The 115,796-nt window shown below is 43.7% G+C and overlaps 4 protein-coding genes across 6 annotated transcripts; 1 reads left to right on the top strand and 3 right to left on the bottom strand.

The window, feature by feature from the left end:
• Positions 1-6,140: 6,140 nt before the first annotated feature.
• UBE2D3 (ubiquitin conjugating enzyme E2 D3) lies at positions 6,141-31,292 on the bottom strand. 2 transcript variants are annotated; one of them, XM_053403937.1, is made up of 8 exons: positions 30,804-31,292; positions 13,130-13,193; positions 12,976-13,007; positions 12,032-12,109; positions 10,529-10,634; positions 9,113-9,206; positions 8,647-8,696; positions 6,141-7,456 (listed from the first exon to the last, which is right to left on the bottom strand). In XM_053403937.1, the coding sequence occupies exons 1-7, from the start codon at positions 30,825-30,827 to the stop codon at positions 8,648-8,650; spliced, it is 447 nt and encodes a 148-aa protein (XP_053259912.1). In that variant the 5' UTR covers positions 30,828-31,292; the 3' UTR covers positions 6,141-7,456; position 8,647. The 2 variants fall into 2 exon arrangements, with proteins under 2 accessions (XP_053259912.1, XP_053259913.1); XM_053403938.1 differs by lacking the exon at positions 8,647-8,696 and having other exon boundaries at positions 30,804-31,279.
• An 18,007-nt stretch (positions 31,293-49,299) lies between these two features.
• On the top strand, positions 49,300-70,219 carry CISD2 (CDGSH iron sulfur domain 2). The gene is made up of 3 exons (XM_053403939.1): positions 49,300-49,661; positions 65,628-65,842; positions 66,606-70,219. The coding sequence occupies exons 1-3, from the start codon at positions 49,559-49,561 to the stop codon at positions 66,693-66,695; spliced, it is 408 nt and encodes a 135-aa protein (XP_053259914.1). The 5' UTR covers positions 49,300-49,558; the 3' UTR covers positions 66,696-70,219.
• Positions 70,220-73,215: 2,996 nt separating this feature from the next.
• On the bottom strand, positions 73,216-94,770 carry LOC128421307 (sodium/hydrogen exchanger 9B2-like). 2 transcript variants are annotated; one of them, XM_053403932.1, is made up of 12 exons: positions 94,259-94,770; positions 89,994-90,091; positions 86,922-87,063; positions 85,118-85,288; positions 83,319-83,461; positions 81,915-82,042; positions 80,704-80,879; positions 78,139-78,245; positions 77,646-77,795; positions 76,588-76,696; positions 75,381-75,517; positions 73,216-74,601 (listed from the first exon to the last, which is right to left on the bottom strand). In XM_053403932.1, exons 2-12 carry the CDS (start codon positions 90,048-90,050, stop codon positions 74,386-74,388), a joined length of 1,536 nt encoding a protein of 511 aa, XP_053259907.1. In that variant the 5' UTR covers positions 90,051-90,091; positions 94,259-94,770; the 3' UTR covers positions 73,216-74,385. The 2 variants fall into 2 exon arrangements, with proteins under 2 accessions (XP_053259907.1, XP_053259906.1); XM_053403931.1 differs by lacking the exon at positions 94,259-94,770 and adding an exon at positions 92,905-93,207.
• Positions 94,771-100,235: 5,465 nt separating this feature from the next.
• On the bottom strand, positions 100,236-114,017 carry SLC9B2 (solute carrier family 9 member B2). The gene is made up of 12 exons (XM_053403930.1): positions 113,639-114,017; positions 111,740-111,839; positions 110,286-110,466; positions 110,005-110,175; positions 108,799-108,941; positions 107,547-107,674; positions 106,275-106,450; positions 105,303-105,409; positions 104,917-105,066; positions 103,120-103,228; positions 101,717-101,853; positions 100,236-100,799 (listed from the first exon to the last, which is right to left on the bottom strand). Exons 2-12 carry the CDS (start codon positions 111,827-111,829, stop codon positions 100,560-100,562), a joined length of 1,632 nt encoding a protein of 543 aa, XP_053259905.1. The 5' UTR covers positions 111,830-111,839; positions 113,639-114,017; the 3' UTR covers positions 100,236-100,559.
• Positions 114,018-115,796: the final 1,779 nt, after the last annotated feature.

Raw genomic sequence — 115,796 nt, 5'->3', positions numbered from 1 at the left:
GAAGCCACTGGCAACCATTGGGCCAGAGCTCCGCGAAGATTGCCGAGGGAGGGAATCAGGCTGTGCCTTGGCCAAAGGCCTGGTGGAACAGCTTTGTCTTGCAGGCCCTGCGGAAAGATGTCAAGTCCCGCAGGGCCCTAGTCTCTTGTGACAGAGTGTTCCACCAGATCGGAGCCACAGCCGAAAAAGCCCTGGCTCTAGTTGAGGCCAGCCTAACCTCTCTGTGGCCTGGGACCTTCAAGATGTTTTTATTTGAAGACCGTAAGTTTCTCTGTGGGACATACCATGAGAAGCATTCATCATCCACTGAATCATCATTTCCATTGCTGTGTAATGTCAAAACCACTCTTCTCCAATAAAATTTTATAACTCCATGGCAGAACCAAATTTACCCAAGCTGAACTCCCCAACTATTTTGGGAGGAAATTCAAAATAGCTATGTTAATTCGGGGGGGGCGCACTGGTGGCACACTAAAATAAAAATGAAAATAAAATTCCATCTATTATAGAACAAGCAATAAGCTGCTTAATTATAGCCAGCCAGATGGGCAGGGTATATGTATATGTATATGTATATTATTATCATCATTATTGTGGTGTTTTGGTGCAACTTCAGAAAGCTATGAAGATTGCTTGCAACTTTCATCTGAGATCTATAGAATCATTTCACTCAATTGCTCCTTTACTCACAGGCCACAATTTAACCCCAGCAAAGGAAATTTAATTCTTACTGATTTTAAAATAGTTGATATTACTAGGATTTAATTGGACTTAAGTTTGGCTGGATCTTGCCCCTAGTCACCTAAATATCTTCCTTCTCTCTGATTTACAGAGTGCAATCATTTCCATTTCTCACTCTCCATTTTATGAAGTCAGAGGTTCAAGTCTTCTAAATAGCAGGTGGTGTGGTTTTTTTAAAAAAGTCAAATGCAAATCACAGATACAAGCTATTTTCAGGGTAAGTCATTAGTGTTCACTCTGTATTCTACAAGTAAAAGACGAACAGAGCCAATAGTTCCTGCGCTGCTCATTTCACCAGTGCTTTTGTTCCCCGATAAAACACATTGTCCTTAAACAGTGGTATTCCATAGCACCCGCCAAACATTTCCTTTAACCATTTGCCATTTCCAAGCAATGTGAATAAAGACACAGAGGTGAGCTGGAAGTAGTTCACATACCAAATATTCAGTGCTTAAATCTGGATCGAAGGTTACCAGGTTTCTGCTGGAAAACCTGAACTGGATTTTAACGGCTAGCCTCAGTAACAGAGCATGTTAAATAGTAATAGAATGCCTCTGAAGATGTGCAAAAGTTCTTTATAATCCCACCCAGTGGATACCTGAGTTCACAACACTTTAGAATGAAGGACTAGGGCTCCCCAGCCATGCCGTGTCTCTTCAGAATTCAAATGCCATCTTGTAGGAGGAAGCAATAAACTAAAGTGTACAGATGGTTCGTTTGTTTTTAAACTCACTTTCTAAACAGAATTTGTTTATGCCACTAATTCAAGATTGCAATGCAACTTCAGATATGCCTATGAAGTAGGTTCTTCCTTGCTATGGGATGTGTTCCCCAAGATCTCAGAAGACCATTTCCCCTTAAATCAGTTCCGGTGGGCAATTTTCTTTCCAGTGGACATTTTAAACGTTGCAGGTTTTCAGGTCCATCTTTACTCCCCCCCCACACACACATACAGAGGAAGTGCAAGATCTGATTAAATTATGAAGATCGAAGACAGAAATTGGATTGTGCTTGAATAAAAAGGTGGATAGAGGTGGGTTTGCATTTTGGTGTTTTAATTCACACAGAAGTAGTCACTTCATAATTCAAGTAGAAAATAGAAAATGCTGGCGTGTTAAATAATCCCTTCATTGTCCTCTCCTAAAAACAGTCAATGCTATAGTAGTAAAAGAAAAATCAGACCGACACTTCAATAAATATTAGCACTAATCCCTGATCAGTAGAAATCAAGACTACAGAGCTCATTTCAGGGCACCACACTAGGTATCACACACCCTTAATAATGATCAGTGCTCTAAGCAAACTCATGCCAATATGAAACGCTTAAAAGCCAGGCAATAGTTAGCTTTTAAGGCTAAGATCAATCAAATTAATTAGTAGCTAGAGGATCGTGGCGTGCCTTTTCTTTTCTTTGCAGGTAAAAGGATATAAAAGGATAAAAGGATAGCTCACTCATGTAAGTTGCATGGTTTTGGTAATTTAGGCGTATCTAGAAAAAGGTTGTTGGACTCTGCCAAGCTACTTCTAGGAGACAGAACAATCAATTCACAGGATGAACCAAGACCTATGGAAATATCTAAAAAACTATTTAGTCAATTTTAAATGAGACTGCCATCGTAGGCAAGAGAAATTCCTGCTGCCAAGATGGTAACCCTAAGGTGTGATGTGTAAGGGCACCCAAACTGATGTGACCTGCCTAAGTGCAAAGAGACAGTATGTTGCAGTGAAGCCTTCTAAATTCATCCCCACCCTATCCCTATAAGATTGTTCAGATGACCTTTGGAAATCCAGTGTTACTATGCAACCCCCCGTATACATGACCCTGAAATCAAAGTCTGAGATTGCCACAAAGAGCTTCACAACCGCTGCTTACCTATTGCTTTTATTATTTTTGTTCATTGATCAGAGGCCTCGTCTACACATTCAGGTGATAGTAAAGATACATCAGGCAACAGGCACAGAATACCATTTTTAATATACTGTCCCTATGTAAAGGCTTGCCTGCAAATAAGACTAGAACTTGGGTTCTAAACCAGCTAGTTCCCTTTATGCCAACTTTCCATTTCTGGAGGTGGCTGAAAAAATAATTATTAGGGGAGCAATAAAAAATGCTATGACCACCTGCAGTGTGAAGCAGTTGTCCATCCTACCTTAGTCTCTTCAATGCAGACCAGGAGAAAATGGTGCCTACACAACTTAAGCCCATAATACTAACAGAAATCTGAACCACCATTCCTTTTGCCATAGGAGCTGTAGCAGAACAGCTACTTGGTACTGCTAATGGAAGCTGAGGAATGATCTTGGTATAGATTCTGTGTTCTGCTACAATTAAGGCAGTTGTCAAGTGCAAAACACGTGATAGAAGCAGTTGCTAGTTGCCAAACATGCAAATCAGACTTGGAACATCAAAAGTTCATCTAGTTCAACCCTTAGCCAAAGCAAGAAATCCACTGCTGTGGTATACCTGCTAATCAACAGTCAGCCTGTGTTTCAAATCGACTGGTACTATTTCCACTTCAAGAATGTCATATTACGGTGTTAAACGCTATATTTGCCTTGGAGTAAGTTCCAAGTAGCAATAGCGTTCTTGGAATGCAAGTTAAGAACTCCACATAGATAAATTCTCTGAAGACATTAGTTGGTTGGCAGAAAGACATGGCGATAGGAAGTATCAATTAGACACATTAATGAGCAAGTTTCCTCCTGAGTGGCAAGTGGCTGTTTCCCAGGGTGTGGCCACTGTCGCATGCTGACAGCTTGTAGAAGCCACGGGCGAGAGCTGAGTCCAGGGTGCAGACCAAAGGTGGACAAACTACCCCATAAGGAGCACAACGTGCCTCTGACCATAGGTACTACCCCACCCCATTGGGTCTCAAACCCTCGGTGAGTTAGAAACGTCCCCTACATGTGAAAACAGGGTCTGGCGATCAGCGAATGAGACCAATAGGGGGTCCAATGGTCAAGAGGGCGGCTTCTGCACATGCTGTGTAAGAAAATGTGGAGCAGATGGGGTTCATCAATTTGGGAAGGTAGCCTGTCTAGAAGGAAAACTCTGATCCTAAACCTCCAATGCCTTGCAGCTATACTCATTCATGAAAGACTTCAGGAGTACACTCCAGTGAACAATCCATTTCTTGCGGGACATCTTTAGGAGAAGAAAAGGCTAAGGCGTAAACCCTATACAAATCTGGGAGTTGAGTCCCTAAGGCGGTTGGACGGCATCTTGTACGCCTCCTTCCGGCAACTCCTGCAGCCAAGCTGGTGCTGAACATATTGCTCTGAATTCCTTTTGACCACATCTGCAAGGATGAGAGGGGGTCCTGTCTTTGGGCAGCTGAGACATATACACTGCCCAGGGTTGCACCCCAGAGAGTTCACTACACAGGTTGACTTCATCTCCAGAGGTGCACTCCATTCTCTCTTGAGACAGATGGGTGCCAACAACAGGGTGGCAGGAGTGCAGTCAACCACTTGAAAGTTGAACCAAGAAATAGTTCTAAGTGCAATGTGATCATACGAAGCTGAAACAGAGTCAGGAAACATCTAATGTTCTTCAGTAAATTCAAAGCTTAGTTAGCTCAGTGCTATTTTGGAGAAAAACACCCGTGCTCAACTTGGTCCCATCTTTCTATTCTTGCCCTCGCCAACGTATGCATACCACAAGCTTCAAAAGGGAAAACCACACTTTCGAAGTAGACATTAAAATGCATTGCCTTGCTATGTGAACTGTGTGTGCACGTGCATATACACGCTGCCTGTATCGTAAGAAAAGCTCTCAGCTTCAATTAACGCACATTTCAAGCTTTTGGAGCTGCAAAAGGCAAAGAAATAGAATTTAAAAGGCTCTAGGTAGGAATTTCTGAACAATATGAATTCATAGAATCATAGAGTTATAGAGTTGGAAGGGATCACAAGGATAATCTAGTCCAACGCTCTACAACGCAGGAATCTTCCACTTAACATGGGGCTCAAACCCCATGACCCTGAGATGCAAGAGTATCATGCTCTACCAACTGAGCTATCCCTCAGGTGATGGGTGTTATATGACTATAGTTCTCCCAAGTTCCTCAATTCTAAGAACACTCAATTATGCAAACAGGTTTCTGTAAACTTCCCTAATTTAGCTACGTTCAAGATACAAGTTTGAATTTTGCCTGCTCAATGAAGCAGTAAATACCACAACCTACCACCATGCAAGAAAAACTAGAACTCCGTAACAAACTATATAGTAAGCAATCTAGACTGGAAATGAACGCTACCAAGCGATGACATTTGGCTACATGACTAACTTTGCCTCCGATTTATGCAGATTGTACAATTATACAAATTTCAAGTACAGTTTAGAAACCAGTCTCTTGTATATTAGCAATGCAGAATTTTAATAGCAGTAAAAAAATAGCCATGGAAAATGTGTATTGAATAAGAAGTTAGTCACACATAGCTTTATACACAACTATATAATCCAGAACATGGTGTCCTCTCAACTTTACACCTCAAACCTAAATTTCATATGAAAGCTACTTGCAATGGACTTCACCTCCAGATGTGTTTAGAACCTCAGTCACGCACAATGCGCCCATGCACAATCCAACTATATTTATGCACCTCTTCATAACTCCTGTTTATATCAATAGAATTAACCAAAAACTTCTCAGTGGATACCAGGGAAACTGTATGTTTAGCTTTAGCCAGATCATTCCACTTTTTTAAAAAAAGTATTTTGGCTAGCAGTCTGGGTTACAGAAACTGTTTAATGTAAAATTATCAGAGAAGTATCCTCCAATACCTAGTCCTGACTGGCAAGTGAACACTCATTTGCCCTCCAAGGTGACTTTTATTACTAGCGATGGAAGCTTGCTTGAAGAAGGCACAGCAATGAAGAGTTTGTCTGGAATAAGCAACCAAATGTGTAGGTTTTCATCATGTTTAAAAGTTGAAACAAACCATGGCCAAACTACATATTCCACTTTTATAAAAGTTAGTTTAACATTTATTTTACATCTAGGTTTCCACAGTTATGTGGAGACAAGGAATTAGGATGCACAGAACTATAAGCAGTGCCAGAAGTGGATCTAGAAGTCACAGAAGCACAAACTGATCATACAAGGATAGAAAATGCTGAGCTATAGACAGGGATGGAGACAAAATCATGAGTGTAGGAAGAGAAAGGAGGAAAGATACCTTATTACCAACAAGATCAAGAATGAGTGGCACAAGACAGTGCTTCTCAAAACAAAACAAAAAACCCAGTAGCAATGACTTTATTCACTCGTTTGAGCCACCAGAAATGAAAAGTGACCACTGCAACAAAAATGTTCATTAATGTTATGTGGCAGCATGGTAGTCCTTTGATGGATAGCAAACATCCCACATAGAAAAGTCACTTCAACACAAGCTCATGACAATTCCCACATCAAAACAGTACTTTATTTTGCAATTTTTGCCTCATTACTCCCACATAAAGATCTTTCAGCTGTCAAGTGTACACGGTGAAGAAATGCTTCTCAGTCAACAAGCTGGGTGCATCTGGACGTGTCTCTGATACACCAGTACATATATCAGCTGGGCCCCAAGTCCATATTTGAACTCTTGGCTCCCAGTACCTTGTGTAGCACACTAAAGTCTACACTACTAGATTAGCTTATTAGTTCTGCTTACTCCAGGGCTGATCAATGTGTCAACCTGAAAACAGACCAAGTATTATAACTGAACATGGCAAAAAGGTTCACTCTAACTTCACATCATTATTTGATGTCAAACAATGAGGCAAATCCCAAAAAGTATATACAAAAACCACCTTTGCTTTTACAAAAGATTTTGTTTCCCATATTGATTAATCCAGGCAGCTAACTCATTGGTTTATGTAACTTTATTGAAGAAAATAAAATCAATTACTAGGAGAGCTATTAGTTGATCATTCATCCATTGACAACTTGCATCATTTATTCAGTGCTATATTAAACTGTTGTGGAAGATAGATTAACTAATAGCTCCAAGCATCCTAACAAAATTTAAATGAGAGTTACAAAAATGTTCTGAGACCCTATTTTGGAATACAAGAGATGTTGGACTTCCAATTTCCATTCTCTGTAGAACAAGAACTGGTCATTCCTTTATTGACATGCATAAGATACATCACGTGTTCTGTTCTGCTGATGCTACAGGTTCTGTACCAATTCTCCAGCCATACCAGTTATGAGCACAAGTATGTCATGAAACCTCAGTCTCTAACACTGGAAGGATTTAAAACAAGATGGATGATGCTACAGCAATGTTATTTCCTGTGATGTGAGCAAACTGAACATCCATCTCCCTCCCTTTGGGCGATATCTTCAGTAGAACTGTTAGAGCAGTGAGGAATGATTTCAATCTCATAACCAAGTTAGAGTGAAGACATTGGCCACAACACACATGCTCCATTTAAAGAATTCTGAATCTTGGGCAATTGTTCTTGTATAACTACTTTACAGATTCTAAAAAGCAGTTATTGTCCAAAGCTGGAAGAGCTAAAGTCTTCTCAGATGAGCATGTGCATGAATGGATAGAGGTAAATAAAAAAAAAAAAAGATGAGGTCTGATAGGGGAGCAGCCGGATAAGAAAATCAAAAAGGAACAGTAATTTAAAGTTTATTCCAGCTATAATGCAGGTTATTCTGATTTAAGGTAGCATCACATGGCATACTTCTGAGTCCATTCCCGAGATATTCTGTTGTACCTGTAAGAGGAAAACATGTTAAGCAAAATCAGCCAAACTACAATCAGCAATAAAATATTCCATACATTAGAGTCTCCTTCAGCTTCCCAGGAACATGCTAATTTATACTACTTTTCGCAAAAAACCAAAAACCCAACAACTATGTCGTCCTATGAAACCTAGAAAGTCAAACTTTCGATCCAACAGGCAGAAGACTCAAAATATAGTGAAGTAGTTGCTAACTTAATATGAAGAAACTACTTGACATTACTGATACAACACAGCAGCTCCGCCTAGTTTAACCTGTGTAGAAATTCTTGATCTTTTATCTCTAAACAAAGCAGCCAACGTTATCCAGAAATGAAAATAGGAGAAATTGGAATTCTAAACATACAAAATCCCTATCTATGCTTCCATTTTCCTTAAATGTCCCAAACAAACCACTCCAAATAGCACAAACAAGAAGTAAAACTAGCATTAATGCCAGACAGACTGCCTTAAAATATCCCCATCCAGACGCACTACTAACTTTTGGTGTTGTTCTTGATCACTAACCTAAATTTTAAGAGACACTGGGCAAAGCACACATGCCATTTTTTAAATCTCATGTGTAAAACATATTACTGCATGTTAGAAAATCACATCTTAATGTGCAAGTACAGTTGGATGTTTGGTTGTGTTATGACAAGTAATGCAAAATTCCAAACTCTGACAAACAGCACAATCAAGTCATGAAGTCCTTTAGCCAGCCTCCCTCTCAAAAAGCAGGGATGTTGAGAGAACTGTGCAGAAGCTCTACTGTGATTGAACCAGATCTATATTTACATGCTCAGTTATTATGTTAGTGCCTACTTATACATGCCTAGTAACTTTTCTACTTCATGAGCTCTGAATTTCACTTACTTAACAGTTTATATTAGATGACCAAAGCCATCTTCTTGGAAGTAGTGCCAAAAATACCTACCAGATAAAGCAGCAGTTGCAGAACCAAGAAAAACAACTAGAAAACCACCTTTTATGTTTGGCTCTACTTGTTTAGCCATGCAGAAATAGGTCTCTCACACTGAATACCGATCGAGCTGTTAAGCTTTGTATTTCAGTAACTGGTACAATCTTTTATTTGTTAGTTAAATCCAGTGCCTTAAGCATGCTGCACTCAAGTGCTGAAGTCCCAACATCATTAACGCACCATGAAGTGCAGATAGTCTTACCCTACAGCATAGCGTATTTCTCTGTCCACTCTCTTGCTAACCTATTGTACCTAATTGGATAAGTATATTTAGTAAGAAAGATGAGCGAATAGATCCCTACCTGGAAGCAGTTCTAGAACTAATGGGGAATTTGATGCAACCACAGTTAAATCCAGAACAGAAGGCAATAGTTAAGAGCCATGGAAGTATCAGATAAGTTTGCACTCCCTCCGCCCTCCCTCAAACTCAAAACCTTGTGTGCTGTTTTTAAACTGTTCCATAACAATCAAACAACAGAAATAAGTATTTTGGCCAGGATTAGAGTCTAACTTCAGTTTTAGCACTGTCCTGGAGCCTTCTGTATTTAAAAAAAACCGAAGCATTTTAACCCAAGTCAGTCTCCAATTTGAAAAGAGCAAAAGAAACTCAATAATTTTCTAGCCACATCTCTTCACTAAGGCAATCTTTCCAAGGGAGCTATACTTACTTGTCTCTGTCTGTTTTATAGATACGTGCAATCTCTGGCACTAGGGGATCATCTGGATTTGGGTCACATAGCAGTGAACAAATGGATAACAGTACTGCAACAAAAGAATAGCATTTATGGTGAAAATCCGAAAAGGACTATGAAATACTTCATTGAAAGACATGCTAATTATCTCCCACTGCAATTTGCATGTATGATCAGGCTCATATACTTTATTTAAAAGGTTGCCTAAAGGGTGTGACCACGTTCATTACAATCAGGGATGCTGAGATGGGGTACTACTGTACAAGGCCTAGACCCCGTTTTCTTTTCTTTCCTTAGAAATCTTCATCCCATGTAGAATGAATGTTAAACAAAACATTCAGGTAACATGCAAAGCAATCTCAAAGATAAAATTCGGATACCCCCTTTCAGTGTTTTACAGTCAAAGTGTCAAGCCAGACCCATGATTGTACATGCTCAAGAATAACCTAACATTGTTTTAAAATGACCCACGAAGTCCCTTCTCCAGACATTTTGAAACCTTTTGGCGGAGTCTTCCCCAGTGTGGTTCACTCAATTTTTCTCTAGATACAGAAAATGGAGGTTCATTTGGGAATTTAAGCCCTCCATCTCACCCCAAAGAGGCAATACAAATTGCCATGTGACACTAAGCATTTGCAAAACTTAAGCAAATTTGTGCCCTCCTTTACAAGTGGGGCGGAGGGCCCAATAAAATCCTGCTGGCACCCCTGGTTGCAATGACAACTGAATGCTCATTTAAAAGCTTTATACACATGAATGCTGCAAATTGCAGAACACAAACTTCATCCTAGATTTTAATAGCTTAAGCCATATTGTCTACATTGCTTTCTGCCTATGGACAACACTGTATAAACACATAGACATGGCATGTATTAATCCAAGTTCAGGTGTAATGCTTACTGCTCCTTAGCCAAAATCACAATTCTCTACAGAAGTGCTCCTATAACCAAATCACTCTGGTGACTTTCTAGGAAGTCTCGCTTATCAGTACATGGAGACATATCAAAGAAGAAAGCAATCACATATGTGATGGTAAGTGCCTGAATATTTTGACTGTAAATACATGAAAGTGTCCTTCAACTCCAGTATCACTACATCAAGATCTTACATTTTAATATGCTACAAAGTTGGCATATTATTTAGGCTAGATTTTTTCTCTTGCCAGTTCTAAATCAGTATTTTAAATAGCACCTGAGTTTTACATATACTGCAAATTTTAATAGTCATGGTCAGAACAATGAAGTCAAAATAGCACTCAAATATCAATCAAAGATACACTGAGAGAGGTAGAAGCCATACATTCAGATATGCCTCTTTCCCACAATGGGAGTAAAAAAATACAAGCTGTTTCATTAACCCAATGACAGCATTTTTGTGAAATACTTCCCTTACCTTTAGAAATAGTTAAAGCAGGAGACCACTGTGACCTTAGAATGTCGAGACAAATGCTGCCATTACTGTTAATATTTGGATGATAAATTCTTGTTGTAAATGCAACCTAGAAGAAATGTATATCAATCTGCAGTTAGCACACATGTCCTTTTGTTCTGGTTAAAGGTGCTGGTTGTCAGAATATTTAGAGTACACAGTATTTATTTAAACATGCCATTGAGGGAATTGCTCACATGTTAGGTACTCTTTTCCCACTCAAGTATTTTATTGTTTTCACTTATTTATACATCAATCAATATTTTTTTTAAAACCTACATAAGCACTAAATGTGATGTGACCTGTGGTACTTAACCTAAAAACACCAACGTTCAAATTACTGTAATTATTGTAAATATTCAGAGTTTATGCATGTGAGGGGGCACATTTACAGCAAGCTATTAGTGAAATAAATACCATTTTATATATTCACATCTGAAGTATTCTAGTCAGCTACTTCCATATTTTATCTTGCCAGCTTCTTAGGAAATACGGTGAATGTATGCTCACTATGATAAAAATATTAGGACATTTCCCAATTTTTAATCTGGGGCATTTTTTGTGAATTAAAGTTTCTGCTTGTATAATGAAACTTCACCTTCCTCTCCTCCCCACCTCAGCCCTCTGCACACTCCCCAAATATGCTCCAGGAGGTCACCCAGAAAGCCAGGGCACTCTTGTTAATTATATAAATTTTCTCCATAAGCTCATAGGACAAGCTTTTTTGCCAGCAGTATCCCATTCACATCATTGCCTAGCACTGTCTGGGGGAAACAGTAATACTGTAGTTGACAGATTCAAGAGAATTACAGAAAAATTAGTAAGACGTCTGCTGTGCAACACATGGAACTGCTGTTCTAAACAAAGAATTGAATTGCCTTTGGAGACAAATTTAGTTGTATGGTTCATGATTTGGTTTTAACAAAGATTATCACCAGCCAACATTATGGAACTAGACTGAAGGCACTTTCAATAATTTCTGAACAAAACACTTCATATAATCACTTGAATCCAACTTAGATTCATACATATAACCAGTGCTTTTTTTCTTAAAAAATGTTTTAGGGGTACTCTCACTTTCCTACTCATATTGAAATACTGCCCCCTCAATGAGGTCAAACTTAGATTCACAAAATGTTTAGGGGTATGCGTACCCCTGCATCCCCCCAGAAAAAAGCATGACAGACAGTTATAGAACTGAATCAGAAATTATTTGATTTCTGGAGTCTTTTGAACACAATTCATCTATTAGCTGTAATTCAATCCAAACCTGAGCAAGATTAGCATGCAAACCAGTTATTTAATGGAATAAACTAGCTGCCAAGGCTTTTCTATTAGAGATCACACAAGCACTGTAAGCAACTATAGCCACAAAAATACTTGTTTCTTAGACAGTGGCCTATAATTCACAAGCCCAGAGAGGTTCAATATTATAGAAGTAAAAGACTCTTCCAAATTTATGCTTACCTTGGGTGGTTTGAAAGGGTAGTCTGTAGGAAAGTGAATTGTCAGGAAGAAAACACCACCTTGATATGGACTGTCATTCTGTCAGAAGGAAATTCAGAGCCAAGTTATAATTTTTAGCAGGACCCATAGAGCGTTCAGAACAGCAAAGCACAGTAACATTAAGCTGTGCTCAAAGATTAAATATTAGCTTAACTATAAGCAAAACCATCTGCAACAAGATGTTTACCAGATTTCTACCAGAGCTCAGTTTAACCAAGCACTGCATATGGCAATACAGTCTTATAAAAAGATAAGATATGGAAATCCCCATGAATATTCTTCCATGTCTATTGACAAGTAACTAGAGAAACAGTCTTTTGCATTACAACACTCCTTTCAGTCACTAAATGAAACCTTTTTTTTTTATTCTTAAACTTTACGTTTAGGCAATTTAAATCTTGCTGACAGTCCTGCTTTATCTGCTTGCTTATTATGCAGTTTTGATGTTAAAATATTGTTATTGGTATTTTGAGTTGTATAAAGCACTGGTCTTTAACTGGGTTGGAACAGATACACTACCACCACGCAAGTAAAAGTTTAAGAAAACAAATGCATGTTTATATTAGAAATGGGCTCTGGGTCTGAAAAGGTTGAAGAAACAGTGTAAACTATTCAGAGACTGATCTGGTAGCAGTGGTATAGAAGTATTTTAATAAAACAAATCTCTATTGTGTACAATTTGAGAAAGAGGTCTACAAATATTCTCTACTTTCAGGACAAATACTGGTAGCCTCCTTAGCCTCCCAAGAGAAGCAGAAAACTATCTGTACAGAGATAAATTAGTTGGCCCAATAAAAAGTACTATAACCTCCCTACTAATACACCTTCAAAACAGATATGAGAGTGGCCTTAAAGTTTCAAACACTTCTATTTTAAATCATCATTCAAAAAGTTGAAATACTTACAGGGCCCATAATTGTGGCTTGCCAATGAAACACTGAGAAGAGGGAGGGAAAAAAAGAAAAAATCAGTATTTCTTTAGGGAAAAGAGCATATAGACAGACATAGAGCAAGTCACATTGGTTTATTAGGTTTAAACTTAGTTTGTCAGTTACTTACTGTCATCTCCAACAGGGCCTGCAGAACACTGAGCTGGTGGGTCACGAGCCAAGTCACTAAGTTCCTATAAAAAGAAATATTACCTTTAGAGCACGTCCTATATGACTTCATTTCTGCCCTTCCCGAAAGGTCATAGAAAGAGGATCTTATATTCTGTCTATTTCAAATTTAATTCCATACCAAATTACTGTTACAGAGTGACACAAAACAGGTACCATGTTCTCTTAAAGAATTAATGGAGGCAGGGTTCAGAGGTTGTGAACATTTACAGCCAACTTGTTTGGTACTCATGAGTCAAGGGAAGCTAGACAAAAAAGCTCATTCCTTACTAAGAATAGCTTGTTAGTGTACTTTTATGCAAGCAAGCCATAAAGAATGGGATGCGGAAGCATCCCTTGACATGTAGCTGCACTCGATACATACACAGTGTAGTATTGATACACTGCAGGTAGGCATTGCTACCAACCTTCATCAGTTAAGAATGTGATGAACAAAGTCAAGATTTTCAGCGACGTTATTACAACCTCCTGACACCTAGCCAAGTTTCCCTTTTACCCATGCATTCATCCAATCTTTACTAAACTTCAGAAGGAGTTGAGCCTTTATTTGGAAGCCTTTTAAGCAATCTTAGTTCATGACTGTACTGCAAGAATACAGCATGGTTCACTAACTGCAACATGAACTTTCAGAAGTTACTCCTAGCTTAGAAGGAGGAGGAGAAGGAGGAAGAGAAAGAGTTTGGATTTGATATCCCGCTTTATCACAACCCGAAGGAGTCTCAAAGCAGCTAACAATCTCCTTTCCCTTCCTCCCCCACAACAAACACTCTGTGAAGTGAGTGAGGCTGAGAGACTTCAAAGAAGTGTGACTAGACCAAGGTCACCCAGCAGCTGCATGTGGAGGAGCGGAGACGCGAACCCGGTTCCCCAGATTACGAGACTACCGCTCTTAACCACTACACCACACTGGCTCTCCTAGCTTCAGTTTTTCCAACGCACACTAGCAAGTTAGCATGGCACTTTCAAGTATTTACATTCATTTTTATGTATATACCTACAATCCTTGAGTGTTCACTGTATTTGTGCACTATAATTGTTGACGCAGAAAGTATTATGTTATATTAATGGAGCAAGTCACTAACACTTTGTTGTAGAAACACACAATCAACTTCTATCATACACGGGCACTTCAACCTCTACAGTGGTACCTCAGGTTACATACGCTTCAGGTTACAGACTCCACTAACCCAGAAATAGTACCTCGGGTTAAGAACTTTGCGTCAGGATGAGAACAGAAATTGTGCTCCGGTGGTGCAGCGGCAGCGGGAGGCCCCATTAGCTAAAGTGGTGCTTCAGGTTAAAAACAGTTTCAGGTTAAGAACGGACCTCCGGAACGAATGAAGTACTTAACCTGAGGTACAACTGTATTTGAAATGAAGGAAATAAGTCGCTGCCTTAATATTCTCCATTTTGCTACATTTTCAGAGGTTTGTACGTTTTCAGAGTAAAGCAAGCATTTAATGTGCGGAAGCATCCCATGACATGCAATATAATTTAGCTCCCTTCTCAGAAGGAAACATAGCATAACCACTCAAAGAAATGGCATACAGCAGAATTAAAGTCTGACCACAGATAACGACTTCACAACACAGTACATGGTTGCATATGGTTTGCATATGTTTTGGATTACAAACACGTCAAACCTGGAAGTGTGTGTCCTGGGTTTGCAACCTTTTTTTTTATCACGGACATTTTTTTTTTTGAGGCCCCATTGGCGAAAACACGCCTTGGATTGCAACCTGTTTTGGTTTACAAATGGACCTCTGGAACGGATTATGGTTGTAAACCAAGGTACTACTGTATCTTTGTTGCCGATTGCAATTAAGTCCACTTGAATGTGCAGGTTCCCAATCTGGGGCTGCTTCTGGATCCAGCTTTGTAACTGAAGGCACTTCCAGCCATTGAAACTACTATGACAACTATGGCCATTCCTGGACTGGGAAAGCCTGGCCACAGTAGTTCATGCATTGGTTTCTTCAAGACTGGATTATCACAATGCACTCTATGTGGCACTTCCCTTGCACTTGATCCAGAAGCTGCAATTAGTGCATTAATGCTGCAGCACAACTGCTGACAGGAGTTAGACGCTGCCAGAGACCTGCACTGGTTGCAGATCTGCTACCAGGCCAAGTTCAAGGTGTGACATTATTATATAAAGGCCTTAACACCTTGGGACCAGTTTATCTGCAAGATCACCTTACCTCATTTATGCTCACTTAACAGCTTCGATCTGTAGAACTGGTAAAGTTATCGTTGCCACGTAATACTCATTCCACATTTGTGAGAAATCAATCTTTTAGTGTGGCAGAAGTGGAACTCCCTGCCTAATGACATCAGTCAAGAGCCTTCACAGTAGTCTTTTTGGCACCTGCTAAAAACATGTTTAGACAAGCCTACCCAGAGATGTAGAATGTTTACATGTGTTTTAATCGGCTTTTACCTTACCACTGTTTTTTATTATTGTTTGAATGCTTTAAATAGCTGTTTTTCCCATTTTATTCTTTTTCCCCAGACCGCTTTAAGGGTGCATTTTTTCTTACAGTCAAGAGGTATATTAAAAGTGCATGAAATAAAGTAAGAACTAGCACACTTTGAGGGATGTGTTACAAATTAACCTACCTACACCTTTATGAGTCATCTCCAACACTGCACAAGCAGAAGGCAGTTCATGCAACCAACCTATCCCTTCACCTACTCCTCCCTACAGTCCCCTATGCTCCCAAATAGTGCTCTCAAATAAAAGTTGATTTGTTCTGCCCATTTTGCACAACTTCCCTCTCCTATCGCAGGTCTACACAACAGGGCACAACATGTTCATTAGTTCTCTGCCAACCTTCTGGAGAGCTTGTTTTGGGATGGGAGGATATAGGGATAGGGAATATCCATTGTGTGGAGCTGTCTTTCGCTTACATAATGGCTCCCATCTGCATGCCATGCTAAGCCAACCCATGACCTAGTGTGCAAGCAAATACATACATACATACATACATGAAACCAGGATGCTTAATTGTGCCCTTCAGCAATGCCCTTGGGGCTACTTGTAATAAAACAGAGGCACCTTTTTAAAAATTACATTTTCTGCCTGTTAACAAAATGACAGAGTGATCACTAGGCAAGCCTCGCTGGAAAGAATAGCTTCAAAGGGGACACCCACAACCAAAAGGCCCTCACCCCAGTCACCACCTGCCTCACTTCACAAGGACCTTATGTCACAGAACTCAATTCACATCCAGTTACATTTGGGAGCAAGCAAAGATAGACCTAAGTTAGTCACGGTCATAAAGGGTGCGGGTGGCGCTGTGGGTAAAACCTCAGCGCCTAGGACTTGCCGATCGCATGGTCGGCGGTTCGAATCCCCGCGGCAGGGCGCGCTCCCGTCGTTCGGTCCCAGCGCCTGCCAACCTAGCAGTTCGAAAGCACCTCCAGGTGCAAGTAGATAAATAGGGACCGCTTACCAGCGGGAAGGTAAACGGCGTTCCGTGTGCTGCGCTGGCTCGCCAGATGCAGCTTGTCACGCTGGCCACATGACCCGGAAGTCTCTGCGGACAGCGCTGGCTCCCGGCCTATAGAGTGAGATGAGCGCACAACCCTAGAGTCTGTCAAGACTGGCCCGTACGGGCAGGGGTACCTTTACCTTTAGTCACGGTCATAAACCTCATTGAGACTATGTCTGGATGCTTTACCAGAGATTCCTGTATTGAAGGGGGTTGGACTAGATGACCCTTGGTTCCCTTCCAACTCAAAGATTCTATGATTCTAAGTACCCAAACTCCAGGCCATAAACTGCTTTTCAAAAAGGTAAGCAACAGCACTTTGAATTGAGACTGTAAATGGGTTACAAGCCAACATAGCTATTTTGGAATGCACATGGCATGTTCCCTAGGATAAGACCTAGTTAGAAGTCTAGCAGCTACACTGTGAGCCAAGTGAAATCTCCAAAGCTTTCAAAAGAAATCTCATGTATAGTGCAAAGCAATAGGCTATCAGAGCATGAATTACCAAGGCAAGGCCAAATCTGTCCAGGATTTAGCTGGCGCACCAGCCCACAATGAAGATAGGTGCTAGAAACCACAGAGGCAATCCCCCAGTGACAAAGCTGGAACAGTTAACACCCCTGAATTGTAAATTTGGTCCTTCGGAGAAAATGCAACTGTGTCCAAGTTGTTTGTGCCTAGGCAGAAAAGCCACCTATCAACAGCACCACCATCTTGTTAGGATTGAGCTCTGGGTGGATGGCCCTCATCCATCACCAGACAGTGGATTCAATACTTCCACCACCTCACATCAAAGTACACCTTCAGGAATTAAATTACACCCTTCAGGAATTAGCCGTGCAATTAGGAGAGGAACTACAACAACATGCAGTCTCTGAAGCCAGGTAACAGGTTTTGTTTTGGAAAGGCTGATGGCGATGGCATCAGAGGCCAACATGCAGTTCAGGAAAATTATCAGGGTTTCACTCCAACTCTCATTGTCCCAACACAGTTATCCATCAGGGCAACTAAGTGTGTCAGAACCAGACTGAAAGGGAAAGATCATTCTCATTCAGAAGAGTCACCGCCAGCTTGAGGACCTTGCTCAAGAAAAGGATATTTGCAATATGCTAATCACATGCATCTGATGAAATACAACTTTTGTAAAGTTTCCGAGAGAAACAATTTCCCAATCGTAGATGAGATTTACACTCACCTTATACGTATATAATGCAGCTTACAAAAAAAAAAAAAAACAACCAGTACAACCCAACCCAAGAGCAAGCAAAACACTCTTATGACGTTGAGCGACATGCCTTCACATATCAAACTGCCTTTGCAGTTCTTAGGCAAGCAGTTTTTCCAATTTTAAAGGACAGAAGAAGCACCGAAAGGCACACAAAATTGGATCTGAGTCATGGTATTGGTTTCCTGCAGATTGCCATTTACTGGACAGTTTGTTTTACGCAGGAAAAACTTATAACATCTGCCCAGTCCATAGACTGATACATATCCTTTAAAACTAGTTCTACCAATCTTACTCTCCAGAACTCTTTACCAATGAAAGTCAAAATGGTTTGCACTACTTTAATGTCCACTGGTTTCTTACACCAGAGGAAAATCCCAATTGGCATAACGTCTCAATAATTATTAATAATAATATTTCTATACCACCCTTCAACTGTAGATCTCAGGGCGGTTCACAACATAAGAAAACACAATATACATTAGAAAAACAGGAAGAAACAAAAAAAAAACCCAAACAAATAACCCCCTCCCCCCATTTAAAAGTGTATATGATGTTAATGGTGCATAAAGATGCACAGTATAATGAATGCAGCAGCCAAACCTCCCTGGGGAGAGCATTCCACAAACAGGTAGCCACTGCAGAAATGGCCCATTCTTGTGTTGGCACCCTCCTGACCTTTTGGGGGGAGGCACACAAAAGAAAGGCCTCATATGATGATCGCAGCGTCCAGGTAGGTTCATATAAAGAGAGGCAGTCCTTGAGGTATTGAGGTCCTGAGCCGTTTATGGGTTTATAGGTCAAATCCAGCACTTTGAAGTGCAATAAGGCAAGGATCGGTGAATAATGCTCAAACTGTCTTGCTCCAGTGAGCAATCTGGCTACTGAATTCTGCACCAAAGTATGCTTTGAAGAAAGCTCTATTATCGCTTTATATTATTACCAATGTACTTGTTGATAGAGTTGAGGAAAGCTAATCTAACCAGGAAAGAAACATGCTCCTAATCTAGACTCGTTAACCCAGTGGTTCTCAACCTGTGGGTCCCCAATGTTGTTGGACTACAACTCCCATCATCCCTGAGCTCTGGTCTGGCTAGCTAGGGGTGATGGGAGTTGTAGTTCAACATCATCAGGGGACCCACAGGTTGAGAAAGTCTGAGTTAACCCATTTCTGGATGCCCCAACAACAAATTATTTAATGACAAATACCCCATTAAGTGAAAATTCAAAGCATGAAGGGAACACAATGTTGATAACAAAAACCAGCCTTTAATTTAGCACTTGCCTAACGTGTAACAGCAATACATTCAAGTAAAGACACATGTGTGTATACCCTCCATGGCACAGCCTTAAACCCCATGTTTCGCCCCTAGATAAGCACCCACTTCCAAGGGCACATGTACACAGGAGCTAAAAAAGCAACCAGGTGGCGATGAAGTGCTGTAGGCAAGCAAATAGAATAAGCGACCTGTTATTAGCAATTACTGTGCTGCATTAATAGCATAGCTTTTTAAGATGCCCCCCCCCCATTCCTAGCTTTACTATTTCACATCACCGTTTGGCATTTTGAAGAGGCTCACTTTGCTATTAGGTAGCAGCAGTGGTCAACACCAAAAGCTGTCTGTAGAAAAAGAAACACACTACTTTGATTGGCAGGAGTTAAGAATCCCTGCTTCCAGTCTTGCTTATGAACAACTGAGTCAATTCTGCCTTCAGTAACATGAAGAACTTAAGGCAGGCGTCCTACTGCTACAACTTCTGCCCTAGACACAGGCTCTTCCATGAGAACACTAGTATCATAGTACTGAGATTTCTAATGACGTTTTGAACCAGAATGTCAGCCCTGGCAAAGACATTTGAACTATGTATGCCAACATGCTCCTTCCATTATATCCTATTCAAGCCTCTGTGAATCACATTCCCTTCTGAAAATATCATGCCAGAAAGCATGCGCTTGCATTATGGAGGGCTAGAATATGGCTAGGCAAACTAAGGCCCAATCGCCTTCTAAATCCGGCCTGTGGACGGTCCGGGGATCATGCTGAAAAGGTTTGCTGACCCCTGGGCTACAAGATGCTTTCCAAGACACATTTTGAACACGTCTGTCAGCAGTACGATTGCTTCCGAAAGATCCTCCCTCCCATCAATAAAAAAAACCAAACCCTTCACTTAGGATTTGCCATTCTGAAACCCTGCAGATGCTGTTTCTCAAAATTTGAGATCTCCTATACTAACTCCATCTTCTGACCCACTCCTCCAAACCCAAATTGTTTGTTCCACAGGTGGGCAGATAGAGATCCCTGTACACAAATATTCTGTGTCCATATAAACTACTGCTACCTGCAAGATCTTTGGACTAGCATTAGAAAAAGCAACTGACCCCAGCCCACCATCTCTGCTCTAGAAACTATGTACAGGCAAAACAGAACAAATAATTGGCTCTCCCTTGAAGAGTGGGGCAATGAGGGTTCAGTCACTCCACAGAATCCAATGTGGTCCAGTGAAGGTCCTCTGCCAGGGAGCCTTAAATCCATCCAAACCTTAGCTAGTACAGGAGACACTGACCACCTCCATAAATATCTTACTCCTTCCAGAAACTATGTGATGCATTCCTAGCTTAGAGACTGGTACACGCAGTTTGAGAACCAGTGTTGCAGGTAATTCAGTCCTCCTACCTTTTTTTCTATAATACAAAAATTTCTATAATACAAAAAAACAACTACCTTGTACTTACGCTTTACAGTTGTAAAGACTGGATCATAGGCTACAGAAGTTGCAACAGCAATAATGATAGCAGAACGTTGGCGATCAGCAGTTCTCTCTACCTTGAATAATTACAACCTAAGATAATATCAACTTTAATTACCTCTAGATGACACTATTCCACTAAGTGAACTCACAACTTTGGTGCATGGCTTGCACATGAACTGAGCTTCCAATTGCTTATGTTTAGTTCATTTCCCATGATGATTTTGCTCAAGTGACAGAGGAAGAAAGGGGAAATGGTCTCTTGCTATGGCTAGATTGAAAGAAACAAGTGGTAACTAAATCTACTGCTGCTTGCATTACAAAACAACTTAGGAGCAGGAAAAACTAGACTTGGATGAGTCTGCATTAACTAAACCTCCAAGTAGCAATTAGCAACAGGTAAGTCCAGAATATATATAAAACTGTCTTATATGAAATCCAGCCATCTAGGCCTGGTAGTGGAATTCATAGTCCTGCTATCAGTGATCCTTTTAATGGAAATACTGAACCTAGTACCTGTGTGCACTCTGCCTCAGCGTTTTTTTGAGTAGTGAACAGCAAAACTAGAGCACTGTATTTCACCCACACATACCAAATACCAGGATCACTTCCAAAGCACATACATAGGTTTTTAAGAAAATGTTAAAAACATGGAACTTCTTGCAAAGACATGGTACTGAGCTGCTATATAATACACTGGCCAGAGTTTCTAAATTTGCTTTGTAAGATTGCACCTGAGGAGAGAAAAGGTGGTTTTGTTTGTTGAAAGAAAGTTGCACTATTTAGGACTGCTGGCTCTCAATTTGGTTTTATGGATATTGGTTAATACAAATTTGGTTTAGAAGTTATGTATATTCTGCCTTCTATCCAAGCAACTGTAAGTACTCTTTCAGATACTCCAGGTGACTTGTTTGGAAAAACTAGGAGGTATTGGTCAAGTATTATTGATAATCAAAAACTATTTGATCATTACAGCTTTGTTACAAGCCAGACTAGTGTGTTTTTAGAACTTTTACTATTAGGTTAGGTAACTGGTGAACTGGTGAATACTGACAACAGTATAAATAACTCCATTAGTTACTATTTACTAGTTTCACTGGAGGCCACATGACTGCCCTCTCAAAGGATTTACTCATTCAATTATCCTCAAGAGCCACTAGGATTGTTGCCTCTTTAGATGACTCTGGATTAGTTTATTCCACCCCGTAATTCTGTGGTTCTCAAATTGTAGGACAGGTCTTCATGGTGGGGCACACCACACCTGGAGGGATAGAATCTTGAAGCTGGCTATGACCTAGGTGGCATGAATGTCCTGCTGTAGAGGAGTCACACTGTATTGGTGGAGGAGAGTCACTGCTTGTTTCCAGCATATGATCAGAGCGATTCTGTCCTCTTTTGTAAAGGGTATGTTGGGGCACTGGTCCAACATCTTTCCTTGCAGCAGGTGGTGTACTGTGTGTGATCTGTACAAAAGGATCTCTACACGCTTACAGAGGAGGCGATATCAAGTTGAACGTTTTGGAAATGTTTCTGGCCTCAAACTGAGAACTTTCACAATAGGATTTTACCCACTTAAAGGAAATAAGGAATTATTTTCTTCTAGGCAGCCTAGTTGAAAGGAACTTATAGGAAACAATACCAAAAGTAAAGTAGGAAGTTTTGCCAGTTAATGGAGAAAAATTCACTCATTTATAAAAGAAGATTTAATGGAGTGTGTTGAAGTCATACTACTGAATGTTCTTTTGAAGCCTTGCAAAAGTTACTTGAAAAAGCAAAGCATTTAAGGCTTAGGCATGTATGTCTACATGATTTATCTGAAATTAGAACCCACAGTCAAAAGCAGCTTGAAGTGTTCCAACCACATTTCCTTGTTCAGCAATCTAGATCAGGAACACACTTTATTCTACATATGCTGCTCTCTTTGAGTAAAGAGATTTTACTCAATGTTACAGATTTGTTACTTATGCATACAAGGCCCTCCAACCCAATCACTGCGCAAAATTAACCTTGTACGAGTTTAGCTATAGTTTGAAGCTGGTATAGTAGATTAACACCAACATTTTAGGTTCTGTATCATTTCATAGCAAATGGAAAATTTAACTATTAGCACTAAACCTGTTCCATGATCTCCTGACAAGAGTCACACATTTCTGTGCTATATTCAAAATTCCTTTAGGGACTATGATTATCACAGCCATCCTCCCAACTGGGAGGAATTGGGGGCTAATTTATGTCATTCTCTACTTTAGGGCGCAAATACTCAGAGGTACAGCATGACACTGATGATCTTCAGCTCTCCCCGCCCCGCTCCCTGAGCAACCCTAGTGCTAAACATGACCAAACCATTCATAAAAGGCACGGATTCCTGGCAGCTAACTCAAATTTGTGGCACCCAAGGTCAAACTAAATTCGTCAGCCCCTTATCAGGTTTAAAGTCCAGTGAAAAAAGAAATACAAACCTATTTTTTTAACAGTACTGAGGAAGAAGCAGAAGCCTTGGGAAGCTTTTAGAAACGAGTGTAGGCAAGCAGATAGCAAAATCCTAAAGCAGCCTTCCCTGATATAGTGCCCTCCTCAAGTTTCAGGCTGTGACTGCCACCAGCCCTCACCATTTGTGATGCTGGCTAGAGCTGATGGATATCACCTAGAGGGCATTTTGTTGGGAAGGGCTACTCTAGAGAGCCACCATCAAACTGCAAGTCTTTACCGAGCTAGATGGATCAATGGTCTGACTTAACCCAAGGAAGTTTTCCTACGTTCATATAGTTGTGGTGGTCCGTATCCCCACTGTGCCACCCCAAGAACGTTTTGCAATGCTTAGTTCTAAACTATGGACCTATGAAGCATATTGAGAGAATTAAAAGGGCTATAAAGCACACCTATCAGTATTGTGCACAGGTTTAAACTATAATGTATCACACAGCCAAGACCAGGTCCTTTTTTAGACTCTTGAGGGGCCCAGGGACTGAACAGTTTTTGTGTGGTCCTCTCCATAAGAATGCTTGCTGAAAGAACTGAATAAACATGTAATCCTTTTCAAAACCATCCATATTTGATACCAGAGGTGCATGAACTTATTTGATTTTAATCCGATTTTAAACTGTATTTCAGTCAAATGTTGAATTTTATGTATTAGTGTGTTTATATTTTGATGTTAGCCTCCCTGAGCCCAGTTATGGCTGGGGAGGGTGGGATATAAATAAAATTAATTATATTATTATTATTATGTTAAGATTCTCTCTCCGTGTGTGTGTGTGATTCACTTTCTATGCATGGCATTCCTTCAGTCTATGGAATGACCTGAAGAGATACAAAGCCTATGAGTGTGCTTTCTGAGACAAGAGGAACTGATAAATACCGTATTTTTCGCTCTATATGATGCACCTAGTTTTTAGAGGAAAACAAGAAAAAAAAATATTCTGAACGAAACTGGATGTATGATTTTTGTGGTTCATGCTGTGGCCACAGACATGTGATTTGACGATGAGTTTGGGGTAGCCCAATGCAAAAATCCTGAGGATCCATGTGGATCTGTGCTTTGTAACCACATTTTTGCGCCATTGTGGCCCCAGGCAACAGTGGGTACGTGTTTTCTTTGGTGCAGGCTGTAGCCATGGACATGCTATGTGATCTGATGGTGAATTTGGGATGACCCAATGCAAAAATCCTGAGGATCCATGGGCTTTTACCTCCCCCCTCACAGGCAGCCTCCTTTATCGCTAGCATCCATTATCTCCCTCCCCAATCAGCTGCTTCCTTTCAACACTACCTTCCCTCGTTTACCTTAGTGTCTTTTCCTTAGCTGGAGCAGTTTTTTGCTCCTCCTTTTCTTCTAATTTCTCTCCTCATTGCTTTAGTCTCCCTGTCTCCTCTCCTTGCAAGTTTGCTGTCTTTACCTCCCCCCTCCCAGGCAGCCTCCTTTATTGCTAGCGTCCCTTATCTCGTTCCCGATCACTTGCTGATCAGCGGCTTTGTTTCAACACCCACTTCCCTCTTTCAAAAAAGAAAAAAGAAAAAGAAGAGCACAATCTGCTTTTTGCCCCTGGGCAATTTGGCTCCAGGGACCACACATTCGTTCCATAAGACGCACAGACATTTCCCCTTACTTTTTAGGAAGAAAAAAGTGCGTCTTATGGAGCGAAAAATAGTGTGTGTTTCTTCAAGGCTTCTTCTTGAAGTCTTGGCTTTCTTTTGGCAGCCACACTTTCAGAGTGCTGTAAATACACTGTGGACTCACTTTTGGTACCTGCCAATGATAGTATCTAAAGTGTAATGTCTAAAAAACAAGGCAGGGTCAATGTAAAAATAACTGAAGCACTATAAGGCCTATTCAGGAAGATAATCAAACTCCCTTTGCCATTACTCTTCTATATCCTAATCTGGGTGCTGACAAAGAAGTAGGGCAGCTCAGTTGTTTGTCTTCAGACATTCAGGTCTGAAGAAGCAGCTGCTGCAGGCCAAGAAGAACCCAAGCAGAATCAGTGTCAGAAGGAATTGACGCCAGAGTTGATCTGGAATAATCTTTCTCCAATCAGGCCTAAGCATTTGACTTCTCTCAGCAAAGACAGAAAAAACTGAACAGGGGAACAACTGCTATCATCATCAATAGTAGACTCATTCACATGTTGCATTAAACCAGAGTTAAATTCATTCCTCCTGCTGCACCACCAACCGGAAATAAGCCAAAGCGCAGCTTGTAATGCCATCTGAACCTAGGCTCATGACAATTTCTCTCTAAATAATGAGCAGTATATAGTATATTTGGAGAAACAAACCACAAGCACAGAATATGGCTTGTTTCCCAGTGGTGCAGCAGGATTAAACCAACAATTTTGTGTGTTCAGATTAAATTATACTTTGTCTTTAACTATGGTTTAGTGTGTTGTGCAAACTCACCCAAATATGTGAGATAACCTATTCCACTTCTAAAGAAATAAATAATTGCAGAGTCTCCTACTAAATGGGTTTCTAATGAGTGATTAATTTAGTTAACTCATGCCAAAAGGTCATTACAGCCCTACAGTAGAGTTTGTTTGGGGCTTTTCTCATATTTATGGAGCTCAATTGCTCCATAAAAATTGGCAGCAATTACTATCAATGTTTATGTGCTCCCACCTCAAGGGCATGTTATCCCCCCACCCCGCCACAGGATATGACTAAGGCAGCAATAAGCTGCAGTAAGAGCTTGCTAAGGTTTGCGGGCATCCAGACATCGAAGCAAAACTAAGCAGACATGAAATTTAAGAATTAAGAAGATATACCTGTTAAAGGTATAAAGGGTAAAGGGATCCCTAACCATTAAGTCCAGTCGTGACCGACTCTGGGGTTGCGGCGGTCATCTCGCTTTATTGGCCGAGGGAGCCGGCGTACAGCTTCCGGGTCATGTGGCCAGCATGACTAAGCCGCTTCTGGCGAACAACAGCAGCACACAGAAACGCCGTTTACCTTCCCGCCGCAGCGGTACCTATTGATCTACTTGCACTTTGACGTGCTTTCGAACTGCTAGGTTGGCAGGAGCAGGGACCAAGCAACGGGAGCTCACCCCGTCGCGGGGGTTTGAACCACCGACCTTCTGATCGCCAAGTCCTAGGCTCTGTGGTTTAACCCACAGCACCACCCGCGTCCCTTTTGTTAAAGGTATAAACGCATACAAATTAACTTGTGCCATCTCACACTGCAGGTGAAGGACTGCATGTCTGATTAGGCAGTATTCACAGGGGCGTCACCAAACAAGAAAATACTCCAAGAAATGTAGCCTAAAAGACTTTTCCCAATACCATCAGCAGAGTGATTTGATGTAAGGCATGCATTCAAACATGCAATAACCAACTGAAGACTAATTTGATCAACTGCCAGGCATTTTGTACCATTTGTGTAGGCAACCCCTAAGTCTTAACATCACTGGAAATTAGTATCATGCAAGATAGAATAAGGCAGTTAAACAATTGCCAAAATGGTACTGAGTATGTTTTTGTGACATTTTTGGGTGGCTTACCTGAAGACAAAGGGAAAAAAGGGGGGGGGGAGTAAACCTAGCATCATGCAATGTTGACAGAAAAGCAGATGGTAAGGTAAGACAAAGAATGAAGACAACTGAATGCAGCGTAACAATTGCCAGTTAAGCACACACTGATCTTAACACTTATTTATTAGAGAGTAAAAATTCAGATAATCTCAAATGACTAATAGTGGCCTTAATGGAACAACATTCTACCAAATAATTGCCACCTTTTGCTGTTCAAATCCATTGTAAAAAAAAAAAAAGATGAGTATGATAAATATATGAATGCTACTAAGCTTCAAATTTTGTTTTCTCCCTCCATGATTTAACCGATTTACAGGAAGAATAGTCAGAACAAGATCTAGACTTCATCCCACCACTTATAACACACACTTAAATGTGGACTAACCCCCTCCCCCGTAACCTGCATATGCTATTCAGAAACGACATTTATCTGAACAAAACATTAATAATGTCAGTCCATACCATCTTGCTCACCCAAGCTGAATATCCATGGCTACTAAAGTTCCAGACCTTGGGACATTTTAAAAACAGATATCCCACAGGAACAAAAACAAAAATCTCACTGGGATATACATTTTAAGTGTCTCCAACTACAAAAACAAGAAAAAGCATTTCTGCATCAGTCATTAAGGGGATGAAAATGTGAATGATCTACATATGTAAAAGTCCTGCAACTGATAAATTACAAAATTAAAATTCAAGAGAATGGAAGCAAATAAAAGGTGGTAATGGGAAAAATAAATAGTAAGAAATGTTTAATTATCAAGAACAGACAGAATTGGCTAAACATTGCATGGTGTAGCCACTAGACCACTGGTGTATAACTGGGGAAACCAGGTTATTATTAATCAATTAAATTTGTATACTGCACTCCATCCATAGAGGTACAAATCTCCATTCATAGATAAAAGTTCACTGAATGACCTTGGACAGTCACTCCCTCTCAATAATAATAATTTAATTTTTATTATTTATATGCCGCCCATCTGACTGGATTGCCCCAGCCACTCTGGGCGGCTTCCAACAAAATATTAAAAGACAAAAAAACCCCTCAAACATTAAAAACCTACCTGTACAGGGCTGCCTTCAGATGTCTCCTAAAAGTCAGATATGTGTTTATTTCCTTGACTAATTTTGGTAACCTAAACTACAAAAAAAGGGGCTGCTGGGAGGATGGGGAACAGAAGAGAAAGAACCACCTACACTACCTTGAGCTCCTCTGAAGGAGGGTTACACAAAATGGAATTGTCAAGGAACTTTTAGCAATGTTAAAGGAAGCGGGAATTGGAGGCACGGTAGTCAGCTGGTAATTTAAGAACCAGTTAACGATAGACGTTTATCATGAATGTGCGGAAGCTATGGCCCACCATGTTAGAATCCAAATACCATCAACCCCAACCAGTATCACCAACGGTGAGGGATTATGCAAGTTGAAATCCATCAAATGTTAGAAGGCCACTGGATCCTCCCTGCATCCTGCGCACCACCACCACTAGGTTTAAGATACTGGCTAGTTCTGTTTTACTCAAATTACACAAAAGGCCTCAATGGTTTTCATTCCACAGGGCTGATTATTTAAACAATATTTTCCTCCACAACACAACTTTTTGAGGGGTCAAACAACACAAGGGGGGGGGGAAATCTAGTGCATAAAAAAACTCCCATAATAGTGCCGAACTCAAGTCCTTAAACTGGGTTAAGAAGAACATGAGCAAATTCCCAAATGTACTTCATGAACAGTGCTTTTTAAAAATCGAATCTCTTTCCACACTGAAGCCTCAATATTTATAGTTGCATTAATTGAAACAGAAACAGAATGAGTTATTTTAAGGATTCTCTTAAAGATGTAGATTTACATTTAGTAAATTTTATAAAGCCTTAGCCTACCAATGTGTAGCTTGCCTCTAGAATTGAATCCATTTAATAAATATATAAAGCTAGCAATGAATGAGTAAACAAGCACCTTGGCAAAAGATATTGTAGTTCAAGATGAAGATATGCCAATTAAATGTAAGTCTACATGATTTCATGGCTCTTTAGGCAAATATGAAAGCTGTCCTACAATACTTTCATTGCATATGGCTGTACCAGAACAGTTAAGGAAAACAGCAGAAAATGTGTACTTCAAATTGTAGGACTCGTAAGGGGCCTTTAGGTAGATTAAAATTGAAAATGTTATGCAAAGTTACTACTTGAAGCTAGAACAGACCTGTAAATTCAGTGGTCACTGCCTAGTTTAAGGTCTCCTTTAAGATCATTAACATTTTGATTTTTTGCTTGGTCTACAATACTTATCTCGAGCTTGTGTTTTGTCTAGGTAATTTTGTGTAGTTACATGACATGATAAACATGATGTTATGTCAAATAATCAAAATGCATATTTATTCAATCACACCCTAGGAGGACTAGGTGAAAAAGGGACATCAATTTTCATGAGTGATTCATAAGGAGTTCTAGAACAGTACATGTGCATTGATTTCAGCCAACATTGGGCAAGGTTAAATTATCAGTGTTATTTCTATTGAAGTGCTCAGTGTCCCAACTCTAGAGTATAGACTTTGGCTCCTGAGAGCATTCTTATCCAGAGAACCTGAATTTCAAAAGCTAACCTGCCACTCAATGTGATACTTTAACATGCCTTCAGAAAAACAGGTACCATAAATTCAATATCCATTTTGCCATGGACTTTCTAGCGAGTCCACTTCCTGTCTAATTCTTTGGATTCTAAGGCATTTACACACACATTACTAATAAGCACTTGAGAGTCGGGCTGCTAAACGTTCTGCCTCTATATGTTGTTGACAAAACTAATTAAAGCTGGGCGACTCCCTTAAGAGTTGTTATTCTCTACTGCAGGGGAAACAAGTTCGAGAGCAAGCTTACCAGAAGCTGTTATTAAGATTTTATTTAATACTAATTCTGTCCAAACACACAGTGAGCGCAGAGGGCAAGATGTGGGGCTGTGCTTTTGTGTAGCAGCGACGACGTCAGCAAATACACTGCTGGCAAAAAGGAGCCTCACACTGTTAATATAAATGGCTCAGCTTCTTAATTCATAACGGGGGGGGGGGGAGGATAAAAAACCTCTCCCAACGCGATCCCAAGACCCAAGGAGTTTGTAGGACTTCCTTCGCAGCGGACCCCCCGTCGGTTCGCAAAGAGAGAGAAAAGAAACCCAAAAACGTCATCAGTGAAACCAGGCGGGTGACGACGTTACCTAAGCCGCACCCTCTGCTGCTGCTGCTGCCACCACCAGCGAACCTTCTTCCCCTCGGAATACGGGCTGACTTCCTCCACCACGACACTCGTTTCAAATTAGCTCGTTACTCCACCCTCCTTCTAGATTGTGCAAGAACGAAATTCTCGATGCATCACACAGCCGCCGCCACATACTTCCGCCCCTTGTCAAGAGCGCAGGCAAAAGCCGTGTATTCCGCATTTAACACCCAACCCCCTTCCCCCCATAGAAGAGAGAAAGGGGAAAATTCAAAGAAAAAAGGGAGGGGGCGGGCAGACGGGGACTCCGAAGAGGACACGCTCGGTCGGCAGCTGCAGCGGCCGAGAATGTGGATGTGCGTGTGTCAGTCATGTTATTGCCGAAAGCTGGCGAGAGAGAGAGAGAGAGAGAGAAAGAGATCCCAGGGAAGCGCCTGAACTAGGCAAACCCGCCGCCGCCGCCATCTTACAATGCGGGAAAGAAGTTCCCGGCCAGAACAGAGGAGCTGGCTGATGGGGAGGCGGATTTCACACAGATGTAGACACACACACACACAAATACACACACACACGGTGGTGGTGGTGGTGCTGAGGGGGAATCGTTTCTGCCCCCTTTTCTTTTCTCCGCCCGAAGCCGGATGGGCAAATTGGGCTTTGTCATGACAATGCCTCCCCGGTCCGGAGCTTCCTGGCAGCAAGGGGCCGAAGCTGACACGGAGCGAGCGGGGTCGAGCCCCTCGCGGACGCCCGAAGGCCTCGGGGAAGAGCCAGGGCCCGGCGGGAAAGGGGAGCGACGGGGACGGGAGACCCGTTTCCCACCACCCGCAGCCTGTCCCACCCGTCCCCGCCGCTGAGGGCTTTCTGGAGGCCGGCCGAGGCAGACCCCGCCTGGGCGCCCCCCGCTCACCTTGTTGATGCGTTTCAGCGCCATCCTTTCTCCTGCGCTGTGGGGGCGAGTGTCGCTGTGGTGGTGGGTGGTGGTGGCCGCCGCGGCCGGGGGTTGCTCTAGCTGCTCCTCCTCCTCCTACGCCGCCGCCGCCTCGTCGTCGTCGTCGTCGCCGGGCCCTGTCTGCGCCGCCGCCGCCGCTGCCGCACTCCCTCCCTGCGGGTGGGGGATGGAGCCTCTCGCTCACTCGCTGCCTGCGCTTCTCCTTCCTCCGGAAACAGCCGGGGGCGCCCGCCCGCACCGAACACCAGCCGCGACGTCACCGGCCGAGCCGCCTCCTCTCGCTGCGGCGGATTCCCCGTCAGGCAAGAAGGAAACCGAAGGTGCTGCGAGCGACCTGGCCGAGAGGAGAGTGGGAAGGAGAGCGACAGTGGAGCTCAGGCGCCACCGCCGCCGATGGCGAGGCCAAGGAAAGGGGCGGGACTAGATATAGGCCCCGCCTCCTCCCCCCTCTTTCGCTGCTGCCGCCGCCGCCCTCCCTCCTGGGGGCGAAGGCGGGCTCACGGCGAAAAGCCGCGTGAGGCCACGCCTTCTAGAACGATTCCGATTGGATGAGGCCGGCAACGCTTAACTGCCGCCGTAGGGAGGGTGGCAGCGCGCGCATTCGGGGAGGAAAATGGCAGGCGGTGGGGGGGGGGAGAGGAAAGGGAGAGCGAAAGCCGTGAGGCTCGGCGCATGCGCGCTGCCGGGTGTTTGTTTCTCCGTCCCCTCCTCCACAGTTAAGTGAGAAGGGCAAAAACGAAATGTCGCGAGTCGACGTCTCGCGAGATGCGAAGCGCGTGTCCGGGGCCCTCAATAATAATATAAAAAAATTCGCGTTCGGCTCCTGTCAGGAGGCGATGAAAAGCGCGCGCGCTGAAATCCTGGTCTCTTATTTATTTAATTAAAAAATAATAATAATTGTGAAATACCCTCCCACGGCGCAACAAGAACGGTCAATAGGCCCTTACAGTACAGCGCTTGACTGTGCCGCAGTTCGAATCCCGGATATAGCGCGAGCGATAAATATTTATTTATTTATTTCTCTAGCTATCTCTTTATTTATTTATATCCACTTTAGGGATCGCGCATTCGCCAAATGGCCGTCGCGACCGGATCTTTTTTTTTATCAAGAGAGCGAGGCCCCCACGTATCCCTCCGCACAGCTGGCAGGGAGGGAAGGAGAAGGAGTTTGTTGAATCTCGCCTTCTCTTTCTTGCTCGCTCCCCCCCCCCAAACCACCACCAAAAATAAATAAACCCACAACGGTTATCCTGTATGGGCAATATGAGGGGCAGCCTTTCAACGAGAGCCTTAGGGCGGATAATAATAAATGGTGATGGTGATGAACCTTCAAGCACGTTTACTTGGGAGAAAACCCCACCGTGACGCGTTTCTTCCTTGTGTGTTCAGGATACGAAGCCTGGCCAGGATCAAGGCGGCCTTCTAAGAACAGGAAATGGTTTCTGTAGCCCTGACCTAAGCACATGAACTTGGGCCTGAGTCCCACTATACTTAGCCAGTTTCATTTTCCTCGTTTGGAGAAAAAAAAGCAAAGAACTCACAAGCTCAGGATGGTAACCTTTTAAGCACATTTACAGCCCAGTTCTCCACCTTTTGTTACTCGCAAGTCAGTCCTGCAGTTTCTGGGACATAACTTCATGAACTTTATTTGTCCAAAATGAAGGACAAGTGCCGGATCCCAAAACTAAGGGGTGGAAAACTAGAGCACGGTATACCCGGTGTAGTTCAGTTGTTTGCTTATAATGTTTTAAACCTGACCCTGACTTTACCACATTTGCATTTCCTCAGGGCCTGCCCAAGACATTTAGCTGCCTTAGGTGATGACACAATATGCTTCTTCACAACCACCATTTAATGTATTGAAACCAATTGGTCTGGTGGAACACCCTCCCTTGAGATGTCAAGGAGATAAAGAACTACAAACTGTTAGAAGACATCTGAAGGCAGCCTTGTATCGGGAAGTTTTTAATGCTTTAATGTATCTTTTAGTATATATACTGTAAACTGCCCAGAGTGGCTGGGGAAACCCAGCCAGATGGGCAGGGTATAAATTATAAAATTATTATTATTATTTGATATTCCTTAATCATTGGTGACAGAACAGCATCTATCACACTTGACAGCAGTAAGTTGTGCAACAGCTGGCTGCACCTCATCCTAGCATCTTCCACCTAAGGCTGCTGCTTCACTCTGTCTAATGGTAGTGCTGGCCCTGGAGTTCCTCCATGAAACCAAAAGGCAGTTTCCAACTCTATGATTCTATTGTTTTTGATGTTCAGTTACAAGAAGAGGAAGTGACCTGTGATTTCTGTTCCATGGATGTCTTTTGTAATGCCTGCAGAGGAACTAAATGAATTTCCCACCATACTGAGATGTGCAATTTCCATGTGTAGAGAAACACACATTTTGCTTTGGTTATTGTCTAGTATGTGTGGGAAGATACAAGTATGAGTCATTTCCTCTCTTCACACATCCATAACAGCCAGCATACCTGTTTTCTGGGAACAAAAGGCTAACTATACTGGACAATAAAGGACAGTGGAAAAGCATCAGGATCCACATTGATGTACTAATATCATTTCCATTATCTTATTTTAAGATTATTATTTTTAAGCCATTGTTTTCCACTTCAGACAGTGTCAGTGAGAAGGGTTGAAACACATAGAGGGGGAAAACAACACTTGCCCAGATTAGAATTAGTGAGATGTAACAAATTCCAAAGCAAATATTCAGGCTTAAGTGGTTTGCATGTCTCATTTAAAGAGGCCAATCATGAGACTAGATGAACACTTCTGTCTCACTTCTAAGACTCGTGTTCAGATGATGCACTTTACTGAACACTTCTGTCTCATTTCTAAGACTCGTGTTCAGATGATACACTTTACTGTTAATTTCAGGTCACATTTAACAGTATGGCTTACTCAGTAGATATGTGTTTTGTAGAACACATAATTTGGTGAAAAGGACAAATGCCGCCAACCAGCACTGCATTTTTAGCATCTGTTGCAAACATGCAAAACTGATTTCCTCTGAGCTCAGTGCTGTGGATAAATGTGCATGTTTCCACGGCAGCTCCATCACTCTGTACTCCCCCTACCTGTCCATGACAAAAAGCATTATAACAATACAATACAGTTCAGAAAAGTTACAGTATTCAAATGTAGGATGAAGGAAGGCATGGGAGACAGACATTATTGTCAGTAGTACTTAACTTACCCTTACTTGCCTGTGTGGTGTGCTTTGTCCTGGCACTCCTAGTTGTGGAAGTAGTGTGGTGGTTGCTGTTGGCTGTTTGTGTCTGGCGTCCCCGTATGAGGTACCTGTTAGAGTTACAGGCAGAGAAGTGTGAGCAATGTCTGCAGGATCTCACTGCTGTTTGTGCAGAGTGTCCCTCGCAAGCTCTAAGGGTGCAGTTGTAACCCTGGTAACTGCCCAGCAGGGCATAACGAGTGGTGGGGGCACTGCTGCATCCACAGTCTGCTGTGCACACCAGCTTGGGACGTGGGCAGGGAGATACCTGTGTCAGCCTGGATTGAGTGACAGAATCAGGGCATCTCAGGATCCACCCTTGGGCCAGTTCCCCAGCCCTGGAGTAGCCTGGTGGGCAGAAGGGGCAAGTCCACAGCAGTGGAGTCACTCTGCAGGCAGGTGCATATCTGAACCATTTTCACCTGGTTCAACTCCCCCAGGAAACAGGTCTTGAATTTCACCCTGAGTGGGTACCACCCGAGGCCAGATAAACATAGCCCCATGTCACATGCCTTTATCACTTAAGTTAATATTTCCCTGTGGGGTTGTAAACTGGTGGTGGCTTGCTGTGATTGGGTGCTGAGCTCCATTACATCCTATGAGTTGTCCTGTTGATGTGTCTATTTTTAATATACCTCCCCCCTTGAAATCAAGGGAGGAAATTCCTTACACAGGGTCCAGGGCTGTTGTAAACTTGCACCATTGCTGAGAATATGGTTATGGTATGGATATGGTATCATATTGTATGGAATATATGGCATAAGCAGAACCGGCCCACCCATGAGGCGAGGCAGCAGGATCCACAGAGAGAGCAGATCACAATGTAAATCTTAGTCCACTCCCCCGCCTCCATTCCTGATGTAGATTTTCACTCTCCCCTTCTTCCCTGGTGGAGAGGGGATGCCATTTTGTAATTCACCTCAGGTGCCAAAATGTCTTGGGCCTACCCTGGGTGTGCTTCCACCACCCTCCTCCCAGTATTGTCCCACCATCCTACTGTCTTATTTTCGTGGTGGAATGGTTGCATTGGCAGAACGTTGTCCCAGCATATGTCTTGGTGGTGTCATATATGGTATCCCATATGGTAGCAGAGCTATTTCTTCTCTGCCACCATAACCTGAGTATAAGATCTCTCTCTGACTGTCTTATAACATCGGAAACCAACATGTGCTATGTCCAGTCGAAATGTGTTTTGGTTCTACTGCAAATTATACAAATTCAGATCAGAGTTGTGTGGAGTGGAAGAGGGATCAGGTACTAGGGTTGACTTACACTTGTTAGAATTTATTTGCAGGAAATAGGCCCATATGTTGGGTGCCTCAGGGTTCCGTCCTCTCCCCCATGCTTTTTAATATCTATATGAAGCCGCTGGGAGAGATCATCAGGAGGTTTGGGCTGGGTGTTCATCAGTATGCAGATGACACCCAGCTCTACCTCTCCTTTAAATCAGAACCAGCGAAGGCGGTGAAGGTCCTGTGTGAGTGCCTGGAGGCGGCTGGAGGATGGATGGCGGCTAACAGATTGAGGTTGAATCCTGACAAGACAGAAGTACTGTTTTGGGGGGACAGGGGGTGGGCAGGTGTGGGGGATTCCCTGGTCCTGAATGGGGTAACTGCCTCTGAAGGACCAGGTGCGCAGCCTGGGAGTCATTTTGGACTCACAGCTGTCCATGGAGGCGCAGGTTAATTCTGTGTCCAGGGCAGCTGTCTACCAGCTCCACCTGGTACGCAGGCTAAGACCCTACCTGCCCGCGGACTGTCTCGCCAGAGTGGTGCATGCTCTAGTTATCTCCCGCTTGGACTACTGCAATGCGCTCTACGTGGGGCTACCTTTGAAGGTGACCCAGAAACTGCAGTTAATCCAGAATGCGGCAGCTAGACTGGTAACTGGGACTGGCTGCTGGGATCACATAACACTGGTCCTGAGAGATCTGCATTGGCTCCCAGTACGTTTCCGAGCACAATTCAAAGTGTTGGTGCTGACCTTTAAAGCCCTAAACGGCCTCGGTCTTGTATACCTGAAGGAGCGTCTCCACCCCCATCGTTCAGCCTGGACACTGAGATCCAGCGCCGAGGGCCTTCTGGCGGTTCCCTCATTGCAAGAAGTGAGGTTACAGGGAACCAGAGAGAGGGCCTTCTCGGTAGTGGCGCCCACCCTGTGGAACACGCTCCCTTCAGATGTGAAGGAAATAAGCAGCTATCCTATCTTTAAAAGACATCTGAAGGCAGCCCTGTTCAGGGAAGTTTTAAATATTTAATGCTGTACTGTTTTTAACATTTGATTGGGAGCTGCCCAGAGTGGCTGGGGAAACTCAGCCAGATGGGCGGGGTATAAATAATAATAATAATAATAATAATAATAATAATAATAATAATATCTGTTTGAAACGTGAAACGGCATGTTCACAATGGCAACATAAACATCTCAGAGTAAATATCCGAGACCACTTGGCCATGGTATTTTTTTATAGCACTGGAATTTTCTAGCCCACATGAAGATAGGTTGGGGGAAAATACCGCACTTAATATTGCGATGCCACAATAAAACAATCTTCCTATACTGAGTAATCTCCACCCAGTGGCTAATATGAGTGTTAAAAAATACTTTACCATCCTGTAATCAAGAATCTCGCTGCTAGCAGCCAAGAACATCCATTGAAGGTGGCAATCTAAATGTTAGCTGCTAACTATTCAAACACTGTGCTATGTTGTGCTGCATAGAATGAGCGACTGCAGATGACAGGATACACCCAAAGACTATAATTTTAATCATAATTCAGCCGTGTCATAGCAGATGATTGCAAGTCAATAGCGACAGTTGTGTTGGCAGTCTAAGATCACTCTGCATCTGGCATGATTAATGCGCACCAGCTATCACCACATGATGCACAAGGCCTGGACATGCCCTGGACATGCCCACCATATGAATCAAGTAGTCACATTCATTCATGAAGTACTTGAGGGAGCTCTTCTTCTCTTGTGATTTCTGATGATGTAGAACCTCATTTTTTCACATGTCATCTTCTAGGAATGTGGTTCATTTTCTTTAGTGCTTGACTACCACCTACCAACATTGCATAGAAGTTTGGTTAATACTGTAATCACAAGGGATACTCTGAAGATACAAAAAAACCTCTGATACATTTTTGGTAAAATGGGTCTAATGAATCTCCTGACAACAAATTCACCGCTTTGCCATATTTTGGTTATCTCACGTCTTAATAATTACCCTATGTGTTAGGTTTAGGAATCTGCACCAATTGGTCACTGTTTCTGACTTTTTTTCCAACTCTGAACGTTTTCGTACACTTGAATTTTAACTTTTGTTGATTGAATTTGAAGTCAATGGTGTACATACATCTTTGTTAAACTTGGTGGCAGTGGAGATTGATTGATTGATTGATTTAGAAAAATGTCCTAAATTTAGTAAAGATACATATCAATATATAGTGATGTGGTGCATCTTTGATGCACCAGAATTTCTTTTTCTTGCGTATTTCCCTACATCATCACCAAAATTAGTTACATCATTAACTGATGAAACTAGATCGTTCAGGCTGCTCAGACAGTATCCTTGCTGTTTAGTGTTCTTTTGGCAGCAAAATCCCCATGATGCCACCTTTACTCTGTTCTTCTGATAAAACTATCACTCTTCAACACTTCTATTTTTCATCAATTGTGCCTGTTTTAGTTCTATGCCTAGCTACAGCAGTAGAGAACAGAATGTACCTGCTATTTGAGAAGAAAGGGAGGGTCAAAAGCCTGGGAAGATGACAATTCTGAAAGAACAGCCAGTATTCCAAAATGAGCAACCTGCAGCTTCTCAAAGGAGAATGTGCCTTACTTTCTCCAGCTGTGTCAGGCGTTTTACTTATGATCTATTTATGCAATCCACTCTAATACTAGTGTCCAGCAGAGTTATTCCAAGTGATGTGAGGTTTACTAACATCTAGCCCAATGAACGGGATTATTATAGCCCTCGGAAGCTGACAGATTTGCTAGGCAGTTTGAGGATAAACTCCCGCCACCTCTGCAACAACTGAGATGCCATAGTTGTGAAAAGTCCTGATGATGCATCTGATGAACTGTCTAGTCTTGCTTTCTGGGATCTGTTTCAGCTTACGAGCCCCGAGGGTGCAGACAAGGCGCCTGTAGCAGTTGTGCTGACCGCATGCCCTCCTAATCTTTGCCAGCTGAGGTCAATTCAGGCTAGCTGCAATCAGGCGGGTCTAGGGTGTGATGAATGCATCACTGCATGAGGAGGTGGAACTTTTCATCTCAAAAGGGGGGGGGATCATCATGGACCCAGATATATATATATCACCAAGTGCTTGAGAGGATTGAGAGTGGCTCAACTGCAAGCACACTTGGAGCAAACAGATTATTTGGTCCCTTCCACACTGGGTTCAGACATTGGCTGGGGGCTGACTCAGCCTTGGTTATTCTGATGAGTGGACTTTATTGAGAGAAGGATTGTGGCCCTGCCACTTGACTTCCGCTTGGCAGCGTTTGATACCATCAACCAGCCCTGCAAGTCAGAGCCAGTGGTTCTGCTCCTATCTACAGGCCCAGTTTCAGAGATTGTGACTACATGGCTATATGTTGGTTCCCTGAGAGTTGTGGTCTAAGCTGCCGCTATACGAAACCACTGGAAGCAGGAATTAGGGGATTTAGAGCACTGTGTCATCACTATGCTGATGAAACAGAGTTTTATTTCTCTTACATCAGGAATCAAGTGTGGCTGCGCAAACCCTAATACACTGTCGCCATGCAGTGATAGGATAGATGAGGGCCAATATGCTGTCAAGACATAAGTCCTATGTGTGGGCAGTTCCTGTGGGATAACCAGCCTCATATAACCATTGTGCTCAAGTCTAATTGATGCACAAAGAGTTAAAACCGTAGAGTAAGCTGCCTGACAGGCTTGGCTCACATTGATAGGGACTAGGTCAGTGGTGGCCAAACTCAGCCCTCCAGCTGTTTTGGGACTACAACTCCCATCATCCCTAGCTAACAGGACCAGCAGTCAGGGATGATGGGAAATGTAGTCCCAAAACAGCTGGAGGGCCTAGTTTGGCCACCACTGGACTAGGTAATCAAGCATTTGTTCCCCTTCAGTATACCTCAGAAGCTGAGCATGTGAAGAGGCTAAGCTGGTTGTTCCAGCTTAGCTGCATGGCTCTCACAAGCCACTCTTTAGTTCCTATACCAATAATTTAGGAACTCTCACCACTGTAACTAAGCCAGTTTTACTGCCTATGCAACTTTTCCTTCAATGCTGTATGCAAAAGCACATGAATCAGACCTTTGAAAAGCATGTCAGTAAACCATTTTTTAACTTGCGAAATGTGTGGCCTTTTCCTATGCTGGGGGAAGAGGGAAGTTTGGGAACTCACAAGGTCATATTTTAAAGCCTTAATAGCGTATGTTTACATGCTTCACTTTGCTGCATATTTAGTGATTTTAAATCTAACCATAGAGTACTTGCCCCAAACTTGGATCCTGGCATCCAGGAAGGCTCCTTTTTATACAACATTTGTTCCTTGCGCCGACATTTTCCAGGCCCAGAAACTGAGAAATTTGCCTGTTCTGTAGAAGGCTGCACTTCCCACAAATGAACAGGTGTGAAATCAACACCTCTTGTTTCCCACTGAGCTTTGTTGTTGTCGTTTAGTCGTGTCCGACTCTTCGTGACCCCATGGACCAGAGCACGCCAGGCACTTCTGTCTTCCACTGCCTCCCACAGTTTAGTCAAACTCATGCTGGTAGCCTCAAGAACACTATCCAACCATCTCGTCCTCTGTCGTCCCCTTCTCCTTGTTCCCTCCATCTTTCCCAACATCAGGGTCTTTTCCAGGGAGTCTTCTCTTCTCATGAGGTGGCCAAAGTATTGGAGCCTCAGCTTCATGATCTGTCCTTCCAGTGAGTACTCAGGGCTGATTTCCTTCAGAATGGATAGGTTTGATCTTCTTCCAGTCCATGGGACTCTCAAGAGTCTCCTCCAGCACCATAATTCAAAAGCATCAATTCTTCGGCAATCAGCCTTCTTTATGGTCCAGCTCTCACTTCCGTACATTGAGAGCTGAGCTACCAGCCACATAATAGGATTCCCACTGAGCTACCCACTGAGCTACCCATTCCCACTGAGCTACCAGCCGCATAATAGGATTGTCCCTTGCGCCTTTACTTTTGCAGCATCCCTGGTTCCCTGTCCATGAATTCTCGGGTCTCACAAGCTCCAATACAAGCAGTGCAGTTTGATGATCAAACTCACATCCTGGGGAAGCCTGTTACCAGTAGGCTCTACATTCAAGCCAATGAGCTGCGGAAGTCTGTAATAGTAAATGTGCTGTGGGATGCTCCTGACAGCCCGCTTGTGAATTGCATCTGGGGGAGGGTTTGGGCAGGTTTGCATGATGTGTCACATCACAATCTTTCCGCCTTTGTCACATAATGATTGGCGCCTTCCAGGCATGGCTGATATGTGGGAGAGTGACATTGTGATTGGTGACTGGTAGTATAGTTGCCAGGGACTCTGTGGGTGTTGTTGCTATGTTTGGTCTTCTTTGTTTTCTCCCTTACTGCTACTGAGCTTTGACTTCGCTCCTTGCGGAATGTAAGATCATGGTTAAATCCTGGCCCAACATCAGCTCTTACACCTTGACCATAGGATTAGTCTCTGCAGCTGGGGTTCCTATATATATATATATATATATATATATATATATATATATATATATATCTAAATAATAAAAAATATCTTTGGTTTCCCGATACTGAGTTCAGGACTTCAAGATTTATCTGGGGTTGAGAATTCAGGGCACAATTTTTATTATGTTTTTATATTCTGCTGGAAGCTGCCCAGAGTGGCTGGGAAAACCCAGCCAGATGGGTGGGGTATTAATTATTATTATTATTATTAATTGCCTCACATACTGAAGCCATCAAAGTTGCTGTACAACAAGATAAAAAATACAAGTTCTAAAAACAATAAAAACCATTCCTATAAACTTTAGAAACAATAAAACAACTTAGACAGGTGTACAATTCATCTTTGATATAACAGGGAACAAACATAATAAAGATGACTTGCCAATGTTAATTGCCTTTTAAACTAAATCACAAGTTATATTTCCTTGAATATCTTTTTTTTTAAAAAAAAAAGACAACTGTACAGGTGTTTTTGTCAAATCCTAAACAGGAATGACTAACTTTTTTAGGGCTGAAGGTTGGATTGTCTCTTGGACAACCCTCCAGGGAGGGGGGCACATATTAAAGAAGGTGTGACCGAAGTGTGAAAGTGGAAATAGCTAGTTTTATTTTGTTTTGTTTTAATTAAAAGATGGTGGGGGTGTCACAAAAATCCTTTGAAATCATACCAAGGGACACATAAGGTGGTCAGATAGATACATGATAATATTTTTAAGGGACACGTTTAGGGGCCTTGACAACTACAGCAATCTGTATAGGCATGCATGGGAACAGTGAGTAAAAGAAAAATGAATGGAAAAGCGTGTCCTCCCTCAAAGAGGGCATATGTTGCAGTAAGACCTGGAGACTGACCTCTTGGTTGTGGGTGGGTATATTGGACAGCCACAATGTCCGATTGGTAGGTCCCTTATAGCTGGGTTTAATCTGGCCAATGGGGTGCAGTCTAAACGGATCGAGGGACCTATATATATCCATGCACGTGACCCAGAGCTTCCTCTTTCGGCTCATGCATCGGAACACTTGCCCACCTCTCCCTATATTTAGGGCATTCTGTGATTGACCTTGCTATTCAGTCGTGTGTCGTCTGTCGTTGGGCAGGGGCACGGCAGGAATTTTCCCCACTTGACTGATTGGCTGGTGCCATTTGGGTTTCGCCTGCCGCGTAGCAAATTGTCACAACTTGTAAGGTTGTGGATAGGCACTGGTTCAGGTGATAGGGATGGGAGAACGCTCTCGCCATCCCTATGTGAAAGGTATTCTGTTAAAGGAATTCAGGGACTTGATGGTTTGGTCAACCCCCGAGAGGGGGTTGTGCCCATGCCTGACTCCAGGGGAGCATCTGGGGAGTGGACATAGTCCGTTCCCGGGATTTCTACCTACCTCAGGTGTTCACACTTGGCCGACCTATGATAGAGCTCTGGGTCAGTGCTACCTGCAATGGTGCAGTGAGCTAGTTGAACCAGAGCCTATGCAACCACTCACTTTTTGTAATCAATAAAGTTGTGGCCTAAATTCTGCCAAAAACCAAAATTAAAATTTGAATCAAATGTGTGTTTATTTAGGGGGGAGGTCTCTGGGTCTGAACACGCCAAAAGGGAAATGGCTTCATGGCATCATGGCAGGGTATCAATGGGAGCAGTATTAAAAACCCCAAAAACTTATTACTATTTTTTAAATCAAATGTTCAGTTCTTAAGGGCCACAAAATCCCTCTTGGGGGAACCAGATGTGGGCTACAGATCAGCCACCCCTCCTCTAAAACATTTGGGGCATAATCCACCACATTCCACAGAACAACATTGATTTTATACATATAAAACAAATTTAAAACTGTTTTTATTACTCTGTAAATCGCTTTGAGTTGCCTCATGGGAAGCAATTCATAACAAACCGTTGGTTTGGGTCCTTGATTTCCAAGTTTAAGGTTGCAGCCGCTTAGCAGGAAATAAAACCAATCAGACATATTTCCAGGTAAATGTTGTTTAGGAATGAGGCGAAAAAGGATATAAGAGTTGGGTGAAAATACTGAAAAGGGCAAAACCTGATTGTTGTTGTTTGCATTTGTTTGTGATTTAAAACTATATTCTTTGAAAGTTCTCCAAACATTTCTTCATGTTTTCAAATCATATCCTTAATTTAGCATTACAGTTGATTGTAAGGTTACTTTTCATGGTGGTGGTTTTAAAAGGAAGCCGTGATATGCATCTGGTGGGTATCCAGCTATATCTCTAATCGCACCACCTGCTGGCAGTTCTTTACTAACATGTTGTTAACAAATTTGGCATGCGCATCCAAACAACAGGTAAAAACACTTTCCTAGCTGAGTGAAAAAGGCCTTGAGTAATGGGAGTTAGTTCAGGAACTGTTGCAGAGTTCCTGGTAGTCATCAGAGACAGGATACTTGGCTGGATGGACCAGCCCAATATATTTTGCTGCTAGAGATCAATGACATGAGAAGAGGCTGAGGAATCAGGTCAATGGCCCATCAAGTCCCCTCATGAGGATACACACATAGACACATGCTGTTGTCTGTCTTCGGCTTGGACCTGGACTATTTGGCACCAGTGTTCTCAAGGGCTGGGGTGGTGGCCTCTCTGTCCCATCCTCCTCTAACATATCCAAGGGCTCTTCATCCAGAGAGTCCCTCAATGGGATCTTCAGCACTCATTCTAGGGGACTCTACCTCCTCTTCTGAGCTCCTCCAGCTGTGGGGTGTCTGGTTCATCCTCCAAGGACTTTGGGTCAGGGCTTGCTGGCTTGGCATACCAAGTTTGTAATACATAAGGACAGGAGTATGGATTAGCTTTAAGTAACTCAGAAGTCTCAGAAGGGTCATGGTGACCCAACAGGAATATAGCATCTCTCCTCAATATCTCAGCCCCCTGCACTTTGGGTTTCATTTTTAAAAATTCTGCTCTGACCACTCATTCACTTTCTTCCGTTTCCTTTCTTCAGCGATCCCTTTCGTTCAATAAAGGCCGGGATTTCATCACTGGCATCTAATGATGTTTATGTAGTGAATGGGAAAGCAATAAAAAGTCTTCTGCTCTGCTCAGCAGGTTCTGTGCATCTGTTGCTGTGCAGAAAAGCAGCCCAGATCAAAGGCGGCTTAGCAAGATTCGGTAGCTTCAGAGATACATTTCCAGTGCTTTCAGTCATGGGCAGAATTAAGAAGAGGAAAGAAACAAGGGAAAATGGAAAGCATGGACACAGGTTAGCACTGATCTGAATGGGAGCCTCACTTTCTGTTCTTAAACTGCACCATTCATATCTGTTACACAAATCTGGAGGCTCTTTCCTACTTACTCTGTGTATCATTAATTTACTCTGCAATACACTGTCCTTGCCTGAAGAAACTGGAGGCAAAAATCCAGACACTGTGAATAAATAGATTTATCTTTCAAAATGTATCCAATGTGTTTGGAGCTGCTGATCTTTCTGAAAGGTATTCTGCCAACTATGTTTTGTACTGTATCAGTCAATGATGAATGGAATGTGTTATCATGTAACAATGGATCTGCCTGAACTACTGGAGGATAGCATTCCAGGTTGAAACTCAAAACACGTTAAGCAGCAATCAGGGCCGGCCCTACCATGAGTTAGATAGTGAGGCAGGTGCCTCAGGTGGCAAATATTGAAGGGCAGCAAATGGGGGAAGCTCTTTGTGTGTGTTTCATTTCATTTTTTTCATTTCACTTTTGATTTGTTTACCACCTTTCTATATTGCTACACAAAAGGTGGTTACAGCAACAAAATATACAGCAAAGAACACGGACCTAATAATAATCTGATCCAACACAGAAAGACATAATAAAACATAACTTTAAAATGGAACAACTTATATCAAATAAAGTCATATTCAATAATCTATTAGAATATAATAGTACACAATAAAATTAACTCTCAGAACATCAGCAAATAATAATTAAACAGAAATTCACTCTTAACGATTACAATAAATATTAAAAAACTATGATCAATAAAAATAACTGCAAGTCACAATGCATAAAATATCACAATACATACAAAACTATGTGAAGGGATCAAATTGAGAAACAAAGACACACAACTTATAAAACTATTTTTAATAGTTTGCTATGCAACCTGCATTGGAACTGGTGAAGTGGAAGGCAGGTCGTCCAATGTGGAGCCAGAGCCACTAACTGTGGGAGGAAATCAGATCCATGACCCATATGTGGGTAATTAAGAAAATAATTGGTTGGATGTTTGGGGAGCACCCAACAAAGTTCTAAACAGTCACTGAGTTAAGCAGATGTATAGCGTGGGAATATAGGTTGTTAGACCCCTTTCTGTATCCCATTTAGTATGCTTACAGCTCTTACCCCTCTTTCTACCCCTACGGCAATGAACATACCACACACCATTAACCAAGTTTAAAATGCTTTACTTATAAAATCCAAGGTCTGGACTTCCGGGTTGGCGCCATTGTTTAATGGCGGATTCCCTCCGAGCTCCGGAGGGAATCGGCTCCGTAGCGTCTGGGTCTGGCCGCTGCGGCGAAGCGGAGACCCTTAAAATCACAGGCGCGGATGCCTGTGAACACAGAGACTCGGCGGGCACCATTTGCGCCCCCCCAATCCGCGACGGAGCCTTTTTAAAAGCTTCGGAGCGGAGGCAGGGTGAGGCGTGGTGCTAAGAGTACTCCCTCGCCTACGGAGTGAAGCCGCAAGCCATTGACAGAGAGCGCCAACTTCTTCCAAGACCGACTGGACTCTAAATTATAAACCCGTGAGTAATACGGAGATTGGAACTTTAAAAAACTTAATTTTGGATTTGGAACGAGCGGGTAGGGGCTAAAAAGGAAGTCACCCCCCCTCTTTGTAAACAATCTAAAGCAAAGGACTGGGCAGCTAAGGTCGAGAGAATCTGCTTCTTGTTTTTAATGAAAAGATCTTGATTTCACGGTTTGGACACTATAAGAAGATTTACTGGAGGATAAAAAGAATTTGGGGACTGAAATCTCACCCCCCCGAGACCCGGGAACGTCCTATGAGAAAGCCTGTTGTATGGAAGATTTTGACAGCTGTCAAGTGAGCTGTTAGTCAGCTAGTTGTCAGCTGGAAAAAGAGAACATTGTTTCTGCTGTTTCTGCTGGTTTATTTGATGCAACTTTGTTGAAAACAAGGAGGGCTGATACAAAATAACTGGACTTTTGGTTTTGAGTTGAAAAGAACATTAAGGAACTAAAATCCCCCTAGAGGGGTAATAGGGACACTACACTACAAAAATGACTGGAGTATATAAATTCCAAGCAGAATTGGACAGAGCACTCGTTCTCTTGGGAAACTTGAAAGATGAATACAATGCTTTGTCTACGAAGGTATCACTACTATACTGGACAGTAAACAACAGTTTTGAGCCTGATAAGGACTTGAAACAGGAAGCCTATTCAACTGAACAAATAAATGAAACTGAAAGTGTAGAAACGATGGAGCAATGTGTTGTTTTTGAAGAAAATGAAGGAGGAGCAGGAGATTTGCAGGAGTTAAAGGAGAGTTACAATATGAGGCCTGACATGATGATAAAAAAGGACAATAAAAATTGGATGTGGAAAGCCTGGTCTGAATGGGAGTCTGGAAAATGGAGAGATCTCCTCTGGAGGAGATCTGAAGACCTGAGGATTACAAATTTGCTGAAGGTGAAAGCTGGAGCTTTGGGGACATTTGGATCTGTAAGAAATTTGAAACAAGAGTTGGAGCACCCCATAGGCTTTGCTTCTAAGTATGGAGGACTGGCTGGAAGCAACATGGATTCTGTTGGGCCGGAGCCTCTCTGAGACTTGGGGCTTAACATCAAGGACCATCAAAGAGACCGGCAGAAAGGAACTGAGAGAGATATAAGGGCCTCAGACGTGAGATCTCCAGGCTAAATAAATAACATAAAGACTGATGGATATTGGTTGGGGACTGGAACCGGGAAAAGGGTGGGTGGAGGTTGGGAATCCAAAGGGCACATAAGGATAATTTGCTTTTTATATTTACTTAATGGTAAGGAAATTGGGTAAATCGTGGAAGGGAAATTTCGGTCGACTTTAGGAAAAAGGTTGAAGAATAATTAATGAGGTATAAGTATTGATGTGTGTTTTTAATAAGGTAAAATTGGTGTGTTTTTTTCTTAAATTAATTGAAAATAAGATTGTTAAAAATAAATTAAGGAAATGGAAAAAAGAAGCAAAGTAAAATAATAGTATGTTAGAATAAATGTTTAAGTTAAGGTAAAGAAATAAGTTAAGGACTTGCTGAACTGACAATTTAAATTGGAATACAAGAAGGGGAGGTGTGAGGAGGTCTGAGAAATAAGGTTAAGAATAATAAGTATCAGAAACTTTATGTGTTTTTTCTATTTTTCTGTTGTTGTTTAGTTTTGAATATTATGTATTTTTGTTTTTGTTTTGGTTTGTTTATTTCTTGTTTTTGTCTGTGGTGTGTTTCTTGAAAATGCCAATAAATATTTAATAAAAAAATAAAAATAAAATCCAAGGTCTGATTCATGCGTTATTCCATGCAGCAGCAAGGAGAACACGGGTAGAATACTCTTGGGTACAAAATACAGAAATATAGTTTCAAACATCCTACCTGGTTGGTTACATGGAGTGAAGAGGGAGTGAGGAAAGGAAGAGAAGCTTCACTTCCTCCCGCACTGGAGGTGAGGGGGCATGACCTAACTGACTCTAGGAACAGAGTTCTCGGGTCATGCACTAACTAGCATCTTTGGCTGCAATATCCCACAAGAATGACACACACAGCCAACAAATTCCAGTTTTGTCTTCCTCCTCTTCCCTGCTGAGTTCTACAAAGGCAAGACTGAAAATGAAGAGGAGGAAGCTGACAGACAGTGCAGCCGCCACCAAGACTGTTTGTAAGAACAAAGGCAGGCTGGTGTGGGCTGGATAGCTGAAGGCAGAATGAGGTTAAGAACACAAGAAGAGCCTGCTGGATCAGGCCAGCGGTCCATGTAGTTCAGCAACCTGTGCACACAGTGGCTGAATGGTTGCCTGTAAGACACCAGCAAGCAGGATTCGAATACAAGAGCACTCTTTCCTCCTGTGGTTTCTAGCAACTGATATCTAGCGGCATGTCTGCCTCCAACTGTAGGAGGTAGAGCATAGCTGATATAATAATAATAATAATAATAATAATAATAATAATAATAATAATAATAATTATTTATACCCTGCCCATCTGGTTGAGCCACTCTGGGCGGCTCCCAATTGAGTAATAATAATAAATAATAATAATAATAATAATAATAATAATAATAATAATAATAAATTATTTATTATTTATACCCCGCCCATCTGGCTGAGTTTCCCCAGCCACTCTGGGCGGCTTCCAATCAAGTGTTAAAAACAACACAGCATTAAATATTAAAAACTTCCCTAAACAGGGCTGCCTTCAGATGTCTTTTAAAGAGAAGATAGCTGCTTATTTCCTTCACATCTGAAGAGAGGGCGTTCCACAGGGCGGGCGCCACTACCAAGAAGGCCCTCTGTCTGGTTCCCTGTAACCTCAATTCTGGCAATGAGGGAACCACCAGAAGGCCCTCGGAGCTGGATCTCAGTGACGGGGCTGAACGATGGGGGTGGAGACGCTCCTTCAGCAATACAATACAGCAATATATCATCATCATCACATACCACCTTTACCTTCCAAGAATCTCAAGCTGAAGGACATGGCTCGCCTCTTCCCCATTTCAGCCACACAACAACCCTGTGAGGTAGGCTAGTTGGGGAGATTCTGACTTGCCCAAGGTCATCCTTGTGACCTTTGGAGTGGCTGAGTGGGGTTTCAAACCCTGCCCTCCCAGGTCCTAGTCCAACACTTTGCCCCCAATGGACCAGCTTCCACGGACTGTCACACTGGCAACACCATTTATTTTGCCCCTTCCAACTCCAGGGCGCTATGATTCTGTTTAAACGGGGGCTAAAATTATTAGAAACGCGGGCATAGCCAGGATTTTTGTTGGGGGGGCAGGCCTTTTGTTGGGGTGGGAGGCGAACATCAGTTTGCTATGTATTTTTATTGATTTGGGGGGGGCAGCTGCCCCTCCCTGCCCCCCTTTGGCTACGCCCATGTGTCGTGGGGAGGGTCGCCTGGTGTTGAAAAGCTACAACTTGTATTCCCATGTCGCCGATTTGCAGTTTCGAAGTTCAGGGCACCCGGTGGGAGAGTCTAATCATGCATGCACCAGCAACGTCGGACAAGGGCGTCCCTAACCTCTTCAGATCCAGGCGGGGCTTTTCCCTTCAACGCCCCCACCCCCTTGCATAACAAATCTTGAATCTCTCTTCCCCTCCCTCCTCCGGGATTCAGAGTTTGCATCGTATTGCAAGGCGGTGCCGGAGAGGGAGCCCCGTCTGCTCCGCCCTGGCTCCGCGCGCCTGCCCAGCGCACCGCCCCCTCGAGGGCAGCGAGGCCGCCGGAGAGACCCGGCTCAGGCCAGCCCCCTCCATCTCCTCCTCCTCCACCTCCCCGCTCCCTCTTTTTCCGGTCCGCGCTGGGTTGGTCGCCGGCACCGCCGCGTGCGCGCATGCTCCGTCGGCGGGAAGGGGGCCACTTTCGACGGCAGCAGCCGGAGGAGGAGGAGCAGCAGCAGGAGGGCAAAGTCGAGGCGGGCATGCAAAGTTAACCGCGGGAGCGGCAGGTAGCCCAGCAGCGGCCCCAGCGCAGCCCGCCTCTCCTTCGCTCGCTCGCCCTCGACGGCGCACCGCGCGCCGCCCCAGCCCTGCAGCGCCATGGTGTTGGACAGCTTGGCTCGCATCATTAAAGTGCAGCTGCCCGCCTACCTGAAGCGCCTCCCGCTGCCCGAGAGCGTCGGCGGCTTCCTCAGGCTGACAGGTTCGGGGGGCAGGGTTCTTGGGTGGGGTGGGGGGCGGCGCCTTCTGCTCGTCGAACTTCTGTGGGCGTCTTTGCTCATCTTCCTAGGAAGCGGGCGGTGGAGGCGTAGGAACGAAACACTCGAGTTGACTTCAACACTTTCCCCTGGAAGGTGGAAAGAGAAAGGCTTGGAACTGAGCCCTGCCAAACGCCCCGGGACTTACTTCTGAGTAGACGCGTTCTGGATCGCGCTGCAAAACTCGTCATCCCCCGCTCCCCGCGCGCGTGTGTGTTTTGGTTTCAACTTTCTCCCAACTGCAGATCTCAATGCTTCAGAAGAAGCCTTTCTTTTAAAGCGCAGTCCCTTGCAGGCTTACCTGGGAGTAAGCCCCACTGAGCATAATGGAGCTTACTTCCGCGTTAAGTTCGGTAGGACTGCGCTGTTAACTGCATGTGCGCGTTTCCTCCCATTCATCCTTCCCCTCTGATCTTCCCCAATGCTTCAAATGCGCCCTAGTCCGCTATAGGCTCTTCAGTTCCCTTTTTTCAAATCGTGCTTTCCAGGACCGGCCCTTTCGTGAGGCAAAGAGCAAGGCTTGCCCACCCATGCCATGTTGAGATTCTTGCATTGCAGGGGGTTGGACTAGATGACCCTCGGGTCCCTTCCAGCTCTAAGATTCTGTAGTTCTGAGGCCAGGAAAGGCAACCACCTCAGATGACAGGATCCACAGGGATAGCAGATTCTGATGTTAATCTTCCTTCCCCGCTTGCTCCTGGTGTAGCTCTTCCTTCCCTTGCACCATTTTGGGGTTCACCTCAGGTGCCAAAATTCCTTGAGCTGGCCCTGAGCTAGACTGATGTTATTTGCCTCAGACAGCAAGTGCTTTTGAGGGAATTGGTGGTTGTGGTGGTGAGGTGTTGCAGGACAGAGGCGTTTGCTGGCTGCTCTCAGATGCAGATGTTGAAGATTCCGCTTCCATTCTGGTGGGCTTTTGTGCATCAAATGGCATGGCCATCTTGCCTTCCCCTCAGGCAGCAAAATGTCTTGGGCTGGTCCTATAGTCCCCGCCCCCCCTTTTGCTCTCCTTTAGGACTTCAGAGGCTTTTTGACTTAAGGGGTGGGTTCGTTTACTCTCTGCTGTTTGTATGCATGTTTAAATGATAGTCACGAGGAATAGAAAACTCCCCAGGAGAGGAGATCTGTCTCTAATTCATGTTAGTTTACTTAATATAGTGATACAGGGTATGCACACCTACACACACAGAGAGAGAGGGGGGGTCTGTTTACATAAAAGTTTTGGCCAATGGAACTTGCTCCGAAGTAAGGCTGCAATCCTGTGCAAAGTTAGGCACACCAAAGCCAAATTATTTCGGTGGGCCTAGGCTCACTTAACTCCGTTTAGGACTGTGCAGTACATATGCGTCACATTATATTCTGTATGAAAATGCCCTTATTGTGTACATACAATACTGTTTAATTCAAAACAGTAGCCCCTTGAAACTCACTATCCTTTTGTGTTTCTAGTCATGGTGGTAAAAAAAAATATCAGTGGGTGTTTTTTAAAAACTTTTTCCAACATGTGTGTTTTAACGCAACAAATCTGAGTACCTGAAAACATGAAAGCAGTTATGTATGCATGCAGGAATATTTCTAAATTAATATGCAATACAGTTGCTTCACATGATTATTATTTAGAGTGTTAGTACCCTGTTCTTCAGCCAAAACAAGACAATCCCTACAACAACACACAAGGGAAAAGGGACAGGGAGTGAAGAGGAAAATAGAAAAACTCAGGCACCAATTTCTAAACAGTTGTCCCCTTAATGTCCAGGGGCAATAAAGGTAAAGTAAAGTGGACCCCTGACCATTAGGTCCAGTCGTGGCCGACTCTGGGGTTGCGGTGCTCATCTCGCTTTATTGGCCGAGGGAGCCGGCGTACAGCTTCCGGGTCATGTGGCCAGCATAACTAAGCCGCTTCTGGTGAACCAGAGCAGTGCACGGAAACGCCGTTTACCTTCCCGCTGTAGCGGTACCTATTTATCTACTTGCACTTTGACGTGCTTTCGAACTGCTAGGTTGGCAGGAGCAGGGACCAAGCAACAGGAGCTCACCCCGTTGTGGGGATTCGAACCGCCGACCTTCTGATCAGCAAGCCCTAGGCTCTGTGGTTTAACCCACAGTGCCACCCGCGTCCCAGGGGCAATAGGTGCCTGATAAAGCTGTGGCTCCAGCAAAGCTGATGAAATGAGCCCTGCTTCCTATCTCTCTTACTGACAAAATCTAATGGTTGTGCCCCAGATGACAGCTGAGGGCAGAGGAGGCCTGATGGAGCTGGCTTGTAACAGCAGAGCCAACACCTTAATGCCTGACAAGTTCATTGTGGCATAAGCTTTCATTAACTACAGTCTACTTTATCGGATGAAGTGGCCTATAGTTTGCAAGGAGTATTATTGTGGCAGAACCTGTACTCTGGAACTCCCTTCTTAGTGATATTAGAAGGCAGGCACCTTCACTATACTGTTTTGAACACATACTGAAAACTTACGTTTTGGCAAGCCTAATCCAGACACATGATTTAGTTACATTTGTTTCAAGCATTTTATTAAGTTTATGTTTGGTGTGTTTTTAAAAGGATGTTTAAAAATTATATTTGTTTTTAACATGGTTTGTGTATTTTACTCATGTTTTATTATTGGACTTCTACACCAGTTGGATAATTTTATTTTTGAACAAGCGGTTTATAAATTGTCTAGATAAATAAACAACACAATAATCCGTGAAAACTTATGCCACAATAAATTTGCTGGTGTGCCACAGGACTCTTGGTCGTTCTCGCTACAAAAGCTTAACATGACTGCTCCTCTGGAAGAGGATAAAATTATAGTTTTAATCGGCCCGTCTGTAAGGGTCATCACTTAGTGGTAGAGATAACTTAGTAGTAGAGTGTAAGCTTCGTGTGTGAGTTCTCTAGTGTAGGATTTCAGAAAGCAGACTTGGGAAAGGCCTCATCAGCTTTGGAGCACTTTATGGGCTTTATGGGCTAATAGCCGTAAATAAATAAATAATAAAATAATAAATAGCTTTGGAGCACTGCTACCAGCCAGATTGTGGAGCTGGAATATCCAGTTGCGGAACCAAGAGATCAATGGTTTGTTTAGAATTGTGGAGTTGGAATGGGCCCGTGAGTGCCATCTAGTCCATCCTCCAGCACTGCAGGATTCACAGCTAAATAGTGTCTGACAGATGGCCATCCCAACTCTGTTTAAATACCTCCAACGAGAGAGAGTTCACCACCCTCTGACGTAGTCTGTTCCACTGTTAAAGAGCTCTTGCCGTCAGAAAGTTATTCCTCATGTTTAGTCGGAATTGCCTTTCTTTTAGTTTGAATCCATTGGTTCGGGTCCTACCCTCAGGAGCAGCAGAAACAAGTCTTCCGCGTGACAGCCCTTCCTTCAAATGTTTGAAGATGGCTATTATATCTCCTCCCCGTCTCCTCTTCTCCAGGCTAAACATGCCCAGCTTCCTTAACGGTTCCTCCTAAGTCTGGGTTTCCAGACCCTTAATCATCTTAGTCACCCTCCTCTGCACATGGTTCAGTATAGGGCAAGCTTTCAGTGTCATGTGACAGCGCTTTCTCTCTTGTCTCTCACCTTCAGAGGCCTGTGCTTTGAGAAGAGAAGATGGAGTATGCCTCTGAATAGCATAGTATATACACAAAGTATCAAATGTGGTGACAGTAATAATAATACTACAACAAAACAACACCACCACACACTGGCTTATAAATATAAAACCAGATTTACTAGAATAATAAGCTAGAGATACTAGAATAGAGATAGACTTGTAACCATTCAAACAACAAACATAATAAGGTGCCATGTGCAAGACAAAGCCTGGTGATACTGTAAACATGGAGTGGATAAATGTACAACTGTATCTTAACAAGTTACATGTGCAGTAACATTATACAGACTGGATAAATGAACCGTTCAACAAGTAGTGTAAGTCCAATCACAGAACGGCAACCCCGTGCTGCCACAACGGCAAGAGTAGCACACTGGAGAATATGAAAAAGTTTTTCAAAGCTGTTTTTCAAAGATTGAACTGGATGAGATGCTCTTCAGTGGGTCTTGAGTTGGAAACACAAAGCCGTATGCATGGATCAACCACAGGAAGGCAACTCAAAGCCACCTCCCTGGTGAGAATAACGCAGGTGGGCAAAAGGAGACCTGTTCTCTGGATATATTACAGGTTTCGCTACATGCTTCATTAGTCCAAAAAGCCAGTCATACAAAACGGTTTGCTCAGGATAAAGAAAGTGTGCTACCCTTGCCATTGTGGCGGCACGGGGTTGCCGTTCTGTGATTGGACTTACACTACTTGTTGAACGGTTAATTTATCCAGTCTGTGGGTTAAACCACAGAGCCTAGGACTTGCCGATCAGAAGGTCGGTGGTTCGAATCCCCACGATGGGCTGAGCTCCCGTTGCTCGGTCCCTGCTCCTGCCAACCTAGCAGTTCGAAAGCACGTCAAAGTGCAAGTAGATAAATAGGTACCGCTCCGGCGGGAAGGTAAACGGTGTTTCCGTGTGTTGCTCTGGTTCGCCAGAACCGGCTTAGTCACGCTGGCCACATGACCCGGAAGCTGTACACCGGCTCCCTCGGCCAATAAAGCGAGATGAGCGCCGCAACCCCAGAGTCGGTCATGACTGGGCCTAATGTTCAGGGGTCCCTTTACCTTTAGTATAACGTTTTTACTGCACATGTAACTTGTTAAAATACAGTTGTACATTTATCCACTCCATGTTTACAGTATCTCCAGGCTTTTGTTTTGTTGTTTTGTTGTATGCCTCTGAACGCCAGTTTCTGGGAATCAGAAGTGGGGAGAGTGCTGTTGCGCTCAGGTCCTTCCTGCAACCTTCCCACAGACATCTCTTTGGCCACTGTGAGAACGGGATGCTGGACTAGATGCGCTATTGGCCTGAACCGGCAGGTGCTTAGAGCTTGCAACAATTTCAGACAATCACCCCAGTGAAAGTTGTTACTGTATTTCTCCCTTTGGAGAGGAGAGCAAATGCCTTGTCCTCTTTCTGTTGCTACATCTGCTCCTTGTCACCAGAGAAGCTAATCCCTACACCTGGCTCCCCAAACCTATTTTACAGATGCAACCACAGAAATGTGAATTTGGCCACCTAAAATTGTGTGATATATATTTTTTAATCCTCTTATTTTGCTCACTAAAACCTCCCCACAAAGTTGGAGCCTTTGTAAGTCAGAGGATTTTTTTCTAAGTCGACGTACAGCAGTTTCCCTGTTATCTCCGATGTTTTTACATCTCCCCTCCGGCTATGAACAATTTGCAGGTTGAACTAGCTAATAAATCTAAAGGTTCTGGAAAATAAATAGGCTTCAGGTTGCATGAATAGAGCAGCTGTGAAGGCTGTACATGGCTAATGGGGTTAAAACCAGTTCATCGGGCTGGGCACAACTCGAAGGCTGCAGGGTGGGCGGAAAGCCTTGAGTAAACAGGGAATGTTGTTTTGCATGCCCATCCTGACTTGAGCTACAGAGTCACTCCTGTAATATCATTCGTCAGTTTGGAACGCTTGAGGGACTTTTACATTGCCTCTTCTTCATAAAACACCACGTACTTGTTGTGTGTGGACATTTTGACTGCCCTTTTTTTTACTTTTGTCATTTTAAAACCATTAGAATATCTTCCGTTTTCAATATTTTGTAGTAAGATGTCTGGTATCATATGAATGAATTCACAAATTCAGTGGAGCATCGTCAGAGCCATCATTTTTTCTATATTGCTCCATTTGTTCCTCTCTATCTACTACAACTGCTACTAATTGCAGTCATACCTCAGGTTACAGCCGCTTCAGGTTGGTTTTTTCGGGTTACGCACCTGCTGAAACCTGGAAGTACCAGAACGGGTTACTTCTGGGTTTCGGCAGTCGCACATGCGCAGAAGCGTCCACTGTATTGTTATTGCTACTACTACGTTTCTACCCCAACTTTCATGATGTGGTGTACATGGTTTTCCTCCTCCTTTCCATTTTATCCTCATTACAGCCCTGTGAGGTAGGTTAGCTTGAGAGGTTGTGACTGGCCAAAGGTCACACAGTGAGCTTCATGACCAAATGAGGATTTGAACCCTGGTCTCCCAGGTCCTAGTCTAGCACTCTAGCCACTACAGTGGTACCTCGAGTTACAAACACCTCAGGTTACAAACGTCTCAGGTTACAAACTTCGCTAACCTGGAAGAGTTACCTTGAGTTGAGAACTTTGCTCCAGGATGAGAACGGAAATTGTGTGCCAGGAGCACAGCGGCAGCAAGAGGCCCCATTAGCGAAAGCACACCTCTAGTTAAGAACAGTTTCAGGTTAAGAACGGACCTCCGGAACGAATTAAGTTCATAACTAGAGGTACCACTGTACACCAGTCTGGCTGTTTCTGAGTTCTGTCTCTGAGTTCAGTTCTTGGTTGGCCTCCCTGGATATCTGCTGAAGCTCAGCTACAAGCAACGAGGGCCTGTCACTGATTGAGATGCCTGGCCTGCTGAAGAGCCAACCCAGCTAGAGTGCTTGCAGCTCGGGTGCCAGCATAGTGAGGTGACCTTGTTGGCTATGGGAACAGGGACGGTAGCAACGATAAACTGCAGGTAAATGCTCTTAGATAACAACAACAACAACAACAACAACAACAACAACAACAACAACAACAACAAGGCAGCCACAGAGAGCTAAGTTAAGGCACGTCTGCCACCATCCCATGCAGTGTGTGTGTGTGTGTGTGTGTGTGTGTGTGTGTGAGAGAGAGAGAGAGAGAGAGAGAGAGAGGGGGAAAGGAACAGGAAACAAGCCCTGCTTCCTCTTTGGAGAAGAGCGGATGTGACATCACTGAGCCCACTCTACTAATTTAGAACTCAGTGGTCCTTAACCCCTTCACATACTAACTAGCATTGTTAGGTTTGACTGCAAATCTCCCACAGAGAAGACCCTCTTCCTAGTAGACACTCCCTTCACTTCAGTTTGCAGGAATGCATGGGACAGAATCTCACAAGTTTTGGGCAGGTCAGCTCTTTCAGGCAAAACTTTAAGGCAGGGGTGGCCAACTCCCAAGAGATTGCGATCTACTCACAGAGTTAAAAATGCAGTGATCTACCCCCTTTTGGGGGGTTCATGTCAACGCTGTTGAGCTTCTTTTTGGGAGGAGGAAAGCCACATTTTTGGGGTTGAGCTTTTTTAGGGGAGCCAAAGTTGTTGAGCTTCTTTGGGGGGAGCCAGGGATCTACCACAGACAGCCAGTGATCTACCGGTAGATCACAATCTACCTGTTCGATATGCCTGCTTTAAGGGATTTAAAGGTCAAGATGACCACTTTAAATTGGGCCCACATGCAGCCTGGCAGCCATTGCAGCTAATGGTGTAATACGATCAAAATGCCTAGTCTCAGTTAACTATATTGAGGTGCCTCTAATCACACTTCTCTGAACTCATTATTGCCAGTGCCCCTGTGGTCAGCGTAACTATGTGCTTTGGCTCCAAATTATTCCAGTTTCACTCTCTTTTCCAAGAGCAATAGCTCGATAGCTGTCCTTCAATCCTCATCTCAGTAGAGCAAGACAATGAATAGTAACTCCATGCTTTGTCCAGAGATGTCCCTGCCTTAAGCATAACACGGTGATGTGGAGATTGACTGGAGCAGAAGTACAGTAGTTTGAAAATACAGGACTGCCCTACCATGACCATAGCTTGATTTAAAGATGATGTGAGCTGCAGGAAAAGCAATTTCCTAGGCGGTACCCACATGAGTCCCTTGCAGCAGAATCCATCAAAGAATCTTGTGGCACCTTTAAAGAACAACACGTTTATCATGGCTTAAGCTTTTGTGGCCAGCGATCCAACTGGATGCACTTACAGGTAAATGTAAGAGTTCTGTGTGGCTTACATCTCCTTTTAAATATGCCTACTATGTGTGCTGGTCATATTCAAGCAGCATTTCGTTTCTGCATTTCATTAGATACGCCATTGGCATACTAACGTTGCACGAGTGTAGTCCTGCATATAGGAAAAGCATGTTTAAACTGGACAGCAGGCACACAAGCCCTTTCACAGGTGAGTGCTTTCCCCATGGCTCACATCATGTCTCATGAGGCTTACACAGCAAAGTATCAGAGAAATTATGCGGCACAAACTTGGGTTCTCTTTTCATGAGAAACTCAGTTTTAACCATGATCTGGTTCCATAGTACATTTTTTTCTTTTTTTAACCCTTGGAAATTAGTGCTTGGTTTCAACAGAAGGAACTTTTGGACATCCCCAAGAGATAATAATTTCCCCGAAATACTGCTGATACAAAAATGGTGAAGCAGCACTAAGTAAAGAATTTGCCAGTAATTCAGCATTGCATTCCAGTTGAGATGTCTTCCTTCTTTCAGTTCCTGTTGTTATCCCCAGTAATTCTGCTGTAACATACACTTCAGCCTCATGATGACTGTGCTTTTTAAGGCCGGTATAATTGATTAAACTGGTGGCATTACAGCTAGAGAGTTTATCTGTTCTCTGCAGTGTGTCTGCGACTGGAGTCAGGAAAACTTAGATCTGACTCCCTGTGAAGATGTTGTGCAAAGTTCTGACACTTTGTAGACAAAGCACTAAAACCACAGTCCTTCCACTTGTCTGTATTTGCCTTAAGGTGCTAATTGACTTGCTAGGCCAGGCAAAAGGTTCATGGTCCAACTTTTCATACTAAGTGGGCTGCAAGAGTACTTTGACATGGAACCTGTAGGCTGCACACTGCCTTGTCTTGGGGGAGAGAGCCAGGCCAGAGCCAGATAAGCAAGTTGCTGGGATTTGGGAAGGAGGTGGGAGGCTCTGGTCAGGGTCCTAGAGACCTACTTTCTTCCCATAGCTGGAAAAGCGCTAACTAGGCTTTGGGAAAGAGGATAGAGGATTCTAGGGCCCTGTCAGAGCCCTCACGCTTCCTTCCCAAAGCCCAGCACCTCGCTAACTAGGCTTTGGGAAGACAGGGTAAGGGCTGAAGGGGCCAGAGTGTCAAATGTTGCCAAGGGTCACCAAAAAAGGCCTTGAGGGCCACATGCGGCCCTCAGGATGGATGTTGAACCACCCTGGCTGAGGCTATAATCCTATATTGTACTTACTATAGCCTATATGGGACTTATTTTTGACCAAATAGAGAGATGTAGGATTGCACTGCTAATTCAATATTCCGTCTCTGATTCCAATGCTAGCCAGCTAAGCAAAACTTGGTAACGAAATTATGTAACGGGGGTCCACTGGTGATCCCCAAAAACATAGTCAGGTAACTTGGTAGGGTACCATCATTGCAGTTTCCATAGGCCTATTAAAAGCGTGTGGTGTATATATGTAAGACCCTCTTAATTTTTTTCTTGGCATGCACACGAAAGCTCATACTAATAACTAACTTAGTTGGTCTCTAAGGTACTACTGGAAGGAATTTTTATTTTATTTTATTTTATTTGACTATGGCAGATCAACATGGCTACCTACCTGTAGCTGAAAGATAATGTTTCATCATTCCCTGCCGTCCTATTTTGGGAGGTTGCAAAGTGCACATCACTTCGTAGCAACGTCACCAGGTCCATCAGACTGTTGCAATGAAGTGCTTTGTAAGATAGTACAGTCGTACCTCAGGATGAATACGCTTCGGGTTAGGCAAATTCAGGTTGCGCTCTGCGGCGACCTGTGAGTAACGGAGCGTGTTACTTCCGGGTTTCACTGCGCGCACATGCACAGACCATCAAAATGACGTCATGCGCGTGTGCAGAAGCACCAAAACGTGGCATGTGCAGACGCGCCGTTGCATCTTGCATTCCATTCAGGATGCAAACAGATCCTGTTCGCATCCCGAGGTACCACTGTACTCAGCACCAGCCTCAGAGTTCAGGCAGTAGCTTTTGAATCTGCATAAAACCTGGACGTGCATATTGGATTGCTTTCTAAGTCTGTCATAATGCTCATTTGCTTCTGTGAACCTAGCCAGAAAGTACTAGTCTGCAACTATACAGTTGCTAGATAATGGTGCCCTTTGTTTGCTGTATTCTCTCCATTTTATTAATGTGCTCTTAACTTGGAAGTTTCCACGCTAACCATTGTTCGACAGTCTTCCCACTTAAATGCCTTGTGGCTCAGTTCTGATCTTTCCTTGGAGTCCGTCTTTGTCTGATTGCCTCCGTTATCATGCTGTGCAGGTGTTGTCGACATGAAATTCTGATCACTTAACTAGTTTCCAATTGTCCTGTTTTGTTTTTTGGGGGGCGGGGGGGGGTTATTTGATGCTGTGCAAGGATGGGAATGGAATGCTCTCATCTGCCCAGTTAATAGCTGGGCTCTAGATGCCAATTTTTTATTTCACTTTTTTCTTCAAAAAAGCAGTTTTCAGAGATACCTATTCCTTTACCTTTTTCGCTCAGATTTGCTCTTGTGTTCCAAGGACCTGCTTATTACCACAAAGCAATCAGGGTGGTTAATGTTTCCAGTGGCCCAAGGTAAAAATCTGAATCCCTTGTTAACCCAGAGCCTGAGCTAACAATGCAGCCTGGCTAGGATCAAAGGGGGTCTCCCCAGTCCAGCTGCCTCCTTTATCTAGCCTCTCTTAGGCTGTTTAACCAAGGAGGAGAAAATTACATAGGACATGATATGTTCAGAGCAACTAAGTTATTCCCTGTTCTGCAGTTTTTAGGGTCGAACAGGGCATGTGATTTGATGCAGGTATTGCCCTGCTCAGTGCCTGGCTGGGAGATGCCATAGGAACTCCCCAGGCTAGCAGGCCCAGTGGTCAGGAATGATGGAAACTGTAGTCCAAAAACAGCTAGAGACTGTTTAGAAACCCTGGTCTAGGGACTCCAGTGACAGGTTTGAATCCAGAACATCCCAAGACTACAAACCTGTTCCAGGAAGTGCAGCTCGGCCCAGAACACAGCACTCATCTCATTCTTAGAATGTACAGGTGTATCTTGGATCCCGAACACCTTGGAACTTTGACATTTTGGCTCCCGAATGCTGCAAACCCAGAAGTGAGTGTTCCAGTTTGTGGACATTCTTTTGGAACCCAAATGTCTGATGGGGTTCTATGGCTTCTGATTGGCTGCAGGAGCTTCCTGCAGCCAATCAGAAGCTGCAATTTGGTTTTCGAACGTTTTGGAATGTTTCGGATTCTGTTCGACTTCCAAGGTACAGATGTATTACAAGTGGGGTCCACAGTGGACTCCCAAAATGTCTGGCATAGTGTTGCTGGCCATAAACTGCAACATCTTCCTGTGAGGAAACTCAGGGTTTTTGTTTTCACCTTGATACAGGAGTATTGGAAGGGAAACATTTAAGGCAGAGAAGAGAAGGCTGTGTCTCCTCCCCATCTACCCTCATGTTGCTGGAGTAGAATTGCAATCTTCTTTGGCCCTTGGAAATACTGGCTGGATCTCCATGACATCTGGAGGCCATCAGATTCCCCCAAACTCGTCATTTTATTTGGGGAGGGGGACTTAGCTGGACTTGCCCTAGTATTCTTTTAAAATTTATTTTTGTTATATTACAAGGTAGAATGCATTGAGGCAAGTCTTTCAATACAGAGGCCAATAAAAGAGTAGCAAGCGAATAAATCTGTCATTAGGCAAAACTTTCGTGATGATTTATGCTCTCGCGCCGCATTTCAAGAGCAAGTTGTATGTTATAAAGTGAAGCTGAAAAAAGTTTATCTCCATGTGTGACTCTGCTGTTCAGCTATCCAGGGTTTTTATTTTTATTTTTTTAAATAAAACACCAAACCCTACCATTTCCTTTCTGCTATATCACATTACCCTTTCTGTTTTTGTCTTTCACTATAAAACAAAGCAAGATCCTTTTATTTTTTCCTCCCCCATTTTGGTCTAAAGGCAGTTTAAAGGGGGATTTTGTTGAAAGGCAAAATAAGATGAAATGGGTCAATATGTCTCTTTGTACCAGACAAATACATACTAAGTTTGAGCTTTGTAGTTATCTTATGCACCCGACAGTGCAGTCCTATGCATGCTTACTCTGAAGTAAGCCTCATTTAGTTCAATTGCACCTTTTCAGGTATGTGTGTCCAGGATTGCCGCCTGAGCGAATTTGCTCACGTAAAAATTGTCACCCATGTTTTCTTTTATATAGGTATATTGGTGCAAATGCTATCCTTCAAAAAAGGTGTATAAACAGGAAACATGGGTGTGAAAGATAAAGTTTCATAGTATAAATAGCCATGCAGAATTAACTGCATTACTATTCTTTAGCTGCTTACGATTCTGCATTCTCAACGCTCAATACATCAGAAGTGCTTCTAATTTCTGTGCACATATGAGATGCTGTGGGTCAGCGAATGTGTTTGCTTTTGCAAGTCCTTCCCTGCTGAAATAAAAATTAGGAAAGCATGGAGCAGGGCCAGCCCAAGACATTTTGCTGCCTGGAGCAAATCTCTCTCCCTGTCTACAAATTTCCAGGTACCATTTTACAGTCATACCTCAGGTTGAAGTTGCTTCAGGTTGAACGCTTTCAGGTAGCGCTCCGCGGTGACCTGGTCAAAATGATGTCACGTGCATGCGTGGAAGCGGTGAATCGCGACCCGTGCACACGCAGACACAGCTTGCGTTCGCTTCAGGATGCGAACCGGGCTCCAGAATGGATCCCGTTCGTATCCAGAGGTACCACTGTACTTCACTACTGGTGACAGGACAACGTTTTCCACCACACCAGAGTTGCTCAGGGACTGCAGGGCAAGCTGTGTAGCACACACTACTCTGTTTTCTTGCACTTCACCCCTGCTGCCCTCTCACCGTAATCTGCCACCTGAGGCGGCTGCCTCATTCTGCCAAATGCTAGGGCTGGCTGCCGTGTGCAAAGTTCAGTATGAAAAGCCTGGTGGTTTTCTGGTCCGTGTAGCATCTTCGTAAGCTCTTGGGAAGCATTCTTGGTGCAGGTAGCCTGTTCAAAGAACATAACATTCGGAGGCCCTGGTGCCCTTGACAGTTGTTTTCTATGGCTTCTCTCCAGTTTGTCAGAAGCGTTGCTTGGTCAGGAAAGCAGCTGTTTGGAACCCCTTGAGCTAGAAGGGGAGCCTTCGTTTCTCTCCTAGGCAAGTGAACAATCAGATCAATGTAGGGTTTGCAAATTGGGCTGTTCTGCTTCCTGGGAGCAGCTGGATAATCTCCCTCCCTCTCTCTCCCTCTCTCTCCCCCCCCCTCTCTCTCTCTGTGTGTGTGTGTTAAAAAGGCAAGGGGCCAGATCCAGTTCACCAGTTTGGTTGAATTAATTGAACTAAATCGTTTTGATTGGGTTTTGCCATTAATTATTAGCATTCTGACTTTTTTGTATTCCATGGCGGGCCGTGCAATCCGCTATTCAGCTTTTTATCGTGGAGGGGGAAGTGGGGATGGGTTTACAGAACCGGGGGTGGGGTGGGGGCTGTGGCCTTAAAAAGCTTGGGATCTACCGACATAGGGACAACTGAGATTAAATGCTGTATAAATGGCCTAAAGAAATTGGGTATTGGGTAGGCGGAGGCCTACCTGGGTCAAAGCGGGCTTGCCCCCACTCATAGGCAGTGCTTCGTGGCTCAGTGTAACTCTGATTTGCCTGTATTTGAATACGCTTCTATGGGAACCGCAGGTTGTCTCTGTCCTTGTTCAGGTCAGCTTGACTTGCCATTTGGACTGCCTGTTGTTACCCTGCGTAGTGCTAAGAGCTTTGCATTTGTGACTTGCCTTTCTTATTAAAGATTTAGTTAGGTAAGGAATCCCGTTCCACCCACCCAGGAAGTGAATATTTCATACCCTCAAGTAGGCTCCCATCTGCACTATGTATTTAAAGCAGCACAGAGTGCCCTGTGAAAATGGATTTATTGTTAAACCACTCTGGAAAATTGTGGCACTGGCAGGGGACTGGCGTCTCCTATGAGCTCCCAGCATCCTTAGCAAACTGCATTTCCCACAATTCTTCTGGGGGAAGCCATGACTATAATAGATTATTATTTATACCCCGCCCATCTGGCTGAGTTTCCCCAGCCACTCTGGGCGGCTCCCAATCGAGTGTTAAAAACAATACAGCATTAAATATTAAAAACTTCCCTAAACAGGGCTGCCTTCAGATGTCTTTTAAAGATAAGATAGCTGCTTATTTCTTTCACATCTGAAGGGAGGGTGTTCCACAGGGCGGGCGCCACTACCGAGAAGGCCCTCTGTCTGGTTTAAAGGAGCATGATAGCGCTTTAAATGTATAACGCAAGAAAATTTGCAGAGCTGAAAATCCTTGGGGAGCTCGATTCGGCAGGATTACACAACCTTTTGCAAATATATCCACCCTAAGGGACATAATTCGGTGGGCCATAGCTGAGTGACAGAGCACATGTTTGGATTGGAGAATGCCCCAGGTTAAATTCCCAGCACCTCCAGGTAATTTCCTGTCTTGAAACACTGGAGAATTTGGAGTCAGTGTCAACAGTACTGAGTTCGGTTGACCAAAGGTCTGACTTTGTGTAAGGCAGCTTCTTATAAAGAAGTACAATAGTAATATTATTGCTGTCTAGGTAAAAATACGCATAAGCCCCAATACTTTATCAGCATCTTTTGCCTAAATCCTGCTGAGTCTCTTCCATTTATTTCAGTGAAGCTGGGGAATTGTGTCCTATGTTTTTAATTGTACATTGACTCATTTATATCTGCCTCGATTTAATCCCCTTTTTTGTGCATGGGGACAAGAGTGTGCTCCTGTGAGCTTAATTTTTTTTAAGTGCCTTTGAATTATTTTACTAATTCTGCTGTATAGTAGTCAGAAGTCAGTGGGCAAGGAAAGCTGGCCATGAAATGGTAATTAATCCAAAGCAAACTTTTTAACTACCTCATAATTTCATCTGCTCTTCGCTGTGTTGATATATGGTTATTCCTCACTGTGAGGACAGGCAATACTGTCTAATATGATTTGGTGGGATTGCAATTATTATTATTATTATTATTATTATTATTATTATTACCCTGCCCATCTGGCTGGGTCTCCCCAGCCACTCTGGGCAGCTCCCAATAGAATATTAAAAACACGATCAAACATTAAAAACTTCCCTAAACAGGGCTGCTTTCAGATGTTTTCTAAAAGTCATGTAGTTGTTTATTTCCTTGACATCTGGTGGGAGGGCGTTCCACAGGGCGGGCGCCTCTACCGAAAAGCCCTTCTGCCTGGTTCCCTGTAACCTCACCTCTTGCAGTGAGGGAGCCATCAGAAGGCCCTCGGCGCTGGACCTCAGTGTCCGGGCAGAACAGTGGAGACGCTCCTTCAGGTATACTGGGCCGAGGCCTTTTATGGCATTAAAGGTCAGCACCAACACTTTGAATTGTACTCAGAAACATAAAGACAGAAAGTATAACATATCAACCATCAGTTTTGGGAAGTCAGGCAAGGACAGTCACATACTGTCACTGCTGGCGGCGTAGAATGTTGCCAGCAATGAAATGAAGGGAGTGAGAACACGTTGACTAATGTCAGACAGAGGCGCCTCCAAATAATTATCTACCCTCACCATGGCCTTATGACATGCCAGTGTCCTAGCACATGGCATGGAGAGTTGCTATTATAGCTTTCCATAGGCATCTGGCTGACCACTGTGAAAACAGGATGCTAGACTAGATGAGTTATTTATCTGATGCAGCAGGATCTTCTTACATTCTTAAGAGTTTTCATGCTACTGCCCTTGCTCTCGAGATGCAATTGCTGCTCTGCCGTAGCAACCAGAATGCAGCAATGTCTTACACTATGTGTTGTGGCTGCCATGGGGTCATGTCAAAATGCAGAGGCTGCTTCCAGCAGTTTCTTCATGATATTTGTAAGTTCTTAGAATGTAAGCACTCTATAATAAAGCACTGTGTTGACAGCAGTTGATGCTGGAACTTGATGCTGGTGAGCACCCTTCTATAACATTCATGTGTGTGGTATGTGTTTAGTTTCAGAATGGCTGCGGTTATTGCCTTTCCTGGGTGTCCTTGCTCTGCTCGGATACCTTGCTATTCGCCCATTCCTCCCCAAGAAGAAGCAGCAGAAGGATAGCTTGATCAATCTCAAGATCCAGAAGGAGAACCCCAAAGTAGTGAACGAAATCAACATTGAGGACCTTTGTCTCACGAAGGCAGTCTATTGCAGGTGCTGGCGCTCAAAAACGGTGAGTCATTTTATTGTTTTGAGATGTGGCTTCAAGGTTACTGTGATTTCCAGTATACCTGAAGCAGTGTCTCCACCCCCATCGTTCTGCCCAGACGCTGAGGTCCAGCGCCAAGGGCCTTCTGGCGGTTCCCTCACTGCGAGAAGCCAAGTTACAGGGAACCAGGCAGAGGGCCTTCTCGGTAGTGGCGCCCGCCCTGTGGAACGCCCTCCTATCAGATGTCAAAGAGATAAACACTGGCAGCTTTTAAACCTCAACCAACACTGGCAGCTTTTAAACCTCAACCAACCCACCCTGATTTTGCGGGAACCAAATCTCTGTAAAGTGCAGAAGGATCCAGGAGTTCCAGGTTTGTATGAGCTTGAGCTATAAGTGGCTGGAGTAGGCCGCGTTGTGCCCTCCCATCAGCATCAGGCAGTTTGGCCGGAGATGATGGGAGGTGTAGCCTGCAGCAACTGGCTGGCTATACCAATATTAGATTGTTCATAACCAGTGTCAAGGATGGAACAAGTACAGAGACCATTTTAAGGCATGCATTGTTTCATTTTGGGGTATTGGGCCTAGACTACTGTCCCTCAGCCTGGATCTTTTTCTGTCCCTGTACTTAAGCTTGTGGGTTGCCATCCCATTTTATCTATGCCGAATGTACTCTGTTCTAGTTATGAGTGACCCGGGCTCCTGTGCAAAAAGCTTCTCTGAATCATAATTACCACCCTACAATCAGTGCAGATATTCAGCTGCTTCTCTATTGCCTTTTCTTCAGTTCCCTGTCTGTGATGGCTCCCACAAGAAGCACAATGAGTCGACAGGAGATAATGTGGGCCCATTAATACTCAAGAAGAAAGAAGTCTAGCAAGCCTCCCCAACTAAGCCACGACTGACGGGAAGTCCACTTGATACCCACGTGGTAGTGCTTTCAGTCTAATAGTTACTGTAGACTTGAGCTTTGATATCTCTTTAGGTTACCTTAGTTTTATAGACTGTGATAGACATGTGATGATATTTTTTGTATGGTCTCAAAAGCCATGTCCAACTTAACGAAGAATGGTCCCTTTGTACATGCGTTTTTACTCCCGTAACAAAATGATCACCCCCAGAGTTTCAATTTAACCAGTAATAAAATGTTAATGTGATTCTTAAAGAGCCATATATGTACCCTTTCTCTGCTTAAAATAAGCACATCTACACTACAGATTTAAATGTGTCTGAAACTAGCTTAACTGTTGTGACTTCCACAGAAGAATTCTGGGAACGGAAGTTTTATCTTGATCCTGTTGACATTTCGTATTTGTTTCAGCATCGTTTTTTTTACGACTGTGGTCCTTCTGCAAGTGAAGACAGCCTTGCCTATGGCATACCTGGTTTGAGGAGTATGGCAATGGTTAATAAGCCCAGTTGAAAATAATTAAATCTAAGAACAATGTAATTGCTGTCACAGTCCATTTTATGGCTGATATTGGACGAAAGGTGGCATTTTTTTCCTACATAAGCAACAACGACTAAGGCTTCTGCTCACAACAAACAAAAACCCAATTTGTCTGAAACATGAGGAGTGCCTTATACGCTTATTTAAGTTTGAATAGTCCCATCTATCCCACACTCAAGAATCATTTTCCCAAAGAGACTCATGTTGTTCTGATCTCCCTGTACATCTCAACACGCACTTAATTCCTAATTCCATGCACAACCATATAATATAGTCAGTCATGATCTGAGTGCCAAACAATATTAGGTTTTATGCTCTGTTCATGCTGTGGAAAACATCTACTGCCCCAATGCCAAAGCAGTATGAGCAATTAGTAGTGGCTTTCTGGACCTAGTTAGATACAAACTGTTTATGACAATAAGGCTGTGATAGAAGCATCCTTGGCTAACATATTGCCTATGAGAAAATAAATGGCAAAGTAAATTCACCTCTGCCACCAACTTGCTCCCAGATATTCCCACTGTGGACAGAAAGTAGATTTCTATTGAACCCCTCTGTTTTGCTTGTTACTTACCTAGTACATAGGTTGGTTTGTGAAACTGACTGTGCCTTTTATATCTGGTGCCCTAGTCCTCCCATTAGTGCCAAAAGTCCTCCCATATTTTCTTCTGCATTACTCTGAATTATTACAAGACAACTGCTCTTCGATATGTAGCATGGTTTGTCAGCTTACTTTCGGAAGAAAACAAACAAATTGCTAGTTTAAAAAACAACAACAACAACAACAGTGGTATATTCTTCATTGTGACCAACCTGGTTTTAGGTAAGTAATTTATGGATTTTTCCATATTACTTTCAGTCATGGAGGCCAAAGTTCTTTCTAGTGATGTACATGCATGCATACATGAGGAAGGTGCGCACACAGACCCACACTTTCTCCACTGCGGGGAGAAACTTTGGCCAGATGATTATGCAAATGAGCCTTTAATTACAGCTAATGTTTGTTGGATTGGGGGAAGGGGGGAGTCCCTGCCTACCACACTTCCCACTACAGATAACACAGGTCAGGCTCACATTATGCAGACGAGGAAATAGCTATTGCATTTATCAACTTCTGGTTTCAGTTTGTTTTCTTCCTTTTTCAGCAGAAAACAACTCTGCCAGAGCCAGGCAGCACATGGGTGTGGGGAGAGGCTCAGGGACCATAGCAGCTTGCAGCACCTTCAGATCTAGCACTAGGGGATTACTTGTCCTCTTATGCTTGGACTGGACCCCTGTGCCTGATCTGGAAGTAGGATGCCAATTCATGCCTGCATCGCAATATACATATCTGACTGGTGGAGCTCCCATAGAACTACACATGCCATGGTGCAGTCTTCTTCCTAAGATTGAACTCAGGTTGGGGCGCAGCCTCTGAATGTCTGGGGAGAGAAGCTAGCTGTGCCCTGTGCCAATTAGCTGGGTTTCTATTATTATTATTTTATTATTACATGTGGAGTCCCCATTTTCTCTTAAGGAATTCAAGGTGGCATACACAAATTCCTCATTTTACCCTCACAGCAACCCTGTGAAGTAGTTTAGACTGAGAGACAATAACCGGCCCAAGGTTACCCAATGAGCTTCCTGGCTCAGTGGGGATTTGAACCCCTGTCTCCCAGGTCTTAATCCCAACACATTAACCACTACGCCACCCTAGCTCTTGACAAGATGCAACGAACTCATTTCTCTCAGAGCAGTTCTACTGTGCACTAAAACTGAGTGTGTTCCATGAAAAACAGAAAAGCGAGCAAAAAAATAAGGTGTCAAGTAGATTGAATGGGGTAAATGTGTAAGCAACACTGCCACTCCCCTCCCCATCTCCAAAAAAGTGTTTGGGTGGTGGGGAGGAGCGAGACAGACAATAAGCAATTTTCTTTTAAATACAGTGGTACATCTGGTTATGAACTTAATAGGTTCCGGAGGTCCGTTCTAAACCAGAAACCTTTCTTAACCTGAGGTGCGCTTTTGCTAATGGGGCCTCCCGCTGCCACCGCACGATTTCCATTTGCATCCTGGGGCAAAGTTCTCAACCCGAGGTACTACTTGTGGGTTAGTGGAGTTTGTAACCCGAAGCGTTTGTAACCTGAGGTACCACTGTATATCTGCCAAGAGAATTGTAAAAACAAGGAAAGCCAGACTCCCTACATAGGAACAAAAAGCACCGTGACCCCCCCCCTTTAAGTGAATCTCTGCATGCATCCTCCTAAGATGGGGCTCTGGATTCACTTTCATCTGCTGTTATTTATTGTTTGATGTGATAAATCATGGGATTTGAACCATGATGTAGTTGAGATAGCTCAGTTAGTAGAGCACCGGACTCCCGACCTCAGGGTCATGGGTTTGAGCCCGATGTTGGGCAGAAGATTCCTGCATTGCATTGAGTTGGACTAGATGATCCTCAGGATCCTATCCAAGTCTACAATTCTGTGATTCTCTGAAGCAAACAGGGAGATAAAATAGATGCCCACCACACTTGGAGCATGAAGATAATTTTCCTCACTACCACCAGAATGAAGCAGCTCAGTGCTAACTTGTGTTGTTTTTGAAATCTGAACTGGAGAAAACTAGAACAGGCCTCTCCTTTCCTGTGGATGAAACGCTGCTAGCCTGAGGTGCAGGCTCCGATTTCAGTTTAAGATTTCTTGTGAAGTGCCTAGCATCTCACCTACATACCTGCCTGATCCTTTTGATATATATTTCAGGCAGCTTGCCGATTTGGAATTGTGTCTAAACTTCTGTTGGGTTGGGTTTTAATTTCACGGTAATTGCTACAGACAATTCAAAGGATGTTATGGTGCACAACCAACATTGTGTGTGTGTGTGTGCAAGAGACAGACTTGGAAAGTTACACCATGGAGGAAGTTACATATGTAATTCTGTTACTACCAATAAAATATTCATTCTACATTGCACCTTTGTGAATTTTGCATGTCTCCAGCTTGATACACCATGGCTCACAATTAGGACATAGCCTGAACGAAGGAAGTCATAGCAATAACGTTTTGTTACATGTTTAAAGAGAAAGGGGGAGAATGGGTGGGGGAATGTTCCTAGGTGCTAGTGAATGCTAGGCTAAAAGGCGACAAAGATCAGGTTAGACAATTCCAACTTGAATATTTCAAAATATCCTAATTCATTATTGTAGACATCTGCCTATAATAGACAGTTCACTTTTAAAACTGCACTTCTGTTACAGGGTTGCACCATTACACCTACAAGAATATCCTATGCTTGGCAAATTTGTAAAGTATAAGGGGGAGGATTATTTCTGTGAATTCTTCCACCCCCAGCTCCCAACTCAGCCCCCTGGCCATGCCATATCTTGCACCACGCCATGAACATATATTCTGTTCCACTCACACAGTAAGTTAGGATCCAAGCCAATGGTTCTGAAGCCTCTGGACAGAAAGCTTGAAAGAGCAAGAAAAAACCCCAGTCTTTTCACCCCGTGCCTTACATTGCTCTTCCCTGAACCATGCACTGCTCAGCTTCAAGGTCTGGAAAATGGTTCCTTGCATATGCTTAGGATATTAATTACAGCTTTTGTTTCTGGGCCTTTGGATCTACTTAAATCTTTTGTTTTAGGATCATGTGCAGTAGCTGACAGCAGGGAGCCTTTGCAAAACAAACATGGCCCACAGTATCTTCCCTCTCCTCAAACATTCTCTTGTGAAAGTTTGCATGTAACATTGAGGACAAAAGTTAGCCTGGCTAATGGTGCTACTGCCAAATATTAGGTGTGCAGTTATACAGATCTAGCCGATTCCAGGATTACTGTTAAGCTGCACTATACATGAGTTGCTCCTGGTCTCACCCCAATGTGTCCCCCCCACTTTCCTTTGCCAAGCAACAGCTGCACAGGGTATTATCTTACTACACATCTGGCTATTTGCTTTTACTTGCAGAGCAGAACCATATATCTGCACGCCACCCCAATTTCCAAGCAGTGCAAGGCTCCAGACACTTACCCGGGGCTCGTGTTTCCTTTTGGGAATGTGGCACAGCGGAAACCATGGTGTCTGTATGATATATGGCTTATTTACACATATATACATCCTGAGCCTATGATGGAGGGGTTCACAGCACTAACACCCCAAAGGGGTCTTGTTTCTCCCATAGGCTTGCATACTAGCAGAAATCAGCCATGGCACACACTCTGTATGTGTTCCTTTCCCAGCCTGCAACCTCATCTCTCTAGGTCACATCACAGCCCCAAAACTCTGCTTCAAACTTTGTCTTCTCTGGCACAGAGGCCCCTCTCCTTGCTTTCTTAATGGCTCACCACCCCAAGCAATTACCCCATCAGGATCCTAGCCTGGCTTATATTTTAACACTTACTGAACCCAGGGGTTCAGTGTCTGGCACCCAGTTTAACACTCTAAGCCTTGATTAAATTCTAACACTGGCACCCTCAAACTCAAAATATAGATCTACATGCGCACACACACATACACAGGCCTCTTCCGGAATGTTTTGTGTTGGGTGGGGGATTTCAATTGCATACTGGCAAACTCAAGTTCTGCAATTAAAGTGGATTTTGCACTCTTGCACAAATATATCCCTCCGTGAGACTTTTTTTAGTAGAGAAGGTGATGGGGAAATGTCCTGGAAAGTGCAATTGTTCGATGCAACGTCATATTGCTTCCCCACAAACAAATCAAAATGAATGCTCTATAAATAGCACACATTCCCATCAACTTTCTGCAAGCAATGAAGGGTGAATGCTCTATAAAGAGATCTGGAAGTGATCACGCGTGATGCAAGCATATATGTAATTAGTAATAGACCCTTGACTTTAAAAGAAACAAGAACACTACTCTATAAAGTCATTGACATTTATTTCTTTTCTTTTTTTACATTTCCCAGTATCAAAGTGGTCATGCACTAGAAAGAAAGCAAATCCAGTTGTAACTGCTGCTGCTGTTGAGCAAAGGGTGCAAATTTGCTATTTCAGGAATTCGCACCTGGAAGGCACTTCAAGTAAGGGACTTGAGGTCAGCTTGCTGTAGAGACATGGTGCCTTCTGTAGGACTGACAGCAGAACCTCAGCCAGATGCAGCAATCTGATTCCACAGTACTTTTCACACCTTGCCAGAGTTAAAGGTTGCCAGATGGTGGCTTTCGGCTCTGATTTTAGAAAATGACTACTGGACGTTTGTCTTTGTTGTAAAAAATAACTCTTATGTCTACCCAAGGAACATTAAAAGACTTATTGTAGAAATCAGATCTGAGTGTGCAGGGAAGACTCAGACTCAGACTCTGACTCTTCAATCTTCCAAGACCAAAATGGAGGAAAACAATGCATGTCTGAGCCTTTTGCTCCCTCTGGTGAAACATCGCAGTAAAGCTATAAAGTGCATATTTTTTAGCATTCTGTTTCTTTTTCCCAACAGATGGCAGCTCTCAGTACACTATGCCAATATTATCACCCTTGAGTATTTGTAGTGGAAATCAAAGCTAGGGATACGAGAAAGTTCCATTTTAAAACTTTCCCCTTAAAATAATATGATTAGCAATGTGATGCAGGGGGCTCTCTTATGCTATTTGACACTCCTGCACTCCTCCATACAAGTTTTAAAAGCACTGCTTTTGCCACAAGCGATAGAAATGCAGATAATACAGCTTTCCACACTCACCTGATCTGCATTAAAGATCCTCTGGTGTTTTGTTTTTACAAAGCAGTCAGCAAAAAAACTGTGAGCGTTTTAAAAAAAACAAACAAACTGGGTGTACTGGAGGAATTGTGAGCAGTTTTGTTTAGGTAGTACAATGCCCTCAATAGTTTTCAAAGGAATTGCAGCATCTTAGGAAGCAGTGACTTCATCGCCACTGGGTCTGAAGGGTTGGGGAAAACCCCAATTTCTTTCTAACCCATGCCCAACATTGCTCTTAAAAAACACACACACACAAAAAAACCCCATGCAATATTCATGGGTATGGAGAAACAGAGAATGGAAAAAAAGGTTTTCCTAAATGACATATGTATGGATCTGCAAAATCTTTAAAGTAATACACTCCCCACACTTGTTAAACTGGAGACAGCATTCTAAGGTTCATGTGCAGCTCTTGACTCAAGTTTTGCTAGTATCTAGTTTTTTGAGTCCTAAAACTCATGTATCCTCTGAAACTTCAGCAACCCTTTCGTTTTACAGAACACACATATATGTGTGATTGCCAGCAACTGTAAAAGCCGTAAAAAAAATAATCTGTATTCATCCCAGCAGGATCACACATCCTTCATCCAAAAGCAGTCATTTCCTGCTGCCCTCCTCATTCTTCTCTCCTCTGCAAGTATATTCTTAAGAAGCCAAAAAGACTCCAACAGTTCTTCCTGGATCCAGTTCAACCCATTAGGTCAAAGAGGCCAATGTATTGCTGCAGGCTGCTCTGAAGCTACTACTTTCGCTGGGTTGTTGTTGCTGTTTTAACGTTATAACGTGTAGATGGGGAAATGATGGCGGACAATATGAATCTTTGCAATGCCAGACCAGCCAGATTAGTATCTAATACATGGACAAACTTTGATGAACTTTCTTTGTTCCATGTGCAAAATCCACAACTGTCCACTGCACCATTACAATATTTGTAACATCACTCTCCCTGGATGCTCCCAAAGACTGCATATCTATTGCCAGAACATAACTGCCTTTGGCTACTGGAAAAGCCATTGGGAGCTTTGACCATCGGTTGTAAAGTCTATGAACTTTCTCTTGATTATTTACTGATGGGATTGGTGCTTCTGGCATGTCTTTCTGCTGAGACCACTGAATAAACTTCCAGTGACACTTCATGGAGCCACCCTAAATGCTTTCTCATGCCCTGCTGGCATTTGTCTCTTTGAACCAGGCCACTGATCTACTCCACTTGTGGCTGCAGTCATCCAAAATTCCTGTGTGAAGGATGAAGGAACACCTGGATGCTGATTTAATGTAACTATATTCTCCTCTACTTGGGTTGCTGTTTTAGCAGGACCTACAATGCATTCCACAATGGGATTTCAGACAACTGTATGCCACTATAGGGCACTGTGATTTCTTGGAAGCTTGGAGTTCCGATTTAGGTATTCCCTGACACTTCCCTATATTGGCGAAGATGCTTTCCCCCCATCTTCTTCATCGCCCAAGTCAGTCTTGTGAAGGAGTTTGGGTCCTGCCAGGCCAATGATCAGAGCCCCAGTTGGAGCTGTTAACAGGATTCCCAGGAAAGCTATTGTCAAGATGGTCAGGCCATAATGTTCTAGGACTGGGTCCTTCAGCTCTCGGGCTGTATCTAAACCAACAGAACCAATTGCAGCCTGCAGGGAAGGGGGGGTGGAAAGGACATTGAATTGGATCACATGTTATAGTCACAGAAGGAAAGTTTCCTGTCTGCGTGTCCCCCTTTCTGAAGCTACCTGCACCCCACAAAGAACCCTTTCTGGAGAATTAGAGGGGGCCTTCCTGAACAGACAGTGCTGCTGCGGTTGCGAGGGAAAGGAAACCCCTTTCACTCCATGAACTTCATTGACTAATATTAGAGTGCAAGCAGGATTCTTTCATTTGGCCAGTTCAGGACTTACAGGAGCCAGATTTGAATAGCCTTACAATCGCAGTTCACTGTGGCCCTTCTTAAATTTGGAGACCCTGGGGCTCAATCCAGCTTGTGGGGAAATGATAATCAGCTTCTGACTTGCAAAATGGGAGGCCTGGGCTGTCGCTGCTGTATGGGTCAAGTTATCAGTATTGTTACCATTATAATTCACTGGGTTGCTGAATTTGTGTATTAGGAAGCAAAATGGCATCTCCCCAAAGTAAAAACAATGCTTTTGGGGTCAACAGAAGGGGCTTCTGTTAGTGAGATCACTTTTGAGGGCAAATCTGCATGCATGGGGAAAGTGATCTCCTAAGAGAGCTGTGACAGAAAACACTTCAGAAAGAGAAAGAAATTAACCTATGGAGTAAGGAAGCTGATTATCAGGTTGCTTGCAAGAGTCAAAAGCAATACGCCTTTCCCACCTAGAGTAGCGCACCATGGCGGGTGATTTAGCATCTTTTCTGCAGAAGAAACAGGGTCTCCTATATAGGCATACTCTACCTGGACAGTTGCTTTGGGGATCCATGCCAGTGCGATAAATGTTTTCTCTTTGAAGTTCAAGCCAGCAAAACTAACCAACAGGAATGTAGCAGTAACTCGTATCATGAGAGCCAAACACATTGTGATCATACAAAACCCTGTAGGCAGAGGGATATATACTTCATTATTCCTCTCGGAGGGAAATCAGCCCTCATCCTCATCTTATTAGGAACAAAAGTCAAAAGCAGGGTGATGCGTCAGCAGGATAAAGCCCTAACATTAAGTGAGAGCAAGGTGGCCAACTGAGATGGTGGGGAGCAGTTGCAAGATGTTAGGGAATAGAACTGTGTGGGCCATTTGGACTTGCCTGTGTCCCCTACGCTAGCAATAAAGAGCATGAAATCACTTCAGGACTCTGAGTATATTTTAAGCTGCCACAGTGAAAAATGGGGAAAGAAGCCACTCCAGCCTGCCACCTTCTGCTGTGGCTCACACAAGCAGCAGGGGCTGGGATGCAGCAGTTGACCCTCTGCTCTGTTCTCTCCTGGGTATTGCTCTGCCCATTCACTTATGGAAATGCATGCTTGTTCAGCTTTGGAGGAGATGCTCCATTAGCTGTCCTCTAAGGGACGAGGGTAGCGCTGTGGTCTAAACCATTGAGCCTCTTGGGCTTTCCAATCGGGTCGGTGGTTCAAATCCCTGCGATGGGGTGAGCTCACATTGCTCAGTCCCAGCTCCTGTCAACCTAGCAGTTCAAAAGCACATCAAAGTGCAAGTAGATAAATAGGTACTACTCCGGCGGGAAGGTAAACAGCATTTCCGTGCGCTGCTCTGGTTTCGGCAGAAGCAGCTTAGTCATGCTGTCCACATGACCCGGAAAAACTGTCTGTGGACAAATGTCGGCTCCCTTGGCCAGTAAAGCGAGATGAGCGCTGCAACCCCAGGGTCGTCTGTGACTGGATTTAAGTGTCAGGGGTCCTTTACCTTTTTAAGGGACTATAGCCCTACTCATCAGTGCGTAGGAGCCAATTCCTAGAGGCTGAGGCCCTAATAAAATATTTGAGGGGGCCGGGCCCCCCACAACTTGATGGGCATTGTCATTCAAATGGTGTGTGTGTATGTGTGTCGCATCATGTGATCGATTATGCATGGCGGGGCTTACCTGCCCCTCCTCCCGCAATGTCTTATTCAAGTTGGCACCCCTGCCAGCACAGGTTAGCAGACTTACCAACCATTTTTGGTCCGAGAGAGACAACGGATATTTCGGCCCCGATTAAACCAAACAGAAAGGGTTGGAAAAATTGCCAGGCAATTCTAACAATCTCTTCCACTGCTTTCTGCAAGATGAAGAGTGAACACAAAGTGTTACAAGAACTAGTATTATTCTTTTTTATTAGATCTTTAAAATATAACAATTTTTAAGGTAACAAGCAATTACATAGCATAATATATTATTCTGCAGCATGTTGGTTGGTCCTGATCAATACAGATGCTGACTGGCTGTGGATTCTGGAATTCTTTCCCCCACAAACTAGCCGTGTAATTGATCAATGTGTCCAACATTAATTTTGTTTAAGGAACCACTTTTCAATTTGTACCCATTTCCCCCAAACTTCTAGAAATTTTTTACTTCTATTCAGTTGAAGCTATGAATAACTAGTCTATTGTGTAGTTGTTGTCATTCATAGTATTACATTTCTCTCTTGCCCTTGATGCTAAAGGAGCCCAGGTTGCTACCGTAAAGCAGTCCAACTTGAGTTCTCTCCTTCACACAAATCTGTTCCTGAGTTCTCGGCTTTAAACGGCCTCGGTCCAGTATACCTGAAGGAGCGTCTCCACCCTCATTGTTCTGCCCGGGCGCTGAGGTCCAGTGCCGAGGGCCTTCTGGCGGTTCCCTCACTGCAAGAAGTGAAGCTACAAAGAACCAGGCAGAGGGCCTTCTCAGTAGTGGTGCCCACCCTCTGGAAGGCCCTCCCATCAGATGTCAAAGAGATAAACAACTACTTGACATTTAGAAGAGATCTGAAGGCAGCCCTATTCAGAGAAGTTTTTAATGTGTGATATTTTAATGTATTTTTGGTCTTTGTTGGAAGCCGCCCAGAGTGGCTGGGGAAACCCAGCCAGATGGGCGGAGTAAAAATAAATTATTATTATTATTATTATTATTATTATTATTATTATGTTTGCAAAGACAGGAGTGTTTGGCGTGCTCTGGTCCATGGGGTCACGAAGAGTCGGGCACGACTAAACAACTAAACAACAACATTATGTTTGCGGAATGCTCACCTTCTCCACAGACCATCTCAGCCCAGCCAGAAATGACAAGACAATTGTGCAGAGGCCTCCAGATCCAGGAAAGCCAAAATGCTTGCAGCTCAAAAGAGTAAAAGCAGAGAGACCCAACACAAATAATGCTCTCTTCCACACAACATATGTCTAAGACCAGGGAAGAAAACAGAAAGTATCTTTAAAATATTACTATAGCATTACTAAGAAACTGACCTAAATTGATGGAATCATAATGTTAATTTAAAATCTACAAATGAGTCCTCCGTTTAGGACAAAATCAGCAATGACTGAAAGATCCTCACGCCCCTCCAACAGAGTCACGGAGGATTCACATCCTTGGGAAAGAGTGATTTTGTAGCATTGACAATCTCTGGATCACATTCTCAACAGTCATAAACTAGGACATGGAGAGTGTCTTTTGCATCATTCCCCTACCACTTCTCCTTGATGAGATGCAAGGCTGAAACTTTCCAGCAGCTTCCTTTCTCACCTGATCCTTGCTTGGAAAGTACCAAATAAAAATTCCCAGAAGGCCACCAGCTCCTGCGCCGATTACAACTTCTATTAAACCGCGGAGGATACTCTTGAAGACAGAGCCTTTTTGGACACAACAGAAGAAAAGGGTGTAAACACAGATTTTCATTTTCCTGCTTTGCTTGCATAAAGTTTATGCAGAGGATAGATTATGTCTGGCCTTTGCTGAGCATGAGTTCTAATTTGTTTGTGATTATATGGCAATGAGCATTAATCCTTATTTGCTTGAGCAGTGGTTATATTATTCCCATTAATCATTAGTTCATCCCACACTTTTCGGTGCCTTCCCCGCCCCCTCACTTTCCTAAAGTCCTTCAAAAAAGTGGAGTTGTTGTGATAGGGCAACAGAGCTTTAATTCACTTCAAACCCACATTCCCAGTTTGTTCACACTTCTGTCTCAGCAGCGTCTACACCAGGGGTCAGCAAACTTTTTCAGCAGGGGGCCGGTCCACTGTCCCTCAGACCTTGTGGGGGGCCAGACTACATTTTGAAGGGGGAAAAAAGTGAATGAATTCCTATGCCCCACAAATAACCCAGGGATGCATTTTAAATAAAAGGGCACATTCTACTCATGTAAAAACACGCTGATTCCCAGACCGTCCGCAGGCTGGATTTAGAAGACAAGTGGGCCGGATCCAGTCCCCGGGCCTTAGTTTGCCTACCCATGGTCTACACCTTGCTTGGTCCTGTACACAGAATGGAAGATGGCAGGATCCCAAAGGATGTGGTTTTCGGGGAGCTGCTTTCAGGCACCAGGCCTGCTGGTAAACCAACTCTGCACTATAAGGTAAAGGTAAAGGGACCCCTGACCATTAGGTCCAGTCGTGACCGACTCTGGGGTTGCGGCACTCATCTCGCTTTATTGGCCGAGGGAGCCGGCGTACAGCTACCGGGTCATGTGGCCAGCATGACTAAGCCACTTCTGACGAACCAGAGCAGTGCACGGAAACGCAGTTTACCTTCCTGCCGGAGCAGTACCTATTTATCTACTTGCACTTTGATGTGCTTTCGAACTGCTGGCAGGAGCAGGGACCGAGCAACGGGAGCTCACCCCGTTGCGGGGATTCGAACCGCTGACCTTCTGATTGGCAAGTCCTAGGCTCTGTGGTTTAACCCACAGCGCCACCCGCGTCCCTCTGCACTATAAAGATGTCTGCAAATGAGACATGAAGGCTGGCAACATCAACCTTGTCGTGTGGGAATCCCTTGCAGACGACTGCAGTGTCTGCAGACAGACAGCAGGTCATGCATTCACAGTAGTTACCAGAGGAGAAATGAGGAGCGCAGAGAGAAGAAATGTCCTGAAGAGTATTTTCAAGATAGAAAGCAGACAGAGTTAAGAGTATGTCTTCCAGATATCTTTGTTTTTGTTTTAAAAAGCAACTACTGAATTGAGAGGCTTTGTGCAGACTCCCACAAGAGGGGGCGGACTCTCTTTCTTTGGAGGTTTTGAAACAGAGGTTGGATGGCCAACTGTCATGGATGCTTTAGCTGAGGTTCCTGCATTGCTGGGGGATGGACTAGATGACCCTTAGGGTCCCTTCCAACTCTAAGATTCGATGATTCTATACAAGCGTTGCAATTGGTTCTCTGTCCAGCAGGTGGCAGCCACTGTACCACAGCAGAAGTAAAAGAAAAAAAGAAATTGCGCTCATCTGCTGTGATTGTTCTACAGTTTCTAAAGTGCAAAAATGAATATAAGAGGAAAGACAAAGCTGGTGTAATTCAGCTCAGAACCAGAATTCTGGGTTCCCTCCAGACTGTCACTATAATGAAGGATGTATTCAACTTCATACCTGCAAATTTAGGTTTTCACGTAACAAACCAACTTTTACTTCTTTTTTAAAAGCAGACTCTTTTTGTAGTAAGCAAAGTGATGGGAAAGCACACTAAAAAGTCTGGGATAACAATCAGTTGATGGGAAGTCATATAATCTCTGTGCAAACAAATTAGCTCACTCAGCAGTGGCTATTGTATAACCACTGCAGGAAGAGATAAAAATGAGTGCTTAATAAACAGCAGACACTATATAGCCGCCACACAGGCTTTGTGCAAACAACTTAGGATGGATACTCAATAACAGGTCTTCAGAAAGCTCACCTCTGTAGTGAACTACCACATAAAATAGAAAAGTTCAGCGCAGCTGTCTCATGTGATGTGCTGCTTTTGCTACCTCTTTCATGCATAGCACTTAGTTGGAAAGCTGCACTGCAAAATTCATAGCTGTGTGGAGTTTGAAGGATGGCCGAGCTGCAGTCTGTGCGTCATTTCAGAAAGTGCAAATTAAGTAATTTCCGCTTTAATGGGAATAGAATGGAATTCCCCTTCTCCCAATCACAGCTGTTTGACAACATATATTCTCTGTTAGAGAAGAGGTCACATCATAATGAACCGTTCCTGAAGTCAGCCTTCTCCTATCCTCAAGAGAAATTGCACCAGATTCAGCCTCCCAATTCTGCCTATGCTTTTTTTAAGGGGTCCATGCAGTGGCTTTTCATTTCTAGGGCATAGCTCCAGTACCTGTGGAAAAGGCGATGCCCAAGAAGGTGTTGAATCCTGTAATGGCCACGATATCATCCATGCTGGCAGCAGCTATTAGCAAGGTAGGAATGCCTTTATCGACACCATATCCTCTGGATTGCAACATCAGCAATGAAAGGACAACGATAGCAGGAGACACAGCACCTAGAACAAACCTGAAAGGGCACAAAATTAGCTCTTGGTGAAAGAAGGGAACATTACATTGCTTCATTCAGATAAAACTTTACAGAAGATGATGTATCAGAAATTTCTGGAAATAAATGTCTCTCCCCTCCCCTTCTCTCTATAATCACAACAATGCACTCCATGTTGCAAAAAAGGGAAAACAAGACACAGCTGTGTGCAGTGCCGGATTTACGTATAAGCTAAACAAGCTATAGCTTAGGGCCCCCTCTCTTGGGGGCCCCCAAAAAAATTAAAGGGGGAAAAAACCTGGATGTACATTTCCAAAATGTAAGATAAAATACAAATAAAATAAAACCTACATACAGGAACAGTGTTTTGTGTTGTGTAGGCTCCTATGATGTAAGTAATGGGCCCTGCCTGCTAGTATGCTCCCTAAAACATCACTGGTTTGCTCATTTCTATATACAGGGTGCCCACACTCTGCATGGACTGGTTGCATAGCAACATGTGCAAATGACTATTAGGTCAGGCCTCCCCAACCTGCGGCCCTCCAGATGTTTTGGCCTACAACTCCCATGATCCCTAGCTAACAGGACCAGTGGTCGGGGATGATAGGAATTGTAGTCCAAAACATCTGGAGGGCCAAAGGTTGGGGATGCCTGCTATTAGGTCCATAAATTTCCAAATAGCATATATTCAACACAAAAAACAGCGACCATTTGTTGTTGACAAAGGACAGCTGGACATATAAAGGGCCCCGTTACCTTCAGTAGCTTAGGCTCATCAAACCTAAACCCGGCCCTGGCTGTGTGTCTTCTCTGTGTTTCTCAGTGCTGCCACTCTATGAAACGCTCCAAGCACCTTCATTATCCAGACTGGTAATGGATTCCAGGAGAAGGGAGAGATTCCACGCTTGCATATTCTTATTAATAGCACTAAAGAACCCAAACGATGCATCCCTTCAGGGCTCGGGACTTTGCGCGCTGTGTTTAAGATCGCAGTTGTAGGTATTGCTAGAAGATATGTACCGCTTGCAAGCAAGAGAAAGCAAAGTTATCTCTTACCCTAACATAAACCCCCATTCCCATGGCAGGTTCATGATATAGTGAGACAGGACAGCTGCTGCACAGGCTTCCGTGAGGCAAGGACCAAAGCTTAGTCTGAAACAGATCGCTTTCAACTTATTCAGAGCCTGAAAGACAAAACACATTTTTAAAAAAACAACAACTGTTATCAACTTCTTTTTTACTGTTACGTAAAATCAGTTGAGATTTGCTCTGCTGTACTCAGCTTTGATTGTATGGGACAATACAATGCATTATAATAGGAGATTGGAAGTGGATTCAAGGTGTTTAGGATGAAGATAGATGTACACCTTTCAGTTCGTCTCCTGCAGTGTGAACGCAGCTCTTCAAAGTGCATTACAGATATGCATTCCAGAAAACTGCATACTGGGTTGGCAGTAAGTCTCACCCTTAATTTCGAGAATTAGGGGGCATGTAAGTTTCCCCCACATTCTTTTTTTAAGCAATGCATGCACAGGCAACACTATCTAATTTTAATTCCCTTTGGGTGAGAGAGAATTAGAGACTTGCAATGCCCTTCATTTACAAATATACAAGCAGAGCGTAAGTGGAAGTAATTCATAAAACATAAAACAGTAATTAATTTTAAAAAAAGGGTCTGTGGATCAGGAGCTGTAACAATATACAGTGGTACCTCGGGTTACAGACGCTTCAGGTTACAGACTCTGCTAACCCAGAAATAGTACCTTGGGTTAAGAACTTTGCTTCAGGATGTGAACAGAAATCACGCAGCGGCAGCAGGAGGCCCCATTAACTAAAGCGGAACAAATTAAGTTCTTAACCCGAGGTACCATTGTATTCAGTAAGATGCTCAGCCTTCACCTTAAAAAATTCAGAAACTTATGTAAAAACAGTGACAGAGATTAGGGGTAGAAGTGTGTTGGATTGGTGCTAGCCAATAGTTGCCCTTCACAGATGCATTTTCCCCAACGTACATTGGCATTGCAAGAAACTTGCTCCAAAAGATTTTCCAGAGCTTGCTCCAAAGCAAAAAAAACAACAACCCCATACTTTTGTACCAAATCATACCACTACAACCTCAATAAAAAATACTGTATCTGTTTTCATTCTTCCTTAGGAATGGAAAATTTAAATAGAATGGTGCTTGAATCCAAGAGCTGTGGGTCTGGCATCTAGGTAACAACTCTGTTTTCTGGGTTCTGCAAATGTCTCTGATGTTTAGAGAGAGGTGGAATAGAGAAATTATATCTAGCATATTATCTAGTGAATATTTGGAGCCGGGAAGAGTTTAAAGAATAAACAATCTTTCTGCGGGCAACATTCTTTTATTTTGCTTTTGTGTGGTGTCCAGGAAAGCTCTTTGCCACACTTCTCAGTGTCCATAAAGATTTTGCATGTGTTAAGGACCATTTGATACTTCACCTGTGGGTCGAGGCCAAGACCAGCAAGAGCCAAGATAATTGAGAGGGCAATGTTTCGCAGGGTAGCTCCCCATTTCACATTGATCTGGACTAGTTTACTAGTGTACGGGACATTCCTGATGAGAAACCCAGCAAGCAGCATCCCTAAATGGAACAGAGAAAGGCATGTCACTCATTGCTGACATCACAGGTGGCAAGCAACATTTGGAAAGCATGGGACGAAGTGGCTGCAGTGTTAAATCGTGTGCCAGAATAACAATATGGAATGGGGCTGGGATTGGGCTATATCACTGGGGGAGAGGGGTTGAATCCTTTCCCCTCTACCCTTTCACAATTTAAATCTGCTGGAAACCAGTAACAGTTGGAAGCAGCTGGGGAAGAGAGCAGCATATGAATGCCTTTTCTCCAATCTGTACCAAGTAACAACTGTGGCACGAATTTAAGTCAAGGAAACAGTTCTGTGGGCAAAGGTGAAAAGATCCCTTCTCCAGAACTGCAGCCCAGATCCTGTTCAAGCCCTTTTCTGTGGCTGCTTATAAGTCTGAAAAACAGTATCTACTTATCTAATTTACATGGAGATCTCACCCACAACTGGGAAACACTGGCCTGCGAGTGCTCCAATTGAAGACGCTCAAACTCGGGACGAAAGGGAGAACCGTGCTAAGAGGAAGGCACGCTTGGCAAACCCTCACTACTATGATTAACTCCTGCCTGGAAACCTATGTCCCCACTGTGGAAGGACGTGGGGATCCAGAATTGGCCTCCACAGTCGCTTGCGGACTCACTGTGAAAACTATGTTTATAGAAGACAATCTTACTCAGCTACGAGCGATAGAAGAAGAAGAAGAAGAAGAAGAAGAAGAAGAAGAAGAAGAAGAAGGACATGCAGATAGGATTCTCTCTGCCCCAACCACTCTGTGTTGTCTTAGATGGAGAAGGAAAACAGCCTTCCATCTTAAACTGACAGTGACTGGTAGATGCCATTTTTCCTTTTTCTATTTGACAAGACACAGAGATCCCTGGGATTGATCTTACTGTGCATCGGTGAAATTCAAACTTACATACTTGATGAAGCAGGTATATGACCATCAACATACAAAGATCCTAACAGCAACTTACATATGCATGTTAAGTGTTATGTACTGAAGTTCTCACCCTGGGCCAGCAGGGGGATACTGTAGATAGTTTTCACTCAGGTCCACGTCAGTTATTTTAGGCGGGAAACCCTGGGTTGTTGTTGCTACAATGTTGACAGCCGGCTGCCTATAAAAGCAGGCCGGCTGAGCTGTTTGCTGTTCAGTTCTGTCCAGCTTAGAAATGAAGAGCTGCTCTGGAGAAATCGCTGTGTCGTCTGCTATGTTCGCCCACAACTTAACATTAAGAAACCAGCTTTTCTTAAACAAACAGCTCCTTGTCTTTTGTCACTCTCCTGCCCAAAATACAAGGGACCCAAGTCCAGCTCACTCTGACACCTTTTCCTCTTTTGGCTGGATGGGATCATATGTAGGGTGATGCAAATATGCTGTATATCTTGCTTACACTTGAGAGTCCTCTATTACTCACTGGCTGGAGGGGGGAAATGGACAAAGAAACTCTTTAAAACTAGAAATACCCTTTGTAACATTTCGGTTACCTGAAGGAAATAAGCCTATGACTGATCTCCAATGGAAACCTCTTGAAATGATGCATAAATAAAATGGGAGCCTAAATTGACATTTGGACAACTCTGCTGTCATATTGAAAAAACCAGGTCTATGTAAAATTATGATGATGCACAGTACCTGATAAAGCAATACTTACCAAAAAGACGAGGGAGTGGAGGGAAGCCAGGTATTCTAATGGACTCCATAATTTTACCACCAAGTAAAGAACAAAAGAAGAGGAACAAAAGTCCAAAGACATTTCCACCAGGAAGACATTCCTTGCCTAAAACAGCCCAGAAAACAGCCCAGATCAGCGCTGCTGCTGCTACTGGAAAACAGGGGAAGAAATGCTTTAGCATCCTTCAGAAATCATGTTATGTTCTTCAGAGCTTCATGAAAACTGATTTTTGGTTAAAGTAATGAAAGAAACAAAAGTTGCGCTAGTAATGCACTTTTCTGTGCCGTTTTTTAAAATGTTCTTTTAATTTGATTCTTTATTTAAAGCTACTGTCAAATGCTTGTTGTCATGCAGTCAACAATGATGGGCTGTTGCAAATCAGTATGGTGCTAAATGTGCTACCATGCAACCCAGGCCACAGATGAGTGTGATTGATTTTTTATTGTTGTTCTGCAATCTAAATAGATTTTAGAGATGTTTCAGATCTCCTCCCAGTTACTGTTATTTGTTTGAGAATGGGGATTTTTCTTGGCAGCCCCTTCTGTTCTTTCCCGCTGCACCAGAATGGGAGCACTGGAAAGTGAAGATGCAATTTTAGAACCATTTCCTACACAGCTCTGGCAAATGAAAACGGAAGTTACAGGGAGCCAATGGCACAAAGGAGTTTCCATACTTATCCTTCTTTCTTTGTTCCTGGGCAATGAATACTATCTCCAACAAAAAACAAAAGCAATAAATACCATTGCAAATAATATAAACGGATTAATAAATAGTAAAGCTTTCCCCTATGTGACCATTTCATCTAGGATCTTTAGAGACTTCACTCAGCAGCAAGGCATGAATCATAATGTTTTCTGCAGGTCAAATTATTTGGGTCATATTCTGTACACATTACAGGAGAAAGTGTCTCTTTGTGTGCTTGGTCATGACCCACTTTCAAGATAAATCTGCATAAATGTAGTGAGGATTATAGACTTTTGGGAGTTCACTTACAAAAGAGAGAACATTAAGACCAGGCTTAAAAGCTTACAATAATGATTAAAACAATAACAGTTAGGAATGAACTGCAGAGCTAATGGATCAAAATGGAAGGGATATCAGTTATCTTGTCTGTTTAGCAGCCAAAAGAATTTCAGTGGCGTTCTGAAGGTTTTGGTTAAGGCTCCTGAAGGTTTGACTTGATTTATCACACTCTGATTTTCTTCCAAAGAGCTCCGAGTGGCTAAACATATCCAGGCAGGTTAACTGAGCCAAACCTGCTAAAGAACTACACATGAAAATGTTAGAATATGTTACATGTTTCTTGCCAATTCACCTCTGAAGGGTGCTTGAGGTCCCACAATTAATTATCCTGGGATAATTAGCCTTGCAACTTCCTTAAACCTCTGGTTTGTTTCTGCCTTGTAGAGGTGGATCAGAGGTTGAAGGTCAACATCCCCACACAAATCAGAGACCATGAAAACAATCCCAGTGCTGTTAGCTGTGACACTGTGCAGAATTCACAGTTCCATAGGCCAGCAGAGTGATGTCTGAATAAAAGCCAGTAATTGAGGGATCAGCTGATTGTCGGTGACTTCAGTCTCCACTGGGATTAGTTACATGCTGGAGTTCTCCACCCTTGCCAAAAGGGGAGTTACCACTGATCAGCTGATATTATACCTTTTTAAATATAAAACCCTGGACCTTAAGATTAGGTTAAAAAAAAGAAACCAAGACAATTATAGCCAATAGAAAACTAAAGGGTGGCTGTATTCGCTTCCCCTTTTGCATTCCCTTTGCATACCATTTGTTACAATTTCAGCAAATATGCCTTGTGGTGGGAAAATACATATTTGCCGCAGTTTTCCTGGTGGCTCCTCCTCCACTTGCGGTTCAAAATCCTTCAGTGACGCTGCCTCTTCATTTTCTACAGGAAGAATCTCTTCCTGATTTAAAACAGGGAGAGCGGAGGATGACACATTATCAACAATTGACGTACCAAATAATGCCGGAGTCCTAAGAAGCAAGTGCTACTCAACTCAATGGGACTTACGGTACTTCTGAGGATATACCGTGACAAGACTGGGGATTTCGAAATCACAAGGTGAATAACGTCAAAAGGACCACTCCTTAATTGTCCTTTGTAAAGCTACCAGGCGCAGCTATCTTTTGTTAGTGAGATTTCACCCACTAACTGGGTCTTCTTAAAGTTCTTTTGAATGGGGCAAAGGAAGACCTTTCCCCGTTCCAGCTGACATAATCTTGGTGTTAAGTGTATGAGCCAAATGAGGCAGACAGGTTTTCTGGAGAGGGGCAAGAGAGAGCTAGAGAGGTGTAGGGCAGTAGACTTCCCTCTCTCTTGGGCAATAGGGTGGTTCATAAATTTTATTAATTTTTTTTGAAAATGCCTGCTCCAAAGGTCTTATCTTACTACACTAGGGATTATATAGCTATATCTGAAATTTCATGCATATCAGTTAATATCTTGACCCTCCTCCATGAAAATAGCTGTTTACTTGGCCGTTTTCCTATGCTGTGAGGGCTGAAATTTCAATTCAGTGGAGCAGGGTCAAGATATTAACTGATATGCAAGAAATTTCAGTTATAATAATAATAATAATAATAATAATAATAATAATAATAATAATTTATTATTTATACCCCGCCCATCTGGCTGGGCCTCCCCAGCCACTCTGGGCGGCTTCCATAGAAACCAAAAATACAGTAAAATATCACACGTTAAAAACTTCCCTGAAAAGGGCTGCCTTAAGATGTCTTCTGAATGTCAGGTAGTTGTTTATCGCTTTGACATCTGCTGGAAGGGCGTTCCACAGGGCGGGCGCCACTACCGAGAAGGCCCTCTGCCTGGTTCCCTGTAGCTTTGCTTCTCGCAATGAGGGAACCGCCAGAAGGCTCTCGGCGCTGGACCTCAGCGTCCGGGCAGAATGATGGGGGTGGAGACGCTCCTTCAGGTATACTGGACCGAGGCTGTTTAGGGCTTTAAAGGTCAGCACCAACACTTTGAATTGTGCTCGGAAACATACTGGGAGCCAATGTAGGTCTTTCAAGACCGGTGTTATATGGTCTCGGCGGCTGCCCCCAGTCACCAGTCTAGCTGCCGCATTCTGGATTAGTTGTAGTTTCCGAGTCACCTTCAAAGGTAGCCCCACGTAGAGTGCATTGCAGTAGTCCAAGCGGGAGATAACCAGAGCATGCACCACTCTGGCGAGACAGTCCGCAGGCAGATAGGGTCTCAGCCTACGTACCAGATGGAGCTGGTAAACAGCTGCCCTGGACACAGATTTGACCTGTGCCTCCATGGACAGCTGTGAGTCCAAAATGACTCCCAGGCTGCGCACCTGGTCCTTCAGGGGCACAGTTACCCCATTCAGGACCAGGGAATCCTCCACACCTGCCCGCCTCCTGTCCCCCAAAAACAGTACTTCTGTCTTGTCAGGATTCAGCCTCAATCTGTTAGCCGCCATCCATCCTCCAACCACCTCCAGACACTCACACAGGACCTTCACCGCCCTCACTGGTTCTGATTTAAAAGAGAGGTAGAGCTGGGTATCATCCACATCCTGATGAACACGCAGCCCAAACCTCCTGATGATCTCTCCCAGCGGCTGCATGTAAATGTTGAAAAGCATGGGGGAGAGGACAGAACCCTGAGGCACCCCACAAGTGAGAGCCCAGGGGTCTGAACACTCATCCCCCACCACCACTTTCTGAACACGGCCCAGGAGGAAGGAGCGGAACCACTGTATGACAGTGCCCCCAGCTCCCAGCCCCTCAAGACGGTCCAGAAGGATGTTATGGTCGATGGTATCAAACACCGCTAAGAGATCCAGCAGAACTAGGAAACAGCTCTCACCTTTGTCCCTAGCCCGCCGGAGATCATCAACCAGTGCGACCAAGGCAGTTTCAGTCCCATGATGAGGTCTGAATCCCGACTGGAAGGGATCCAAATGGTCCGCTTCTTCCAGGCGTGCCTGGAAGTGTTCGGCAACCACTCGCTCAATCACCTTGCCCAAGAATGGAAGATTTGAGACTGGGCGATAGTTGGCCATCGTGGCCGCATCTAAAGATGGTTTTTTAACCGCCTCTTTCAGCGGGTCTGGGAAGGCTCCCTCACGGAGGGAAGCATTCACCACCCCACGAAGCCCATCGCCCAGTCCTTCCCGGCTAGCTTTTATAAGCCAGGATGGGCAAGGATCCAGGAGACAGGTGGTTGGTTTCACTCGTCCAAGCAGCCTGTCCACATCCTCGGAGGTAACAGATTGGAATTGATCCCACTCAACTTGACTAGACAGAACTCCAGCACTCTCCCGCCCCGGCCCTGCTCCCACGGTGGAGTCTACTTCTTCCTGAATCTGAGCGATTTTATCTGCAAAAAACTTTGCAAAATCATTGCAGGAGAACATGTGGCCCGTACTGGGCCCCGATGTTACAGGTGGTTCCGCTAAATTGTGAACCACCTGAAAAAGTCTCCTGCTGCTGTTATATATAGCTATATAATCCCTAGTGCAGTAGGATAAAACCTTTGGAGCAGGCATTTTCAAAAAAAAGTTTTTTATGAACCGGCCTATTGGGCATACTTAAGCTGTGCATATCCACCTATGCTCAGTCTGTATATTCAAAAAGAAACTCGAAAACACATTAAGAGCCTCCACTAGTTAGGGCTGCCATATGTCTGGAATTTCCTGGACATAGCCAGGATTCGCTATGGCATCCTGGCGGAATTGTCAGATAGCGGCTAAAATGTCCAGGGTTTGTTTTTGGCGGTTTCCCTAAAAAATAGGCAAATACTTCATTGGGGGGGTCATTTTTGACCCAAACTGACAATATATTTATAAAATATGTAATTGACAAATACCTGAGCTATTTCGGGCTCGGAATCAACCTTATTGGTCTTTGCAAAGTATCCCCCCATCCTTACTGTTCTTCACAACATCCTCCGACATGCTGACCAACCTATGATTTAAACAAAATGTATTTCAGGTGCCATATATTCTACCTGATTTAAATGGGTTTCCTCCCACTCCCAACAGCATTGGGATTTCTTTCCATTAATATTTAAACATTCAGCTTCCCAACCACATGGTTACTTGCTAAATTACAATGGATTTCGATCCAATGAACCAAGGGTAGAAGGAAAAACAGTCAATGCTCTTTTGCAAATGTCTGTGGAAGTTCATACAGTGCTACAATAGGCAGGTTACACAGCAATACTCCAGTTTCTGCCTGAGCATCAAGTATGTGTTTGAAGTTGCATGAACTCTTGTACTGAGTGAAAGAACATCTTTGGATTTGGGTTTCTTTTTTTCTAGTACAGTGCTCTAGCAAAATCTTGCAGATCAACTAACAATATTTACTAAACTGTGTATTTTTTTTCTGATCTAGTAAAAGATTAGTAGTCTGTGCTGCCATGCTGGCTGCAGAGGAGGGAAGCCTCCACTGTCAGCACACCAATACAGTTTCTAGGCTGTGTACACCATACCTTTAAACCACATTCCTTCCCTCAAAGAACTCTGGGTACTGTAGTTTAAGAGGTGCTGTAACACTGTGAAGAGTAAACCGCTTTAAAATTATAGTGTGTACAAAGGTAAAAGGTAAAGGACCCCTGGACAGTTAAGTCCAGTCAAAGATGACTATGGGGTGTGGCGCTGATCTTGCTTTCAGGCCAAGTGAGCCGGCGTTTGTCCACAGACAGCTTTCCAGCATGACTAAACCGCTTCTGAAGCAACGGAACACTGTGACGGAAACCAGAGTGCATGGAAACGCTGTTTACCTTCCCACCACAATGGTACCTGTTTATCTACTTGCACTGGCATGCTTTTGAACTGCTAGGTTGGCAGGAACTGGGACAGAGCAACAGGAGCTCACCCCGTCACGGGGATTCGAATCACTGACCTTCTGATCAGCAAGCCCAAGAGGCTCAGTGATTTAGACCACAGTGCCACCCGCATCCCTATAGTGTGTACAAAGCCTCGTTAGGCTGCCGACATGTAAAAGAAACTGACTTCAGATGGGAACACAGTGGTTTGCCAAAGTGGCGCTGTTCCACATAGCTGTCAAAGCTTGAGCAGCAATGATGACCTTAGGGTGCTAAAATCAATGAAGAGTTATAGTTGTGGTTTGGCAAGGTGGAGGGGCTAAATGTTTTTGCTTTGTTTAGAACTATGGCAAGAATGAGAACATCTCTAGGAGCCCAGGTGTGTATTGTTTAGGGTTGCCATACACCCGAAATTTCCTGGGCATATCTGGAATACTGCAGCCGTAAGCTCAACAACTTTTCTGTCCAGGTTTTCACTTTTTGAAATATGGCAACCCTGATATTGTTATGAGTTTGTGGGTGCCAGGGTTTGTGGGTGCAAGACACCCACAATTCCTGTATTTAGTAAGTGCTAGAATTTAATCAATGCTTGGAGAGTTAAACTGGAAGCCAGACCCTTAATAACTGGACTCAGCTCCCCGTGTTCAAAAGATTGCCTAAAAGATGGGCCAACTGCAGAGAACAAGGGGAGATGGGTTATCAGCAAAGCAAAGACTCTGTGCCAGCCAGCAAATGCAAGGAGCCCCTCCCTGAGTTATGAGAGCATTAGAAGATGGTGCTAGAGTTTTTGTTAGGACGACATTTTAGGATTTCAGTTGGCTGTGTTGTGATCAATGTGAAAAAGGCGTTATTCTGTTAAATTTAGCAAGCTGGAGAAGGGGCCCAGAGTACAATGTCAGTTGCCTGTTTTGAATCAGAGGCTGCAGCAATGGGAGAGAAGGGACACTCCTGGAGGGCAATGTTTTGAACCTCTCTATCGTAAGGGATGCGGGTGGCGCTGTGGGTAAAAGCCTCAGCACCTAGGACTTGCCGATCCAAAGGTCGGCGGTTCGAATCCCCGCGGCGGGGTGCGCTCCTGTCGCTCAGTCCCAGCACCTGCCAAACTAGCAGTTCGAAAGCACCCCCGGGTGCAAGTAGATAAATAGGGACCGCTTACCAGCGGGAAGGTAAACGGTGTTCCGTGTGCTGCGCTGGCTCGCCAGAGGCAGCTTGTCATGCTGGCCATGTGACCCGGAAGTGTCTGCGGACAGCGCTGGCTCCCGGCCTATAGAGTGAGATGAGCGCACAACCCTAGAGTCTGTCAAGACTGGCCCGTACGGGCAGGGGTACCTTTACCTTTACCTATCGTAGGCTCAGGTTGTGTGTGTGTGAAAAAAACATATATCATAAGGACACCACAGTGTCGGCCTCATTTCCAAAGGAAACATGGACCCTGGGTAAGAGGGGATAAAAATTGTAAACAGCTTTTCAAAAGCTTCATATCAAGATCACCTCCTAAACACTTGCTCACCAAGACTAAGGCTGCAACAACCCTTAAGACACTTACTAGGGTGTGTAAATCAGTGGGCCTTACTTCCAAGTAAACATGCTTGGGATTGGGCTGTAGCCAGTGCTTTTTTCCTAAAAAAATGTTTAGGGATATTCTCATTTTCCTACTCATATTGAAATACTGCCCCTCAATGAGGCCAAACTTAGATTCACAAAATGTTTAGGGGTATGTGTACCCCTGCGTACCCCCAGAAAAAAGCTCTGGCTGTAGCAGTCAGTCACCTCTGCACTGACTTACATGGGAATAACTTCCAGTGAACCCAGCAGGGTTTAAGAAACCATTAACTGGGCCAAGCTGGAATATGTTTTCTGTCTCAAGCAGCTTGGCTGAACAAATGTGGGCCAGTTCAATGGCAGATCAATGTAAGTGCACACGCCAGCCCTCTCAGAGATAAATCCCTACCTGTCTTCGGAAAGTCACACAGAAGCCGTTGCTCACCCATGGAGGGCAAGAGGAGACAGAGGGCCCAGAATAGCTGACCGCTGAGGCGGCTGAGCCTGATTTACACCTTCCAGTGGACAGGCCAGGAGGGCAGCCTTGAAGAGTCAACCTCTGTCCCTCAAGCTAGGTTTCAGCGGCAGATCGCCAGGCTGGCTCTGAGGCGACCATTTCTCTCCAGGGACTTCACCAACCCTCTGTCAAGCCATGGAAACCAAGATGGCGTGGATTCAATCCCATCCTCTCCAACATTCCGCTTGATTAACGGTCGCTCCCGACCTTCCGGAAGGCAGGAGAGCCTGGAGAAAGAGCGCCAGGCAGCGGGAGAGAAAGCTAACTGGCAACCGGGAGGAGCATTCCCCTCAGCTGTTTGTGTGGAGAGCATGGCGGGAATTCGCTTTTTCGTTGTTTACAAAGGAAACCAACAAGCAGGTGGCTTGGACTGCTGCACCCACAAAGGGGCATTGAAGGTTATCTGAAGCCACTTTCACACAGCAATACATTGAGTTTCTACTTCCCTTTTTTTCCAGCTTTAAAGCTATATATTCTATAATTGTTTGCGTGTTTTACACATTATATCTAAAATAAGCCAGCCGTCATTAACGATCAAAGTGCTTAACTGCATCAAGAACTTGAAAACTTAGAATATAATTGGACGGACACACACACGTGTGTGTGTGTGTGTGTGTGTGTATACAGTGCTTTTTTCTGAGGGGATGCAGGTGTACGCATACCCCTAAAGCCTGGGGGGGGGAACCCTAAATCAATAAATACAACTCACTAGCAGTGATACTGATGTAGAGCAGAACATTCTTATTTTCACCTGGGAATGCTGGAGGGCTCCAGGTGTGCTGCCCAGTGATATAGGATAGGTAGTCAATGTGGGGCAGGTACTCCAGGTGTTGGTGGACTTCAAGTCCCATCAACACATGACTACAACAGAGAACAAGATTGTCAAGGGGTAGAAAAGGGATGTTTATTTGGGGTAATTTTGTATTTTTGAATTTTCTTAACAGGATTTTTGGGGTGGGGTATTTGTTTTGTTTTGTTTATAAAATACAGAATTTGTAAAATGTGAAACATATCTTCTTCAAATAAAAAGTTGTTATAAAAATATTATACCAAATACACATAGACATAAGGGTAAAAATTATATTGTTGCAAATTATTTTTCCTCTTGAACAGTAATATTTTCCAAAATACAGATCTTTACAAATATCTATCTATCTATCTATCTATCTATCTATCTATCTATCTATCTATCTATCATCTATCTATCTATCTATCTATCTATCTATCTATCTCTATCACAGAACACCATTTATTTCATTAGTCCTTGCTGAATGTATGGGTCTGGGGTCTGCAAGGTCTGAGACTGTTTGTATCTTAAGGCTATGTCTCCCTAGAGTGTAAAAAAAGTGTCAGCATGAAGGAGGGTGAGGGGCTTAAAAGATTAAAATGTGAAAGGAACATTATTATTATTATGTTTATTATTATTACTCATTTTTTCTATACCGCTTTATATTTTCAAGGGGGGGGGGGAAATCTCAAAGTGGTTCACAACCTACATTAAAAGACTGAATAAAACAAGCCAGAATAAAACATTACTGAAGTAAGTCAAATATAAAGTATTCATTCAAAGCAACATAATCAACAAGAAACTAAACTATTATCTTAAAGATTTCAAAATAAAACATTGCTAAAGTGGTCAACTACAGAATGCACATTCAATGTAGAAAAGTTAAGAAAAATAAATCTTAAAACATTTCAAAAGAAAACATCACTAAAGGAAGCCAAATATAAAATCCCCATTTAGAACAGCAAAATTAGCAAGAGAATAAAATATTCTCATAAGCACAGAACATACCTGCTGCCGCCACCACCAATAGTGATTCATAGCAGGCAGTGGCTGTGGAAGCTCAGGTTCAATGACCTGGGTCTGCACTAAGAGACAATCAATACGGTCTCTGGTCTCTTCAGCTGCATCAGCTTTTGTAGATGGAGTCAGTGTGCTGCCCTCCCAGGCCAAGTGGGAAAAGGTCTGCAAGGCAGGGAGTAGGTCTTCCAGGATGGAATGATTGAGGGGATTTGACCCACAAATGCAGTTTTCCTGTGCTTTTCCTTTCAAAGGTAACTTGTGGTCTCTCATTAATCAGGTTGTGAGAACGTTGCCACCCCAATAAAAGCTGTTAAGCTCTGTATGTCAGCAGAACACCCCACTGATCAGCTCAGAAGAGTGTCGGGCTGGTGATGAGGTCTTCTCAAACACGGTCTTGAGCAGGCTTCCACCCTAATCAAGACTTGGTTTTTCTTCCACATTGCCCTTAAAAGTAAAGGTAAAGGGACCCCTGACCATTAGGTCCAGTCGTGACTGACTCTGGGGTTGCAGCGCTCATCTCGCTTTACTGGCCGAGGGAGCCGGCGTACAGCTTCTGGGTCATGTGGCCAGCATGACTAAGCCGCTTCTGGAGAACCAGAGCAGCGCACGGAAACGCCATTTACCTTCCCGCCAGAACAGTACCTATTTATCTACTTGCACTTTGACATGCTTTCAAACTGCTAAGTGGGCAGGAGCAGGGACCGAGCAATGGGAGCTCACCCCGTCACAGGGATTCGAACCGCCGACCTTCTGATCAGCAAGTCCTAGGCTCTGTGGTTTAACCCACAGCGCCACCCTCATCCCCTCCACATTGCCCTTACTGTTGAATGGTTTATTTAAATGTAAAGGTTCATCATTGTTGCACCCGATGTGTATGTCTTTAAGGGGCCAGAGCAAGGGCCAGAGTAAGATAACGAGACCCAGCTTTACAGCTGTGAAACGTAGCAGGTGCTGCTGAGTTGTATTTGATTAAGGTGTGTCAGCATTTGGGTGTAGTATATAAGGAGCAGCACCTAGCTCTCCCATTACCCTGGGGGATGGGTTGGTGGTTGGGTCTGGTTTGGTTGTTAATGTATTTAGTGTAAAAGGAGTTTTTGTTTTTCTTATTAAAACCTTATTTAAGTTATTTTTGAGTCCTTTCTTTTTAATGCAAGGTCTCCCCAGCAAGCTCTCTGCAGCGTTACCATACTGTAAACAACCAACATCTTTGGTTATGGGCCCAGCTGCTGAGTGGATGACTGCATATTTTTGGACTCTGAGAAAGGTTTGAAAACTCCTTCTCCTGTTAGTGTAGTTTGTGTGGGTCTGGAAGAGTTCCAGAATGGTTGACCGGGTTCCTGAAGCTGAGAAGGCTCTGGTCTTCCCACAGCTAACAGATGAGAACTATAGTTTATGGTCTTTTCGGGTGGAGGCGCTTTTGACCTCTAGAGAAGTATGGACCTGTGTAACTGATGACCCTCCTGACCCTGTGACTAATGCTTGGTCAAAAGGAGATGCAAAAGCCAGGGCGATAATTAATTTGGCAGTCAGTGACCAGCAAGTAGTCTATATAAGAAATAAGAAAACTGCCAAAGAAATGTGGGACAGTCTTGCAGCAGTGCATGTTAGAAAAGAGTCAGCATCTGCATTGATGTTTTTCAAGCAGTTGTACCAGACGAAGTTGCAGCCTGGTGGTGATTTGGCAGCACACTTGAGACGTCTGGAGGCAATACGCGGCGAATTAATTCGAAGGGACATGGAGATACCTGATATTCAGTATGTTTTTATCATTCTTTGTTCCCTTAACGAGGACTTTGATGGCATAGCTAGCCAGATATCTGCCGTTCCACCAGCACAATTAACTGTGGAAGGGGTGACGGCAAGATTAATGGGCGAGTTGGACAGAAGGGAGGCTTGTGCCATAAGCACTCCTATTTCCAGAAGTAGTGAGGAACGCCATATGCAAACCTGTGGTGATACAACTGCATTTAAAGCTGCAAAGCGTTGTTGGTTCTGCAATAAGCAAGGACATTTTGCAAAGGACTGCAGATCCAAAAGAAAGCAAAGTACTCCCAAGCCTGTTTCTGTTCGTCAGTCACGGTCGTCAGCCCAGCAGCCGACATCGTATAGTAGAGACAGAAACGAGCCCCGAGCTTTTCATGCTCGGACAACAGATCGTAAAAGACTTAAACGTGCCAAGTGGAAGTCTTTTGTTGTGGACTCAGGAGCATCTCAGCATATTTGCAACGATCGAAGCTTGTTTATTTCTTTCGAAGAGGAAATTGGTAATGTACATTTAGCTAATTCACAAGTCTTGCAGTCGCTTGGCAGGGGTACTGTTAAACTTGACTCTTTAAACATTACAATAGCGAACTGCATTTACTGCCCGTCAGTGGACAATTTATTGTCAGTAAGGTGCTTTGCTCGTCAAGGCATAACTGTGCGTTTCTTAAAGTCAATGTGTGAGTTTTTCGATGGGAACAAACGTCTATTATATGCCCGGGAATCTGATGGTTTATATAGACTGTATTTTCGCACCTACTCCCAAGCGCCTATAAATTGCAGAGCAGCACAGTCAAGCCAGGGGTTGAGGAATGTAAGGCCACATTCTGGGTGTGTCCACGAGGCACACAGAATTCTGGGACACCTGAATTTTGCTGATGTAATTAAGACAAAGAATATTGTTAATGGCCTCAACTTAAAACCATGTAAATTCTTTATGCAATGTCTATCCTGTTGCAAGAATAAGATTAAGGTTGCACGCAAGGGTAGGTGCTCAGATAGGAAAGTAAATGAGCCATTTGAGCGTGTACATTGTGATTTAGTTGGGCCACTCCCACCATCATTAGGAGGTTCTAAGTACTGGCTTACTCTGATAGACCAGTATAGTAGATATTGTTGGACTTATGCAATAGCTGAGAAGTCCCAAGCATTTGAGAAGTACAAAGTTTTTTGCAACTGGGTAAAAACGCACTTTAACAAACCAATTAAGAACCTATTTTCTGACCGGGGCGGGGAATTTGTTTCTGAGGATTTTGAGAAATTCCTGGAAGCGCAGGGGACTACTCATGAGTTATCTTGCCCCCGAAGTCCCTGGCAAAATGGGCTTGTTGAAGTTGTGCAGCGTGACCTGCAAGCAGGGGTTAAAACTTATCTGCACGATGCTAATCTGCCCAAAGTCTTTTGGGCTGAAGCGCTCAATGCCTTTTGTTATGTTAGAAATCGCAGTTATCATTCTGGTTTAGATGTCACCCCCTATGAGAAGCTGTTTAAAAAACGCCCTAATCTGAAATACCTACGCATTTGGGGTTCAGATGTAATTATGCATTATCCCGCTAAGCAGAAATTGGGTGAACGTAGTGTCCAGGGAAAATTAATGGGCTACCAGCAGGGGGCGTACAGAATTTACATACCAGCAACTGGCAAATTTCATATTACCAGAAACATGATACAAACTGTAAATTGGAATGGAGTTGCTGTCTTCCAAGATACTGATGGTATAGATAATACTGAGGAAGAAGAGGAAGCAGCAGCAGCAGCAGCAGCAGCAGGAAATGGTGCTTCTGAATTAATGGAAAAAGACAAAAAGTCTGTTGAACCTAATTTGTTTGAGGATTTAAAGTCACAGACACCTGAGGGGAGGTTAGATTCTCTTGAGTTTTCTGACCGTGAGCTTAGCCTACAGGCATCTCTTCAATCTGACAATGATTTACAACCTGAAACTAGTGGTTCACTTAGTCCCATTAAGTCTGAGGAGTCTGACTCTCCTTCCGGACTGAGACGTTCAGATAGAAAGAGACAGAAGCCACAACGTTTTGCAGATGAACATTTTAATACTGTGTATGCCAATAAGGCAGTTTTTGAGCCAAAAAGCTACAATGATGTTCAGAAATTACCTAAGCAACAAGCTGCAAATTGGTATAAAGCTATGAACTCTGAGATAGCTTCTTTAAAAGAGCATAACACTTGGTCTCTTGTACCACAAACCCCAGATATGAGACTTATTGATTCAAAATGGGTTTATAGAGTTAAAATGAATGACAAAAATGAAGTTGTAAGGTACAAGGCTAGATAGTTGCTAGGGTTCTCAACAAATTACAGGTGAAGATTATGATTTGTGTTATTCACCAAGCGTAAAATTTGAAACAGTTAAGCTTTTGTTAAAAGATGCATCACAACGTGGACATTCTGTTTTGAAAGACATGTACAAAGTATGCTTTATGTTTTTGTTCCACAATGATGAACCGCAGGGGAAATGTTGAATGGTTTATTTAAATGTAAAGGTTCATCATTGTTGCACCCGATGTGTATGTCTTTAAGGGGCCAGAGCAAGGGCCAGAGTAAGATAACGAGACCCAGCTTTACAGCTGTGAAACGTAGCAGGTGCTGCTGAGTTGTATTTGATTAAGGTGTGTCAGCATTTGGGTGTAGTATATAAGGAGCAGCACCTAGCTCTCCCATTACCCTGGGGGATGGGTTGGTGGTTGGGTCTGGTTTGGTTGTTAATGTATTTAGTGTAAAAGGAGTTTTTGTTTTTCTTATTAAAACCTTATTTAAGTTATTTTTGAGTCCTTTCTTTTTAATGCAAGGTCTCCCCAGCAAGCTCTCTGCAGCGTTACCATACTGTAAACAACCAACACTTACATGACTTGTAATCCTGTCAATCAGTTTTTTTTAATAGTTAGAACAGAGCTTTACAAACTTTTCATTTTGGCGACACACTTTTTAGACATGCATCGTTTTGCGCCACAATAATTCAGTTTTGCATCATTTTGCGGCACAATAATTCAGTTTTACTAGCAAATCAGAGGTTAAACTAACCCCTTTCCAGCCCTGAGAGGCGACTGGGGAGCATTTGCATGACACACCTACACACTGCAGCCGACACACTAACGTGTTGCGGCACAGAGTTTGGAAAGCTCTGACTTAGAGCCTTTTCCTGGTACTAATGCTTACATTTATTATAGATTGAAAGTGTACCAAGAAGTGGCATTCTGTCTTGTGTGAGAATGGGGAATACCTGTTCTGATGCCTACTGCAGCACGCGCACTGCACCATCTAAAAAACAAAGTACATAGGCTTCTCTTGAGAACATTTGTGCAGTTTTTCAAGTAATCAAATAGATTAATTAAAGCTTGAATCATATACAGACTTACCTGCCATTAAAGCTCTGCGGGGCTTACATCTGAGGACACATGTGTCCAATTGCACTGCAATATTCTGTTATTTGGGCGAAACCTCTATTTAAAACACTTTAATATTTTAGGATATAAGAAAGGAGACTAAATATCAGGTGGTGAAAGTTTATTCCAAAGACTGGGAAAATACTGTCTACTGAACATGAATGAGCAATGGAATGCCTTTCTCAGCTGTTTGAAAAATCCAAGATCTCACTTTTGGTTATTTGTTTACATTATCAATCCTGCATATCTTCCTGCTCCAGAACTAATTCCAGTTACTAATTCTCAGGAACCACCTCAAAAGTTTCCTTTTATTGGCACTCATATTCCCAAATCAGACTGATCATATTTCAGCAGTAAAGTGGCATGTCCAAAGGATGTACTCTGCTTGTGACAGCTCTCAAGAACTTCCAAGTCAAGGCTGAGGAGGTTGATTTAATTCAGTCATATATTATCCATTAGTCCTCTGACTGCAATGTATTCCATGGACTTTCAGACTTCTGCAAGCCACTACGGGACACTGTGATACCTAGACAGTGCAGAGTACTGATTTATATGATTCTGGGGCCATTCCCTGACCCTTACACTGCTCCAGATGTTTCCATTTCTTCTCTTCCTTCATGTCCATGACCATCACTGCTTGCTTCAGTAGCCTTGTGTAGAAGTCGGGGCCCTGCCAGGCCAATGATCAGTGCTCCAATTGGAGCTGTGATCAGGATTCCCAGGAAAGCCACTGTCAAGACATCCATGCCGTATTTCATCTCTGTGTCCTTTTCACCTTGACTTCGGGCTGTATCTAAGGCAACAGAACCAATTGCAGCCTGGCAGGAGACAGAACAACAAAACCATCATTGTGAAGACACATAGAATTGTAGAGTTGGAAGGGATCGCAAGAGCCATCTAGTTGAACCCTCTGCTATGCAGGAATCTCAGCTAAAGCATTCAAGGAAACTGTTTTTTAAAAACCCACCTTCCGGTTCAGAGTCTCCCGATGCTGGTGTTACAGGGACAAAAGTGTGAAAGAGAGTCTCATGTGGGGATCCAACAGGTCCTTTCTTGTAGTATCTTCAAAGCTTGATTACATAACAGACCAGTCTTCATTACATAACAGACCAGTCTTCAAAGGTCCCTCTCATATTCAATCGCTATGATTGATGCAGAATGCACCAACTTGCCTCCTGAGAAGTTCATTATCAAAGCAATCGTTCGGGATCATAGCTGGCTTTCAAGAGCCTTAGGAGCACAATTCAAATGATCCATCTATGCTTCTAAAGTTCAGATGGATTAATCTTGACTACCTTTGGTGGTGCAGGGGCCCAATCGACCTCTAGCAATGTGCCCACCTTTATTATGCAACTCGGTTGCTTTCTTTTAATCGAGGGACAAAGAAAAAAGCACCAAGAACTGGGCCAGAATGCTCATCTTATGTTCTTCATGCTGCTGACTCCTGAGCAGGTGCCAAGCCACAACCAAATGGGAGCAAACCCATAGCAGAAAGGCTATGCTAAAGCTTCAATTCCCTTTGGTGGCCATGGTGTGTTGTGGGTTTGTATTACTGACTCCTTCGAAATATGACCCATTACCAGTTAGTTGCTCCCCAGGACTCGCTTATTAGATGGGCTAAAAATACCTATTCATAGTAGTATACCATAGTGTACCATAGCAAAAATACCTTTAAGTAATAGGCTGTTAACCCCCTTGTTTGTAGAACATACAGGTCTGTTACTGCATACTGCACCTGGATGGTTGCTTTGGGGATCCATGCCAGTGAAATAAATATTTTCTCCTTGAGGTCAAAGCCGGCACAAAACATCAACAGGAATGTTGTCACAATTCGGACTATCAGTGCAACTCCCAGTGTAGCCACACAAAGCCCTGCAACAGAGAAATATGACTCATTAGCCTGGCCTTCATCTTATTAGTAAGAACAACCAAAGGCATGGGTCAATAGAGACAGGCAGATATTACTCAGATGAGGCAGCAACAGCTAGATACCCTTTGCAATTGTTTTTGCAAACAGAGCCATCAACAGCAACACTATTTTTACTAATCTGTTGGCATCCTGTCTGCCTTCAAAATAAGAACTTAAGGTAGATGTATTTGTTCATAATAGCTAATTAATAACCTAAAACACCTAGAGTCAAACTGATGCATTTTTATCACATATGGTACCACCTCTGCCGGATTTCATCTTTGTAAGAAAACAGAAAAGGGAAATCTATGTGCATTGACTGAAGGCTGTAGGTCGCTTCCAGATCAGACGAGACAAACACGGAAATAAGATGAAGCAGTTTTGCAATGCAGAGCAAAACAAGACTGAATAGCCTCAGAACCCTGGGCCCAAATTTATATTTTACTTAAAATAATTATTGAAACATTGGAGTAATTAATGGAATTGATTAGGACATTATTAGTTTCTAGTAGCTGGGAAGTCAGTTAGGAGCAAGTGAGTTCAAAGCTGGCAAGTGCTGGCGTCAAATAGTGGCTTAGTCTCTAAGCTATGAATTGGGAAGTCCCCAGTTTGAATCTTGCACCTGCTATAAACTCCTTGGATGACCTGTTAGGGAGTTAGTCTCTCCTAAGGTCAGTTTCCCAACTACAATATGGCAATAACTGCCACCGACAAACTGGACTCAGGAAAGAAGATCATTACTCCATGGTCTCCACAGGTGAAGGGAGCTCGCTTCACTGCTCCTTTCCCTGCCAGAAAGAACAAAACTGCAACAAACACCCTGGAATCCCAATCCATCAACCAGGGGATTAAAGGCTGCTGGGTTGTGTGCATTTTGAGATTATGTTTGTGTGTGCATGCGCGCACGCCTGCATTGAAATCAATTCTAAACCATCTTGCTCATCATTGTACTAAATGGTTGGATTTCAGATAAATAAACCAACCTACCACGTAGGGCAGATATAAAGGTTACAACAACATACCGGTAATAACGTAAGATTTTTCACATTTTCTTACAAAAAGCTTCCAAGTTTTCCTAGCTTTGGAAGAAGGGCTCTGAACTGCCCTGAGACCTACAGGTATAGGGCAGTATATAAATAATAATAATAATAATAATAATAATAATAATACCCCTCAAAAGGTGAGCTAGTTAGTTCACAGAATGGCGGTGATTTCTTTAGGAAACCTACCAACTGTTTCAAGTCCAAGAGATGAAATCGATATTTCAGCTCCAATTAAACCAAACAGGAAGGGTTCAAAGATTTGCCAGGCAACCGCAACAATCTTTTCAACTTTCCTCTGCAGGGGGAGAGCAAAGACAGGCAGCATTGCAAGACAGGCAGCATTGCAAGACAGGCAGCATTGCTTCCCACACCAGTATTGGCCTGGGGGGCTGGAAACACATGTAAAATTACCCCTTCAATAATCATATCAGGCATGAATTTTAAAAGCTGTTCAAACCGTGCAAGTTTGATTCTATTTTTATTTATAAAACAGTATTAATTGACTTTCAAATATGTCCTGGAGGAACTATTCTGATAACTAGGCAACCCAGCCCCCTAAAGTGGCCTGCAAAAATGTTTATTTGCACCTGCTAAAAACATTCCTGTTTGTTGTTGTTGTTGTTGTTGTTGTTGTTGTTGTTTAGTCATTTAGTCGTGTCCGACTCTTCGTGACCCCATGGACCAGAGAACGCCAGGCACTCCTGTCTTCCGCCATTGCTGTTTAGACAAGCCTAACCCAGATGCTTAGAAAGTTGAGGCAATTGTAATCTGCTTTTAGTATGGTTTAAAGCAGTGGATGGCAAAGTTTTTGTGGCTTGGGCCGGTTCACGGTCCCACAGACGATGCGGTGGGCCGGGGTGCGTGCGCATGCACAAACGCTATTTCCGGCGCTCCTTCCGGCACGGAGGAGGCATGCACAGCTTCCCCTTGGCTGCAGGAGCTTCCTGTAGCCAATGGGAAGCCAGCCAGCGTCGCAGAAGGTGATCCTCACTCTGCTCCGCACTGGTTTAGCGCGGCGCATGGGAGCCGACCGAGCAGGCAGTGGGGGTCCATGGGCAGGTTGAACAACCCCCATGGACCGCTTGTGGCCCCTTGGGCCTTAGGTTGCCAACCCCTGGTTTAAAGTATGGTTCTAAGTTTCTCTTCGTTTTATTGTTTTAACTTTTTTGTAAACCACTTTGAGGGTTTTTTTTGCAATTGAGTGGTACATACATTTTATTAAAAAGATAAATAAATAATTTCCTGGTTTTTACTCATAAGAGGCGCTTGTCTTATGGGCAAAAAACAGGCTGGAAAACCTTTTGCAGGCAGCAAGTTCTGTTCCTCCTTTGCTTGTACTCTCACCTGTGTGGAATTCCTGGTTGCCAAGGCTTGTTTTTAAACGCAGGGCTGACTTGATAAGACAACTTAGATTATGCAAGACACACCTTTTAGAATAAATCCTGGCTGAATTGACATTTTTTTGGTGACGGTATTTAAGCCTATTTGTTCAACAGCTTGTACCAACATACCATTCCCTCTATTTCCAAAGTTTAGAGGCCACTGCTTTATGTAGCCAGAAAACTGCACCAGCTGCACAAGCTGCAGCCTCAGGGCAACGCCAAGGTTTGCAAAAGTACCACCCTGAGCTGCTGCATTTCCTATTGCAACATTTTGCTGCAACCCCTGCTTGTAATTGTCTATTTCCCTGACTTTCAGTCTCTAGGATTCACTGGCCCTGATCTTGCTCTAGACATTTGCAACAAATAGTGGGACAGAGATGCCCATTCCCATTCTCATTGAAAGATAGACCCAGTCAGTTCAATGGGATTTGTATCTGCATCAAGAGGAGAAAGCCCATCTTTGTGCACTAATCTCCTTTGCTGGCCAGCACAATTGTTTCCAGTGCCTAAGTTAATAATAACCAGCTACTGTAAGAAAATCACAACTCTCATATTTCGGAACCAGCGTGATTTTTGGACAGCGTGTTAACTGAACGCTCACCTTCTCATCAGACCACACCATACCAGCCAGAAATGCCAAGACAATTGTGCAGAGCCCACCGGATCCAGGGAAGCCAAAATACGTGCTGCCAAAAACAGCAAACACAGATAGACCCACCACAAAGAATGCTCTCTTGCATACAAGGGATGCCTAGGATCAGGAGATAAAAAATGGAAGACAGCAGAGAAAAATGTCATGCTACAGATGAGAAGAAAGCTTGAAGAGAATAAAATGTTAATAGATCTGCATGAGTGAAAAATCTATATTATTATTATTATTATTAATCACTTTTAAATATTTTCAGCTAAAGCATAGAGAGTTCTTTTTAACCATTCCCTGCTTCTCATGCTCCAAAACAGAGTCTCCAAAATGTTTTTCCTCTTTACCTGATCCTTGCTTGGGAAGTAGCAAACGAAAACTCCCAAAAGGCCACCAGCTACTATACCGACAGCAACTTCCAGCACACCACGAAAGATATTTTCAAGGATGGAGCCTGTTTTGGCAAAGCGGGAGAAGGTGGCTCAAATGGATTTTTGAACAATCTCCTTGCTAAGCAGGGCCGTCTTACCCATAGGCACTAGGGGTGCGGGACACCCGGGCGTCAGGGTCTCAGGGGCGCCAGGCCGAGAGTCTGGGGCCCGAGAGTTGAGTCTGGGGAAAAGCCCACCTGTCAGTCGGAGCACCACGGTAGGCTCTGTGCTGCGAGTTTGGGGGCGACCGAGTCAGCGAGATGCTGAGGCAGCCGGCCAGCTCCGCCCTCCTGCGCGCCTGGGACTGGGCAACCTGGGGGAGGGGGCACCGGGTGGATCTTTGCATCGGCACCACATATGCTTAAGTTGCTAAGGAACTACCAGAGGAAATATCCAAAGTGGTGATTAGCTTTATACAAAAGGTAGGACTATGGAAGAAAGCCACAGGCATTCTAATATAACGCTTTATGGCAGGAGTGGGCAATCTGTTGCCCTCAGCCACGTTTCATGCAGGTAGCAAGGTGGGCAAGGTGGAAAAGGAGGTGTTAGTAAGAGAGAGAGAGAGGAGGGAGATGAAAGGAAAGGAGGAGAGTGGAAGAAAGAGGAAAGGCTTTGTTGCATCCATTTTTTACTCCAGGCCAGCCTCAAAATTGGTTGCGCACTCCGGCCTTATGGCAACAGAATCAGCCTCCCACCAGCTTCCACCCTAAAGCACCAGGTTTCACAAGCAAAGGCGAGTGCCACTTCAGGTTGCAAGTGGGGTGCATTGTGGTTTTCTTATTCCATGCAAAGCACCCGTGCAATTCATCACCTGTATGTAGCAAACGATCGCATCAATAAGAAAGGCATATGCAGGTGCTCATCGATTCTATGAAGTAGCCAGGATACCTGAGGAGAAGGCCATCCCTAAGCAGGTATTGAAGCCCGTAATAGCCAGGATGTCATCAAAGCTCCCAGCAGCCATGAGCAAGGTGGGGACGCCCTTGTCAACACCATAGCCTCCCGCTTGTAAAATCAGCATCGAGGGGACAACTACAGCAGGGGACACAGCACCTAAAACAAACCTGAACAAAAACACACTATCAACCCTTCATGCCTGTTTGTGGGTGCATTTCCTCCACTTCCTCTTATGAAATACAAAAGTGGACCCCCTGGATACGAACTTAATTCGTCCCAGCGGTTCATACTTACCCTAAAAAGTATACACTTCTGGGTTTGCCGCGTTCGTAACTCAAAATTATGTTACCCGAAGGTAATGTAACCCGAGGTACCACTGTACTGATTTTTGATGTGTTTTCCCACAAACTGGCTTCCATCCAAACAGAGAAGAAGAATGACCTAGCTGCGTTTCAAGCCAATAATGCGTACAAAGCCTCAGCCTAAGGCAGCTTCCTATGCTTGCTAGAACTGCCAGAAGAGAGCACAGATACAGTGGTACCTCGGGTTAAGAACTTAATTCATTTTGGAGGACCGTTCTTAACCTGAAACTGTTCTTAACCTGAGGTATCACTTTAGCTAATGGGGCCTCCTGCTGCTGCCGTGCCGCCGCTGCCGTGCGATTTCTGTTCTCATCCTGAAGCAAAGTTCTTAACCTGAGGTACTATTTCTGGGTTAGCGGAGTCTGTAACCTGAAGCGTCTGTAACCCAAGATACTGCTGTACTATTTTACAATGCAGAAATTAAAGAAAACCAAAATATAAGTGGCAGGTGCACTTTCAATCAATGTTTTTCATGTAAGGTAGTTTCAGTTCAAGAAAAAGAAATACATCATTTCTAAGCTGGAAATGGGATGCGGGTGGTGTTGTGGGTTAAACCACAGAGCCTAGGACTTGCCGATTGGAAGGTCGGCGGTTTGAATCCCCGCGACGGGGTGAGTTCCCATTGCTCGGTCCCTGCTCCTGCCAACCTAGCAGTTCAGAAGCATGTCAAAGTGCAAGTAGATAAATAGGCACCACTCCGGCAGGAAGGTAAACGGCGTTTCCGTGCGCTGCTCCGGTTCGCCAGAAGCGGCTTAGTCATGCTGGCCACATGACCCGGAAGCTGTACGCCGGCTCCCTTGGCCAATAAAGCGAGATGAGTGCCGCAACCCCAGAGTCGGTCACGACTGGACCTAATGGTCAGGGGTCCCCCCCCCAAAAAAAGCTGTAAAAAGCTGCTCACCCTAACATAAATCCCCACTGCCAAGGCAGGTGCATGAGGAAGTGAGACAAGACAGCTGCCGCACATGCTTCCACCATGCAGGGCCCCACGCTTAATCTTAAGCAGACAGCCTTCAGTTTTTTCAGAGCCTGAAAGACAAGCATATTAACACATCAGCAGCATCAGTGCAGAAGAAAGTTTTTGCTCTGCTCAACTTTCATAATATAGGACAGAAGAAGGGTGCTTGGAGGTAAGGGATGTGAAGTTCATCTCTTTCTGGGATCAACAGAGGTTCTCACTACAAGAGCAAACAGGGATGGAGAGAAGAGATCAGGATATTATCAAGCGAGCATGTGGAGTTGGAATTGGTGATGGTGAAGACTACTTCCCCCTGTGAGCTGAGCTTACAATGACCTTGTCCAGAAGCCATGCTAAACCAGGGAGCCACAGTGAGCTTATGTGACACAGCCACAAGAAGTGGAGAAGCCTTCATTTTATATTAACCACTGCTTGCTGTGTCATCCAAACCTGGAGAAACTGTGGCTGAAACAAGCCAACTTCACTCCACAGTTCATGAAGCTGGTTTCTTGCAACAAACCATAGTTAAGACTAACCATAATCCAAGATTTGAACAATAGGTTGAACTGTGGTTAATCAAAAACAGACGCTCCCAATTTCTGCCTCACAACCACACCAGAAGATGGCACGTGAGGGATGTGTGTGAGAATGTCTCATTCTTGCATCCAAACACAACTCATAGCTTATTAAATTCTGCCATCTGAACATGGCTTAGAAATAGATGGAAATTAGTCATAGGTTCAAAAAGGCCATGAAGTGAACAATCAGTTCTGCATGGGGGTAACAGACTTCCCCACACAGAACAACTGTTTTCCTCATGCAAAATTTACAAGAACTTAAGCTTAAACCAAGCCTTATATGAGGAAAGGTTTAGGGGATTTGATATGCTTAGCCTGGTAAAACGGAGACTGAGAGGAGATATGATAAGGTAAAGGTAAAGGTACCCCTGCCCGTACGGGCCAGTCTTGCCAGACTCTAGGGTTGTGCGCCCATCTCACTCAAGAGGCCGGGGGCCAGCGCTGTCCGATGATAGCCATCTTCAATTATCTAAAGGGCTGTCACATGGAAGATGGAGCAAGCTTGTTTTCTCCTGCTCTGGAGGCTAAGACCTGAACCAATGGATTCAAGTTACAAGAAAGGAGATTCTAACTAAACACCAGTAAGAGCTATTCAACAGTACCATTTAATGCTCTACCTTTGGGTCAAGGCCAAGGCCAGCACGAGCCAAGATAATGGAGAGGGCGATATTTTTCAGGGCAACTGCCCATTTCACTTTGATCCGGACTATGTTACTGATCAGTGGGACATTTCTAAGGAGAAATCCAACAAGCAGCATTCCTAAAAGGAACAGAGAATGGGAAAACACACTGCCTGAAAAAATTCTGAATAAAATTAGATGCCTTCGCAGGTTAAGCATTCTGTCCTCACAGAAATACAGCCTGTACCAAAAGCTCAAGAGGAAGAATATGAGCCAGTGGTTACACAGGGGGGTAGATTAATGCAAATTCCTGAATTTGCAGATCTAATGGAAAATCCCATTTCCATACTCCTGGTATTCAGACAAATATGCTTCCCGGCATATAAATTTTCAGTTTAGACATACAACAGGTTCTCCCCTATTAGCTTCACAACAATCCTATGGGACTGGTTAAGCAAAAAGACAGTGTACCTGATCTGAAAAAGTCACATTCTCAATGGAACTTAAAGTTGACATTCTGTAGATCGGGAAAGTTAGCATATGTAGAACTACCAAGTCGCTCATTCATAGGACCATGACCTGATACAATCTATCTACTTTCTCAAGATGTTGCAGAGATGTAAAAAAATTAAACAACATGCTTCAGTTTAACTAAAAATAGTACCTTCTCACTCCAAGAGTTTCTTCAGCATCATGAAAATTTCTGTGAAAGATTTAAGTAGCCTAGAGGATACCTGCACTGTTAACAGAATGGATTCACATCAAGGTTGTCAACTGATTAAAGCTGATCTTTAAGTGAGTAATCACTTGCCCTTTAGCTGATTAATCAATTCAATTTAACAGTGCAAATGGCTTCTTGAGAATCTGTCAATTATTTTTGCTTATTAATTTTTACAGAAGCACCATTTCCTTTCTTTTTAACTCAATATTAAAGAAGTTCTCCAGGAATAATTTAGCCTACCCCCCCACCAAGAAAGAAACCCACCCATGCCAAAGCAATTAAAATTTGCCATCTCCAAATAAAATTGTTCCTCTCTAATTAATTAATTAAAGCTACATTTGATTAATCTAACAATTAAACTTAACACCAACAGGTTATATAATCTGACTGCAGATAAGCCTCCCTGTGATCTCTGCCCTGTCATCTCCACAAATCAAACCAAATGTAACAGCAAGATGATGGCAGGCTCATTGACAACTTACCAAGAAGGGGAGGGAATGGAGGTAGACCGGGAAGTTTAATGATGCCCATAAATTTACCACCAATTACAGCAGAAAAGAAGAGGAACAAAATTCCGAAGAAGTTCCCACCAGGAAGGCACTCTTGGCCTGTAATGGACCAGGCCACAGCCCAGACCAGCACCATAGCTGCCACTGGAAGAAGAAATAAAGTTGGAGAGGCATGAGTATATTTCTTAGCATTTGTGGATATGTTGCGAAAATAACTTCACACATTCCTGCCTCTTCCCTTTCTTTTTACATACCATTTGTCACGATTCTGGCAATTATGCCTTGTGGAGGACAGGCACATATTCGCCTCAGTTTCCCTGATGTCTTTGACTCAACCACAGGCTCTTGCGTTTGATGCTCACAGCTGTTCAGCAGAGCAGTCTCTTCAGTTTGCGTAGGACCATCAACAGCTTTGGAGTCCAAAATACTGGCTTGCTGAATTAAAACGAGAAAATGCTATCAACGATAACAACCATAATCTGTAGACTTTCACCAAAGTACCAAATCGCCAAGGCTGCAGTCCTCTGCATGAAATTGATGGGGCTTACTTCTGAGTAAATGCATTTAGGGTGGGCTTTGCATTTCTCTGAAGAAGACTCAGAATTTTAGAGCTGAAGGGGGTATTGGAGGTCATCTGGGCCAACTCCCTTCTCAATGTCAGAGGTTCTTGCATGTCAACGGAGGGATTTTCAGCAGGACCCCATCTAGATCAGATGTGAGTTGGAAGGGACCCAACGGTCATCTAGTACAGGCTTCCCCAACTTTCAGCCCTCACGATGTTTTGGACTACAATTCCATTATTATTATTATTATTATTATTATTATTATTATTATTATTATTATTATTATTTTATACCCCGCCCATCTGGCTGGGTTTCCCCAGCCACATCATCCCTGACCACTGGTCCTGTTAGCTAAGGATCATGGGAGTTGTAGGCCAAAACATCGGGAAGGCCGCAGGTTGGGGATGCCTGATCTAGTACAACCCTTTGCAATGGAGGAATATGCAGCTGGCCCATATGGGGATCAAACCGGTAACCTTGGCGTTATCAGCATCACACTCTAACCAACTGAGCTAATGGCCATGTTCCTGCCTGGCAGATTTTTCTTCAAAAATAAAAGTGGCTTCCTTAAGTATTATTTTTAATAAGCATGAATAACACAACCTAGAGCCTGCCCCTTAGCGAGAACACAATTGGGCAGAGAAGAAGACCCCAGGACTGAAAAGACAGGTATCTTGCTGTGCCTCTGGTACAGCAGGTTGAGAACTTGCAGACATCCAATGAAGCAGAGTGCTTGAAGATTCAGGACAGCCAAATTAAGTGTTTGTTCACACAGCATATTACTTAAACTATGGAATTCACAACTGCAGGGTGTTGGGCTTTGCCACCAACTTGGATGGCTTCAAAAGTGAATTAAACAAACTGATGGAAGAGAAGTCTATCAATGGCTTCTAGCCACAATATCTATGTTTTGCCTCCACTGCCAGAGGTAGTAAGTCTCCAAATGCCAGTTGTTGGGAATCACAAGTGGGGAGTGTGTAGTTGTATTCTGGTCCTGCTTTCAAGGTTCCCATAGACACCTGGCTGGCCACTGTGAGAACAGGATCATGGATCAGGTGGGCCATTGTCCCTATCCAGCAGGCTCTTCTTCTTACGTTCTTCTATTCAGGTCATCCATAGTTGTAAAAGATCTGAACCAGCAGTACCTGAGTTACTAGACGCATGGGAATAACATCTGAGCTTGCATTTGCAGCAGGTAGTGTTTCCTCACTCTCTGCCACCAGGTCCTCTGGCATTTTGACCAACCTAAGATAAAACAGCAGCAGCAACAACAAAAGTTAGAGTTACCTATCAATCAACAAATAGAACTTTCAGGTGTAATAAATCCTACCGGTTCCAGATTTTTTTTATCAGCATTATGACTTTCTGCTATTCATCTTTTTGAAAAAAAGAAAGAAAATTGCCCTTTCATGCTTGAGCTTCATCAGTGGTTGTTTGCACTAAACCAGGATTGGTGAACCTGTGGTCTTCCTTATGTTGCTAGACTATATCTCCACCATCCCTGACCATTGGTCATGCTGGCTGGCCGGAGCTAAAGGGAATTGGAGTCCAAAATCATCTGGAGGGGGGACAGGTTCCCCCCAATCCTGATCACAGGGAGGTATACACCAAACTATTTCATCTGAGGCATGGAAGGATGTCACCAGTTTTGTATCCGGGAAATTTTTGAGTCACTTGGAAAAACAGTGACATACAAATACAAAAGCAAGCAGCAATAAACCCAAATTAGTAAGACCTTTCAAAGTTGTGCAAGGACTACACACTCCCAGCACACTAATGCTCTTTCAGTGGGCAACAACAAGCTTTTCTAAGCACCAAATGCTTAGAAGTAATGAAGACCGAGGGGTCTCTAAATTATATTTCATATTCCCATAATTCAATGGCAGCTCCCCCACCCAGGTTAATCGTTGCTCTAAGCAGGGGTTTTTTAAAAAATCAGGATCATGCCTGGAGAGGAAAGGATTAAATGCGTGCTGCAGTCCTGAATAGAACTGCCCCCTTCCCTGCATCTAGTATTAAATTTTAAAAATACTGGTGTCATTGCTAGCTGTGCAAGTAAAGTCTAGGTTGACCCTAGCAGGCCTGCTATGTGGCTTATAGCATTCAGATGCCTTGATGGTGAGCATCTGAACGCACACCATAGCCCAAACTGTCAGTTTACACAACCTTGCAGGGCTGCTGCTGCTGGATTATTTGAAATTGGGGTGATATGCAGCTATATAATGTGTTACTCAGGGTACACTCACTGAAATGAATGAGAATGACTAAGTAATGTTGATTAATTCTAATGGGTCTGAGTAAACCTTAGTTGAAAACTACCCTGGGTGCACCAATGCAGTGTTGACCAGCCACATGCATACATTCTGTACTTAACTGCCTGATGAACTGTAAGTGGCTGGGGGTCACTCTGTTCCTTTGCTAACTGGAGAGTGTTTGTCAAAAAAGACTGATGGGAGCCAGCGCCTGCCAAGCCACAAGAACATGTGCTCATTCTCAAGAATGCCAAGCTGGTTCCTGCCAACTCTCTGGGTTCTGCTTTCTGCAACTAGATAGAAACGAAAGGATTGCTTTTCCCAACAAGTCAGAGCAACTGATTCTTAGAGTTGCCAAGGGAGGATGGCACGCCTGGAGGAGCCAATCCCCTGCCTACGTAAAAAACAACCCAAAATATAATGTAAGGCGCATCTGAGCGCACACGCCCTTCCCCCGCGCAGGGAAATCTGGTCGTCGGGTGCTCCTTCCCCTTCCTCTTAGCGGAAAGAAGGGCGTCATCACGCCTAGATTGCCGCTAATACCATGCGTCTGATGGAAAGCTTTCTTTGCCTCGATTTCGTTACATATGTGCAGACAGTATTATATTGATCAAGGTTTAAATGCTTTTAAATGATCGCTTTTTCTATGTTTTAGCGGTTCTGTAAATAGAATAGAATCGTGGGAAATAAGTCGGCCAGTTCCGCGGTGCGTGCGCTTTTGCGCACAGACCTGCTTCCAGTTCAGCTCCTGGGGGGTTGAAAGAGGAGGACGCGCGGAATAATCGTGCCTACCTAGGAAAGGAAGAGCCTCAGGCCTTCTAGAGATTGCAGAAAGGCGACGAGGGTGGCTGCTGATCCGCAGGCTGCCGGCTTTCTGCCGCTGCTAGCGGTGGGGGCCTAGAAGGCGAGCTCCCCAAGCCGTCCAAAACGCTGCAACAAGACGCGCGGGCAGAGCCGGCTTGGAGACGCCTATTTCGCCTGGGTTCCTTTGCCAAGCCTCCCTCCCAACGCTGGTGGCGCCCGCCCTTATAAGGGGCCCTCCCTTTTACCCATTTGGAGGGAGCGGGCTGCCAAGCTCCGCTTGCAGGGATCAGATGTAATAGCAAAGCGGCAGCGCGGCGGAAGATACCCCGCACCTTGGAAAGTGCTGGCAGATAAAAGGGAAGCGGACATCTGTTTCCAGGAAGCAACTGGCTGGCAGAGGGCAGCCCAAGGCCACGGTGCAAATGCAGCACCGTGAGTGGCAGGATCCCAGTGGCCTATTCCACTTCACAATAAGGGTGCACGCCAATTAAAGGTGACCTTTCTCTTAAAGCTGCCATTGCGCTCTCCAGGCCTATAGCAATTGCTTGCTGTTGCAGTGAGAGAGAGAAACGCTAACAAGGCGCTTTGAAGTGGTTTTGCTATCATTCTTCTTCTTTGGCGATCACTCGTAGCCGAGTAGGATTGTCTTCCATAAACATGGTTTTACCAATGAGTCCATAAGTGACTGTGGAGGCCAATTCTGGATCCACACATCCTTCCACAGTGGGGACATTAGTTCCTGGGTGGGAGTTGATCACGGTGTGGATTTGCCAAGTGTGCCTTCCTCTTAGCACGTTTCTCCCTTTCATCCTGCGTTCCAGTGTCTTCAAAGCCCATGACACCTTTGGTAAACTGTTCTCCAACTGGAGCGCTCACAGGCCAGTGTTTCCCAGTTGTCGGTGTTTATACTACAGTACATTTTAAAAGATTTGCCTTGAGATACACTGTCACAGAACCTGGGTATCTAATTCTGCTTTGTGCATCTCAAGGAGGTCCTTTTTGGCCTATTTCCAGCCAAGAGAGATGCAGTTCCTGTGTTTTTGGAGGCTGTCCAGGCTGTACTTTCAAGCAAGGCTGCTCTCTGGTGCTAAATGAATTTTGTTTTGCTTCTCTTTCTCTCTCTCTGATTGTGTTAATTGATAGCATTAACTGCATCATGTCACACATTGGGGCCTCAGGAAACACTGTTTAGGAAAGCTTTTAATGTTTAATAGACTATTATATTTTAATATTTTGTTGGAAACCCAGCCAGATGGGCGGGGTATAAATAATAATAATAATAATTGTTTAAAAGAGGCATTCGAAGCATTTGTTGCAAGTAGAAAGCAAACATGACAAGGAAAGTTAAACAATATGCCATAGGATGCAGTTGTCACTACTAAATTGCTTTTTAAAAGGGAGGCGGGTTAAGACAAATTAATGGAGAATAAGAGTAGCATTGGCTACCAGCCAGCAGTGTACACACTATACCCTTAAAACATATTTCAAGCACATTCCTCCCCTCAAAGAATACTGGGCAGTGTAGTTTGTTCAGGATTGTTGAGAATTGTAACTGTGAGGGAGTGAACTACAGTACCCAGAATTCTTTGAGAAATAATATGCTTTAAAGGTATAGAGTGTACACAAAAAGTAGGTTCTATCAGTTGTTGCGAATCACATGGGTGGTGCTATTGCATTTATGTCTTGCTTGTGGCATATGGTTGGCCTCTGAGAACAGGTTGCTGGACCAGATGACCATTAGGCAAATTAAGTTAGAACCTTTCACCCTAGAGTATTAGGGTTTGCTTTGTTTGCTAGGGAAGATGCATTTGTTTTCATGTTTATTTGTTCTTACACAATTAATAAAACAGCAAGCATCCCCTCCACTGCAGCCTTAATGTATCACATTAATTTGCTTAAATGTCAGAGGAGCTCTGAAAAACCTTTGCCTTTCCACACTGATGCTGCAGTGGCGTTCCACTGCCCCCCCAAAGCAGGTCTGAAAAAGTATTGCTGCAATGATTTGACAAACACGTATAGACTGGCTTGTAAAAAGCCAGTTAAGAATTGTTGGCAAGCTCCGTGAAGAGGATTAGTATGGAAACGAAAGCTCCTTCGCAGAGTGGCAATGGGATGGACCTCTTCCCACAGTTTCATGTTATGAGAT

This window comes from Podarcis raffonei, chromosome 9, assembly GCF_027172205.1.
Source record: "Podarcis raffonei isolate rPodRaf1 chromosome 9, rPodRaf1.pri, whole genome shotgun sequence".
Taxonomy (NCBI): Eukaryota; Metazoa; Chordata; class Lepidosauria; order Squamata; family Lacertidae; genus Podarcis; species Podarcis raffonei.
The sequence above is the reverse complement of the archived record's forward strand: the minus strand, read 5'-3'. Positions and strand labels throughout refer to the sequence as shown.

Excerpts from the sequence above, each read along its gene's own strand:
- UBE2D3 (XM_053403937.1), bottom strand. The coding sequence starts at position 30,827 with ATGGCGCTGAAACGCATCAACAAG. Across the intron at positions 13,008-13,129 it reads AGGCCCTGTTGGAGATGACA|TGTTTCATTGGCAAGCCACA; the intron begins GTAAGTAACTGA and ends CCCTCTTCTCAG. Across the intron at positions 12,110-12,975 it reads AAGCCACAATTATGGGCCCT|AATGACAGTCCATATCAAGG; the intron begins GTAAGTATTTCA and ends TCCTTCTGACAG.
- CISD2 (XM_053403939.1), top strand. The coding sequence starts at position 49,559 with ATGGTGTTGGACAGCTTGGCTCGCATCATTAAAGTGCAGCTGCCCGCC. Across the intron at positions 49,662-65,627 it reads CGGCTTCCTCAGGCTGACAG|TTTCAGAATGGCTGCGGTTA; the intron begins GTTCGGGGGGCA and ends GTATGTGTTTAG. Across the intron at positions 65,843-66,605 it reads GGTGCTGGCGCTCAAAAACG|TTCCCTGTCTGTGATGGCTC; the intron begins GTGAGTCATTTT and ends CCTTTTCTTCAG.
- LOC128421307 (XM_053403932.1), bottom strand. The coding sequence starts at position 90,050 with ATGGGGGGATACTTTGCAAAGACCAATAAGGTTGATTCCGAGCCCGAA. Across the intron at positions 77,796-78,138 it reads ACTTTCCAAGCAAGGATCAG|ACATATGTTGTGTGGAAGAG; the intron begins GTGAGAAAGGAA and ends CCCTGGTCTTAG. Across the intron at positions 74,602-75,380 it reads TCCCCAAAGCAACTGTCCAG|GCTGCAATTGGTTCTGTTGG; the intron begins GTAGAGTATGCC and ends CCTTCCCTGCAG.
- SLC9B2 (XM_053403930.1), bottom strand. The coding sequence starts at position 111,829 with ATGCCAGAGGACCTGGTGGCAGAGAGTGAGGAAACACTACCTGCTGCA. Across the intron at positions 108,942-110,004 it reads TCCATTCCCTCCCCTTCTTG|GAATGCTGCTTGTTGGATTT; the intron begins GTAAGTTGTCAA and ends TGTTCCTTTTAG. Across the intron at positions 107,675-108,798 it reads GCCTTGGCCTTGACCCAAAG|GCTCTGAAAAAACTGAAGGC; the intron begins GTAGAGCATTAA and ends CTTGTCTTTCAG.